This window comes from Hemiscyllium ocellatum, chromosome 3, assembly GCF_020745735.1.
Source record: "Hemiscyllium ocellatum isolate sHemOce1 chromosome 3, sHemOce1.pat.X.cur, whole genome shotgun sequence".
Classification (NCBI taxonomy): Eukaryota; Metazoa; Chordata; class Chondrichthyes; order Orectolobiformes; family Hemiscylliidae; genus Hemiscyllium; species Hemiscyllium ocellatum.
The window spans coordinates 50,816,834-50,961,012 of NC_083403.1; the positions used below are offsets into that span (position 1 = coordinate 50,816,834).

Genomic DNA, 144,179 nt, shown 5'->3' on the forward strand with positions numbered 1-144,179 from the left:
TTTGATCTCTCCCCATGCTGCGTTCTACCTCTAGCAGCGCTGGGTTCGATCTCTGGCCGTGCTGGATTCAATCTATCCCTGTGTTGGGCTTGATCTCTGCCCACGCTGGGTTCGATCTCTCCCTTTGCTGGGCTTGATCTCACCATGCACTTGGTTTGATCTCTCCCTGCTCTGGGTTCTATCTCTAACCAGGCTGAACCTGCTCTCATCATGCACTGGGCTCGATCTCTCTCCGCGCTGAGTTCAACCTTTCTACGTGGTGGGTTCGATCTCTCCATGCGCTGGGCTTGATCTCTATCCGTGCTGACTTCGATCTCTCTCCCCGATGGGCGTGATCTTTCCATGCACTGGGTTCAATCTCTCCCTCGCTGGGCTCCAAGTTAGTACCTGGAGGCCCTGGTCAATGGGGTAGTGTGGAGAAGAACTGTCCTCTTCCTTGAACCCAGATAGAGTGGGCCATACCATCACATGATATCAACCTGGTCAAGGATGCACACTCAGGTCAGTGCCTTTCTCAGTGTTTGGAAGACCGAGTGATGGTACCATGACCTTTTCCGTATAGCCAGGGTAAGTGCCACACTCTGCTATCTCACATTCACTCTATCTTTGCTACTGCACCAACTTTCCATCGAGTGTTTTGTGCTGACAATCTCTCTGTTTCATAAAATCACCCTTACCACCCTTTCACCCCCATCCTCTCACAACACTAACCCTGAATCCCCACTGCACTGCCTCCTCAATCTTTCAGAACACCTTTCCCCAATATGCGCCAGTCCTATTAGGTGTGCCACCCACTTATGTCTAATCTATGCTATGAACCAGACCAAAACCCCTCAAAATATATTAAGAAGATAGTCTAGACACTAACTTTTTCTTATTTCACATGCACGTAAATGTAAAGCGTTGCATGCCAGATGCAATTTGATTGGTCATGCTACTCGATGTCATGTAAAACACACTTTACTTCTACACTGCAGTTAAAATACTGACAAAATATGAATTAAAGAAAAGAATTGGCTGAACAGCTTCTCGAGTGAAATGCTTAACAAAATTGTAGATATATTATCTATTACTTAGAGAGCTCTCCATCCTCCCAAAGAGACAGGGAGGTGCCTGGAGGTAGCCAGTAGAAGAGGAGTCACACGCTGGCCGCTCAGCGTTGTAGACTCAGGCTGAGCTCTCCATCTCTACCTTCCCTGCTCCTCTCCAATCCTCGGACATTCAGGATGGGAAGGGTAACCTTGCTTCAGGCAAGAAGTGGTCCAACATGTCTGGCCTGTTCAGACAAAAACATCCTCAGGGTCGCCTCACCAAATCTTCAGGGCTACTGGACTCTTTCGACCCATCTGCACAGCCAGGGTGCTCAGTGAGGCACAGCATGAGGGACAGGGGAAGACAGAGGGCATGGGCCTCACAGCTGACACTCAGCCATAGTTTGAGTTTGTGATAAAAGTTCATTTGATTGTCTGTCTCTCCAGATAGGGCCTAGGTACCTTGCATGTGGCATCATTCCTTGGACCCTAAGGTGTGCCAAAGTGGTGACTATATAATGAAGACCAATGGCATCATGCTGAAGCAGGGTTAGCAACTTGTGTACATGACATTGGCTTAATCCAACATCCTAAGGCCTTCTGCTCTTCAACATTGCTCACTGTACTAAAGGCTACGTGTGTGGCAGTGTTTCTCTTAGGCATTGACAGTCCCAGGGAGATGTAGCATAGAGTGATGACCAGGGAGTACACAGCATGCAACTTACATATGTGACCCCAATGTTCTTCCCCCATGAACACCCAGTTACCAATTGTACATGCAGATTCCTCCCCAGAGCCTTGACTCACTTACCCCTCCCATTATGATTGTGTTTGCAGCTTTCTTCCCACCATTACTCAATGTCAATGTGCTTCATGATGGAAACAACAGTATGTCCTCCTCTGCCACTGGCCTTCAGCCTCGGTGTTTCTGTGTCACTGCTTTTTTCTTATTTAATCATGGGATATGGCCATTGTTGGCTGGACCAGCAGTTGGTGCCTGTCCCTAGTTGCCCTTGAAAAGGTTGTGGTGATGAGCTGCCATCTTGAGCCACCACAGACCACATGTTGTAAGTTGACCCTCAATGATGTTTGGGAGGGAATGCCAGCATTTTGATCCTGTGACAGTGAAGGAACGGCAGCTGCAGAAGGCAGCTGGAGTGGGACCCTTGGCAGCCTGGCCTAGTAGCGAAGCCAGGGCCTCCTGGTTGTGGAAGCCCCGGAGCAGGTAGTCCTGGCTATTGTTAGGCGGTGGCAGCAGCTTCAGGTTGTGGTAGTCCTGGAACTGGGGAGTCCTGGTTATCCAGCGCAGGTCTTGGCTTTGGTGGCCAGTTGGTGAGGTGGCCCAGTGATTAAGCGATGGCATCTGAAGATTAATGACTCCAGTGTTGGTGGCTACGGTATGGGCAGCGGATAGGAGGTGGCTATTGGTCAGCCATCTCAGGGCTCAGGACTTCATGACCGAGACAGCACAGTGAAGATGGACTTTCTTTCAGCAATATCTTTTTATTCTTAAATTTTTCAAATGGCACTAGATTGTGGTGACAGTCGAAGCTTTTCACTGTATTTTATTTTCTATTGTAGAGTCCAAGTGACAATTAATCATCATTCATTCAGATATTTCCAAGTCCTGATGGTGAGTTGCTTGGAAGGGAATGTGAAGGTGTTGTTCCTATGCACTGCTGCCCTTCTCCTTCCAGTGGCCATGGGTTTGAAAGGTACTGTCTAAGGATTGTTAGTGAATTGCTGCAGTATTTAAAAATGTGTTGCTGGAAAAGCGCAGCAGGTCAGGCAGCATCAAAGGAACAGGAGAATCGCGTTTCAGGCATAAGCCCTTCTTCAGGGCTGTGAATCCTGCGAAACTTACTGCAAATCCTTTTGCAAGGATGCCTTCCTTAAAGAAGCTCTCCTCCTCTCTTTTTAAGCTCGGATCTCCAGCATCTGCAATCCTCACTTTCTCCTAATTTCTGCAGTGTAGCTTGTAAATAGTACACAGTGTTGTTACTGAACATCAGTGGTGGAGGGAGTAGATGCTTGTGGGTCTGATGCTAATCAAGTGGGCTGCTTTGTCTTGGATAGTACCGAGCTTCTTGAGAGTTGTAGGAGCTGCACCTATCCAGGCAAGTGGGGAGTATTCCATCATACTTCTGATTTGTGACCCCAGCATCACCCTCTTTCTACTATGTAACTGAGGCTCCCAAGTCATCAACCAAGCCAGCTAAATGCTTACACCTGCACCCCTCCCTTTGCCCCCTGCCTCCCTCATGGCCCACCCCCTTTGGTGACAACTGGCTGGAGCCTGTATAGATCCCTGACTAATGGGCACAGATATCACTGACTGTGACAGAACCCTATCTCCACCAGCCTGGCCCGACAGAGCCAAAGAGCTGACTGTGAGCTGTTCCCCAAATGCATGAAGCCGCCCTGACCAGATGCCTGCCTTTGCCCAATGTCCAGGATGGGTATGAGTGGTTGTCCTTACCTGGAGTCCACTGACGGCACCCCCATGGAGTTGGGTATGGATCACTCATTTGAGACTTTAAGACATGTCCCACCACTTGCTGCAGGTGTTCTGAGGTTGGTGCAATTGCTGCTGCCAGGTGGTACAGCTGGTAACCTGATATTGCTCATTGGCATATGGGAAAATGTAGGAATACTCGATGGAGCATTGCTGCACAGCCTGGATACGTGGCTGCTTGTGTGACAATGCCAATTGCCAGGGTCAGGAATGGCAGGTCAAGGTTTGTATGTTGTGAGCATGCTGGTAGGCCCACAGAAAACAAGGCAGCCATCTTTAGGCTAACAATCTGACCCACACCATAGACTGAGTACCTCTCCCAATGGGACTAATGTATCCGATGCAGCCGGTTCTGATAATTGACAGGGCATTGCATAGATGCCACTTTGGTGATGATGGCTTGCTGAAAGGTGGGTGCTAGTGCCTGGGTAAAGGGGAACATAGACAGATTTTGAATTAGCCATGGGTTAAAGGATTGAGGGGAGTGGGCAAGAAAGTGTTGAGGCTGATATGAGATCAGCCATGATTGTATAAATCATTTGAGTTGCTGAATTGTCTACTCTTGCTCCTAACTCTTCTGTGAAACTGCACAACTTTACGGTCTCACTAATGCCATGTAAAATTGAAGGACGACAATGTTGTTTATTTTCAATTCCTCCTGTAATAAAGGATAGCATTTATTGCCAATTTTAACCAATTGCCCTGCCTACTGTAGATCATGCACTATATGTCTGCACCTCAGAGTTCAGCTGTTGTATATATTATTTCCTGCTTTTTCCTTCTTTCTACCTTAGACTGGTTTGGCGAACAGCTCTGTCGCCAAACAGCACCAGGTACGTGTGGTGGTCACTGCTGAAATTAGACAGGAGAGACACTGTGTTTATCCTGCCTGGCAATGTGAGAACAGGACTGATGGACCAAATGTCCCACAGCTGCTTTTCTTTATGTTCTTAAGTACTTTTTTCTCTCTGTTCCGGCCTAGTAACCTGGATTTGACAGCCATATGGTAATACTAGTTTCATCCGAACATCTATAATATGATTAAATCATTAGTTTGTGTGAACCTGTCGAAGCTGATGTTTAAATGTTGCATTCAAGCTCAGTGCAGCAGTTTCCCTCCTTCCTGATATTGCCATTATAAGTCACTCAAAGATAAAGCATTTTGTTCAGGGACATCGAAACGTATGTAACTATTACACGAGTATTCCATCAGTGATGGTGCCCACAAATCACATGTCCCCGAGTTTTGCCCTAAAGATTCACATTAAATTCCAGTTCCTTCCAGATGACTAATAATGATTGCCTGGTTGTAGCATCTTCCTTGTTTTTGTTTTTACTGATCTTATTGATTTCTTGACAATTTGTTTGTGCACAAAATTGCAGCTGCCTGAAGGTTCGGCATTAAATGTATTGATTCTTAATTTGAAATTTCGTGAAATTGGGGTGTGCTGTGGATAAAATCTGTAAATTTCACAAATACATGTTCCTTTCTCTCTTTGAAAGAAGTGCCATATGTCCATGGCTGGCTTCTGGAAAGGAGCCCAGAGACTGTAATTGCCTGAGTGTGGTTAGATTAAGTGGGAGTATAAAAAGATAAGACAGTTGCGGATGCACATGGAGCACAATGTTAAAATGGAACTGCAGATAGATAAAAACCATTGAACTTTTTAATAGAAAACATTGGGTACAGGGAGAACACAAAAATAATACACGTGTCCAAATTAAACATTAAATAATCAGGTAGACTTACTGAGAGCATAGTTGCTGTATCTACACGATCTCAACCACTCTGAGTTACCTGTATGTGAGGTACCTGCTGTTGTGAAGAAAATTTGGAGAACCACCAGGAAATGCAGAGAGTTCTTCAAGAAGTAGGTCTTTTATTTGCAAACAAAAAACATGACACTGAGAAAGCAGATTCTCGAATGTCCCCGAACCTCAGGGTCTGTGGATATTTATTATCACTTCTGCTACAGTGATCTTTCATTGCAGACTAACCTATCATGAGAGATATTTAGCTATTCCATCTGTTACAATAGTCTCCTGTCTCAAGTTGACTCTATGAACTATTAATTAGATCTTTTAATGTCATGTCCCAAATATTTATTGTCCCAATCCTGTTATAATAACACTTAGCAGAGAAACTTGCTTTATTACTTGTGTTACCTCATCTCGCCAGAGTGACCTTTCAGCCTTAACCTTACTCTGCTAATTGGTGTCAGAGCATTCCATTATGGTTATCCCATCCTGCCTTCCACAGACCACAGATTGCCAATGGTCTTCATGCTTTAACCCTTCCCATGCTTTCATGTTCTTTATTTTCCATACTAGCTGTTTAAGGTAATGGTTCTCAAAGGATAAATGTTGGAGATTGCATGAAGCTCTACCCACTCTGACATCATGGGGTCTTGGTTGGGGAAATCAGGAGAATAGCTTTGGATCTCATAGAGGACTGATGTCTCATCAATGTGTGTCCATGTCTATCTAGTTAATGCAACTTGTACTTAATTACTATCATGAAAGAAATTATATCTTCTTAACATGAGTACCTCATCTTATTAAGTTTGATTGGTGATTGTTCCTCAACCACTGTAAATCATCTAAGCCTTAGACCCAATGAAGGAAAGAGGAATAGTAACATCATCCTTCTACTGACAAATGGCACATATTTTTAAGTAATAAGGAGATCAATGGTTCTGGGAAAAGGAAGGAAAATGGAGTTGAGGATTCTGGTCTCATGTGACCTTTACTTAGGCTAAATGACAACTCTCTTGACATATTTGCCTACCTCACCCTTGACCTTGACCCTGCCACTGAGCATCAGTATTTGTTTCTAAGAATGTTAGTGATCTCTTTTCCTTTGGAGAGCTTCCCATCTGGTCGCTACCTTCATTGCTTGCCAATCCTGTAGAGCACATTTCCCCTTCTTCCGAGATCTAGAAACAAGATTGGTTCCGTAAAAAAAGGTTTTTCTTGCCCCATACATCTGATTTTATCCCATCTTGATCTTCTTTTATTTCTATTCGACCAGTTTGTTTTGACCTACATGTTATCTCCTACGGTTTTAGCAGTTTTGGTTTCTTGGCCTCTATTTGCTGCTGTGTTGAACTGTTGTGCCTTTAACTCAAATCACTTGGCCAAATTAAAAAAAATGTTACTCTGAGAATTCACATGAGCCCTGACTATCTCTGTCACGTTGTGGGAAATGTGGGCCACTCTTTGTTCTAGCCCGGTTTAAGTTCCTCACTCACATCATCTTCCTTTACATTGATGTCTATATGATTAACAACTTACTACTCTCACCTTGGACTACAACACCAACTTTGACTCATGTTCCACTGTCTTCTCTCCTTCACATGGTCTGACTCCTTTCCTTTCCTTGATTGCTCGGACTGTAGTATGGCTTTAAGAGGAGTATTTTGACTTGCTTTTTATGAAGAAATGTTGAGACAGAGGTATTGAGCAGTCTACTCAAAGCCAATGAAGTAAACACCTGGTGAGGCCTTGGTTTTATAAAAATTTGGAATAATATAAGCAACCTGAATGGATGGGGTCAAGCTCCCAAAGAGCCAGCAGTTTTAGTTTAGCTTTCAGCAACAGCTGCTGAGTCTTGAAGCTGGATGTGGAAGCTTTTATTCCACTCTCTGATCCAGCTAAAAGCTGGTGCTCTCTTCCTGCTGCTAGAATTGCACGTGAGACAAACTGTTTTACTGACTTTGCCTTTGCGAAGGGTGTTTTTTTGTGCTTATATGTTCCCCAGCACCCATGTTGTGTGTGTACGGGTGTGAGACATAGTGAACAAATCTATATCCTTTTCCACCACCAGGAAGAAAGGAAACATCAGAGTGGCCAGTGACAAGCAGTGCCTTTCTCATCAAAGGGCAATGCTGCGTGATCAAAAAAGTGAAGGGGTAGCCAGGGATTAAATCAAAATGGAGTTGGAGGGGGAAATAAAGCACTCCACTCCCTGTGATGTCTATCTCACTCTGAACAGCTCAAGTGTGTTGGTAGACACTGCATGCTCTTTCTCCAGGGACATCCAGGCTCGAACGTAACCATGGAAGAGGGGCAGGCAATTGGCCACAACGACCTCCTACATGGCCCACTGCCTGGACCTGATTATAGCCAGTTTGTCCAGGCCTAGGAGCAGACACAGGGTGTTATGAGATGCTAATATGTTAGAATAGTTAGTGAGTTATTTATTATTTTGTTAAGTATTTTGATATAGTTACAGTTAAGCTAATTATTTTCTTTAATTTTTATTTTGTCTGTATTTTAACTATAGTGAATGAATAAAATGTTTTCTTTCAAGCTTAATAGTTTGACCGATTGAATTCCATCCGGAAGACAATGCCTGGCACTTGCCTTTAAAATAAAAAAAAATAGGGTTTAGTCTATCTCCTTGACATGTTTTGAGGGATTTGGTTTGGTCCACAAAATTATTTGGTTTGTGATTGGTCAAAAACCATTATACACAAACTTGATCCCACAACTACTTTGGCTACAATTCCACAAATCCCATTCTTCCAGTTACTTTTTGTTGCAAGTGTTCTGATTATGCAACCCTCCATACTTGCATTTCTCATGTGTCTTCCTTTTGTCTCAACTTAGGAGTCCCCTTCATTATGGCCCTTGCTGTTTGAATCCAAGTATCGCTGGATATTGGAGTGCGTCTGGGAACATGAGCAAACAGTGAAATTCACAACTGATCTTGGAGGAACTGTTTGGGCAAGGTTCACAGCAAAGAAGCAGATAAGTGTGACCTATAGAAAGTCTGCATTAATGCGTAGAGTGGGTTCTTTCTTGATTTATATGTTTTTTGAGATATGTCTCTTGATTAAACTTAACATATTAGCCATAACTATTAATCTAACCTGGGACACTGTTTAGAGGAATAAGATGGTGTTATTTTCTGGGTCTGTAGATTGTGAAGGAGCAAAAATGGCCTTTAGTAGAGTGGTATGCGCTTTAAGAGACCCCGGAGGAAGTACCTGTCAGGAACAAGTTGAATCTTTTGGAAACAGTAGAGACAGATGACACTGCCAGTCCATGAGGCGGCCAGGCCTGTCAATTAAATGTTGGCGCAGAGGCAGAGCGGAAGATTCGGTCATCGCACAGAGCCGTGGTAATAGGGGACTCCATAGTGAGAGGAACAGACCGGGGTTTTTGTGGCAGCAGGCGGGACATAAGGATGGTGTGTTGCCTTCCTGGTGCCAGGGTTAAAGACATCACAGACAGAATGCAAGAAATCCTCAAGGACGAAGGTGAAGAGCCAGAGGCGGTGGTACATGTCGGCACAAATGATGTTGGGAAAAGGAGGAGGAACATACTATAGCGGGACTTCAGAGAACTAGGAAGAAGGCTGAAAAGCAGGACATCCAAGGTGGTATCTCCGGTTTGCTTCCAGTTCCTCAGGCTGGTGAGGCCAGAAACAGGGAGATAATGGACTTGAACGTGTGGCTGGGGAACTGGTGCAGGAAGCAAGGATTTAAATTCTTGGATCACTGGGGTATGTTTTGTGGTTAAGCATAAATTATACAAGAGAGACGGTTTGCACCTTAATAGGTTGGGGACCAGCATTCTGGCAGGCAGGTTTGCTACTGCAACACAGCTACGTTTAAACTAAGTAGCGGGGGGTAGGGGACAAACTGGATGTTTAAGAAGGAAATTGAAGGGAAAGTTAGAACAAGAGAAGTCAAGAAAGACAACTGTATCAATGAAGCAGAAAACTCAAAAAGGGATCATGCTGTAAGGTTGAGTGAAATAGGAGTTGATGGGAAGGGTGAGGGCAGTAACAAACTAAAAATACTATACATGAATGCACGAAGCATTAGAAAGAAGATGGATGAGCTTGAGGCTCTTTTGGAAATTGGCAGATACGATACTGTGGGGATAACTGAGATGTGGCTTCATTTGGACAGGGCCTGGGAAATGAATATTCAAGGCAACACGTGCTATCATAAGGTCAGACTGATGGGCAGAAGGGGTGGGGTGGCCATGTTGGTAAGGGATGATATCCAGTCCCTTGCGCGGGGAGACCTAGAATCAGGGGATGTAAAGTCAGTGTGGATAGAGCTGAGAAATATTAAGGGTAAAAAGACCTTCTTGGGAGTTATGTACAGGCCCCTAAACAGTAGTCTGGATGTCAGATGCAAGTTGAATCAGGAGCTGAAATTGGCCTGTCACAAAGATGTTACTACAGTCGTTATGGGGGATTTCAACATGCAGGTAGACTGGGAGAATCAGGATGGTATTGGATCTCAAGAAAGAGACTTTGTGGAGTGCCTCAGAGATGGATTCTTAGAACAGCTGGTGCTGGAGCCTACCAGGGAGAAGGCAATTCTGGATCTGGTATTGTGCAATGAACCAGAATTGGTCAGGGACCTCGAAGTGAAGGAGCCATTGGGAAGTAGTGACCATAATACAATAAGCTTCAATCTGCAATTTGAGAGGGAAAGGGTACAATTGGAAGTGACAATATTTCTGTTGAATAAAGGGAACTATGGAGCTATGAGGGAGGAGCTGGCCAAAGTTCAGTGGTGCAATACCTTAGCAGGGATGATAGTGGAGGAACAATAGTGGATATTTCTGTGTATAATGCAGAAGTTGCAGGATCAGTTCATTCCAAAAAGGAAGAAAGATCCTAGGAGGCGGCATGGGTGGCCGTGGCTGATGAGGAAAGTTAAGAAACATATAAAGTTAAAAGAGAAAAAGTATAACATAGCAAAGATAAGTGGGAAAACAGAGGACTGAGAAGCTTTTAAAGAACAACAGAGGATTACTAAGAAGGAAATACGCAGAGAAAAAAATGAGGTACGAAGGTAAACTGGCCAATAATATAAAGGAGGATAGTAAAAGCTTTTTGAGGTATGGGAAAAACAAAAAAATGGTGAAGACTAAAATTGGGACAGAATTGAAGACAGGAACAGGGGAATATATTACGGGGAACAAAGAAATGGAAGTAGACTTGAATTGGTACTTCAGATCTGTGTTCTGAGAGTACTTCAGATCTGGGGAAGACATAAGCAATCTCCCTGAGGTAACAGTGGCTGAAGAACCTGAACTGAAGGGAATTTATATTTGCCAGGAATTGGCTTTGGAGACTGTTAGGTCTGAAGGTTGATAAGTTCCCAGGGCCTGATGGTCTCCATCCCAGGGTACTGAAGGAGGTGGCTTGAGAAATCGTGGATGTGTTGGTGATTATTTTCCAGAGTTCGATAGATTCGGGATCAGTTCCTGCGGCTTGGAGGGTGGCTAATGTTATACTACTTTTTAAGAAAGGTGGGAGAGAGAAAGCAGGAAATTATAGGCCAGTTAGTCTGACCTCAGTGGTGGGAAAGATGTTGGAGTCTATTATAAAGGATGAAATTACGACACATCTGGATAGTAGTAACAGGATAGGTCAGAGTCAGCATGGATTTATGAAGGGGAAATCATGCTTGACTAATCTTTTGGGAATTTTTTGAGGATGTAACTCTGAAGATGGATGAGGGAGATCCAGTAGATGTGTTGTACCTGGACTTTCAGAAAGCTTTTGATAAAGTCCCACATAGGAGGTTAGTGAGCAAAATTAGGGCGCATGGTATTGGGGGAAAAGTACTAACTTGGATTGAAAATTGGTTGGCTGATAGGAAACAAAGAGTAGTGATAAACGGCTCCATTTCGGAATGGCAGGCAGTGACCAGTGGAGTACCACAGGAATCAGTACGAGGACCGTAGCATTTTACAATACATGTTAATGATATAGAAGATGGTATGAGCAATAACATTAGCAAATTTGCTGATGATACTAAGCTGGGTGGCAGGGTGAAATGTGATGAGGGTGTTAGGAGATTACAGGGTGACCTGGACAAGTTAGATGAGTGGTCAAATGCATGGCAGATGCAGTTTAATGTGGATAAATGTATGGTTATTCACTTTGGTGGCAAGAACAGGAAGGCAGATTACTACCTCAATGGAATCAATTTAGGTAAAGGGGCAGTACAGAGAGATCTGGGTGTTCTTGCACACCAGCCAATGAAGGTAAGCATGCAGGTACAGCAGGTAGTGAAGAAGGCTAATAGCATGCTAGCCTTCATAACAAGAGGGATTGAGTATAGAAGCAAAGAGGTTCTTCTGCAGCTGTACAGGGCCCTGGTAAGACCACACCTGGAGTACTGTGTGCAGTTCTGGTCTCCAAATTTGAGGAAAGACATTCTGGCTATTGAGGGAGTGCAGCGTAGGTTCACGAGGTCAATTACTGGAATGGCGGGATTACTGTACACCGAAAGACTGGAGCGACTGGGCTTGTATACCCTTGAGTTTAGAAGACTGAGAGGGGATCTGATTGAGACATATAAGATTACTCAAGGTTTGGACACTCTGGAGGCAGGAAACATGTTTCCGCTGATGGGTGAGTGCCGAACCAGAGGACACAGCTTAAAAATACGGGGTGGACCATTTAGGACAGAGATGAAGAGAAACTTCTTCACCCAGAGAGTGGTGGCTGTGTGGAATGCTCTTCCCCAGAGGGCAGTGGAGGCCCAGTCTCTGCATTCATTTAAGAAAGTGTTGGATAGAGCTCTCAAGGGTAGTGGAATCAAGGGTAATGGAGATAATGCAGGAACAGGATACTGATTAAGGATGATCAGCCATGATCATATTGAATGGTGGTGCAGGCTCGAAGGGGAGAATGGCCTACTCCTGCACCTATTGTCTATTGTCTATCTTCAGATGTGGGAATTTAAAGAGAGTTTAAGGGTTACTTATATCTACAATAAATGCTGTTGGTTGCAAATCTTATCAGATCGAATGGATTGGTTGGAGAGACAGTTCGAAACAATGAAGAATTTGCAACAGCAACAGTATGTGATGGATGGCAGTTATAGGAAGGGGGAAAAGTCTCAGGTACAGTCACATAGATGGGTTAGCTCCAGGAAAGGTAAGAGAGGTAGACACCTAGTGCAGGTGTGTTCTGTGGCCTTCAGAAATGAGATAACAAGAATCTAGAGAAAGTATATTCCTGTTAGGGTGAAAGAAAAAGCTGAAAATGTGTTGCTGGAAAAGCGCAGCAGGTCAGGCAGCATCCAAGGAACAGGAGATTCGATGTTTCGGGCATAAGCCCTTCTTCAGGAGGTATAGGGAATGCTGGATGATTAAAGAAATTGAGGGTTAGGTTAAGAAAAAGAAGGAAGCATATGTAAGGTATAGACAGGATAGATCAAGTGAATCCTTAGAAGAGTATAAAGGCAGTAGGAGTACACTTAAGAGGGAAATTAGGAGGGCAAAAAGGGGACATGAAATTGCTTTGGCAAATAGAATTAAGGAGAATCCAAAGGGTTTGTACAAATACATTAAGGACAAAAGGATAACTGGAGAGAGACTAGGGCCCCTTAAAGATCAGCAAGGAGACCTTTGTGTGGAGCAGCAGAAAATGGTGGAAATACTAAATGAGTATTTTGCATCAATAATTTTACTGTGGAAAAGGATATGGAAGATATAGAAACTCTTGAAATTGATGGTGACACCTTGCAAATGGCCATATTACAGAGGAGGAAGTCCTGGATGTCTTGGAACGTATAAAGGTGGATAAATCCCCAGGACCTGATCAGGTGTACCCTAGAACTCTGTGGGAAGCTAGAGAAGTGATTGTTGGACCTCTTGCTGAGATATTTGTATTATTGATCGTCACAGGTGAGGTGCCGTAAGACTGGAGGTTGGTTAACATGGAAGGGTAGAAAGGACAAGCCAGGGAACTATAGACCAGTGAGCCTGACCTCGGTGGTGGGCAAGTTGTTAGAGGGAATCGTGAGGGACAGGATGTCCATGTATTTGGAAGGCGTTCGACAAGATTCTCCATGGGAGACTGGTTAGCAAGGTTACATCTCATAGAATAAAGGGAGAACTAGCCATTTGGATACAGAACTGGCTCAAAGGTAGAAGACAGAGGGTGGTGGTGGAGGGTTGTTTTCCTGTGACCAGTGAGTGCCACAAGGATCAGTGCTGTGTCCTCTACTTTTTGTCATTTACATAAATGATTTGGATGCGAGCATAAGAGGTACAGTTAGTAAATTTGCAGATGACACCAAAATTGGAGGTGTAGTGGCCAGCGAAGAAAGTTACCTCAGATTACAACAGAATCATGATCAGATGGGCCAATGGGCTGAGAAGTGGCAGATGGAGATTATTGGAGAAAAGGAGGAGAGGGGACCTAATTGAGGTATACAAGATAATGAGAGGCATAGATAGAGTCGATAGCCAGAGACTATTTCCCAGGGCAGAAATGGCTAACACGAGGGGTCATAGTTTTAAGCTGGTTGGAGGAAAGTATAGAGGGGATGTCAGAGGCGGGTTCTTTACACAGAGAGTTGTGAGAGCATGGAAATGCGTTGCCAGCAGCAGTTGTGGAAGCAAGGTCATTGGGGACATTTAAGAGACTGCTGGACATGCATATGGTCCCAGAAATCTGAGGGTGCATACATGAGGATCAATGGTCGGCACAGCATCGTGGGCTGAAGGGCCTGTTCTGTGCTGTACTGTTCTATGTTCAATGTTCTAATTCAGATAAATGTGAGATGCTGCATTTTGGGAAAGCAAATCTTAGCAGGACTTATACACTTAATGGTAAGGTCCTAGAGAGTGTTGCTGAACAAAGAGACCTTGGAGTGCAGGTTCATAGCTCCTTGAAAGTGGAGTCGCAGGTAGATAACATAGTGAAGAAGGCGTTTGATATGCTTTCTTTTATTGGTCAAAGTGTTGAGTACAGGAGTTGGGAGGTCATGTTGCAGCTGTGCAGAAGATTGGTGAGGCCACTGTTGGAATATTGCGTGCAATTCTGATCTCCTTCCTATCAGAAAGATGTTGTGAAACTTGAAAGGGTTCAGAAAAGATTTACAAGGAGGCTGAGGAGTGACCTTATAGAGGTTTATAAAATTATGAGAGGCATGGATAGAATAAATAGACAAAGTCTTCCCTGGTGTCAGGGAGTCCAGAACTGGAAGACATAGGTTTAGGGTGAGAGGGGAAAGATATAAAAGAGACCTAAGAGGCAACTTTTTTACACAGAGGGTGGTAAGTGTATAGAATGAGCTGCCAGACGAAATGGTTGAGGCTGGTACAATTGCAACATTTAAAAGGATTTGGATGGGTATATGAATAGGAAGGGTTTGGAGGGATATGGGCCGGGTGCTGGCAGGTGGGACTAGCCTTTATCCTCAATGGACTTTCTTCCACATATTTGCCATCTCCAGCATATATATCTTCCCTTCCCCTCCCTTTCCGAACTCCCAAGGAATTCTTCCTTCCATGACTCACTGGTCGAATCTTCAATCACCCCAATAGCCTCTCTATTTCCTTCTGTACTTTGGTCTTGGGTACAGAATATGCTATAGGTACCATTTTACCCCATTGTTTTCCAAATATTACCTTTCGTTCCCAATGAAATGTTGATTTGTCATAGAGTAATAAAATCATAGAGTAATAAAACCCGAGAATGCAACTTTAAAAAGAAGGGTTTTGTGATTTACACATGAAAGAAGTGAAACTATCACTGTATTCTAACAGGTGAAAGGCTTAACAGACAATCAGTTTTTCAATGTATAATTTCAGTTACATCACACTGCAAATTTTTGCTATAAATTCTGTGTTACGATCGAGTCCCCCACAATCACCTGATGAAGGAGCGTCACTCCGAAAGCTAGTGTGCTTCTAATTAAACCTGTTGGACTATAACCTGGTGTTGTGTGATTTTTAACTGTGTACACCCCAGTCCAACACCGGCATCTCCACATCATAAAATCCTACAGTGTGCAAGCAGGCCATTTGACCCATCAAGTCCACACCAAGTCTCTGAAGAACATCCCACCCAGACCCTGTCCCAGCAGTTCCTATGACTAATCCACCTAGCCTGCACATCACTAGACTCAATGGGCAATTTAGTGTGGCGAATCCACCTAATGTCTTTGGACGATGGGAGGAAACAGGAAGAAACACACACAGACATGAGGAGAATGTGCAAACTCCACAAAGGCAGTCACCCATGGCTGGGGTCGAACCAAGGTCCACTCACACAGTGAGGCAGCAGTGCTAACCACTGAGCTACCGTGCAGTGACTAGATATTTATGTATATTTCTTTCAATTTGCTTTAGTTGAAATAATTTGTAGATTGTCTTAAGTACAGAAACATAGTCAGCTTTCTCTGTTAATCTGGGTCTAACACAGAAAGTAAATTGGGAAATTTTGCACACTTGATAAAATCTTAATGGCTATGGTGACTCCAGAAATAGCATGTCATGATTTCCAGAGTGCTATCCCAGAGAGGAATGACAAAGTTCAAAGTCTCTTGCAGGATAGATTTTTAAACAGCGACAATTAGGATGTGGGGGGTAATATTAACAAATGATATAGGTGAAGGAAACCATCAGATTCTATACAACATTTAAGACGGCACTGGAAAAGCAGAGGATTTCCTGTAGGTGGCAGAATTACCCTTGACAATCCTTAAATTAACTTTCAAAATGGCAGCTGTTTAAATTGCTAGATAAATTGGAGGGAGCATTGCTTGACAGAACTAGGAAGGCAGAAATAATTAAGGCACTGGTACAGTCCTTGCATTTGGGGGTAATATAAAAGAGTCCAGGTTCTCCAGGTATTGAAGCATCAGTATCAAGTGATAATCAGTTCGAATTGAAGCAGTTTGAGCATGAAAAACTAGAGATGGAAGAAAAGGATGGCAGGAAAGCGTAAAGTGTATAGGAAAGGAAGATGGGATTGGGAAAAGAGGAAATGGAAATAATGAAAGTAGAAATGGAATTGTAAAGAGAAAAGAAAACAAAGGAACATAAGTTTAAAATAAGCAAATCTTCTCACTCATATTTAAGTTTGCATCAAGATTTGAGATAAAGATGTGCTGGCATTCTTCATATCCTTTGAGAAAATGCCTAGAAATGTTGATAAATTAAGTGTAGGAATTAACGCTGCCTTGTGGGAATTGGTTTAGCACAGTTGGCTGGGTTGTTGTTTTATAGAGCAGTGTGAGATACCAATAGCATGGGTTCAATTTCCATCACTGGTTTGAGGTTGCCATAAAGCACTCTCCTTCTCAACCTCTTCCCTCACCTGAGGTCTGGTGGCCTCAGGTTAAATCACCACCCATCATTTCTCTCTAATGAGAGACCAGTCCCATATGTTCCGGTAAGACTATGGCAACACATCAAAAAATGCTTCCTTGTTAGTGGAAGTTTTTACAATTATGATGCTGTAGAAGAATATATGTATTGGCTACACAACTTTTTAATACCAAAGGCAGCATGTTAGCAAATGTTCTGGAATTTAAGGAAACACCCTGGGAAAAACTTTATTGAATTTGAAAGAATTTCGCAAAGTTATTTTGACAGATGGGAAACGCATTAGAAAGTGAAGCCACATAAGAAGTTCTAAGATAGTTATAGAGTCATAGAGATGTACAGCATGGAAACAGACAACTCACTACCTTCCATAAGTAGAATTCATATGGAGGGCCAAAGGGATGTAAGTGTTAGGCAAACCACAATATTAGGTAACATTTATGAGTTAATCCATAAAACTAAAACTTTAGTTCATCATTGTCAAAAATTGGAAAACGTTATGAAATGGAACAATGAAAGGAAGTCAAATAGCCAATACAGGGAACAGACAGCTGGGAATGTTGCAAGGTCTCCTCCTCCTATCAGGGAGGAAAGTACTGAGCATAAAGGTGAAAACTGGAGGCTGAGATGTTTCCATTGTAACAAGGTGGGACATATTTGTTCAGAATGCTGGAAGTTGTGAGGTAAACCTATGGAAATTATTGGAATGTGTAGAATGAGTCTGTAAAGGAAATTCAAAAGGAAAAGGCCACAGATCAATCTGTGGCTGCAGCCACAGCTGAGATACTAGAGGTGGACCTAGCTCTGAATGCAGAAGCATTACATAAAAAAGATGATATGGAGGGTTTTTGTTTAAAGAGAATAGAACTCCTTTATCTTCAAAGAAGAAATGGAAGCCCATAACAATACTAAGGGATACAGAAGCTATTCCATCTCTCTTGATGTAGAAGGATTTAGTTTTCCCTCCAGAGAGTTCAGTGGGAGCTAAATTGTTAGGAAATGAGAGTATACCCTGGTTCCATTGTACGTCTAATTGAGATGACTTGTCTGAGGTAATGATAGTAAAAATAGTTAAAAATTACCTGTGTTTGATTTAATCTTGGGGAATGGTTTAACATAAGTGAAAGTCATAGTCTTTTCTATAATCGCAGAAAGTCCAGTAGCTAGTAGCTAAACAGGTGGATCAGTTGCACTAACAGGTTTCTGGATATTTTAACATCATGTGTGGAGACCAGAGCAGTGGTAACAAAGTCTGTCTCTAGAGGTTGCAAATATTGCCAGCATACATTTGGATAGCTGAAATTCTATTTATGAATGAGGATAATTCATAATTAGCATTTGGTGCCTTTGTTAATTATAGCTTAGGAAGCAAGACCAGAGCTGAACAAGTCAGCACATACAAAGCTCACACTGAAGCTGAGGCTGAAGGTGTTCTGGAGTATCATTATATTAGAAACAGAGTTCTCAAGAGGAAGTGAAAACATTCTCACAGACCTGTGGATGAAGAGTGGATAGTTGTTCACCAAATAGCCATACTGCCCAGACATCATAAAAAGATATTGTGAGTCGCACATGAAATTCCTATGCCAGGACACATAGGAAAATGGAAATCACAAGCATTGATTAAACAGGCATTTTACGATGGCCAGGATTTCGTAAAGATATAGTGAGGTTCTGAAAAACATGTCGTAAGTGTCAAGTTCTTGGAAAACCTCAACATGTAATGAAACCTGCACCTTTGATACCCATGCCAGATTGAAGTACTATTCAATCGTGGGTTAGTAGATTTTGTAGGAACATTACTGAAATAAAACTGGGACATCAGGAAATCCTCACAATTATGGATATGGCATCGCAATACCCTGAAGGTATTCCTTTAAGGACCATTACAGATATGATATTACTGGAAACTTAAACTTAGCCTTTTCCTCATTATGGATTAAAATTGAGATACAATTACAATTTATTACAGGATTAATTAATTTTATGGTGGAGGTTTTCGAGGAAATCATTGGCAGCTTAGGTATGAAATAATTCAAGTCAACTGCATATCATGTACAGGGAGGTTTAGAACAATACTATCAGATTCTCAAAACCATAATTAAGATATATTCTTATGAATACCTGCAGGGCTGGGACAGAGGATTAGATTTCTTGCATTTGTTACTAAAAATTCCCCAAACAAATCTATTGGGTTAGTCTATTTCAATTGCTTTATGGTCACAAGATTAAAGGTTCATGGAATTTATTAGGGAGATGTTCTTGAACCCAACTGATGAATCCCCATTGGATTACATATCTTTGTTACTGGAAAGATCACACTTGCATGTAATATAGCACAAGAGCATTTGGAAATTAGGCAAGAAAAATGGAATCAATGGATAGACAACAATTCAACAAGTAGAACATATCAAGTGGAAGATAAAGCATTAGTGAACCTCTGAAAGTGAAATTCAGTGGCAAATACAAAGAATTTGGGAGGGTTAATGAAGTAACTTATCTGATAATTACTCCTGAATGTAGGAAGGAGAATTGCTTATGTCATATCAACTTGTTGAAAAGGCATCATCATGGGAAGAGGATATGGAGAAAGAGGTGTGTCAGTTGGTAAAAGTGATGTAAGTTGAAACGGTCAATAAGAGTGAGATAACAGGAGAGATAGGAAACTCTATAAGCAACCTCCTACAGTTCAACTAGCTAACATAGAAATACTGGGACAATTAAACATTGTGTTCTCATATTTAAAAAGGACAACGGGAAGATCTTATAAGACTACTTTAAGAGGTAATTTGCACAGATGGACCTGACGTTAGCTTGACACAATGTGGATGTAGGAAAGTCAACACTGATAAGAAAAAAACATCCTTTTGGCTGAGGTAGAAAGAACAATTCACTTGGAAACAGAGATTTCATGCATGCTGGAAAACTAATTGATTGAACCAATTTAAAATAGCTGGTGGTGTTAGTAACAAAAGCAGATGAATCAACTGGATTCTGTATAGCTTATAGAAAAGTAAATGTGGTCATGAGGACAGATTTCATGGTAGAGCCTGCATTAACAGGCTTAGCTTTTCTAAGATAGATCTTTTGAAGGGGTACTGGCAAGTGCAGCTAACAACAAGGGCTAAAGAAATATAGCTTTCAGGGGAGTATCTAAAAATCAAAGATCCACATAGTTTCTTCGGAAATCACATATCAAAACGTTAACTAAACCGTCAGACAAAAGTGCAGAATATTTATAGTGGAAAACAGGTCTGGTCGCCACGTTACCAAAAGGATGTGGACACTTTGGAGAGGGTGCAGAGATGTTTTATGAGGATGTTGCCTGGTATGGAAGGTGCTACCTATGAAGAGAGATTGAATAGGTTAGGAATGTTTTCATTAGAAAAAAGGAGTTTGAGGGGGAACCTGATTAGGTCTACAAAATCATGAAGGGTATAGACAGTGTGGATTGAGATAAGCTATTTCCCAGGGTGAGGGATTCAATAGCGAGAGATCATGTGTTCAAGGTGAGAGGTGAAAAGTTGACGGGGGATACATGTGGAAAGTACTTTACACAGAGGGTGGTAGGTGCCTGGAACACGTTGCCACCAGAGATAGTACAGGCAGGCACTGTAGATTCATTTAAGGTGCATCTGGACAGATGCGTAAGTAGGTGGGGAGCAGAGGGATACAGATGCTTAGGAATTGGGCAATAGGTTTAGACACTAGATTTGGATTGGCTCAGGCTTAGAGGGCCAGAGGACCTGTTTCTGGGCTGTAAATTTTCTTTGTTCTTTAAAACAGGAGATTTTTACTACTTTTGTGGAATTGGGGTATTGCTGGTATTTAGTGTCAAGAGGATTAAGATTAAACCGTATTGCTGTGGATCTAGAGTCACATGTAGGCCAGATCAGGTAAGGATGACAGATTACCTTCCTTGATGGATATTAATGAATGAGATAGGTTTTACCACAATGATTGCCACCATGTCAACTCTTTTTTCTAGATTTTATTGAATTCAAATGTTACTAACTGCTGTCGTGGTAGGATTTGAATCCATGTCCTCAGAACATTGGTTGGAGTTTAGGTTTGTTAGTCTATTGATTTCACCACACCATCACAGGACAGTCCACCCTGCCAAAAACAAAAGCTGAATCATGTCAACTTAAGACAGTAAAGCTGCTGTAGGAAAAACAGAACTGAGCAAACAGATTTAGCAAGGATGCAGGATACTGGAAATTGTGAATAGAACATCTGCAAGTTTTAGGATAGTGTTGATATTTAGATCTGATTTAGGAGTACAACAAGATTAGAAGATGTATCAGTAGCTCAGTTAATATCATCATGTGCTTTATGGATGTGAAAAGCTATTAAATCCAATGTAATTGACACATCTAGGAGAACAATCCCTTGATTAAACATCTAGTTGTTTCTTATGTTTCCACGGATTTTTCCCATACCACTTCCTTGAAATCTAGTTCTAAATGTTGATCACTGATTATGTGACAAACCTCTTGTGTTCATTCACAGAATTAAGCTCACTTAGTTAGAAGCTATGACAGAAATCGCCAGCCCCAATGCTGCTCCTTTCCTGAGCCACTGCCCCTTGTCCCAACCCAACTGCCACCCCCATCAGTGGTCCTAACCCTTGACAAAAGTCCTGCAACCTGGGGCCCATCCCAACTCAAGCCAAGAGGCCCCCTCTTGAGCGTAAGGCCCTGTTATTGGACCCTAATATACCTTACTGTCCTGGCTCCTGCTATCAGCAGAGAATCTCTTCACTAGGCAGAGTCATAACTAGTACACAGGATGTTGATTAGGTTGTTGGAGACCAATCACCTCAACTCCAGATCATCGTCACAGGAGGTCCTCAGGGCAATGTCCTCCAGTTGTGACATCAATGATTTTCTCTCCAATGTAAGTTATGTATGTACAAAGGATTGACAAGTTGTGTCCCTTTTCTCTTGAAAAAAGATTGCGATGACATATCAGAGGTCTTGAAAGTTATGAAATGTAAAAGCGTGGATACAGAAGGAATGTTTCCTCATATGAAGATGAGCATAACTTGAAACCATCAACATGATGGTTGCTGTGAAATCCAATAGAGAATCTGAACAAAAAAAATTCCTCTGTAAAGCATGGTAAGAACGTAAAATGTGCTACAAAGTGGTGAGACAAATAGTATGAATTCACGTAAGGGGAAGCTGGACAACTTGATAGCAGACTGGTTTATCTAGTAGAGCTGCTTTGTTGTGACATGGAATTCATTCTAAAAGATAAGTGCTTATTGTCCTGGTAACCATAACACAAACAACATGCTTGTCTAGATGGCATGTCACATAACTGTGTCTGCAGTTGATGACAATGACAAATCTGTATAGACCTGTCTAAGCAAAAGTACACTGGGTCGTAAACACAGGCCTTTGTGATTGCAAATGATATCCATCAGAGATTTAGGTTCCTCTTTGCAAATCATCTGATAGCCCCATCCTGTTATTTCAACAAACTTGCAGTGCCTCAGAGATTTGGCACAGCGTTAGCACAGAATAAAGGAAGGACTCTGGGGAAAGATGTCTGACCTGAAACCCCTCCACCTGCACAATATGAAATATGAAAGAAAACCTCAAAGCCCATGGATTCAAGTGCCGCAATTAGGAGCCAACGTTCAGAGGCATGCTAGTCAAGCATTAGGCAAAAGACAATGTTTCAGTATTTAGAATTCAATATCATCAGACTGCTCCATGAAACAGGATAATGACATTACCTGAAGTAACCAAAGGATTGGCCACCTTATACAATAATATTGGAATCTGGCCATTGTTACTGTGATGTTCCCATTTGGGAGGAAATGGATAATTCAAATATTCGTTCATCTGAGGATGAGCTGCTGTTATCATGCTAGCTTCCAATGACAGGGGAGATGTTTCAAACCACTGTTTTGTTTGGACTGGATTTTCCATGGAAAAGGAGGAATAACTCGCAGACATCTTGAATAATGTGAACGACAGGGAAATGTTTGATGTGATTGATATAAACTGAAAAACTGAAGGGACTTCACTGCAGTTAGGAGAAGGGTCAGGGTGGGTCTGCCTGACTCAGACAGACAATGTTAATTGTAAGAAATCCAACAAGTTTGTAGTGACCTTGATTTGAAGGAGGTTGCATCTACTAAGTCAACCCATATCTTGGAGCGACTGTTCTTACTGCAAGGACCAACAATGTGGAGGATTGTAACTTCCTCCAGATGAAAGGGGTAGCCATGGGCACCTTCATGGGCCCCAGCTATGCCTGTCTCTTTGTCAGTTACGTGGAAAAGTCCATCTTCTGTAGTTACACCAGCACCATTGTCCACCTTTTCCTCTCTGACATTGATGACTGTATTGGTACCACCTTGTGCTTCCATCGGGAGATTGAACAGCTCATCAACTTCACTAATACTTTCCACCGTGATATTAAGTCCACCTGGACGATCTCAGATACCTTCCTCCCCTTCCTGGATCTTACCATCACCCTCAACGGTGACCAACTCAACACTGATATCTTCTACAAACCTGCTGACTCCCACAGCTACCTGGAGTACACTTCCTCCCACCCAGCCTCCTGTAAGAATGCTATGCCTTATTCCCAATTCTTCTGCCTCTGCCGCATCTGCTCTCAGGAGGACCAGTTCCACCACAGAGCACACTAGATTGCCTCCTACTTTAAAAATTACAATTTCCCCTCCCACGTGGTGGATGATGCCCTCCAGCTCATCTCATCCACACTGCACCTCCGCCCTCAAGCCTCACCCCTCCAATCACAACAAGGACAGAACCCCCCCCCGGTCCTCACCTTCCACGCCGCCAATCTCTGTATACATTGCATCATCCTCCGCCATTTCCGCCAGACCCCACCACCAGAGATATATTTCCCTCCCCACCCCTATCCGCTTTCTGTAAAGACCATTCCTCCGTGACTCTCTCGTCAGGTCCACACTCCTCACCAACCCATCCTTTCCTCCTGGTACCTTCCTCTGCCACCACAAGATTTGCAAATCCTATGCCCACAACTCCCCCTTCACGTCCACCCAAGGCCTCAAAAGAGCCTTCCACGTCCATCAGAGTTTACCTGCACATCCACACGTCATTACTATATCCATTGCTCCCAATGCAGTCCTCTACATTGGGGAGACTGGAAGTCTATTCGCAGAGTGCTTCAGAGTACTTCTCTGGGCCTAGAGGAAGAGAGCCTCATCTTCCGCCTCAGGACTCTCCAATCACTTGGCATCAATGTGGATTTCACCAGTTTCCTCATTTGCCCTCCCCCCGCCTTATCACAGTTCTGAACTTCCAACTCAGTACCGCCCTTATGACCTGTCCTACCTGTCCATCCTCTTTCCCACCTATCCACTCCACCCGCCTATGACCATTACCCCCACCTCCATCCACCTATTGCACTCTCAGCTACCTTCCTCCAAGCCCCACCCCCGCCTGTTTATCTTACCACGAGGCTCACAGCCTCATTCCTGATGAAGGTCTTTTGCCCAAAACGTCCATTCTCCTGCTTTTCGGATGCTGCTTGACCTGCTGTGCTTTTTCAGCACCACACTCTCGACTCTAATTTCCAGCATCTGCAGTCCTCAGTTTCGCCAAGTTGAAAACCAAATCCAAAGTGTCTTGGGACAGAGAAATTAAAGTAATTTACGGGTAATAACCAAATCCAGGGCAGATCTGTGAGTCTCTGCGTATGGTGAAGATGTTTTTCCTTTCTTTTCGTGGTGACTGTTTATGGTTTGGGGGAGAACCATGGTGAGATTGTGGGAGGATTTATGAAGAACAAATGAATTAAGGGATTGTATCACTAAGACCAGCTTAGAGTTTCGTAAGAGGGAATTAAGAGGGCATTTTAATAAAAAAAAATGTTTATTGTTGAGCCAAACCCAGTACCTGTGTGATTTTATTCCAAAAGTGTGTGCAGCACCAGGGAGAAATCATGTCACAAAATGTTCAATGTAAAAATGATCAAAAAATAATAACAGACTACTTAAAAGGAAGTTGACAAAACGTACCCAAATTTGTGAATTTGTTATTAAAAACAGAAGATAAACTCAGCAGGTCTGGCAGCATCTATACACAGAGAAGCAAAGCTAATGTTTTGAGACCAATAACTTCTTCAGAACTGTATCTCTTTTCAGGGAGGTTGTCAGAGATGCTCAGCTTCTTCAGAACTTTCAAGACTTCCAGTATCTGCAGTGTTTTGCTGTTATTTGTGAATGTTTGAGTTGTGAATTGAAGATTATAGACTTTCAGAAAAGATCCTAAGTGCCAGGAATCCTGCCTCATTTAATTGTCTATTGTAAACTTAGGCCTTCTGGGAATCTGGGAGTCAGCTGGTGTGAAGGCCCATACTTTGATGGGCCTCCTTACACTGGGGCTTAACATCAACGCAGGATGAGATTAGCCATAAAGCTTCAATTGGAATGCTGTTTTGATGGCTTGATGTTGCTTCAATTTTGAAATGGCAGGATAGAAATGATCTTGCACTAGCAGGTTGACATGAACTGGGTGCAGGGAACAATTGATACATTGAGATAGGCAGAATACAACAATATAAATATTGGAATATTGCATGCAATTCTGGTCTCCTACCTAGCAGAAAGATTAGATTAGATTACTTACAGCGTGGAAACAGGCCCTTCGGCCCAACAAGTCCACACCGACCCGCCGAAGTGCAACCCACCCATGTCCGTACATATACCCCTTACCTAACACTACGGGCAATTTAGCATGGCCAATTCACCTGACCCGCACATCTTTGGACTGTGGGAGGAAACCGGAGCACCCGGAGGAAACCCACGCAGACACGGGGAGAATGTGCAAACTCCACACAGTCACCTGAGGCAGGAATTGAACCCAGGTCCCTGGCGCTGTGAGGCAGCAGTGCTAGCCACTGTGCCACCGTGCCGCCCCATGTGTTGTGAAACTTGTAAGCATTCAAGAAAAGATTGACAAGGATGTTGCCAAGGTTGGAGGATTTGAGCTAAAGGGAAAAGGTGAATAGGCCGGGGCTGTTTTCTCTGGGGTGTTGGAGTCTGAGGGGTGATGTTATAGAGGTTTATAAAATCATGAAGGGCATGGATAGAGTAAGGATACAAAATCTTTTCCCTGGGTGGGGTGAGTCCATAACTAGAGGGCATAGGTTTAGGATAAGAGGGGAAAGATATGAAAGAGACCAAAGAGGCAACGTTTTCACGCAGAGAGTGGTGCGTGTATGGAATGAGCTACCAGAGGAAGTGGTGGAGGCATTTAAAAGGCATCTGGATGGGTATTTGAATAAGAAGGCTTTAGAGGACATGAGCCAAGTGCTGGCAAATGGGAATAGATTAGGTTGGGATAGCTTGTTGGCATGGATGAGTTGGACCGAAGGGTCTGTTTTTGTGCTGTACATCTCTATGATATTATCTGGGTAATCCAACATGGGTGGGGAGAGGTTGTTGTGGAGGAAATTTGTTGCTGTGTGAGCTGGTCATTTTTTGAGGCATTTTTGGCGTTGGAGGTAATTTCCTTGAATTCTAGGAGCTATAATTACTGTTTTATAAGCTGTTGCATTGTTTTGGAACTTTGAGGGGAAAATGTTTAAAACAATGGCACTTTAAAAAGGAGGAAAACAGACAAAGGCAGTGACCACATGATCTGAGAAAACAATCTACACTGCTGTCTGACACAACAGTGAATCTGCATAGTTATTGCCTTTGCTGTTTGAGTTCAAGTATCTCTGGACATCGGAGTGTGTCGAGGAAAAATGAACAACAGCAAAATTCACAGCTGATCTTGGAGGAAGCCATGTGGGAGAGCTCGCAGCACAGGAACAGATAAGTACATAGTTTTTAGGTGTAATCTTGCTGTAAATTTACAATATTGAGTAGAGTGGGTTCTTTCTTGATTATATGTTTTATTGAGATCTGTTTCTTGATTAAATTGTAAAAATATAAACCGTAAGTATTAAGTTAGCCTGAAGCAGTGTGTTTTTAGAGCAATAAGACGGTGCTATTTTCTGAGTCTATAGATTGTGAAGGAGCAAAAGTGGCCTTTAGTAGAGTGACATGCTCTTCCTGTCGGATGTGGGAATTTAGGGAGAGTTTCCATGATTATGTCTGTAGGAAGTGTCTTTGGTTACATATCCTATCATATTGCATGGATCGGTTGGAGGGGCAGTTAGAGGCAATAAGGAATTTACAGAAGCTGGGGGTGTGATGGATGGCAGTTCCAGGAAATTATTTTTGGGAAATAAGGCAGGGCAGGTAACTGAGGTGTCAGTGGGGGAGCACTTTGGGGGCCACTGACCATAATTCCATTAGTTTTAAAATAATGATGAAAACGGATAGACTGGATCTAAAAGTTGAAGTTCTAAATTGGAGAAAGGCCAATTTTGACGGTATTAGGCAAGAACTTTCAAAAGTTTATTGGTTGCATTCTTGCAAGGGATGCCTGGAAAATATGAAGCCTTCAAAAATAAGATAAGTCCAGAGACAGTATAGTCCTGTTCAGGTGAAAGGCAAGGCTGGTAAGTGTAGGAAATGATGAATGACTAGAGAAATTGGGTTTTGGTTAAGAAAAAGAAGGAAGCTTATGACAGGTATAGACGAATGCCTGGAAGAGTATAAATGCAGTAGGAGTATACTTTAGAAGGAAATGAGGAGAGCAAGAAGGGGACATGAGATAGCTTTGGTAAATAGAGTTAAGGAGAATGCAAAGGGATTTTATAAATACATTAAAGACAAAGGGATAATTAGGGAGAGAATTCAGCCTCTCAAAGATCAGCAAGGCAGCCTATGTGTGGAACCACAAGAGATAGAAGAGATACTGAATGAGTATTTTGTGTCACTGTTTACTGTGGAGAAGGACATGGAAGATATAGAATGTGGGGAAATGGATGGTGATATCTTGAAAAATGTCCGTAATACAGAGGAGGAAGTGCTGGATGAAAGGTGCTTGAATGCATAAGAGTGGATAACTCCACAGAACCTGATCAGGTGTACCCTAAAACTCTGTGGGAAGCTAGGGAAGTGATTGCTGGGCCTCTTGCTGAGATACTTGCATCATCAATAGTCACAAATAATGTGCCGGAAGACTGGAGGTTGGCTAATGTGGTGCCACTGTTTAAGAACGGTGGTAAGGAAAAGCCAGGGACCTATAGACCGGTGAGCCTGACATCGATGGTGGACAAGTTTTTGGAAAGAATCCTGAGAGACAAGATCTACATGTATTTGGAAAAGCTAGGACTGATTAGAGATAGTCAAGATGGTTTTGTGTGTGAGAAATCAGGTCTCATGAATTTGATTTGAGGTTTTGAAGAAGGAACGAAGAGGATTAATGAGGGCAGAGCAGTAGAGATGATCTATATGGACTTCAGTGAGGTGTTCAACATAGTTTCTCATGGTAGACTGGTTAGCAATGTTAGATCACATGGAACGCAGGGAGAACTTGCCATTTGGATACAGAACTGACTCAAAGGTAGAAGACAGGGGGTTGCGGTGAGGGTTGTTTTTCAGACTGGAGGCCTGTGACCAGTGGAGTGTCACAAGGATTGGTGCTGGGTGCACTGCTTTTTGTCATTTACATAAATGATCTGAATGTGGACATAGGAGATTATAGTTAGTAAGTTTGCATTTGACACCAAAATTGGAGGTGTAGTGGACAGCGAAGGTTACCTCAGAGTACAATGGAACCTTGACCAGATGGGCCAATGGCTGAGAAATGGTAGATGAAGTTTAATTTAGATAAATGTGAGGTGCTGCATTTTGGAAAGGCAAATCAGAGCAGGACATATACACTTAATGGTCAGGTCATGGGGAGTGTTGCTGAACAAAGAGACCTTGGAGTGCAGGTCCATAGCTCATTGAAAGTGGAATCGAAGGTAGATAGGATAGTGAAGAAGATGTTTAGAATTCTTTCCTTTATTGGTTAGAGTATTGAGTACAGGAGTTGGGAGGTCATGTTGCGGCTGTACAGGATATTGGTTAGGCCACTTTTAGAATATTCCATGCAATTCTGGTTTCTCTCCAATCACAAGGATGTTGTAAAACTTGAAAGGGTTCAGAAAAGATTTACAACGATGTTGGCAGGTTTGGAGGATTTGAGCTTTACGGGGAGGTTGGATAGGCTGGGGCTGTTTTCCATGGAGCATTGAAGGCTGAGGGGTGGCCTGATAGAGGTTTATAAAATTATGAGGGGCATGGATAGGATAAACAGACAAGGTCTTTTCCTGGGGTGGGGAGTCTAGAACTAGAGAGCGTAGGTTTAGGGTGAGAGGGGAAAGATATAAAAGGAACCTAAGGGGCAACCGTTTCACACAGAGGGTGGAATGAGCTGCCAGAGGAAGTGGTAGAGGTTGGTACTGTTATAACATTTAAAAATCATCTGGATAGGTTTATGAATAGATAGGGTTTAGAGGCATATGGGCCAAGTCCGGGCAAATGGGACTAGATTAGGTTAGAATATCTGGTTGGCATGGATGAGTTTGACCGAATGGTCTGTTTCCATGCTGCACAGCTCTGTGATTCTCTGACTCTATAACTAAAAATGTTAAAATAAACAGGTTTGTGATTTTCTGGATTCTCCTGAAAATGTGTTATAGTTTTTACCTCTCTCCTAAAAGTTCTGAATGTAACACAATACATCACTTCAAAGTAAAAAAAAAGTTTGTCAGGTGCTAATACATAAATCATCAGCAAGAAATACAGACTCAACTTGAAAAACAAGGACTATGTGCTTCTATTGCCAAAATAGTCCTTTGAAACTTTAAGGTTCATTATCTGATATTAGATTAGATTACTTACAGTGTGGAAACAGGCCCTTCGGCCCAACAAGTCCACACCAACCCGCCGAAGCGCAACCCACCCATACCCCTACATTTACCCCTTATCTAACACTACGGGCAATTTAGCATGGCCAATTCACCTGGCCTGCACATCTTTGGACTGTGGGAGGAAACCGGAGCACCCGGAAGAAACCCACGCAGACACGGGGAGAATGTGCAAACTCCACACAGTCAGTCGCCTGAGGTGGGAATTGAACCCGGGTCTCTGGCGCTGTGAGGCAGCAGTGCTAACCACTGTGCCACCGTGCCGCCCGATATTGGGAACAGAAATCTCTAAAACACAATATTTCCTGTTCCTATCTTTGTATCCTCTGCTCCTTCAGTAAGCTCAGAGATAATCTTTAACGTGCGAAGTATCAGGTAATTTCAGTTGGACTGCATATTGACTCTTAAAATGAAACAGAAACCAGGTACAACATAGTTTGATGTTTAATACAAGAACATAGCGGAGAAATAGAACACAGCTGAGTTTAAAAACCTGAATTATGGACTATAAAATCTCCATTAAGCAATCTGCATGTAAGCAATATTTTTTTCACAGTTCTAAGTTTTCATTCTTTTTTGACAGTGTATCACTTTGCAGCAACCAGATGTCTGAACCTAATCTGATGCTTCAGTTAAAGCATTGTAAAGCAAAAAAAAACAGGAAATGTTTTCCTTTTATTTACAAGCAGATGCTTTTTAAATGTTATAACTGTACCAACCTCTACCACTTCCTCTGGCAGCTCATTCCACCCTCTGTGTGAAACAGTTGCCCCTTGGGTTCCTTTTATATCTTTCCCCTCTCACCCTAAACCTACGCTCTCTAGTTCTAGACTCCCCACCCCAGGAAAAGACCTTGTCTGTTTATCCTATCCATGCCTCTCATGATTTTATAAACCTCTATCAGGCCACCCCTCAGTCTTCAATGCTCCATGGAAAAGTGGCCCAGCCTATCCAACCTCCCCGTAAAGCTCAAATCCTCCAATCCTGCCAACATCGTTGTAAATCTTTTCTGAACCCTCTCAAGTTTTACAACATCCTTGTGATAGTTCTTAAGGAGTTGTTTCTGCCAAAAGAACAGCAGGTAAGAATGATTAGCTGCCACTGATCTGCACCTTGAATCTCCCACAACCTTGCCCCATCCTACATCCCGTGAATGGGAACTGTTTAAATCACTCCCAGCAGTGGCTCACAGAAGTACCCACCACGTGCAGACAGACCACCCTGAGGGGAGAGGAGGAAGTAGTTTCCTTAAGAATTCAGAGCTAGGTGGGCAGTCGTGCTTCTGAGGATCCCATTACCAGATGTCAGGTTGTCTTCCCAACCCTGAACACCTTCTTCCATGTCCTTTACTGAACGCCATACCATAGACCCTGCCATAACATGGCTGTTTTCAGCACAGTCAACCCATTCTCACCTATTCATTGTCCCCCTTGTCAGCTTTTCTCCTTTCCTGGCTCATTGTCTCTTTGTGTGCCTAACTGACTTTTCTTTTCTCTCTCTCACACTCTTTTTCTTTCTCTCCAACTCTATTTCTGTTTATCTGCTGACTTTTCTCCCACCCCTTGTCATCAGCATAAATACCTCCTTTTTCTAGCTACTATCAGCTCTGGAGAAAGTTCACTGGACTCAAAATATTAACTCTGATTTCTCCCGACAGATGCTGCCAGACCTGCTGAGTTTGTCCAGCAATTTCCATTTTTGCTCTCTTCTCAACACCTCCCTTAAGCCTCAATTGATATTTACCTTTTGAATTAGAAAGACGACTTCCCATCAAACTTTAACACCCTTTTGGAGAATAGGGAACAGCTTAGCCCAGTTACAGAGTAAATCACTGGTGTAAGATTGTGACAGACCCAAGCAATCACAAAAATAATTTGAACCAAAAGAGCTGCGGATGCAGCATCAGCAGTTCTTTCTGTTTTGATTTGATATCTATCGTATTGCTACATCTCTTCTAGGTATGCCCACCTTGAAGAAGTCCTACTCCACTCTCTGACAGGATTTCTGTTGTAAGCTAACATTTTCTGAGGTATCATCAGTTCTGAGGAAGGGTCAGCAGACTGAAACATTAACTCTGATTGTTCTTCACAAAAATTAATTATCTGGTCATGATTACATTTATTGCGGGAACTTACTGTGCACAAATGGACTGTCACATCTCCTATGTTACCATACATTCAAAAGTACTTCATTGCTTGTAAAGTGATTTGAGACATGTTGAGATGGTACAAGGTAATATATAAATGTAAGCTCTTTTGCTTGAATCTTGGCATTCAGTGTGTTGAGTATTCTCTCATTTTTGTCACTCACTCCCACTCTCAGCACTGATCAGTGACCAGCAGGTAAAGGTCAGACACCAAATAGTCTTACAATTTTAGAATAGCAACTTGTATTGTTGTCAATGTACAGATTGTCCAAGTAAGGTAATCAAGTTACTGACCATTTCATACTAGGGAGTTGTGCACCAATGACCTCAAAGGACATGATTCTAAACATTGCACTCAACAAATTCAGAAATGCAGTTTTGGATTGGAATTTAAGTCCAGAGGTGAAAGGGCAAAATGTCAAACCACGTATCTCCACATTTGCTAGCAATGCTATTTCGTATGAATTGTTGAATTAATTTATCCTGCTTATTCAGTTCTTTATGTCACATTAATACTTGTTGGATGCTAGAAAGGCTGTTTGCCTGACTTTCTGCATGGCTATTTTCTGATTCCAGTGGACTGCATGATCTTGCCATGTCCATGGGCCAGCTACAAAACTCTGCCTTAGGATTAGCGTGGTATTGCCAATATCGATACTTTGCACTGAACTATGGAGGTAGTTGCTGCAGTTACAATAAATTTGGTGATGACACCCAGCCTCTACTGCTGCTGAAGCTGCTATTTTAGACAATGGCATTAAGACAAGAGGTAATGGCTACATAAACTTGCATTGCATCCTGGGCTAATGTTAAATTGGAAGCATGAGGGGAGAATGTTTCTAAAATTAATTTTTAAAATATGCAAACAAACCCATTATGTTACAAACTTTATGAAAAAGAGTCCTAATAATTTCTGCAATTCAATGGTGATCATGATTTGGCTGTTTATGTTGCATCTCTGTTGTTAGCATCAGTAACAGCTTATATTTTTATAGCAGCTTTAACAGAGTAAAAGGTCTGAAAGCACTTCACCAGCACATTGCAAAATAAAACTCAATGAAAAACCCATAAAAGATATATTCGGACAGATGTCTGGGTCAAAGTAATAGGTTTTAGGGAGCATTTTGATGGAGGATTCAGGATAACAGTATTGTCAGTTGAGCCTTCAATTCTTGAGTTGTGATGTTAACTAGGGTGCATCCACATGTTCAGCTCATGGGAGGCATAGAAAAACACCACAGGACAGGTTCTCTTTCTAATTTCTCAGCCAGAGAAGCTGCATGACCTGATGAGAGAGAACACAGAAAAAGGCAGAAGTGGAAGCACCCAAGTTGATATCTTAATGAAAATACACATGGTACAGAGGAACCTCGATTATCCGAAGGACACGAGCAAGAAGTATTTCATTTGGTTAATCAAGTTCTGGATAATTGAATGCCAGATAACATAGTTTAGCCAAGCATCGGGATCTTGCGATCTTGGTGGAAAATCCAATATCCGGATAATTGAATACCGGTTCCTCTGGCTCCTCTATATATGTTTCCAGTGATAAAGGATTACCGTTTGCTATGCCTGTAGACGCAGTTTCCATTGTTTTTGGAACTGCGATAAGTAATTCTCTTCTTCAGTCACTATTGGCTCATCTGAAAGATCTTTGGTACATAGTGAAGAAAAAAGATCAGTCTCTGGCTCTGCAGTATGTTTCAGAAAAATACTGTTCTCTGAATCTGATATGGTCAACCTTCCAGTATTGATATCCCAATCTAATATTGTTGTATCTGGCTCCTCAACTTCATCATGCTGTTCTTCATTCAGTAAGTGGAAGTTACTACCTAGTGTACTAGAACAATGGTCATCATCACCATTTCCAGTTAATAGCTGTGTTTGAATTTGTGACTTATAATCACACTGTTCTAGTTCCTGGTGCATCGTTGGCAGGTAAAGCATATCATGTTGTGGACAAATAGGTCCATATGATCCAACTCTGTTGCAATTGGTATCACTCATTATAGTTTGTGTGTTCTTACCCCTTGCCTGTGAACAGTATGTGTAGATAGTCTGCTGTGGTTCATCAACCTCCCCATCGGGACTGTGGAAAACTTGCTTACAATATGAATCACGAGTGGAATCTGCTCCAATGAAACTATAATCAATACTGTGCTGTGTAGCATTTCTGTCCAGAGGCTGTGTTGGGAGTTGTGATTTGTACCCAACGTGTGGCAGTTCTGTACACTTCACACTTGGCAGCTGGATGTCTAGCTTCTGCTGAGGCTGAATCAGGTTCTCCATTACGATTCCATATTGAACAACATTCTGTGTCTCCCTTCCATTTGAGGGATGGGACTGAACTCCGTGATTATTTGGTTGGGGTTGACAGGAAACCTGCACAACATTCTCACTGCTACTTGCACACTCTTTTGTTGTTGGCTTTTCTACACCCTGAGGCATGTATACAACCTTGCTGTTGCTTATTAACAAAGGTAGGCCATTCCATTCTTTGGCAGACTTGCTTCTGACTAGGGAGGTTAAAGGAGCATCACCTTTGTCAGCAGCTATGCAACCATTTGACAATGCTTTTTTATCTGTATTTTCTAAAACCATAACGTTAACCTTCAGAGGCTCAGGTGGGATAAATATGAATGCCTTTGATGGCCGATACTGTGGTAGCTGAAAGAAAGAAGAGATAAAATTGGACCATGAAATAGCTTCAAGCAGGTAAAATGTAGCATGTAATCCCAATTACATTGGTACTAACATTAATAACTAGTGTCAAAGAAGCGCTTTCTGCATGAAAGTATTTTATCTGGTTTTCTTAACGGTTGTATCCTATTGACAGTGTAGAATAGTGATATCATCGGTTTGATGTTTAGAATACCTAATTGAAAGTTTCCTTGAAGTTCTACAGATTGAAAAATTCACAACCGTAGCCTACTGTTTTGTCCTCTTTTACAGCTTGTACATGATTCTCTCAATGGGAGCTGAGATCAGAAAATTGGACATATACTGCTCATAGTTTTTTGAACATTCAGATATTGGATGGGCAATTGCAGGAAACTTGTATTTAAATTTTCTAATTGGAGCCCTTGGCTTGAGGATGAAAACTTTGAACTAGAGCTTTTAAAATGAATTGTTAAAATAATGTGAATTAACCATAAAGTTTTGTTTTAAATGGCAAAATGTGCTGAATAAGAGTTTGATAAGATTATCATTCTGAAGTTGTGAGGGGCCTAAACTGTTCAATCCTATTTCAATACATTTCTCTGATGGTATAGTGTGGGATCAACTGAGCCATAGAGACTAGGGGAAAGACATTTTGCTTTTCTTGCAAGGAGCTTGTATAGTATGGTGATTAGGGTGCTACAACTGGGCTCTGCCTTCAAAATAGGAAACATTAACTAGAATTCCCATTGTTGCTCAATATAGTGACCCCTCTAAGCAATGGATTTGGGGTCAAGGTTTGGGTTCCCTTTTGTTGGTTCTGACTACTGATACTCATACATAAATAATGGCCACCAGGTGGAAAAAACGATGGGTATTCTCCATGGAACTGCAACACCGCAAAAAGTGAGAGCTTTTAACGTTAAAAGAAGAAAAGAGATAAAATTAGCATAACAGGTAGCCTTTAGGCATTTGGAATATTTTAAATGTAACACCGAGCAGTAGACAAATTATTCTCTTTATCTTGTCAACCCATTAGTTACCCCAGACAGGGTAAATGCAGTAAGGATGTTTCTAATGACTGGGTTGTTCAGAACCAGGGATCACAAGTGAAGATAAGTAAGGATACGAGGAGAAATATCTTCACCCAGAGAGTTGTAAGCCTGTGGAATTCTCTGCCACAGAAAGTGGTTGAGGCCGAAATATGGAATATTTTCAAGACGGAGCAAGGCATTGTTTTTAAGACTAAAGAGATTAAAGGACCAGCTATGATTATATTGAGTGGCGAAGAAGGTCTAAAGGGCCAAATGGCTGACTCCTGCACCTATTTTCTATGTTTCTAGATACACATTAGCATGAAGACATGGTAGAGTCCTTATCTTCTTTTAGTAAATGAGCAATGTTTTCAATCAATGTGCAGTTTGAGTAGAATTAAATAAATTTCTGGTGCTCAACTACCCGTTCTGAAGTTGCGTAAGTCTAACAATTTTACTGTATTTAAAGAAGGATATTTTAAAATAAACTAAAAAAGATGCTAGCTTTAAAATTGTAACATTGTTTTATTTGCAGTGATAAATAGTACCATAACGTTGGGAAAGTAAGCAAGCATTTATATAAGGTAATCATTGACCTTGATCTCAATTGAATTGGAGTTTTCAGAAAATGAGAATTGCAGAAAAGATTCACAAGAAAGGCTTCAGGATGAGGGGATTTGATGATGAGAATCACTTCGACAAGCCAGGTCTGTTCTCCTTGAGAGTAGCTGATGCATCTGAATGACTACTCCTGTTCCTACTTGTTATTGTCTTATAGTCCTGAACAGGATAGGTAGATGTGATAGTTAGATCTGAAAGACTATGTAGAGAGAAACTGTTCCCATCGGCAAAAGCATTGAGTAGTAGAGGATATTGAATCAAACTGATTAGTAGAACAGTCTCAAGTGTGGTGCTGGAAAAGTACAGCAGGTCAGGCAGCATCCGAGGAGCAGGAAAGTCGATGTTTCGAGCATAAGCACATTCCTGATGAAAAGCTTATGCTCGAAACGTTGACTCTCCTGCACCTCGGATGCTGCCTGAGTAGCTGTGCTTTTCCAGCACCAGTCTCTGATAGTGTGTATTAGCTGAGAGTATTTATGATCATGAACTTTACTCTTAAATAGACTCATTGATTTTTACAGTACAGAAGGAGATCATTCAGTTCGTTATGTCCACGTTAGTCAACAAAGATCTCACAATACTAATCCCATTTTCCATCTCTTGATACATAGTCATGGTGGCAACAAAAGTGCATCAATAAACATTGCTTAACTATTACAAGAGTTGTGAATTTGCCACCTTTTCAGGCAGTGAGATCCAGACTTCAACCACATGCTAGATGAAAGTATTCTCTTCAACTATCATCTTACCTTTTTATTTTAAATCTATATCCCTGGTTATTACTGCATGGATTTTTTTTTTAAAAAGTCTTCTCTCCACCATATGTATGCCCCTCATAATCATATACCCCTCTAACAAATCATGTCTCAATCTTCATAACTTTAAGAAAAATAACCCTGCCTTATCCAAACATTCCTCATATCTTTAGCCCAAGGCAATATCATAAATCTCCTGTGTATCCTCTCTAGTGCAATCCCAAAGCTATAGTCCTTCAGTTGTACCTAACTTATGTTTTATACAATTCCAATGTAACGTGTTATGAAGTTGAAGGCATGTACTGTATCATTAAGAGTGAGTGAATGCTTTACTGAACTGAGAGCTTACAAGCACCTATGTATATGACTAGATGGCAATCCCAGAGTGTACTGGAAAATGGGTTATAGTTGCTGTTTTGACAATGATCTGAATTTAACCAATCAGTTTAAATCATGCCCCAGGATACTAAAACCAAGTCAAGTTTGAATTTATGTTTGCCAACATTGAACCAATGAGACAATCCAATGTGGGCATAAAATGTGGGCATTTTGAAAATTAGTCAGACAGCAACTGCCGTCGAGATAGAAATGCATGGAGAGCTAACATCTTGCTCTCCAGGAAATTAGGAAACACTCTCTGTCAAATGTACCTTTGCATATGAAACATATTCACAGCAAAGGAAAGAAGATGAGTCAGGGAGATCCTGAAGACAGACAGAGAAGCCAACAGTGGCTGCGGGGTTTTGGAATTAAGTTGATAACATTTTAATAGTGTCTTATTGGAACAGCCTATTGTTATAGAATAAGCAGTAAAGAGAAAGGGGGGCTTAGAATTGCGAATAGCTGTTTAATGTTCACTTTTTGAGTTAAAAAATAAATTGATGTTATTTTCTTTAAATAGTGGAATTTGTGAGTTCTCTGTCACTCATATTTTAACAGATTATGAGGCAAGGTGAGCTTTTCTGGGTGTTTGGTTTAATTAACAGAAGGGTTCACCACTGTGTCATAACAAACCTCCTTGTTCTTGTATGCTATGATGTCACCAATAAAGGCAAGGATCCCATTTTCCCTCTTAAGCACCTTATACCTTTATCGACTTGCCCTACAAGAATCTATGGAAATGCACATCAAGGTCCCTCTGATCTTCAGTACTTTTCTGGGTCCAACCGCTCAATCCCCTGCCTTGTCAACCTTTCCCAAGTGCAGTTCCTCACACCTATTCTGGGTAAATTCCATTTGCCATTGCTCTGCCCAGCTGACCAGTCTCTTGTTATCCTCCAGCAGTTTATGCCTATTGTCCTCACTATTTACCATGCTATCAATTTTCAAGTCATCTAAAACTTCTCAGTCACTCCCCTTTCACTTAAGTCCAAATTATTAAAGTACACCTCAAACAATTAGACTTTCAGTCACAGAAAAAAAATCCCCCTACTGTTTGCCATGTACTTCCTGCATCTCAGCCAACTTTGGATCCAATGTGTCACTTTGTTTTGGATCCCATGGGCACTTACTTCCTTGATCAGTCTGACATAGAGACCTTATCAAAAGCCTTGCTGTAGTACATGTAGATATGCATTAGTTGTACTAAGTAAGAATATTTTAAATATCTGGCAGCAATATGCACACTACTTCCTAGTGTTATCAGCACTAGGAATGATTCAATTACTTATCTCTTCTCTACCACATTTATAAAATAGGGCAAACACTTAAGATATTGCAGATGATATACTCCCTCAAATGCACCCTTTCTGCAGAATAGATTTCTTGTATGTAGTGGAATAAACACACATTAATCATAGTTCATTATAATAAGCTAGTAGAACCTACTTACCAGATTTACAGGTTGCTTCTGGTCACTGGTGTACACATATTTGTACATGAAACAGCCCAGTAACGTGAACAGAAAAATGAAAGCAAAGATTGGTAGAACACATCCAAGCAGGATCATTTTGATAATTTGTTTCACAGGATCTGTAATGGTAGAAATGAAAGGAAAATGTACTGAAAATGCATCAGAAAATTGTCTTGTCCGCAGAATCTCAGCAAATCTGACAGCATATGTGGAGGCAGAAAACAGAGTTAATGTTTCAAGTTGAAGATCTTTCAACAGAATTGGTAGGAGTTAGAAATGTACTACTTTTTGAACAAGGTATTGTGGGAAATGAAAGAAAAAAAGAAGCTTTCAAACAAAGTGCAAGTCTAACTCCGCTGTTTTTTAATCAATTTGTCTTCCAGCCTATCGCAGACCTTTTTTTTTGTCTTTTTTGCATTGAATGATCTAACACTGGCAAATTTTGAAAGCTGGGAAATGGGATATATTATTAATAGGATAACAACAAAAGGATATTGTGAAAGAATACTGATTCGTTTGCCTAATTAAGGTTAAAAATACTAGACAAAAAACAAGCACAAAGGATTGAACTATCTCTTTGAATGTAGCCTTTTGATTAATAAACATTTAGTATGATTTTATGCAATATAACAGTCTTGTGCTCGTTGATTCTTTTAAACTCTTGTGGAACATAGGCATCACTGGCCTAAAAAACATTTATTTTCCATCTCTAACTGACTTTTAACAGATGGCTAAGGACATTTCAGGGGTAATTAATAGTCAACTACATTGCTGTGGGTCTGTAATCAGACCGGGTAAGGGTGACAGATTTCTTTCCCAAAGAACGTGACTAAACCCGATTAGTTTTTATGACATTTGATAGTAGTTGTCATAGTTATCATTACTGGGACTAGCTTGAGGTCTTGCTTCAGTTGTAGAGAAAACTGGTGATGCTGCACATGGACCACTGAGTGTAGCTCTGGTTCACTTGCTGAAGGAAGGATATAATTTCAACAGAAGGAGTGCAGCAGATATTCATCAGATTGATCCCTCAGATGGTGGGATGTCCTTTGAAGAGAAATTGAAGCAAATGGGTCTGAACATTTTGGAGTTTAGAGGAATGAGAAGCAATTTCACACAGACTTTGAAAATTCCTAAAGGGATAGATAAGGTACTGTAGATGCAGAGAGGATGTCTCCCCTGACTAGGTGGTCTAGAACCAGGGGACACAATACCGTATATTGGATGACGGGGAGCTTCTTCACTGAGAGAGTGGTAGTTCTTTGCAATTTTGCACACCACAGGGATGTGGAAGTTCAGAAGTTTAGCCAATTCAAGACAGAGTGATAGATTTCTGGTTACTAACGATGGGTATGGGGATAGTCTGGGTATGCAATGTTGAGGTAGATAATCCAGAATGGCAAAGTAGTCTCCAGGGACTCAGTGACTTACTCCTTCCTCACTATATTCCAGAGGGTGCAAGCAGGGTTCAAATTCCACTAGGTATCATGGTGGAATTTGAGCCCTTGCCCCAGAGCTTGAGCCTCTGGATTACTAGTCCAGTGAACCACCACTGTGTCACCATTTCTTTGTAAAAATAGTTTCATATTTAAAATAACACTCTCACCTTTTGGAGTTGTTGCACAAACAGTCTCAGATGGTTCACTTATTCTGTGAAAGGAATATTCCACTGTTTGAGCTGTCACACAATATGTGGTATCATGCTCCAGGGTATCCACTTTTTTGAATTTACCACTGTCAGGGAAAATGAGCTAGAAGATAAAGAACCAATTATCTAATAGTTAAAAATAACAACAACCGCATCTTTGTTAAGTAAATATGCTTGCCCATAAATAATCTATGTAACAATTATATGCATTTCATTCATGAGCCCACCTTGACTGATGAAACAGTGCTCCTTCATATCAGATCCTATTTAGAGGAAGCACAAGGGAGGATGACAAGGGAACAGAATATATTATGGGTGGAGGACTTCAGTGTCCATCGCCAAAATTGACTTAGCAGCACTGCTACTGACCAAGCTGGCTACAGCTGAAAGTACTGTGTCTGAGGCAGATGGTGAAGGAATCAACAAGAGTGAAAAGTCTGCCTGAACACCTACTCATCAATCTATCTTACACAGATACATCTGTCCATGACAGCATTGATAACAGCCACCACTGATAACAGCCACCACCACACAGTCATGTAGAGACCAAGTTCTGTCTTTACAAGGAAGGTATTGACCATCAGAACATTAACATCATCCTTAACAGGACAACCTTGAAACAGATCTAGCAACTTAAAACTGAGCATCCATTAGGCACTGTGGGCCCTTGACAATAGTGGAATTGAATTCAGGCAGAATCTGTAAACGTATGGCCTAGCAAATGCTTGACTCTACCATTAGCACCCAGCTGGTAAAGCAGCCTTGGTTCAATGAATAGTGTAGGGGAGCACATGCAGGTGCAGAGTTGTGTATAGCTATAAATGACGTATGAACATGATGAAGCTACAACACAGGACTGCGTGAATGCCAAACAGCAGAAAAGCGTCATGTAGTAGACAGGGCTAAGTAATTTCACAACTAAAACAGATTCAATATAAGCTTTGTAGGCCTGCCACATGCAATTGTGAATAATTATGGATAATTTGTTTAAAATGCATTTATGGGATATTAGCGTCACTTGGCTAGGGCAGCTTTTATTGTCCATTCCTAATGCCCAGTAGACAGTTAAGAGTTAATGACATTGCAGTCAGTTGAGAGTCACATGCAGGCCAGACCAGGTGAAGGATGGCAGATTTCGTTTCCTGAAAGTTATTTGTGAACCAGTTTTAATAAGAATCAACAATGGTTACGTGGCTATTATTGGCTAGCTTTTAGTTGCAGAATTTTTTAGAAGTCAAATTTTATCATCTGTCACAGTGGATATTCTCTAAATCATAAAGTCAGAAATGGTGATGTTTGCCAGTAACAGCACAATGTTCAGCACCATTTGCAACTCTTTAAATCCTGAAGCAGAACATGTCCAAATGTTGTATAACCTGGACAATATCCAGGCTTGATTAACAAGTGCCAAGTAACATTCATGCCACACGAATGCAAGGTAATCTCAAACAAAAGAAAATCTAATTCTCAACATTCTACATTCAATGGCATTTGTGTCACTGAATACCTCACAATCAGGTCATGGGGATTACCACTGATTAGTAACTGAACTGGAACAGCCATGTAAATGCAGTGGCTATAAGAGTAAGACAGGAGACAGGCATTCTGCTGTGAGTAACTCACCTCCTGACCCCCCAAAGCTTGTCCACCATCTACAAGGCACAAGTCAGGAGTGTGCTGGAAGACTTACAACTTGCCTGGATGACAGCAGCTTCAACAACACTTAAGCTTGACACTATCCAGGACAAAATAACCTGCTTAACTGACATCACATCTACCAACTTCAATATTCAACCCCTTTACCACTGATGTAAGTTAGCAGCAATGTGCATCATCTATAAGGTGCATTGGAGTAAATAGCAAGGCTCCTCTGACAGAACCTTCATAACCATGACCACTGCCATCTTAAAGGACAAAGGCAGCAGATGCATGGGAACATCACCTCCTGCCAAGCTACTCACCATTCTATTTGGAAATATATATATTTCCTTCATTATCAGCAGGTCAAACTCAAGAACACTCTCCGTAACAGCATAATGAATGTTCCTACACCCCCAAGTACCACAGTGATTGAAGAAAGCAGACCACCATCTTCTCCAGAGCAATAATGAATGAGGAATAAATGCTGGTCCAGCCAGTGACACTGCATCACATGAACGAAAGAAAAGGATTATGCTTTGTGAATTAACCACCAGCGTGTCTGTATATTTTGTTTTAATAATATATGAAATTTTCTTACCGACTTATTTGTTTTTCTATTGGTAACAGTCAAATTGTATTTTAAGTCAGGAAAAATTTTAGCCAGTGAAATAGCTCGAGGCTCATTGTTTGTCTTCCACTTTTTGGGAACCGTCAAAGTAATGGAGATGGAACAGACCCCAGCTTTTACTTCTACTTTTGGAGAGCTGATGTTTGCTGAAAAACAATTGATATATAGCTATTAAAACAGGCTGCACAGCAATGGACCTAACAGTTATAGTGCATTTTGCTATTCAAAACAACAAATATATTTGTGCAGTACTTAAACATAATAAGACTTCCCTGCTCCCAAGGAGTATTATAAAAAATTGTTAATTTGAGGCACAAAAGATAATATTGAGTCAGATGACAAAAGCCTTGATCAAAGTAGTAGATGTTAATGAGTACCTGAAAGGGGAGGGGTTGGGTAAATATGTCAGGGTCCGATTTTCACAGGCATGACAATTTTCCAGGATCTAAGAGAGACTCGAGACAGAGGACCTAAAGGCTCCCAAGTATCTGTCATTAACTGCACATGAATTTGTTTGCAAGTTTTTGCTTGGATTGAGAAGGCCAAATTGGTGAGGATTTAAAATGAAGTTGGGCCGGCAGATTTGCTGTGCTTGAGCTAGTGGGGAAATCTCCAGGACAACCTGAAAGGCAGTTTGGGGAAGGAAAAGAATGAAAGTGACCCTTGCGAGCTAAGATCAGGATTGACTAGTTCTGGGAGAATAGAGTGTCTGTGAGTTTTGAGAAGATTTGAAGTTCAGGTTGAGGTTCTGGATGTAGGTTTGCTCGCTGAGCTGGAACGTTCGTTTTCAGACGTTTCGTCACCATACTAGGTAACATCATCAGTGAGCCTCCGGTGAAGCACTCGTGTTAGTGACCCACTTTCTATTTATGTGTTTAGGTTTCCTTGCTTGGTGACATAATTTGACCCACTGAGAAAAAGAACCGGAAATGACAACACCATGGGAAATGATGTCAGCAACCCAAGGAAACCTAAACACATAAATAGAAAGTGAGTCACTGGAGGCTCATTGATGATGTTACCTGGTATTGTGATGAAACGTTTGACAACGAACCTTAAAGCTCTGAGTAAAATAACATTCAGAATAGAGCGTCCACTCAATCATCAAAGAAAAGCAATTGTGGTGGAAAATATTTGGTCATTTTAAATGATAAATATAGGACTTTTCTGTAGTTTAAATATAAGCTGTCTCCTGAAATGGTGCATAGTCAAGGGTGCTTTAAATATTTTTGTCATCCTCATACATGAAAACGTTTTGTGTCATCTATTCAGCCATTCACTCAAAGTTAATTTTTTTAAAAAGCTGTTAGCTACTGCAGGGATCATGACAACATTTACAACAGATACAGTTAAAATTTCTATCTTTACAGCCAAGTTTAAATCTGCACTTACTTTCCACCTTTGGATTGAATCTTCCACTTTTATTCCAATCTGACAATCCTGCTCTTGAAATAGATCTTACTCTGGCATAGTAATATTCTTCACTGTCAGCTGTCTCATTTGAAACATCACAGTATGTTTTGGTAATGTTCTGGCATTCCTTTTTGTTCTTCCAATCTTTTTCTCCATATCTGATTTAAAAGTAGCATTGTTAAGTCTTAACTGCAAACATTGATTTTCAAACTGGCCACATAATGTAACCAGGCAATTGCACACACACTTCTCCGTGCTTACAATTCTTCACACAACTCAAAGTGAAATTGTTTATCTTTTCCAGATTAATTTTGACCTTGGCGGAACTAAGCAATGCAAATACATTTTTATTCTGATTGCTTGTTGATTTTCTGTCATGAAAATGATTGCACAATTGGCACAGTGAAGCAGATGCCCTCTTCTCTATACATTCTACTGTTGCATCAATCAAGGAATATTTACCCAATGTTGGCCACAGGTACCAAAGGTAATCCCAAACCAAGGTTTGCAGTAACAATAAAACAGAGATGATCCAAGGTCTTTCATTCTTAAATTATACATGCTGGCTAGTTAGCTTAAGCACTGCAGTACCACAAAGAAAGACATGAATGTAGCAACATTGCCAGTGAACAGTTGCTTAGACCATATTGTAGAATGACACTTTGGCTGCCTCACACACAGTTACCCTTTAGCCTAAGTTCTAAATTCTAAAAATTGGATGAGTCAGGGATGGTGAAGGCAGGACTGATTAATAACTATTGTCTATTAGGAGCAGGGGTGGTGGTCTGGGACAAGAAGCATCATCACATTAAGAGAAATCCAAAGAGTTAGTAACTGTTTCAAATATTCTGCACAAATGTATGTTTTTTGTGTTCTTGAAAAATACTTCAGAGGTGGTTGATGGGAAATGTTCATCCTGAAGCTCAGTTACCAGGGGTGTGCCGCAAGGATCTGTTTTGGGGCCACTGCTATTTGTCATTTTTATAAATGATCTGGAGGTGGGCAAAGAAGGGTGGGTTACTAGGTTGGCAGATGACATGAAGGTAGGCAGAGTTGTGGGTAATGCCGAAGGATGTTGTGGGTTACAGAAGGACATAGACAAGATACAGAGTTGGGCTGAGAAGTGGCAAATGTAGTTTAATGTGGAAAAGTGTGAGATAGTTCACTTTGGAAGAAATAATAGGAATGCAGAGTACTGGCCTAATGGTAAAATTCTTGGCAGTGTAGATGAACAGAGAGATCTCGGTGTCCTGGTGCATGAATCTCTGAAAGTTGCCACCCAGGTTGATAGAGTTGTTCAGAAGGCATATGTTGTGTTGCCATTTATTGGTAGGGGAATTGGGTTTCAGAGCCATGAGGTCATGTTTCAGCTGTAAAAGTCACTAGTAAGGCCACATTTGGAGTATTGCGTGCAGTTCTGGCCACCGCATTATAGAAAGGAGGTAGAAGCTTTGGAAAGAGTTCAGAGAAGATGTACTAGACTGTTGCCTGGTATGGATGGAAGGTCCTATGAGGAAAGGCTGAGGGAACCGAGGCTGTTTACGTTGGAGAGAAGAAGGTTGAGAGGTGACTTAATCGAGACATATAAAATAATCAGAGGGTTAGATACGGTGGGCAGTGAGAGCCTTGATCCTTGCATAGTGAAGGCTAACATGCTTTAAATTGAAGGGTGATAGATTTTGGACAGATATCATGGGTAGTCTCTTCACTCAGAGAGTAGTAGCAGCATGGAACGGCCTGCCTGCAACTGTAGTAGACTTGCAGATGCTAAGGGTATTGGACGTATGGATAATAATGGAATGGTGTAGGTTAGATGGACATCAGGTTATTTTCACAGGTTGGTGCAACATTGAGGGCCGAAGGGCCTGTACTTCACTGTAATGTTCTATGTTCTGCACATTGATTCGCTTCTGAGTCAGGTCAGGGGAGTAAAACGGAATTGGAATTGTCCTAAAATAAAATAATGTTGGGTAGGTGAAGAAGGGCTTATGCCTGAAACATCGATTCTCCTGCTCCTTGGATGCTGCTTGACCTGCTGCGCTTTTCCAGCAACACATTTGTCAGCTCTGATCTCCAGCATCTGCAGTCCTCACTTTCTCCTGGCAAATTGAATTGCAAAACTAACACCTCAGTCAAGTTACTAAAAATAAAAGTTGCAAGATTAATAAGATGGATCAAAATAGCTACTGACACACTTCAAGCCAGGTAAATGATGGATTCATCTGAGACAAATATTTGTCTAAGCACCAATACATTCACTATGTATTGTACAATATTTGTTTCATAAAACCACTTGGTTTGAAAGGAACAATTGTTACCATTTGGGTCTTTCCATTTAGTGGTTTATATTGTAATCATGCATTAAAATCATGTACTGGTTCAGGAAGCAAGTGTAACACCGGTAACAGAAGGGGAACCTGTGCTAATCACATGAATTGAACATAGTGACATATCCAAGGCTGTAAAAATAGGAATAATTGGATATCATTTATATCTTTATACATATGTAATGTAGATCACCAACTATTATCCTTTAAACACTTTAATACTGTAATTCCATCGTTAAATCAAAGTTAGCTTTTAAAGATTGGTCTCAGAACAAGGTGGGACATATATTTGTCAAATCTGAATAGTATCTTGGAGATGTTACTTGACTTCCAGATCACTAGGTTAAAACAGATTCTTTTTATTCTTTAAGAGAGTGTAAGTATCTCTGGCTAGGCCTACACTTATTGCTTATCCTAATTTCCTTTGAGAAAGTGGGGATGAACTTTGGAACCATCACAGTCGATATGATATAGATACACTTGCAGTACTATTAAGAATGGAACTGCACTTTTTGGATTCAGTGACAGAGAAAAAAACAGTCATTTAGCACTAAGTCAGGTCAGCATGTGGCTTCAAGGAGAACTTGTGGGTGTTGGTGTTCCCATGCATCTTCTTTCTTTTTCCTTATAAATAGTAAAAGGTGCTACTGAAGGTAAGGAGAGTTGTTGCTACCGCGCATCTTGTGGATAGTCAACACCTTGCCACTGTGTTTCAGTGGTGCAAAGTGAATGCTCAAGGTGGTAAGCAATGCACAGATGAGCAGGCTGCTTTGTCCTGGGTGGTATTGAGCTTCTTGAGTGTAGATGCAGCCATAGTCATCCCAGGCAATTGGAGTATTCCATCACCATTCTGACTTGTACCTTGCAGGTGGACTTGCTTTGGAGAGTCAGGAGGTAAGTTACTCACTGCAGATTGACTAGCCTTTGACTGACTCTTGTAGCCAGAGTAGTTATAAGGTTAAAAAATGAGGTCTGCAGATGCTGGAGATCACAGTTGAAAATGTGTTGCTGGTTAAAGCACAGCAGGTTAGGCAGCATCCAAGGAATAGGAAATTCGACGTTTCGGGCATAAGCCCTTCATCAGGAATGAGGAGAGTGTGTCCAGCAGGCTAAGATAAAAGGTAGGGAGGAGGGACTTGGGGGAGGGGCGATGGAGATGTGATAGGTGGAAGGAGGTCAAGGTGAGGGTGATAGGCCGGAGTGGGGTGGGGGCGGAGAGGTCAGGAAGAAGATTGCAGGTTAGGAGGGCGGTGCTGAGTTGAGGGAACCGACTGAGACAAGGTGGGGGGAGGGGAAATGAGGAAACTGGAGAAATCTGAGTTCATCCCTTGTGGTTGGAAGGTTCCCAGGCGGAAGATGAGGTGCTCCTCCTCCAGCCGTCGTGTTGTTATGTTCTGCCGGTGGAGGAGTCCAAGGACCTGCATGTCCTCGGTGGAGTGGGAGGGAGAGTTAAAGTGTTGAGCCACGGGGTGGTTGGGTTGGTTGGTCCAGGCGTCCCTGAGGTGTTCTCTGAAGCGTTCCGCAAGTAAGCGGCCCGTCTCCCCAATGTAGAGGAGGCCACATCGGGTGCAGCGGATGCAATAGATGATGTGTGTGGAGGTACAGGTGAACTTGTGGCGGATATGGAAGGATCCCTTGGGGCCTTGGAGGGAAGTGAGGGAGGAGGTGTGGGCGCAAGTTTTACATTTCCTGCGGTTGCAGGGGAAGGTGCCGGGAGTGGAGGTTGGGTTGGTGTGGGGTGTGGACCTGACGAGGGAGTCACGAAGGGAGTGGTCTTTGCGGAATGCTGATAGGGGAGGGGAGGGAAATATATCCCTGGTGGTGGGGTCCGTTTGGAGGTGGCGGAAATGACGGCGGATGATACGTTGTATACGGAGGTTGGTGGGGTGGTAGGTGAGAACCAATGGGGTTATAAGGTTAGACCAGTTAAGTTTCTGGTTAATGGTGAAACTTAGCATGTTGATAATGGAGATTCAGTGATTGCAATGCTATTGTACATCAGGGAGCTGATCAGATTCAGTCTTGTTGGAAATAATCTTTATTTGGCATTGTTTGGCAGATATGATGCTTGCCACTTAGCAGCCCAAGCTAATGATAGTAGTAATAACAATGCAAAGAAGATACTGAGTTACAGGACACATCAGTTGATTTGAAGTTTCCAGAGGCCATTCTTAAGGTGTACAGTGCTGCCCTGTTCAAACTGCATCTGAAGCTCACATTAGGGTTGATCTAACATTTGTGGGAGCAATCTCTCAGACAGTTGTGAATCTGTCGAACTCATTGCCCCAGGGTTCGGCAGATGCTGTGACAGTGAGTCAATTTAAGGAAGAGATGACAGATTTTTAATTAGGAACAGGCTGAGTTGTTATGAGGAATGGACAGGGCAGTGGAGGTAAGGCTGAGGTGAGATCAGCTGTGATCATATTGGATGGTGAGCAGGCTGAATTCCTTAAACCTGCTCCTTGTTATATTTTGTTGCTGTAGTCTCAAAGACTGTGGAGAACTTGATACCCAGTGTCAGAGTGACAAACCAAGATGGACAGTTTCACAAATGGGGGTTCTCTACTTCTGGAACGAGAAGTCTCAGAGAGAATCTTGCAGCGATATATCCAATAATTAAATGGCTCAAGAGTGAAAACCAGAAAACAATGTTTTTAGCGACAAGGGGACAACAGCAGAAGATGCTTCAAGGTCATTATGATGAAAACAACATCATGACAGACATCACAAATTGTCCAACATTTTCCATTAAAATTTTTTTTAAAACTGATTGGCAGGAGGACATGAAAAACACCTCTGTGAAAGCCATCTAATCCAAAATTACTGGACTCATTTGAAAAAATCGAAATGCCATAGTATGAAGAGTTCGCAGAGTAAGCAAGGCCAATGCAAGTAAGCAGTTAACTAGTGCTGTATCAGCAAAACCTAATATTAATTTTAAGTCTATTCTTCATTTATTTGTTCATTGTGAAGTGTTTTGTTTCGTCATTATGAAACGACTTTCTCTCACAGTGAACCTGCCTTCACTGTAATACAATATCCATGAATTCAAAAGTATTTCAATGAAATCGTGGCATCTCATGTGATTGCATTTTCTGTATTTTCTGATACGCATTCAATCTTATTATAATAAGAAAATACTGATCCTAACATAGCACCTCTAATGTAATCGGAGGAAGGCAAAGGAAAAAGGCTATTTAGGGGGCAAGTCTAGAGCTTAGAGTTTCGTTGGCTGAAGGCCCCGCACAAAAAAAATTAATTTACGGAGCAATTAAAATGCATAAAAGGCTAGAATTAGATCAGTGCAGATGTCTCAGATAGTTGTGGGACTGGAGGAGATTATAGCGATAAGAAGAGGGATGAAAGAGCGATACCATGAATGCGCAAACTGAAGGATGAAAGTGATAAAATTGAGACAACCTTTAATTGGAATTCAATGTAGGTCACTGAACAGAGGTTTTATGGGTAAGCATGGTTTGGCACAAGGACACCTGAAGTAGAATTTTAGGTGATGTAAAGGTGAAGGAGAAGAGAGTAGAGGAGGCCAACCGTGAGTGCATGGGTCCAGTCAAGTCTGGAGGTAAGATGAAACTAACACACTTTATAAATATTTTTAATGTTTTTTTCAGAAACGTATTAATTATTTTCTTCAGCACTGACAACAAATCTTTACCACACTTTCTTTCATGGGATTTTCTTTATTATAATGAACTATTCGATTGTTTGGTTGTCTAAAAGTTCAAGTGCACAAATTGTACTGCTTGAGAATATTAGAAAGCTGTCTGAAAGTGGTAGTGATCTATAGTGATCTATATGGACTTCAGTAAGGCGTTCGACAAGTTCCCCCTGGGAGACTGGTTAGCAAGGTTAGATTTCATGGAATACAGGGAGATCTGGCCATTAGGATACAGAACTGGCTCAATGGTAAAAGACAGAGGGTGGTGGTGGAGGGTTGTTTTTCAAACTGGAGGCCTGTGACCAGTGGAGTGCCACATGGATCGGTGCTGGGCCTTCTACTTTTTGTCATTTATATAAATGATTTAGATGCGAGCATAAGAGGTACAGTTAGTAAGTTTGAAGATGACACCAAAATTGGAGGTGTAGTGGACAGCAAAGAGGGTTACCTCAGATTACAACAGGATCTTGACCAGATGGGCCAATGGGCCGAGAAGTGGCAGATGGAGTTTAATTCAGATAAATGCGAGATGCTGCATTTTAGGAAAGCAAATCTTAGCAGGACTTATACACTAATGGTAAGGTACTAGAGAGTGTTGCTGAACAAAGAGACCTTGGAGTGTAGGTTCATAGCTCCTTAAAAGTGGAGTCACAGGTAGATAGGATAGTGAAGAAGGTGTTTGGCATGCTTTCTTTTATTGGTCAGAGTATTGAGTACAGGAGTTGAGAGGTCATGTTGTGGCTGTACAGGACATTGGTTAGGCCACGGTTGTAATATTGCATACAATTCTGGTCTCCTTCCTATCGAAAGATGTTGTGAAACTTGAAAGGGTTCAGAAAAGATTTGCAAGGATGTTGCCAGGGTTGGAGGATCTGAGCTATCGGGAGAGGCTGAACAGGCTGGGGCTGTTTTCTCTGGAGTGTCGGAGGCTGAGGGGTGACCGTATAGAGGTTTACAAAATTATGAGGGGCGTGGATAGGATAAATAGACAAAGTCTTTTCTCTGGGGTCGGGGAGTCCAGAACTAGAGGGCATAGGTTTAGGGTGAGAGGGGAAAGATATAAAAGAGACCTAAGTGGCAATTCTTTCACGCAGAGGGTGGTACATGTATGGAATGAGCTGCCAGAGGAAGTGGTGGAGGTTGATACAATTGTAACATTTAAAAGGCATTTGGATGGGTATATGAATAGGAAGGGTTTGGAGGGATATGGGTCGGGTGCTGGCAGGTGGGACTAGATTGAGTTGGGATATCTGGCCAGCATGGACGGGTTGGACTGAAGGGTCTGTTTCCATGCTGTACATCTTTATGACTCTATGACTCTATGACTCTAACTGATATTTTGGAGGTATAACTTAGCTTCAAAAGCATATTAATATAATGAATAAACAAACACCTTAATAAAAAATTGTTGTAAACTGGGACATTTGCTGCACATGCAGCTCTGTGTGTGATGTGAGGTTACTCTGAGATAAAAATCTGAACAGAATGTGCACCTGCAAACGTGTGGTTTACCTTTTCTTGCTCAGATGCTCTCATGCAATGTAATACTTCCCTCACAAACTAGCACAGTGTTTTCACTGCCGTTACATGTTTCCAGTTCTAGTGCTTTCAGTGTGCAAAATAAGAGGACAGTGACACAAATAAAGTAATTAAATGTGTTACAAAAACAGAAATTGTTGGAGAACCTCAACACATTTGACAGCATGTGCGGAGAGAAAGCAGGGTTAGCATTTTGGGTCCAGTGACCTTTCTTCAGAACTGCTTGTAGCTAGAAAAAGGTGGCATTTATGCTGAAGGGCAGGGAGGGAATGAATGATAGCTTAATGACAGTTAAATGTGATTGCTACTGTTTTCATTAACTTTCTGACATTTTTGGAGATAAAAGACTATAAGGCATTGGATCAGAAATTGGCCTTTCATCCTATCAGTTCTGCTCTGTAGTGGGCAGCACGGTGGCACAGTGGTTAGCACTGCTGCCTCACAGCGCCTGAGACCCGGGTTCAATTCCCGACTCAGGCGACTGACTGTATGGAGTTTGCACGTTCTCCCCGTGTCTGCGTGGGTTTCCTCCGGGTGCTCCGGTTTCCTCCCACAGTCCAAAGATGTGCGGGTCAGGTGAATTGGCCATGCTAAATTGCCCGTTAGGTAAGGGGTAAATGTAGGGGCATGGGTGGGTTGCGCTTTGGCAGGTCGGTGTGGACTTGTTGGGCCAAAGGGCCTGTTTCCACACTGTAAGTAATCTAATCTAATCTAAATAAGATTGTGGATAATCTGATATTCCTTAACTTCACTTTCATAACTTTTCCTCATCATCCTTGATTCCCTGACTGTTCAAATATTGATGCATTAAAAATAAGTTATTCCACCATCCTCATGACTTTTTAAAATTCAAGCACAAAGCAAGAAGACTTACTCTGATTATAAAAATATAGTTTTACTTTGGTCTTTCCTGAAAAATATTGCTCAATATTGCAAGCAATATTTCTTTTAAAAAATAAGAAACATAAGAAAGAATAATAAGAATAAATGGTTCCAATGGGGCAGACTGTCATTTTGCATTTAAAAGCAACTTTGAATCAACCTAGGCTAACAGGATGAATGTTTTCCCTCTATTTAGGTTGTCCATTCACATTGAGTCTGGAATGTCTCATAACAAAAGGATACAAAACTGGTGAAACAACTCATTACTTGACGAACAACATAACAGGCAGAACTAGAACCTACACAGATAGGTTATCACTTGTGTTGTGATAATGAAGATGAATATAGTGACTTGTCTAAGGGCAGGGTCATAGCATTTTGTTGGTAAAACATGAAGGAAGGTTACATTGTAAAAATGTTCTGTATTTCCTGTTACTAATCTTCAAGCCACAATATCAAGTTTGCAATGAACGATTTTCAACTATCTGATTTTTCTGAGACATGGATCTTTTAAATGTGCTTCTGTACTGCAAGAATTCCTGGGAAATTTTATTTTGAAAATGATCTCTATTAGAATCTCTGAGAAATAAGTATTTTTGAACAGGGAAAAGGACAGAAATAATGAGCTCTCGTGCTGCTTCTGACCCTGAGCTGGGCACACTGGTCCTATTCCAACCTGAACACATCCCTGGGTCCTTGTTACTGAGTGCACTATCCTGGACCCTGACTTTGAATATCGTGTATCTGGGAATAGTCTCTTCACCTATTCTAAGTTACTTAGAATCTACAGCACAGAATAAGCATTTGGCTGAGGCCATTTTTTATGCTGCACATGGGTCTCCTCATCATTCCCCCACCCCTTTAATTAAAACCATTTGTAAAACCTTCCATTCTTTTCTCTCTTATGTGCTTAACTAGCTTCCCCTTAAATGCACCTATGGTATTTGCCTCATCCAGTCCTTGTGGTAGTGAGTTCCACATTCTAACCACTGTCTAGTTAATGAAATTTCCCCTGAATTCCCTGTTGGATATAATAATGTCTATTTTGTACTTACAGCTTCTAATTTTGGCATTTGACATTGCATTCTGTGGATCACGTGTGTATGCGTTGGAGGAAGAGTGAGGTATTGGGGACATTAGTGTTTCTTATATCTGTGTTGGGAAGAGACATTAAAGATGGCCCAAGTGGTCTGAAGCAGGACAGATTTGTGTGTTGTTAACTATTTCCTAAAGTTACGATTGCTTAATTTGGAAACAACAAAATATATTCAAGATCTAAACAGCCACATAGCAGCACAGAATAGGAGTAGTAATTACATTTTATACTGTACACTGAACAATATCTTGCATCTTTTCTCTCTAGGCAGCTCCCAGAGCACAACGTTCTGCAGATTGACTGACCAGAAGTGCACATTACTTGGTGCAGGTAATGGGCTTCTGCAGAGATGTCCTGAAACAAAAAAAAAGGCAGTTATGTAAAAATGTATAAAGTTAGATCAAAACTGAAATGGGCTTGACGTAATTATACAAGAATTATCAACATAGAAACAGCCAGTCCACACTGATGATTATCATCCACACAGACTTAGGCCTATCCCACATGCCTGACCTGATCTTTTATTCCCCCTTCCTTCAGTCTCTTACCTAATCCATTCTTAAATATTAATGTGTTCCTTGCTTTAATCAGTGAACTTAATAGTGTATTCTACACCTTCATAACCCTCTGTGTAAAAAGGTTTTTCTTACTTTCATCCTAAATTTGTAATATTTATTTTTAGTCTGCTCTGGATGGCTGAAGCCCTGAAAACGGCTTATTTCCATTTCATTTCCATTGCCTCTTCCTTTCTGTATTAATATATCGTCTCTATCTGCCAAACAAGGGATGGTTGAGGAAAAGAGCGTTAATGTATCTAAGGGTGAAATTTTAGAAAAAGCCATTCCAGCCATTTTTTGAAATTGTTCATTGCTTCTGGGCATCAGTGCCAAAGTCAGCATTTCTTACCTACCCCTTACTGCCCTTGGGAAGGAGATAGTGAGCTGCCTTCTTGAACCTTCAAGGGGTGTGCCACTAGAAATGAAGTTCCAGAGTTTTGACCCCACAACAGTGAGGCAGCTGCACCTAAAATTATGCTTCCAGAACATTGGAAATTTAGATTCAGCTGTGTGTATCAGTCCCCAAATCCCTCAGCACTGCTATGTCAACTAGTCGCCCCCATTTCAACACATAGGGTCATAGTGTCAGATCGCAGCAGGAGTGGGTTACTTGCTGGCTCCAACCTGCAGCTCTGTAATCCTAGCAATGCAACAGGAGGGTTGAGACCCTCTGACACTACAGGGAGACCAAACTCACTGAGGATCCCAGATAAGTCAGGAGCCAAGGGTCTCAGCAAGCGGGAGGGAATGGATAAGGATAAGGATTAAGGAATGGCAGGGGATGGTTTAAAGAGGCCAGGGGGTTAACGGAAGCTGATGATGGTGATTGAGGAAGGGAGGGATGCTCTGATTGGTCCAGGGATCTTGCAAAGGAAGTGTGCATTAAACCAGCCTGACATTGGCCTTCCCTCCACATTACATTGCCAAAGTGTGACGAGGCTGTTATATGCCATTCATTGGCCATTTAAGGTATTAATAGGTGCAAAAGTGGTCAGACTGCCAGATGCCCTCACTGCTCCAAGAAAATTTCAGCTAGACCGATGACAAGAGAATAAGGACACCCATTGGATTCTGGGTGTATCCCTTGCTTTCCAATCCACTGGGAGGGGAGTTAAAATTCCAGACCACTCATCGACAGGCATAAATCAAATCCAAGCTACAGCAGCCTGAGATCATCAAGGATTAATATTTCTTATTTATTTTTATTTAAGACCCTTGCAAACTGAAACTGATGAGAATGTAAGCAATTTCTGAGTAAGCTGATATTAAAGCTAGAAGACACCACAAGAGAACAGTCATGAAACATCTGCTCAGAAGATGGGAATGCAGCAAAAGAGAAACATTGAGTGTTAGAGTGCACCAAAAAAACCTTCTGACCCATTCTTCAAATAATTGGTTTAATTTTCTTGTTTGCACTTTGTTTTGTTACGTTCTGTTTGCGCTATTTTAGTCGAGTTAGTACTGTACCTGTGTATTTTGAACAGGTTTGCTATTAAATTAAGAAAACAGACGTGGGAATGTAGTTAGAAATCATCAGCATACAAAAAGAAATTCTTCAATTCCTGGGAAAGAGCTCCATGGACAATCAATAGACCAATATTTTGAAAAACAAGCAAAACAATTCATGTTAACAAACTGTTTTAGAAAACCTATGCGGTTTCTCTGTATATGTTTGTTCAAAATTTTCCATCCCCTCCCTTAGCTTTTGCTGCTGACAGTCGTTTATGTTTCATCAGTACTGCATATTAGATGTGGTTCTGGTGGGCTACTCGGATACTGAAACTATGTCACGCTCTGAAAATTGCATCTCAGGCTCCATTAGTTTTGTGCTCAGGTACTAGATAAACTCATTCTGCATTCTCTTCCTGATGGGGGTTGGGTGATGGTGGAAAGCCAAATCTTACACATACCAGCTTTTTGACAAATGTATGTGGTGCTTTGTATTTTTTCACATTTTGGTTTGTTTACAAACAACGTGAGTGTACAATGGGGATGTATTTAAAATGTTGTTCCCGGCTCACACATGGAGACTAAATGTTGGGTGGAGTATGAGAGGCAAGCTAATACTGTACATATGAAACCAAATCCTTTTGGATATGAGAAGGAAAAATAATAAAAAGTGAACATGTCTACAAAGAAGTTTCATTGAGTTTGATCTTGCAATCAGGTGCTGCAAGGTACATAAGGGAATTAGTTTAGGGACTTGATTGTCTCTGACAATAGATGTTCTGCATGTTACTGTTCAGCACAATGTCAGGAAATAACAAAGACCGTGGTGAATAAGTTTTTTGCTGGGGTGCAAGCTGCTCAATAGAAAAGTTATTGTTGCAGCATCAAACCAACCTTTCCTCTGGGTGCTCCAGTTTCCTCCCACAGTCCAAAGATGTGCATGTTAGGTGGATTGGCCATGCTAACTTGCCCACCCCCATAGAGTTCAGGATGTAAAGGCTAGGTGTATTAGTGACAGGAAATGTAGGTGTGGGTGGGACACTCTCAGAGGGTCGGTGTAGACTCAATGGACCAAGTGGCCTGTTTCCACACAGTAGGGGTTCTATGATAATGAAGTAAAGTTTTTTAAAAAGGAAACTATCCAAAGGATTGATCTTGCTTTTATACTCATTAAACCACCTCATGCAGTTCAACAAAACAATATCAGCATACGTCATATTAACCCTCTCTGACATCTCTGAGAATGTATTGTTTATTATTATTTGAAAGGAGTTGAACAAAATATTATCATATATGCAATGCATTTGAGTACAGCGACTTGCTTCTGATACCCCCCTCAGGCATTCAGCTCAGTCTTGGAATCTTACTCATTGAGCCAGCCAACAGTCCTTCAAAACCAAACATCAACTCCACCCTTCCACAGTCACATGATCAGTTTAATTACTATGCATTGTATCTAATTGTATCAATGTACAATTGAGGAACACAGATAGGCACCTTGAACCTGTTCTGCCATTTGATAAAACGTGCGTGATCTGATTGTGGTTTGGACTCCACTTTCTTGCTTCATCCTGATACTCTTTAACTCTTTTGTTAGTCAATGATCTGTCTACCTCTGCCCTAAAAATATTCAATGACCCAGCCTGCACCCATCTCCAGGGAAGAGAGTTCCACAGACTCACAAACCTATGAAAGAAAATAATTTCTCCTCAACTCCATTTTAAGTGGGAGACTCTTATTTTCAAACTGTGTCCCTTAGTTCTTCCACATTTGCCATCAATACTGTCAAGTATCCTCAGGATCTTATAGGTTTTAATAAGATCACTTCTTATTCTTCAAAGCTCCAATGCCCAATGTCTCCTCATGAGATAACTTCCCTGTCACCATCAGAAGGATCAGTTGAGGCAACCTTATCTAAACTGCATCTAATGCAATCAAGTGCATTCTGAAATAAGGAAACAGAAACTCTGACACACTAGTCTGGTTATAGTCTCAGTGAAACTCTATGCAACTGCAGCAAAACATCTCTACTTGTAGGATCAGAGGAGCACAAGTAGGCCATTGGGGCCTTGAGCTTGCTCCAACATTTTAGATCATGACTGATCACTTACATCAGCGCCAAATTCCTATGCTAGCCCCATATCCTTTGATAGCATTAGTACCCAAAACTCTATCAATACCCATCTTTAGGATGCCCAAGATTAAGCTTACATAATCTTCTGGGCTAGAGAATTCTAAAGGTTCTGAGTGGAAAGATCTCTCCTCATCTCAATCCTAAATGGGCCATTCCTTATTCTGAGACTATACTATCTAGTTCTCCACCACAATCAGAAGAAATAATCTTTCAGCATCCTCTCGCTTTAGGAAATTTGTAAGTTATGATGAGACTACTCTTCATTATTTAAGACTCCAGAGAATTCAGAGTAAAAAGTGAGGTCTGCAGATGCTGGAGATCAGAGCTGAAAATGAGGATGAAGGGCTCTGGCCCGAAACGTCGAATTTCTTGTTCCTTGGATGCTGCTTGACCTGCTGTGCTTTAACCAGCAACACATTTTCAGCTCCAGAGAATTCAGGCCCAGTCATGTTGAACTCTCAAAGGACAGTGCCACTATCTGAGCAATCAGTCTGATGATTGTCCACAGCACATGGTCTATGGAAAGAATGTTCTTCCTTAGGTAAGGTGACCAAATCTACAAGCAATACTCTAGGTACATGTCACCAAGTTTTGATATAATTCAGAATCTTTACTCTTATACTGAAGTCTTCTTGTGATATAAACAAGTTTACTTCTATTCCTCTCATTGGCCCTTCCTTCTAGCCACCAACCAGATTCATTCCTCCCATTGACCAACTAGATTGTACCCTCTACCTGTCTTCACCTATCCCCACCTCACCACCCTGCCCCCGCAACCCCCTTTATCTGCAGCTCCCCTTACATCCATCCCCAGTCCTGACAAAGGGTTACACCCGAAACGTTGACTTCACCATCTCCTGATGCTACCTGGCTTGCTGAGTTCTTCCAGCTGCCCAGCATTCTACCTCGGAATCCAGCATCTGCAGTGTTTTTGTCTCCTTCATGAGCAGGCCCACCATCCCCAAAGTGCCTGTTATTGAACTCTGGCACTGCCCAGACTGTTGGAGCTGCCAGATTGATTTGCAATTCCACAGGGTGGGACTCAGTGAGGGGGTGCCATCCAACTCTCTAATACTCAGCCCCTCCCACAGCACATTATGGCTACAGGGGAGGCTTCTTTCCGACCTACTGGCTTTTCGCCCAACCACATATTTTTCTGACCCATTTCTCAGTGCCTAAAATAGTGTTTAAACTTCCTGCACTAATCTCTTAATGGCATAGGATTGCCCAGGCACACTGCATGGGTAAGAAGTGAACATGTTATTGCACGCAACTAACAAAGACTTTCTGAGTTCCAGCCAATTTGTATAAATGGATCTCAACTTGGTGGAGGTCTGTTTCAATACATGATCTACTTTGCGTGATCACACCACGTTCTCAAGGGCAGTTGGGGATAAATAGCAAATGCTGGCTTTTCCAGTGATGTTCAAATCCCATGAAAGAACTATTTAAAAGATCCATTATGTATTATGACAAGGAAATTCAAAATACTCAAGCCTATTACAAGAATATCTGCTCTGATACACCTACACTTTGTCAGCATTCAGTATCCCATGTAAAAAGCAAACACGTTTAAACCTAGTGGTAATTGGAGAACAGATAGACTTGGAGAAATTGTAATTGGAAGCAGGAACTTGCATCTATACAATACCTTTCACATCCTTGGAGCATTTGAAAACACTTCATAGCCCAAAAACTTGCATGTATATAGATGTGCAGGTTAGGTGAATTGGCCATGTTAAATTGTCCATATTGTTCAGGGATGTGTAGGTTAGGTTCATTAGTCAGGGGTAAATATAGGATAATAGGGTAGGGGAAAGTGTTTGGGTGAACTACTCTTCAGAGGGTCGGAGTGGACTTGTTCGGCCAAAGGGCCTGTTTCCATACTGTAGGGATTCTATAATTCTATGTTTCACAATATCCCAAAGCCCTTCGCACCTAATTTTTGAAGTGTAGACATTTTTTGATTTGTGGGAAAGCACGGGAGATAATTTGTACTTAGCAAGGTCTTGCAAATAACAAGAATAGATTGCAATAGAATTAATGACTAGGTCATAGAGTCAAAGAGATATACAGCACAGAAACAGACCTTTCGGTCTAACTCGTCCATGCTGACCAGATATCCTAAATTAATTTAGACAGATTTGCCAGCATTTGGCCCATATCCCTCTAAATTCTTCCAATTCAAACATCCACCCAGATGCCTTTTAAATGTTGTAATTGTACCAGCCTCCACCACTTCTTCTGGCAGCTCAGTCCATACACACACCACCCTCTGTGTGAAAAGGTTGTTCCTCAGATCCCTTTTAAATCTTTCCCCTCTCATTCTTAACCTGTGCCCTCTGGTTTTGGACTCCCCTACCCCAAAGAAAAGGCCTTGCCTATTTATCCTACCCATGCCCCTCATGATTTTATAAACCTCTAAAACGTTGCCCCTCAGCCTCTGACACACCAGGAGAAATAGCCCCAGTGTTTTCAGCCTCTCCCTGTAGCTCAAACCCTTCCTGCTAACAATCTTGCTGAGCTTTTCTGAACTCTTTCAAGTTTCACAACCTCCGTCGTATAGCAGGGAGACCGGGTTACATTAATGACATTGCTGGAGGGATTAACATTACACAGGACACAAAAGAACTTCTCTGCTCCTCTTCTTCTAAAAAATACTTTATATTCAAAGAACACTTAATACCAATACTCTTATAGGAATGAGCATGGTTCATCAGTGAGACACTGAATTATGGCATGTAGAGAAACCAGTTATTGCTACATGGATTGACTAACAAATGACTTCTTATGTAAATTTTCTGCATCCTGCATGATCAGTAAAAGCCTTTTGATGTTTAGAAGACTTACTTTCTTTAATTACTGGTATTACTGTCGGCAGTGGCGCAAAAGTCGATTTTCAAGGTCTCAAAAATTATTTCAAGAAGTGTGGGTCGTCTTATAAAACTTGAACTGCTTGAGTTGTAGGTGGTTGTCATTTTGAGATTTGAAATAATTTAATTCAGCTCAAATAAATAAGACTAAATTGATATAACATGTGTCATGAATTACTCTTCACCATAATCATAATGATTTTAAAAAGCTTCCTGAATTCACGCTGAATCACCTTGGATATGTGATTCCACTGTAGATCAGGGTCTGTACTTCCAATTTCAGAATCTCCCTCCTTAAAAAATAATCAGCTTCCTGTCTATTGATTGAATTGGGATATTCCACAATTTTGAATGATCAAATTACAGTTTGTGCATGAATAGCATCACATGATTTCTTGACATAATCACATAAAACACCAAATGGGACTGAGTATATTTTTCCATTCTTCATGAAAGTTTTTTTTCCGTCAAATATCCACCTATTCAATTCGGCAAGAACACAAACCCCAAATAGGTTGACGAGGCACATATCCAACGGTTGAACTTGGATGTGAGACCTTTGGTAGAACTGCAATCATTAATTACACGGAATCTAAACTGTTCCACAATGTTAAGCTTCTTGCTTTGAGTAAGTCATCAAGATGCCACATATTAACAATCCACGACTTTACTCAATTCTCATTCATCCAATAGTTTTCAGGGACATGCAGAAAAGTTCCTTCAGAGAACGCGATTTACAGCATGGGTTTTACCTGTGAAAATTAGCACTCGCATTGATTTAATTTCCTTGGCTATGCAGGCTGGTACCACCATGAAACTTGCATTCTCATACCCTGTCATTTTCACTAGAACTATTTCCTAACCTTTCTACTCCAGAGTTTAGTTGCTGAGCTTATCAAAACTCCCTGTGTTTCATCCATGCTGCAGAGGTGGCCTATTTGGTCCTGATGGTTTTGCTGCTGTCTGATGATGAATTGTTGGAAACTGGTCATTTTTACCTCAAGATCTCTCAGTTATCTCTTGTAACACAAGTTATTTCTTTACCTTAAAGCAGTTACATGAATCACCTACGGCTGTGAAATTCTTTCTGGACTAACACTTTGAATGATTTGACCCATTAAAGTGCATATGCCACTCATTGCATTCCTCAAGAATTTCCAAGTACTTAATCCAATACATGCAGTTCAGGATGAGGCCAGGGTTCTTGCTTGTGCTTATTATGCATTTGCTATTGAGCATCTTCTTCAGGGAGGATTCCTCCTTTTTCCATTCTTGCACTAGTTTCCAATTTACACTGCATTCCTTTGCTGCAGCAGTTATTTACACAACACAGTTACAGCATTCTTCCCAAATATTACAAGTTTTAGCTTGAAACCAGCATCAGATTTCATTCCATTTGTTCAATTTCTTTGACATTTGTTCCATGTGGGCCTTAAACTCTCTGCTTCTTCATGGCAGCACAGCTCCTGTTGCTTATCTGATTCCATGCACCAGTTTATAGGTTGAGTAAAACATGTATGTGTAATGAGAAATGGGGAGGTCTCATATCTCAATCAACTAATGTGCGATGATGTAAAGTCATCTGGACTGATTTGCAGTATAAAATGATTGATGCAAATACATATTACAGAAAAATAATGATGAACAATATTATCTTGCTATGTTATCAGAATTATATGTGGCCAAACCACATAATCAACAAGTGATAAGATAAGGCTAAGAGATTCCATAATCAGCATATCAGATGTAAGCTCTGTAGTCTTGTTCGATCCAGTTGTGAATAGTTGTAGACAATTGCTGGAGGAGGACACTACACAATATCCCCATCCTCAAATAATGGGGAACCCAGTACAGCAATGCAAAAGAGGAGGCTGAGGCATTTTCAAACGTTTTTTACCAGGAGTGCTGATAAATGATCCATCTCGGCCTTCTCCTGAGTCCCCAGCAATACAAATTCCAGCTACTAGCCAATTTGATTCACTCCATGTGATATAAACAAATGGCTGGAGATACTGAATATTGAAAAGGCTTTAGTACTGAAGACATGCTCTCCAGAACTCACTACACCCCTAGCCAGGTTGTTTCAGGGCAGCAACAACCCTGGCATCTACCTGGTCATGTGGAATATTTCCTAGGTATGTACATTGAAAACAGGACAAATCTAATCTGGCCAATTACTGCACCATCAGTCTACTCTCAATCATTAGTGAAGTGATGGAAGTGTCATCAACAGTGCTACCTGTTGCATCTGCTCAGCAATAACCTGCTCACTGCGCCCAGTTTGGGTTCCGCCAGGGCCACTCGGATCCTGACCTTGTTACAGCCTTGGTTCATACACTGCATTTTGGTACATAAAACAAGGGTAGGGCCTATACAATTAATGGTAGGACCTTGGGTAGTGCTGTAGAACAGAGGGACCTGGAGGTACAGGAACATAATTCTTTGAAGTTTGTGTGGTTAGATAGGGTGGTTAAAAATGTTCAGTTCTTTGAGTATAGGAGTTGAGAAGCCATGTTAAGGTTGTACAGAACATTGGTGCGGCCTCTTCTGGAATACTGCGTCCAGTTCTGATCAGTTATAGGAAGGATATTATTAAGCTGGAGAGGATTCAGAAGAGATTTACCAGGATGTAGCTGGGTATGTAAGGTTTGAGGTGTAAAGAAAGACTGGATAAACTGGGACTTTTATCACATTGGAGTGTAGGAGGTAGAGAGGCTTTATAGGAATTTTTAGAAACTTATAAAATAATAAAGGATATAGGTAGAGTTAATGGTCATTGTCTTTTTGCTAGTTTGGGGCAAAGCAAAACTAGGGGGCACATTTTTAAGGCAAGACGAGAGAGATTTAGGAAAGACATGAGGGGCATTTTGTTCATGTGATTTGTGAGTGGAATAAACTTCCTGAGGAAGTGGTGGATGTGGATACAATTACAATGCTTGGAAGACATTTGGATAAGCACATGAAGAAGAGGGATATGGGCAAGGAACAGGCAGGTAGGACTAGTTTAGTTTGGGATTATGTTCGGCATGGACTGATTTGACTGAAGAGTTGAATTCTGTGTTGTACAACTCAATGGACAAAGCAGGTGAATTGCAGAGGTGAGGTGAGAGTGACAGCCCTTGACATCAATGCTATGTTTGACGAGGTGTGACTTTAAGGAGCTCTAAGAAAACTGGAGTCCACGGAATCATGGGCAAAATTGTTGACTGTGTGGAGTATTATAGGCACAATTGGAAACGGTTGTGTTTGTTGGAGGCCAGTCATCTCAGTAGGAATTCAAGATAGATAATCTTAAAACACACCTCTGGGTTAGGTGGGACTTGAACCCAGATTTCTGGCTTAGAGGCAGAGACATTATATCTGCATCAAAGAGGCCTATGTTCCTCAGAGTAGTGTCCTAGGTCCGACCATCTTTGCCTTCTTCATCAATGACCTTTCCTTCCATCATAAGGTGGAATGTTTGCTGATGACTGCACAATGTTCAACTTCTCAAAGCCTGTCCACTACCTACAGGGCACAAGTCAGGAATGTAATGGAATGGTCCCCACTTGCCTGGATGAGTGCAGCTCCAACAACACATAAGGAGATTGACACTATCCAGACAAAGCAGTAGATGCATGAGGGCACCACCATCTGCATGTCCTGACTTTGAAAGACATTAGGGAGGCATTGGGCTAGTGGTATTATTGCTAGACTATTGAGCCAGAGACCCAGGTAATATTCTGAAGACCCTGTTCCATATCCCACACAGCAATTGATGAAATTTGAATTTGAAAAAAAGTGGAGTCTGATGATGACCATGAATCTATCGCTGATTGTTAGAAAAGCCCATCTAATTCTTGAGGGAAGGAAACTGCCTTTCTTTCCAGGTCTGGCCTACATATGACTCCAGATTCACAGCAATGTGCTTGACTCTTAATTAATTGCCTTCTGGGCTATTAAGGATGGGCAATACATGCTGGTCAGCGATGCCCACAACCCATGAATGAATAAATAAAATCGCTATTCCTCTCACACCTCTCTAAAAACCCTGGAACTTCCTCTCTAATGGCAATCTGGGCCTATCTACACCAATAAGCCTGCAATGGCTCTAGATAGCAGCTCACCACCACCTTCTCAACGTCAACTGGGGATAAGCAGTAAATGCTGATCCAGCCTGTGACACCCACAACCTGTGAATGAATAAAAAAGATTGCCATGTATATATTTTCTGCATTGTGAATGAGGCTGAGAAAGTACAAAAACTCATTGCTTCTCCTTATGCCTCTGCCAATGTTTCCATTCTCCAGTTGATAGCAGTTATGGAGAATGATCTCCCAACAAGACTGAGATCAAAATCTTTGTGGAACAGACTGCTGATTTACTCCCCTCTGTAGCACTGCTAGTTGTTGCAATCAGCAACCCTGCATTGCTATTTAAAATGTGCTTATGGACATCATTTTTAGTCACTATGAGCTGGTTCTACAACATTTTTGAAGTGTTTGATCTCAAAGTATGTTTTGTTGCTTTACAACTTCTTTGTTACTCAGATTTTACTTGAATTCCATTCATTGCTTCAATGTTGACTTTTGTTTCTTCTGATAAACCTGTTTGACATCATTCTATAATGTTAACTTCAATTCTAATCATAAGGGCTGGCCAACCAAGGACTGTAGACTGATGATGAGTTATCATTCCATTCTCATGAGCAAGTAAGTAAACATTAATAAATTGAATTGAATTGAATTGATTTGAACGTATTGTTACATGTACTGCGGCACAGTGAAAAGCTTTGTCTTGCAAGCGATACAGGCATATCACAGAGTTAAGTAGCATAGATGAGTAAATAACAAAAACAAAAACACACATACAATTGAATATTAAGAGTTTGTAAGTCCATTCAGTATTCTAACAACAGTAGGGTAGAAACTGTTTTGAAACCGGCTGGTGCCTGTGTTCAGGCTTCAGTACCTTCTCCCCAATGGTAGAGGTTGTAGAAAATCATTGCCAGGGTGGGATGGATCTTTGAGAATGCTAGCAGCTTTTCCTTGACAGTGGGCCTGGTAGATGGATTCTACAGATGGGAGGTTGGCCTTTGTGATTGTCCAGGCTGAGTTCACTACTCTCTGTAACCATCTCCAATCTTGAATGGTACAGTTGCCATACCAGGTCGTGATACATTCAGACAGAATGCTCTCAATTGCACACCTATAAACGTTGGCAAGGGTTTTCGCCATCATGCCAAATTTTCTCAGCTGCCTGAGGCAGAAGAAACATTGCTGGACCTTTGTAACCAGTGCATCCACGTGAAGAGTCCAAGAAGCTTGTTGTAGATGACCACTCCCAGGAGCTTGACACTCTCCACTTGTTCCACCTCTGTGCTGTCAATATGAGGGGTATGAATAACATCCGCTGAAAGTCAACAATGAGTTCCTTGGTTTTGCCGGCATTGAGAGCTAGGTTGTTCTCAGTGCACCATTTTTCCAGGTCTGCCACATCCAGTCTGTAATCTGTTTCATCGCCATTTGAGATTCAATCGACTATTGTGGTGTCATCAGCAAACTTGTAAATGGCATTAGTCTGATATTTGGCGACGTAGTCTTGGGTGTACAGTGAGTACAGTAGGGGCTGAGTATGCACCTCTGGGGGGCTCCAATGTTGATTGCTAGTGAGGATGAAATATTGTCCCCAGCCTTCACTGACTGTGGCCTGTGGGTCAGGAAACTGAGGATCCAGTTGCAGAGAGTGTGGCTTAGTCCAGGATCACTAAGTTTAGTAATCAAACTTGACGGAATAATAGTGTTGAAAGCTGAACTGTAGTCAATGAGTAGAATTCTTACGTAGCTGTTATTGGTGTCAAGATGTTCTAGGGAGGAGTGAAGGGCAAGTGATATGGCATCTGACGTGGATCTGTTGGTCCATTGACAAATTGGAGTGGGTCAAGAATTGATTGACAACTTGCACTTACATAGCAATTTTCATGAACTCAGGTCATTCTAAGGTGCTCTATGCTTAATTAATTACTTATGATGTGTAGGTGATGCAAATTTTCACTGATACCATTTATGTCATTACTGTCAGTAGCTACTAGATAAAATGATGCTACAGTAAATGTGTCAAATATAGAATAATTATGGTTAAAGCATTAAAGATCTTTATTTGCCGTTAGAGCTGCAGAAACAGCATTATAGTTAGAGTAACCCAAAAACAATTTGGTTTGAAAAGGAAAATGCAAAAATAATTTGAAATAAATTCCATTATTCCAGAACTTTGTTTTAGTATTTTTGACATGCCCAATCATGTTTGTTCAATCGCAGCAGAAACAAAATTGCTTTTAAGAATAAATTTGATTTTCAGAATAAATATAATGCAGAGATAAATATTGAGGAGAGAAATAGAGCAAAGATCTGTTGACCTGTGTCATGTTCTCAGGTTGTTGCATGTACCTTTATATAAAATATGTAGCCATTGGTGCTCTATTGTCAGTGAAAAGACTAACTGTTTATATTCTAATCAGTGACCCAGAATTTAACACACATCTTGCTATTAAAAATATTTGGCATACATGTAAACATGTTGCTCTTCATACTTCAGTTCTCTACTGGTATGACTGACATTAGTTTAAAGTTGAAGCCAGATAGCAATTTGGAATATGTAAATAAATTCTCCAGCAATAGAACAGGTTAAAATACTTTCAGTCCCAAAGTTATCTGACCAACTAGCAGTTAAATATTAACCATATCAGCCTGCTTTAACTAAACAACAATTAGTACCCTGTATTTGTGGTTTTAATGCGCACAGATAGGCAAGAACAAAAACTAACAAATTGTTATAAGATTAGTCCAAAAAAATTAAGTAATGCTGTGTCAAATTTAATATTAAAAATGATTCTGTTAGCATTGAATAAAGATAAATAGTTAACTGCTACATGAATAAAAAACAAAAATAGCAAAGGTAACAACTGCATAGGCACTGTGTCAGGATGCCTGAATGTATAATCTTGTCAACAGTGAAAGCTTCCGGGGCATAGCTATCCTGTGGAATATGTTTTGAGTCACAGAATCACAGAATTGTTACAGTGCAACAGAAGGCCCATCATGTCTCCACTGACTCTCTGAATGAACATCATGACTTGACGCCATTCTCCTGCCCTTTCCCAGTAACCCTGCACATTGTTTTCAATCAATTAATCAACTCTAGCCTTTGTGAATGAGTCATTCCAGTTCAGAATCTTTGAGACAGGACTGCACAGGACTGAATTGTGCTGACTCCTGGGCAGAGGGAATGAAGCTGAAAATGTGTTGCTGGAAAAGTGCAGCAGGTCTGACAGCATCCAAGGAGCAGGAGAATCGACGTTTCGGGCTCATGCGCTTTCTCAGCAACACATTTTCAGCTCTGACCTCCAGCATCTGCAGTCCTCACTTTCTCCCAGAGGGAATGGAGGTAAGGATCTGGCAAAGTAGCAATGAGGCTTCCTGGTGCTGTCCCACTATCGGGAACATTTCCCAACATTTTAGAATTGATTAATCTCTGCAGTGAGAAAGGAGGCAATTCGGCCCATTGACTCTGCGTCAACCCACTGAATAACATCCTTTCCAGACCCATCCGCCTATTCCTGTAACCCTGCATTTCCCATGGCTAACCCACCGAGCCTGCACATCCCTGGACACTATGAGGAAATTTAGCATGGCCAATCCACCTAACCTGTACACATTTGGACTGTGGGAGGAAACTGGAGCACCTGGAGGAAGCCCACACAGTCATAGGGAGAATGTGCAAACTCTGCACAGACACTTGCCCAAGGATGGAATCAAACCCAGGTCCCTGGTGCTGTGAGACAGCAGTGCTAACCACTGCTGACTGGGCTGCCTACAGCCCAGAGGACTCAACATTGAGTTCTCTCATTTCAAATAACCTCCCTTCCAATCACCTGACTCCCTCCCCAGCCCCTCCCCCTACCTTCCATTCCTCTCATTAACCCTTCCTTCTACCTACCAACTGGATTCATTCCTCCCATCGATCAGTCAGGTCATACTCTCTACCTGTGTTCATTAATCCACACGTCACCACCCTAACCCCTATCATCTTTATCTGAAGCTCCTCTTACACCCATCCCCAGTCATGAAGAAGGGTTACACCCAAAATGTTGACTTCTCCACCTCCTGATGCTGCCTGCCTTGCTGTGTTCTTTCAGCCTCCTGCTTGTCTACTTTGGATTCCAGCATCTGCAGTTTTTTTGTCTCCAACCCATTACGCAGCAGACTGACTAAGTGCCGATGAGAGTTTATTTCATTTGCCTGTGGACTGTGGGCATCACTAGCTAGGCCAGTATTCATTGACAATGCTGAATTGCCCATGAGGAAGTGGCGAAGAACTAGCTTCTTAAGCCTTTACAGTCCATGTATTTTAGGTACACCCACAGTGCTGTTAGAAAGGAAGTTCTAGGATTTTGACCCACTGACAATGAAGGAACGGTAATATTGCCACAAGTCAGGATAATGCGAGACTTGGAGGGGATTTTGCAGGTGGTGATGCACTTTCTGCCTTTACCCATCTAACTGGCTGTGGTCATGGTCAGGAGTTTGGAAAGTGCTTTCAAAAGAGCTTCAGTGAGTGTTTACCTGCTTTCTCTTGATTCCCATTTACTCTAATTTTGTTAGGACTTCTTTATGCCACACTTGGTCTAATGCTGTCTTGATGTCAAGTATAGTCACTCTTCCCCTCTAACGTTCAGCTCTTTTGTCCATGTTTAAATCAAGGCTACAATGGGGTCAGGAGCTGAGTGGCCCTAACAGAACCCAAACCGAGCGTCAGTGAGCAGGTTATAGCTGATCACGTGCTGTCTGATAGCATTGCTGACAATTCCTTCCATCTGGTGATCGAGAATAGACTGATGGAGCAGTAAAAGGTCAGGTTGGATATCAGTGGTTCCGTTTTAGGTGATACTGTACCAGTAATGCGATTGAAAGGAGCAGTATTATTAGGATGAGCATGCGTGAACCAGACTAGACGAATGACTGAGCCAAAACATTGAAACATAGAATAAATGAGCAGAAGCAGGCCATTCCTTTTGACCTGGGAGCTAACTTCACCATTCAATACGATCATAACTGATCATTCAGTTCAATACCCTGAAATGGATAAATAGGCCTCTGGGAAGGACTTTAACTCAATGAGGTTGAAGTTAAGATTATAGATATAAATTATAGAAATGTGAAGATAAGGAAAATAACAGATTTGAACATTGGTTATCTTACAAGAGTGTAATAAGGATGCTTTTTTAAAAAAAAAACCTGGTGCATAATAGCTGAGAAAAAAATCAGGCAGGAGCCATGTAAGAGTATACTAAATGCCTAATGTAGAAATGTATAGACCATCAGAAACAGAAAGTGTGATAAAACAAAATTGGAGGATAAACCATGGCGTCACTTCTGCCCCCACCGACCGTGCAGCCTCCGCGATCGCCGCCCAGACAACCGCCTCCACGATCGCCAGGAAGACCATCGCCAACTCTTGCAAGAATAAACGTGGTGGCACGGTGGCACAGTGGTTAGCACTGCTACCTCACAGTGCCAGAGACCCGAGTTCAATTCCCGCATCAGGCAAATATCTGTGCGGAGTTTGCACATTCTCCCCTTGTCTGCATGGGTTTCCTCTGCGTGCTCTGGTGTCCTCCCACAGTCGAAAGATTTGCAGGTTAGGTGAATTGGCCATGCTAAATTGCCCATAGAGTTAGGTGCATTAGTCAAAGGGAAATGGGTCTGGGTGGGTTGCTTTTCGGAGAGCCGCTGTGGAAGGGCCTGTTTCCACACTATAAGTAATCTAATATCTCAACATCATGAGATCCGATGGCAGAGTGGGGAGACTTGTTCAAAATAAGTCCTGAATACACCAGTGATGCCAAATCACAAATACAGACGAAAGATCTAGTAATATCTGAGCATGTAAAATCTATACAAGGGGAGGGACATTGGAAAAATAATGGCAGTAATGATAAAAGATAGATCTACAACAGTACAAAGAAGGAATTTCAATAAGGATGAACAGGCGTTGGATTCACTTTGGGTGAATTAAGGAACTACGAAACATAGAAATTGTTCACAGGAATTGCAGACAGGTTTTTTAACCATATGCTATCATGGGAGAATGAATAAACATAAACACATAATTAAAAATGAGATGATAACAGCAGGGGAGTTTTAATCTTTACAAACAGTTGAAAATCAGAGATGTAAAGGCAACATCTTTCTAATATGTATCAGGATAGATTTCTGTAACGCTACTCAAAACTCAGCGATCAGCAGCACAGACTGCACTATAGCCATTTGTTGCACTTACACTTCTACATAGTCAGGAGAAAGCCCATTTGGAGAGCAACATTTAAAAATAAAATCCTCTGGACACTGCAATTCTGAAATAGACATTGAAAATGATAGGAAAGATGTTGTTAAACTTGAAAGGGCAGAGAAAAGATTGACAAGGATGTTGCCAGGGTTGGAGGGTTTGAGCTGTAGGCTGGGGCTATTTTCCCTGGAGTGTCAGAGGTTGAGGGTTGACTTTATGGAGGTTTATAAAATCATGAGAGGCATGGATAAGGTAAATAGTCAAGGTCTTTTTCCCAGAGTAGGGGAGTCCAAAATTAGAGGGCAGAGATTTAAGGTGAGAGGGAAAAGATATAAAAGGGGCCTTGGGGACCTGCCGAGGTGGTGAGTGTATGGAATGACCTGCCAAAGGAAGTGGAGGAGGCTGGTACAATTACAACATTTAAAAGGCAGCAATTACAACAGTTAAAAGGGTAAATGAATAGGGAGGATTTAGAGGGATATGGCTAAAATGCTGGAAAATGGGAATAGATTAATTTAGGATATTTGGTAGGCATGGATAAGTTGGAGCAGAGATTCTGTTTCCATGCTGTATATCTCTATGGCCCTAATGCTGGAAATACTGAGCAGACCTGGCGGTATCTATCATGAGAGAGAAAGGCAGCTAAGGTTTCTCTCTCTACTGATGCTGATAAGCTTTCTGTGTAGTTCCAGCATGCTCGGTTTTTGTTTCAGACAGCAAAGTTTCATGTTTAATTGCTCGTGGGCAGTTACTAGAAATTGCTGTCCAATTTATTGTTTACTAATGGCTAGCACAAATAGTTTCACTGTGGTTTCCACTGTTTAAAATCCAGGCCAATACACTTTAGAAATGACAAAGGAACAAATCATCTTCGGTCTAGTGTGAATACCAAGCCAGAATTAGTCAACAATCAGACAGTAATGACATGTCATCTGAACAGTGTCCACAATATGATCAAATATTCACTTGAAAATTGAGAGAAAGGATGAAAAAAAGGTTCTAAACTCATTCATTGCAGGTAAACTTACAAAGAGTGAGAGGCAGTCAAACAATTTGGTGCAGAACAGTATCTAACCCTAACAGACAAACCACCGGTTTGCTTCAGTTACCTATGCCTGATATAATCAAATATATGAGCAGAATCAGGCTGTTTGATCCATTGATACTGCTCCACCAATCAAGCATGGCTTATACGTTTTTCAACCCCATTCCCCTACTTTCTCAATATAACCCTTAATCCCCTTCCCAATCAAGAATCTCTGTCTTAAATACAGTCAATGACTTGGCATCCACAGCCCTTTGCGACAATGAGTTCCCCAGATTAGCTACCATCTGGTTGAAGAAATTCTGCCTCATCTCTGTTCTAAAGGGCCATCCTTTCACTCTGAGGCTGAGCGCTTGGCTCCTAGTCTGTACTGCTAGTGGAAACATCTTCTTCATATCCACTCCATCCAGGCCTCTCAGTATTCTGTAATTTTCAATGTGATCACCTCCTCAACCTTCTAAACTCCATCAAGTACAGACCTAGATTCCTCAACTGTATTACATATGACAAACCCTTTATCCCCAGGATCAGTCGGGTAAACATTTTCTGGAACCCCTTCCAGGCCAACACATCCTTCTTCGTATGGGGCCCAAGTCTGCTTATGATACAGTGTCAAATTAAAAGAAAAGGCTAACACAAATGGAAGTAATAGTACAAATGCATTTTAAAGAAAAGGGAATCTGGAAAAATATTACAAGACTATGATGTAAAATTTTAATAAATATATTATGCAAGTACAGTTTTTGGGAATCTGGGCTCATGTGAGATTGTAATTATTGTTAAATGTTTAAAGTTATATTAAACTTAACATTTCTTGGTTTCCTGCAATTTACACTTTCCGCCTGGCATTTCATCTCTCACTTTCCAAAAACTAAGCACTCTCAAAACTTTGTTGCCTACATCCTAACTGGCACAGGGTCTAGCCCAAGGCATCAGTCCAGTGCTCACTGATTAACACAAAACCCAGCAAAAACTTCTATTCAAAACTTCCCTTGATTGTTTTCAAATCTGTCCAGAGTCTGACCCCTCCTTTTCTCTGGAACCTACTCCTGCCACAGAAAACGCTCTGGACCTTAATTCTAGCTTCTTCTGCATCCTTGATTTTAAACAGCCACTGTGCTTTCAGCTGTTTAGTTCCTGAACTGTGAAATTCTCATATGTGGCACCCTATCCTTTTAAAACAATCCTTAAAGCCTCTTCTTTGACAAAACATTTGGTCAGCAATCCTTACGGAGCCAAATATCTAATATTGACCGACAATGTGCTTCGGAACTGCCTTGCTTTACTTTGTTGAAGACTGAAGAGAAATGAAGACTGTTGCTGACTTGCATTCCCAGTTAATAATTGGAGGAAAAGTAAGTACTTTGGCTGAACCTCACTGGTTGTTAGTCTTTGGACCAAGGCTGCGTTACAAGAAATCTTACCCAAAGATGTGCTAATAATTTGACACAAAATATTAACAGCAGAAAAGGATAACCGTTTTCCTGCGTTTCTCCTCGCTAGGATAGTTAAGTGCAAAGGTCAGCACTGTATCATTATTCCAATACAGGACACCTTCAAGCATTATCCTTTGTGTTGCGTAGCAACTATAAACTTCTGTTAAAGCCCATCCCGGTTTCCAAATGTGTTGTATTCATACGGTAAACATTAAAACCGACACGGACAGAAGGAAACATTTCAGTCTCACCTGTAACTTCGGAAAGACTCAGAAAGATCACCAAGGGAAGCGCTGTCAGGGGCATTTTAATGCCAGTGCAGGAACGTCGCTGGTCATCGACAGGACTCGCTTCTTCTCGCTGCTGTAGGGGATGGTCTCAGAGAGGAGCCGAGCTGATCGCCACCGAGCGGAGGTCTGCGGAAAGCAAAGGTTGCCAAATCCAGAGGCGTGGTGTAAACAGAAATATTTAAATAAACTCGCGCTCCTTGGCACTCAGGGGGCGGGTGTGTCTCCCTGACTGCACGATGCTGAGTTAATCATGTTGATAGAGCTGGTTACTGCAGCAAGGGTGACGTTAAAACGAAAAAAAAACTGTCACACGTAAACACCCAAAAGGGTGGTTTGATTTAAGTCTTACTTGTCCTCCTGACTCACCGTGGACTCAATGTGGCGTTCAACGCCTGACAACAGCATTCCAGAAGTTAGCAAAAACTGGGACAAAGCGAGGGCACAGCTCACGCCAGGGGTAAACAGGGATTGTGGGATGAGGTACATTAGAAATGATTCAACAATAATACAGTAGTTGGTGATTGTAACTCTCCACCTGTTGACTGGAACAATTGGCCAGAGAAGAGACTTCTCGATGTAAGGGGACACTGTTTGGTGACTCAAAATGTATAGAAACCAAGTAAATTACTAGGTGGCACATTTTTAAGGTAAGAGAAAAGTGATTTTAAAAGGATATGAGGGGCTTTTTTTTAACACAGGTGGTGGTTGTGTTGAATCAACTTCCTGAGGAAGTGGTGGATGTGGATACAATTACAATGTTTAACAGGTATACGGATTAGTACATGAATAGGAAAGGTTTGGAGTGATATGGGCCAGGAGCAGGCAGTGGGACTAGTTTAGTTTGGGACTACAGTTGGCATGGATTGGTTGGACCGAAGGGTCTGTTTCTGTGCTGTACGACCCTATATGAACAAGGAGCAGGAAGAAACCATTGGTGCTGTTGAAACCATTTAATAATTATGATTGTAACCTTAAATCCACATTACTTTCTACTCCGATAACTTTTCATCCTCTTGTTTAACAAGAGACTATCCACCTCTGTCTTCATAATATTCAAGGATTCTGCTTCCAGGAAGAGTTTTTTGGGAAGAGTTCCAAAGACTAATGACCCTCTGAGGGAAACAAACTATCTTTATCCCTGCTTTCAATGGGTGACCCTATTATTTTAAGCAGTGACAACAGAATAATAAGAAACCTCACCTCTACATCTAAATGTTTTCTAATTAATCTGTGCAGTGCTGTTATTGCACACCTCTGGGCTTAGAGTTAGAGACACATCCCAATATTTTTAAGCCAACTTGTTCAGTTGTGATATGTCAAGATCCCTCAAGTTTTTAAATGTTTCAATCAACACCTCTCCACAACATTCACCACTCCTGATCTGGAAATATATTGCTGTTCCTTCAGTGTTGCTGGGTCAAAATCCTGGCGTTCCCTCCCTAAAGGCTTTGTGAGTTTGCCGACAGCATTTGGACTGCAATAGTTCAAGGAGATAGCTCATGACCACTTTCACAAGAGCAGCTAGGGACTGGGAATAAATGCTAGCCCAGCCTGTCCCATCCATGTCACATGAGTGAATTTTTGAAAAGTGACCTCGTAATCTTCCAAGCTCCAGCGGGTATAAGCCTAGTCCGTCCAATCGTTCCTTGTCAAGATTTTGGGGTGCAATATAGATAATTTGAAATTGTTCATTTTGGCAGCAAGACTAAAGAAGAAGCATATTGTCTAAATGGTGAGAGACTACAGAGTTCTGGAATGCAGCGCGATATAGGGTCTGAATATATGAATCATGAAGTAAACGAATAATAGTAGATATAGCAAATAATGTGCAATGTGCAGATTTCCCCCCAGTGAACAGTACATCATTAAGTTCCTTTATGGGCCCATGCACATTCAATTGACTAGTGATGCATAAGTCCACTGGAGTAATTTATAGGAACTGGTGGCATTGTGGTGCACATTGTCAATTTGTCTCCAGGTAAGAGTTCAGCAGATGCACAACTCAGCAACAGAATAAAAACTTTCAGCAGGCCAGAAAGAACCCGTGCGGGGAAAAACGAATTAAGGTTTCAGTTTGATGTAATTCATACACTAAGTCACTTGCATATGCAAATGAGAGGCTTAAAATATTATCAAAATTGTGTTGTGTTACATGGGGAAGCTGTCAGACACGCCCTGTTCAGGATTCTTCAGTGACAGTTGTCGCATAAAATATTTTATTTTTTGTTGCTTCAACCAGTTTAATAGTAATTCAGCAGGGTTGACTGTGAAAAATCCATGAGGTAAAAACAACGAGGTAAAAACAATGACTGCAGATGCTGGAAACCAGATTCTGGATCAGTGGTGCTGGAAGAGCACAGCAGTTCAGGCAGCATCCAACGAGCAGCGAAATCGACATTCCGGGCAAAAGCCCTTCATCAGGAATAAAGGCAATGAGCTGGAAGCATGGCGAGATAAGCTAGAGGGAGGTGGGGGTGGGAAGAGAGTAGCATAGCTTACAGTGAGCGAGTGGGGGAGGAGATGAAGGTGATAGGTCAGGGAGGAGAGGGTGGAGTGGATAGGTGGAAAAGGAGCTAGGCAGGTCGGACAAGTCATGGGGACAGTGCTGAACTGGAGGTTTGAAACTAGGATGAGGTGGGGGAAGGGGAAATGAGGAAACTGGTGAAGTCCACATTGATGCCCTGGGATTGATGTGTTCCGAGGCGGAAGATGAGGTGTTCTTCCTCCAGGCGTCTGGTGGTGAGGGAGCGGCGGTGAAGGAGGGCCAGGACCTCCATGTCCTCGGCAGAGTGGGAGGGGGAGTTGAAATGTTGGGCCACGGGGCGGTGTGGTTGATTGGTGCGGGTGTCCCGGAGATGTTCCCTAAAGCACTCTGCTAGGAGGCGCCCAGTCTCCCCAATGTAGAGGAGATCGCATCGGGAGCAAAGGTTACAATAAATGATATTAGTGGATGTGCAGGTAAAACTTTAATGGATGTGGAAGGCTCCTTTAGGGCCTTGGATAGAGGTCAGGGAGGAGGTGTGGGCACAGGTTTTACAGTTCCTGCGGTGGCAGGGAAAAGTGCAGGATGGGAGGGTGGGTCGTAAGGGGGCGTGGACCTGACCAGGTAGTCATGGAGGGAACGGTCTTTGGGGAAGGCGGAAAGGGGTAGGGAGGGAAATATATCCTTGGTGGCTCCCGATGCGGTCTCCTCTACATTGGGGAGATTGGGCACCTCCTAGCAGAGCGCTTTAGGGAACATCTCCGGGACACCCACACCAATCAACCACACCGCCCCGTGGCCCAACATTTCAACTCCCCCTCCCACTCTGCCGAGGACATGGAGGTCCTGGGCCTCCTTCACCGCCGCTCCCTCACCACCAGATGCATGGAGGAAGAACGCCTCAACTTCCTCCTCGGAACACTTCAACCCCAGGGCATCAATGTGGACTTCACCAGTTTCCTCATTTCCCCTTCCCCCACCTCATCCTAGTTTCAAACCTCCAGTTCAGCACTGTCCCCATGACTTGTCCGGACTTGTCCGACCTGCCTAGCTCCTTTTCCACCTATCCACTCCACCCTCTCCTCCCTGACCTATCACCTTCATCTCCTCCCCCACTCGCTCACTGTAAGCTATGCTACTCTGTTGTGGTTCTGCTCGCCGAGCTGGAAGTTTTTGCTGCAAACGTTTCGTTCCCTGGCTAGGGAACATCATCAGTGCTGTTGGAGCCTCGTGTGAAGCGCTGCTTTGATGTTTCTTCCAGTATTTATATTGGTTTGTTCTTGCCGCTTCCGGGTGTCAGTTTCAGCTGCAGTGATTTGTATGTGGGGTCCAGGTCGATGTGTTTGTTGATGGATGTTCTTGCCGTTTCCGGGTGTCAGTTTCAGCTGTAGTGGTTTGTATATGGTGTCCAGGTCAATGTGTCTGTTGATGGAGTTTGGGGATGAATGCCATGCTTCTAGGAATTCTCTGGCTGTTCTCTGTCTGGCTTGTCCTTTGATAGTGGAGTTTTCCCAGTCAAATTCATGTTGCTGGTTGTCTGAGTGTATGGCTACTAGAGATAGCTGGTCGTGTTGTTTTGTGGCTAGCTGATGTTCATGGATGCGGATTGTTAGCTGTCTTCCTGTTTGTCCTATATAGTGTTTTGTGCAGTCCTTGCATGGTATTTTGTAAACTACGTTAGTTTGGCTCATGCTAGGTATTGGGTCCTTTGTTGTAGTGAGTTGTTGTCTGAGCGTGGATGTTGGCTTGTGTGCTGTTATGAGTCCTAAGGGTCGCAGTAGTCTGGCTGTCAGTTCTGAGACGCTCCTGATGTATGGTAGTGTGGCTAGTCCTTTTGGTTGTGGCATGTCCTCGTTCCTCGGTCTATCTCTTAGGCATCTGGTGATAAAGTTGCGTGGGTATCCGTTTTTGGCGAATACCTTGTATAGATGTTCCTCTTCCTCTTTTCGCAGTTCTGGTGTACTGCAGTGTGTTGTGGCCCTTTTGAATAGTGTCCTGATGCAGCTTCGTTTGTGTGTGTTGGGGTGGTTACTTTCATAGTTTAAGACTTGGTCTGTGTGTGTTGGTTTCCTGTGTACCCTTGTGGTGAATTCTCCGTTGGATCTTCTCTCTACTAACATGTCTAGGAATGGGAGTTGTCTATCTTTTTCCTCTTCTCGTGTGAATCGGATTCCTGTGAGTGTGGCGTTGATGATTCGGTGTGTTTTTTCTATATCTGTGTTTTTGATGACTACAAAGGTGTCATCAACATATCTGATCCAGAGTTTGGGTTGGATTTGTGGTATGGCTGTATGTTCTAACCTTTGCATAACTGCCTCTGCTATGAGTTCCGAGATTGGTGATCCCATGGGTGTTCCGTTGATTTGTTCGTATATCTGATTGTTGAATGTAAAGTGTGTGGTGAGGCACAGGTCCAGTAGTTTATGTATGCCGTCCTTGTTGATAGGTTCGGCCTCCTGTGTTCTGTTATGTATGTCCAGTAGGTTATATGTCCAGTAGTAACTATGCTACTCTCTTCCCACCCCACCTCCCTCTAGCTTATCCCGCCATGCTTCCAGCTCACTGCCTTTATTCCTGATGAAGGGCTTTTGCCCGAAACGTTGATTTCGCTGCTCGTTGGATGCTGCCTGAACTGCTGTGCTCTTCCAGCACCACTGATCCAGAATGTGAAAATCTATCATCATCCACAGAAGTAAAAATATAAAACATAAGTACGAAGTTAGCCTGGAGCTTTGTTTTTTGAGAACAGTAAGACTGTGCTATTTTCTGGGTCTGTAGATTTTTAAGGTGCAGTGATAGCCTTTGATAATATATTCTTCCTGTCAGATGTGGAAGATGAGGGAATTTCCATGTCACTGATCATTCTGTCTGCAGGAAGAATATTTGGTTGCGAATCCTATCTGCTCACATGGATCAGTTGGAGCGGCAGCTAGAGGCAATGAGGAATTTACAGGAGCTAGGGAGTGTGATGGATGGCAACTGGAGGAAGGGAGAAAAACCAAGATGCAGTCAGGTAGATGAGTGACCACCAGGAAAGGTACGGGAGGAGGCAGGTAGTGCAGAAGTCTCCTATGGCTGTCCTGTCTCAAACAAGTTTTGGAAGATGTTGGTTGTGGCACCATAGTCTTACCAGACCAAAGCAGCTGCACTCTCATTAGAGAGAAGCAACTGGTGGTGACTTAACCTGAAGACCATCAGGTGGGGGAAGAGGTTGAGAAAGTGAGTCCTTCATGGTAACCTTAAACCAGTGATGGGAATTGAACTCACACTGCTCTGTAAACCAACAATTCAGCCAACTGAGCTAAACCCATTGGTGAAGGGCTCTCAGAGGACTGTCACATTGACAGCCAAGTTTTAGGTACAGAGATTGGCTCGAATGTAATGATGGGTATGTCAAGTTCCAGGCAATTGATTGTGATGGGGACTCCCTGATCAGAGGCACAAACAGACGATTCTGTGCCTGACTGTGAGAAATCAGAATGGTGTATTGCTTCCCTAGTGCTAGGATCAAGGATATCTTGGAGAGAATGCAGAATATTCTCAAAGGGGAGTAGGACCAGCAGGAGGTTGTTGTATACATTGGAACCAATGACATAGGAAGAAAAATGGCTGAGACTCTGAGGAGAGAATGTAGGAGGTGAGGCAGGAATTTAAAAAGGAGCTCCTTGAGGATAGTAATATCTGGATTAGTCACAGTGCTATGAGCTAGTGAGAGCAAGAGTAGGAGGATACAGCAGATGAATGTGTGGCTGAGGAGTTTGTGCAGGGGAGAAGGATTCACATCTTTGGATCATTGGAATCTCTCTGAGATAGAAGTAACCTGTACAGGAAGGACAGATTGCATCAGAATTAGAAGGGGACTAATATACTGGCGGGAAGATTTGCTAAAGCTGCTCAGGAGGATTTAAACTAGTAAGGTTGAGGGGTGAAGGGAGGTGTGACTGGCATAGAGAGATAGTAAGGAAAGGTATCAGTCTGACACTGGTATGGTTGGGAAAAGGAACAAGTCAAAGTCAGGACAGGCAGGAACAAAGCAGATAACGAGGTAGGACTGATAAAGTAAACTGCATTTCTTTCAACACAAGAGGCCTAACAGGTAAGGCACATGAACTCAGGGCGTAGTTGGGAACATGGGACTGAGATATCATAGCAATTATACAGATGTGGCTCAGGGATGAACAGGACTGGTAGCTTAATGTGCCAGGATACAGATGCTATAGAAAGGATAGAAAGTGGGAGGGCAAGAGAGGAGGGATAGTGGCATTTTTGACTATGGATAGCAATACAGCTGTACTTAGGGAGGATATCCCTGGGATTATGTCCAGGGAAGTTATTTGGGTGGAACTGAGAACTAAGAAAAAGATTGATCACCTAATTGGGATCACCTAATAGACCCCACAATAGTCAGCAGGAAATTGAGAAACAAATCTGTAAGGAGATCTCAGTTATCTGTAAGAAAAATAGGGTAATCATGGTAGGGGATTTTAACTTTCTAAACATAGACTGACACTGCCATAGTGTTAAGGGTTTAGATGGAGAGGAATTTGTTAAGTGTGTGCAAGAAAATCTTCTAATTCAGTTTGTGGATGTACCTACTAGAGAAGATGCAAAACTTGATCTATTCTTGGGAAATAAGGCAGGACAGGTGACTGAGGTGTCAGTGGGGGAGCACTTTGGGGCCAGTGACCATAACTTTATTAATTTTTAAAATAGTGATGGAAGAAGATAGACTGGATCTAAAAGTTGAAGTTCTAAATTGGAGGAAGGCCAATTTTGACGGTATTAGGCAAGAACTTTCAAAAGTTGTTTGGGGGTGGGTGTTCACAGGTAAGGGAATGCTGGAAAATGGGAAGCCTTCAAAAATGCGATAATGAGAACCCACAAGGCTGCCTCTGTATGTAACCACAGGAAATTGGAGAGACACTAAACAAGTATTTTGTGTCAGTGTTTACTCTGGATAAGGATATGGAAGATATAGAATGTGGGGAAATAATTAGCGACATCTTGAAAATGTCCATATTATAGAGGAGGAGGTGCCGGGTGGCTTCATAGGCATAAAAGTAGATAAATCGCCAGGACCTGATCAGGTGTACACTAGTACTCTTGGGGGATGCTCGGTAAGTGATTGCTGGGCCCCTTGCTGATATATTTGTATCATCGATAGTCACAGTTGAGGTGCCGGAAGACTGGAGGTTGTTGAAAGTGGTGCCACTGTTTAAGAAGGATGGTAAGGAAAAGCCAGGGACCAATAGACCTGTGAATCTGACATCAATGGTGGGCAAGTTGTTTGAAGGAATGCTGAGGGATAGGATTAACATATATTTAGGCAAGGATTGATTTGGCAAATACTGATTAGGGATAGTCAACATGGCTTTATGTGTGGAAAATTGTGTCTCATTAACTTTATTCAGTTTTTTGAAAAAGTAATGAAGAGGATTGATGAGGACAGAGCAATGGATGTGATCTATGTGGACTTCAGTAAGGAGTTCGACAAAGTTCGTTATGGTAGACTGGTTAGCAAGGTTAAAACGCCTGGAATACAGGGAGAACTTGCCAATTGGATACAGAACTAACTTGAAGGTAGAAGTCAGAGGATGCTAGTGGAGAGTTGCTTTCCAGACTGGAGGCGTGTGACCAGCAATGTGCCACATGGATTGGTGCTGTGTCTACTGCTTTTCGTCATTTGTATAAATGATTTGGATATGTGCCTTGGAGGTATGGTTAATAAGCTTGCAGAAGACACCAAAATTGGAGGTGTGGTAGATAGCGAAGAAGGTTACCTCAAAGTACAATTGGATCTTGATCAGATGGGTCAATGGGTCAAGTAGTGACAGATGGAATTTAATTGAAAAAAGTGTAAGGTACTGCATTTTGGAAAGGCAAATCAGGGCAGGACTTATACATTTAATACTAAGGTCTGGCGGGTTTGTTGCTGAACAAAGAGACCTTGGAGTGCAGTTTCATAGCTCCTTGAAAGAGCAGCTGCAGGTAAATAGGATAGTGAAGAAGACGGCATTTGGTACTCTGTCCTAAATTGGTCAGCATATTGAGTACAGGATTTGGGTGGTAATGTTGTGGCTGTACAGGACATTGGTTAGGCCACTTTTGGAGTACTGCTCTCCCTGCTACAGGAAGGATGTTGTGAAACTTGAAAGAGTTCAGAAAAGACTTACAAGGATGTTGCTGAGGTTGGAGAGTGTGAGCTACAGAGAGAAGCTGAATGGATTGGGGCTATTTTCCCTGGAGGGTCGGTGGCTGAGGGGTGACCTTATAGAGGTTTATAAAATCATGAGGGTCAAGAATAGGGTTGGAGGAGTCCAGAACTAAAGGGCATTGGTTTAAGGTGAGAGGGAAAAGATTTAAAAGGGACTTAAGGGGCAACATATTCATGCAGAGGGTGGTGTGTACATGGAATGAGCTGCCAGAGGAAGTGGTGGAGGCTGATACAATTGCAACATTTAAAAGGCATCTGGATGGATATATGAATAGGAAGGGTTTGAGGGATACGGGCCAAGTGCTGGCCAATGGGACTAAATTAGATTCGGATATTTGGTCGGCATGGACGAGTTGGACCAAAGGGTCTGTTTCCATGCTGTACATCTCCATGACTCAATGACTCTATCTATTTGTACACGGATGGGACAGGTATGAAGGGACATGGACCAAATGCAGGGAAATGGGACTAAATTAATTATGGAAACTGATTGACACAGAGAAGTTGGGCCGAAGATCCTGCTTCCATTCTGTAAACCTCTCTGACTCAAAGTGATAGGATCGCATGCAATGATTTCTCTTCCCATTCCTGTACAATTACATGTGGTACAGCCTGGGCATCAATCTGATGCCCCCTAACCACTTCTCAGTTACTTGCTGGCTGCCAGTGCATCATCCAAAAACCCATCAGTTTTCACATCCAAACTGGCAACACCCATTCTTCAATTAGTCACTAGCCTGTTGTGATGATGCTATGGCTCTGAGAGGTGTATTTTGTCCTGGTTTCTTTTATGAAGAGTTAATAAGCATAGTAGATTTCTCTTTTTGGAAGTTGTTCACTTTAATTGTTTGTGGTTAAAACAAATGCTCGTCACTTCATTTTGTTTTAGCGTTTTAAAGTCAATTGTAGTTAACTGAGTTTATAAAATCCAGGGAGCATCTACCGGTTATGTTATTATATTGACTATGTCACCGGACTGCTAACCCTGAAGCCTGGACTATTGAGTTCAAATCCCAATGTGGCTTCAAGGAATCAATAATTCAGTAAATGTGGAATTAAAAACCAGCTAGCTACAGTATTCGTAACCACAAATCTATGGGTCTTGTAAAAAGCTGGAATGTTTGCTCATGCCTGGAAGGAAATTAGATTACTTACAGTGTGGAAATAGGCCCTTTGGCCCAACAAGTCCACACCAACCCGCAACCCACCCTTACCCCTTACCTAACACTACGGGCAATTTAGTATGGCCAATTCATCTGACCCACACATCTTTGGACTGTGGGAGGAAACCAGAGCACCTGGAGGAAACCCACACAGACACGGCGAGAACGTGCAAACTCCACACAGTCAGTCGCCTGAGGCGGGAATTGAACCCAGGTCCCTGGTGCTGTGAGGCAGCAGTGCTAACCGCTGTGCCACTGTGCTGCCCACAAATCTGCCTTTCTTATTCAGGCTGGTCCAAAGCTGTGCAGGAGAGAGGAAAGCAAAGGGGAAAGCCTCTGAAAGAGGTCATGAGGATTGCGATGTGTGATCGATCTGCTCCATTTGCAGCACATGGTGAACTAAATTTTACCCAGCCAGTGCTAAACCCAATGTTGAATTACAACCTGGCTCAGCTGAGGCTCAGACTTGTGTGAGGCTCATACTATGTACATCATGTCATCACCTCTAAAAGGGAAGATGATTGGAGCTGTCAGAGACTTTGAGCTGGAAGTTTAATCAGTGAGTGTGTAAGAGAGGGAGAAGGTGTGCTTCATAGTTCTTTAGAGCTGCAGCAGAAGGTGGTATTGAGAAGTGACTGAAGAGGATTCTGGGAGAAGTCAGCTTGCTCACCACAGCTGAGAAAGCGATCATGCTCCTGGCAGCAAATAACACTCAAGCCCCAAACTGTAGTGTTTGCCTTCATCTCTTTTCCTTGGAACAACAAAAAAAAAGATAGGGAGCTGTTAGAAAATTGAGCAAAAAACAAAGAATTGTAGACACTGAAAATCAGGAACAAAAACAAAGATTGCTGGCAAAACTCAGCAATTCTGGTAGCATCTTCGGAGAGAAAGCAGAGTTAATGCTTCAGGTCCAGTAAACCTTCTTCAGAACTGTTCTGAAGACCCATTCACATCATTGGAGTAACTTTGACTGACAGTGTGGCTAACGGGGTTTGGTCAGTTCAGTTGGTTAAATTTTTCTCCTCAGTTGGTTAAATGGCTGGCTTGCAATGAAGAGTGATATTAACAGTGTGGACTCCATTTCTGTGGACTCAACCAGCTGAGGTTATCATGAAAAATTCTCCTTCTCAATGTCCCCCTCAGGTAAACGACCACCAATTGTCTCACTCTAATGAGAGAACAATACTCTGATCTAATAGGACAATTACAACTTTCTCATATAATACTAACAAGCATGGAGACTTCGTTTAAAGGTTGGAGCACATTGTTCCCAGTGTAGAAATGGTAGATAACTCCATGTGTACACATGCAGGCCAATCAATGACTCAGTATTTGGTGGCCAGTATCCCAGCTTCCATCACAGCAGCAGTGGCTTATCCTTTAAAGCTTTTGTCTAGAAGGTCCCCCATTTCACTCCATCATTCATACATTCCTTTCACACACCTACTCCCTATTCACCTACTTGTCAATCCCCAGCACTGCTGTCTCTTATTCTCCAGTCTCCCTCACTTGCCCACCTTCTTGTAACAAACAATGCTGAACCAACAAACCCCCCCCCCACTCAATTACACCTCACATTAACAACCCCACTCTCTCCTTAACCCTTCTCACTGGCTGTCACTCACCCTCATTCTCTCCCCCAGCCCTGCAGTTAAATGGTGGGATCGCTGAGGAGTAGTATGTGCAGCTTAGAAGTGAGCATGTCCCTGGATCCCCCTACCAGGCAATTGGAGTGTCTGAATGAATGACCAATCACAGAATTACAAAATATTTAGTGTGCAGTATGAGGCCATTCAGGCCATCACATCATTCCTGGTGAAGGGACTAGGCCCGAAACATTGACTCTCCTGCTCCTCAGATGCTGCCTGACCTGCTGTGCTATTCCAGCACCACACTCTTTGACTCTGATCTCCAGCATCTGCAGTCCTCACTTTCTCCTAGCCGATTAGGTGTGTATTGGAATCAGCATGCCGGCAGTATAAAACTAATTGCTAAACGTTTTTGAGAAAGAAAAGTTGATCAATACTTACTGAGATGCTTCAGTATCGGATGAGTTGTGAATGGTAATCATTGGTGAGCATCCTCATTTCTGACTTTATGATGGAGGGAGCACCGATGATGAAGCAGCTGAAGATGTTTAGGCCTAGGACATTACCCTGGGGAACTCCTGCAAAGATGCCCTGGAGCTGAGAAGACTGACCTCGAATGACCACAATCATCTTCCTATGTGCCAGGTATGACTCTAACCAGCAGAGGATTTGCCCATGATTCCTATTGATTCCAGCTTTGGTAGGGCTCTTTGATGCCACACTTGACCAATTGTAGCTTTGATGTCAAGGACAGTCACTCTCATCTCTCCTCTGGAATTCAGCTCTTTTGTCCATGTTTGAACCACGGTTGTAATATGGTCAGGTGCTGAGTGGCCCTGGCAGAACCCAAACTGGGCATCGCCGAGCAGGTGCTGCTTGATAGCACAGTTGATGACATCTTCCATTGCTTTATTGCTGATAGAGATTAAGCTGATGTGGCAGTAATTGGCTGTGCTGGATTTGTCCTTATTCTGTACAGTAGACTCCTGGGCAATTTTCCATAATGTTGGATTGATATCAGTGTTGTAACTCTACTGGAACAGCTTGGCTAGGTTTGCGGCACGTTTTGGAGCACAAGTCTTCTATACTATTGCCAGAATGTTGTCAGGACCAAAGCCTTTTCAGTATCCAGTGCTTCCAATTGTTTCTTGATATCACGTGGAGTGAATCAAATTGGCTGATGACTGGTATCAGTAATGCTGGGGATCGCTGGAAGAGGCTGAGATAAATCATCCATTTGGGACTTCTGGTCGAAGATCATTGCAAAAGCTTCAGCCTTATCTTTTGCACTTACTTGTTGGGTTCTTCCGTTGTGGAGGCACCTCTTCCTAATTGTCCACCACCATTCATGACTGGATGCAGCAGGAATGCAGAGCTTAGATCTGACCTGTTAGTTATGGGATTGCATAGTTCTGTCTGTCATTTGATGCTTATGCTGTTGGCATGCAAGTAGTCCTGTTTGGTGGCTTCACCAGGTTGACATCTCATCCTCAGGTATGCCTACCACTGCTCCTGCCATTCCCTCCTGCACTCTCCGTTGAATCAGGATTGATCCCCTGGTTTGATGGTGATGGTTGAGTGGGGGGTTTGCTGAGGCATGAGGTTACAGATTGTGCTGGAGTACAATTCTGCTGCTGTTGCTGGCCCACGGCACCCAGTCTTGAATTGCTAGATGCAGTTGAAGTCTGTTCCACTTAGCACGATGATAGTGCCACACAACATGTTGGAGGTTATTCTCAATGTGAAGGTGGGACTTTGTCTCCGCAAGAATTGTAAGGTGGTTACTTCTACCAATACTGTCATGGACAGATGTATCTGCTGCTGGCTGATTGGTAAGGATGGGTCAGATATGCTTTTCCCTCTTGTTGGTTCCCTGACTACCTTACTATATCATTATAATTTGTGTTTAGTTGTGAACATGCAAAAATGTATATCTTGTTTAAGTTAAAAAGACTAACAAATGGTTTTCCTCCACTGCACTAGACCAAGTGGATCCCGTAGATCTCCACCCAAAAACAGGATGGCAGGAGAAAACAACCTAGCAAGAGTGGAAGGAGCCTCATACAATATTGGTGAGCACTGGTGTGGATTCCATTTAGCTGACTGATTCCAGTGATCTGGTCAAGGTATATGACTCTTTTTTAGATATAGCTTCAACAATCCTGCTCATGCAGTCAGTCAGCAGCAGGAACAGCTGAACATTGAAGAAACCTAGAGAAAAAAAATCTTGCTTCAAAAGGAAACAAGGCAGAATCTACAGTCAATGGTAAACGCATTTCGAACCTGGTAAAAGAAACATTGCTGCAGGGGAGTAAGTATTTCACCAGAGCTGGACTACTTAAGATCAGATGAAGAGAGTTGAATCAGCTCCCCTCCTTTCAACCTCATTGGCCACCACAAAGATTTAATTCTCTTTTTAGCATGCAGCTCTGCCTTCCTGCACTGGCACATAGATAATTAGTTCACCAAAAACAAATAAGAACCAGTTACAAGGTTTTCTTGAGTGAATGGATGACCAGTTTTATTACTGAGAAAAACAATAAGCACAACGACACATACAAATATAAGTATAAAGTTTAAACTACAAAAGTCAATATAAAAGAAAACACAATTTAAATTCATTGAGGTATTATGTTTTAACATGAAGCCACAGTTAGTTAGGATGTCCAGGATCAACAGGTCAGGAATATTCAGTTAAGGAGCATCTGTTCATGTAACAACTGGTGAAAAGACAACAGATAGAGGATTTAAATCATAGATATCCTTCAGTATGGAAGCAGGCCATTTGGCCTATTGAGTCCACAAAATCCCTCCAAAAAGCATCCCACCCAGACCCGCCCCATTCCTGTAGCAATGCATTTTCTATGGCTAATCCACCTCACCTACACATCCCTGGACATGACGGGCACTTCAGTATAGCCAACCCACCTAACCTGCACATCTTTGGATTGTGGGAGGAAACCAGAGCACACAAAGGAAATCCACACAGACACAGGGAGAATGTGCAAACTCCACCCATAGAGTCACCTGAGGCAGGAATCAAACCCAAGTCCCTGGTGCTGTGAGGCAGCAGTACTGAGACACTGTGCCATCCTTATGGGGCCTGCTCAAATCATTGTCAGAACTTAAACAGAAGACAGATTTGGGATTAATTATGATGGTAAAATAAATTTGTTTTATGTTATAAGAAAGAAGAAACCTGCGACTATGCTGGATTGGCACAGATATTTTCCACTGCTATCAATACCGAAGGAAGTTCACATCATAAGGATCAGCAAGGTTTGTAAGCAAACATGAGCAACCACATTGCTATTGAGCAATGCACTCATGATGCATCTCCAATTGAAGTAACATAGGGTGCTATACAGTTTGAGTGAACAAATGGCTGTGACAAATTTAAGTGATCTCAGATGTTGTGATACTTGAAAAGACATAATTCCAAACAGAGAATTTAGTTGCTTTAGAAGAATCCTTTGTTATAATGACAAAGCTCATACCAAACAAGAAGCAATGCTGAAGCAGCAGAACCGAGGAAGTGAACATGGTGATTCCACCAATGATGCATCCACTGAGGCCAAAGGTCAGTGGCCATGTGACTCTGCAAGTTAAACAGTCCACTAACTTCAACAATAAATCTGCTAAAACAGGTGATGGATGTGATATGTACAGTCTCAGGGAAGCCACCACTAAGAAGGGATGACCAATGTCTACAGACTAATGATATATCCAAGATGAAATTGCTTGATTCCATATTCCAGGATAATGCAATAAAGGTGTCATTTGCAGAAGAAATCCAAGAAAGTAAAGGTCCTCCTGATCATCAGGACTTTCGGACCCCAAACCATCCGGAACACAATCAAAATAAACAGTCTTTAATCCAGAAGCTACCAATCTTCAAAATTCAAAGAGAACACTTTCTGGGTATAATGAAACCTCCAAACAACCTGAACATGTGACCCCAGAAAAGTGGGGGAAATGGGTTAATGGTAAATGTAATATGTAGATGTAACATAGTCATAATGGGAAAAACAGCTTGGGAGCTGTGATGTAAGGATGCAAGCATTTGAAAGGTTTATTATTGAGGACTATCTTAAGCACCACCTACTCATGCTGATTTCATACAGACCTCATGGGGAGCAGCTTAGAATCCTGAAGACCCATCAACAGAAACTCTCACAGGCTCTGTAACAATGCCTCTCTGAGGCAAGGTGGCAGCAGAGCAAGAGACTCCAGCCGGAGTTCCTCTGCTCTGGCTGCTCTTTTTTCTTTCTTTTGCTTTTATTCTCTCTTCCTTTTTCCCTCCTTTCTGAATTTCCTTTTCAGCTATTGATTTGGACTTATCAGAGAGGAGTGGAGGAGCTGGTGAGCCCCAGAAGCAAATCCTGGAGTGGAAGCCAGTACGGGGAAGTGAGTCTTGGAGAAAACTTACTTTGAAGCAGCTGAGAGCTGGTGCGGACCAGAGGCTTGGAGTGCAGCGGCGACCGGTATTGGACTGAGGTCTGGCATGCATGGTCAGACCACATGTGGAAGCTCCTGCACTGCGTTACTGCAATGTCATGATTATTTGTAATTTGTTTATCTGACTGTAATGTCTATCCTTTTAAATCTTATTTCTAACTTAGTCTATCAATCACTGTAATGTAATGCAATTACTTTTCTTTTTATTCCTCTTTTTGTATGTAAGACTTGAACTGAGGTACTTCTACCGAAGATGGCACCATAAGAGGCGACATTGTGAAACTTTTCACTGTTCTCCTGTACTTGACTACACATGACCATAAAGGATATTCTAATTCAATGTTGATTGTAATTGTGTAATTTGTGTTTAGTTACTAACTTCTAATAATGTATATATTGATGAAGTCAAGAACCTCTTTTCATTACACTAGCATGTGGTTTTCCTCTACCACACCAGTCCTATAGATCACTGCACAGAAAGGGGATGGTGACACGCAAGAAAGAGCAGTAATGTAGTCAGCCCCATACAGCATTACCATCAGTAGTGACAATTGCTGATACAACAAAGACACTAATGGCCCTCTTTATAGAACAATAAGTGGCTAACTGAGAGATTTGTCAATGTCTCCAGCTCCAGCCAGGAAGGAAACCACCAAAGAAGCATTCCTGGTTATGGTCACCTTCACAGTGACTGGTAATATTGTCCTTACCATTCCGTGAGCTGGTAGGTGACAGCATCTTCCTTCCTGTTCGAACTCTACATGATGCCTCTCTGTATTGTCTCTGCCATGTTATATTTTGAGGTGGCTAAGTACTACGCTGTCCATATCTGGAGGCTGGGTTTTAGTTTGTTCTGACATCTATGATTCTTTACAATGTCTGACAGCACCTGCCACATCACCACATGCAGATGTTAGCAACCTAACCCTCCAAAAACTATCGTACACTGATGTAATCACAACAATAAACATCAATCAGTACCCAACCCCAAAGTACCGTTAGCACAGAAGTAAATAACCAGTGGATGTAAATCAATGTAATTGGTGGAAGCATTAGATATGTGACAAAGAAACATATTTTTCACCCAGAGTGTTGCAGTCACCTGGAACCCAATATCTGAAAGGGTGGGAGAGGCAGATGCACCTTTTTTAAGGGTAATTAGGGATGAACAATAAATACTAGCATTGCCAGTGGTGCCGACATCCAGTGAAATTATAAAAGAAAACTCAAATAACATTCAAAAATTATGATTGGCGGCCTACTTGAACAGTTGCAACTGATAGCACTGGATTAACAAGTTGGGATAAAGCTGGGTACCACTTCATGAACCTGCACAAACATGGCAGGTCATATGCCTTCCTGCGTGTCATAACCTTGTCAGGATTCCATGCTGGCTAATGATCTTTTCAAATAGTGCTAGAGTCAAAGAGTCATAGAGATATACAGCACGGAAATCCTTCAGTCCAACCCATCCATGCTGATCAGACATCCCTACCCAATCTAGTCAAACCTGCTAACACCCGGCCCACATCCCTCTAAACCCTTCCTATTCATAAACCCATCCAAATGCCTTTTAAATGTTGCAATTGTACTAGCCTCCATCACTTCCTCTGGCAGATCATTCCATACATGAACCACCCTCGGTGTGAAAAAGTTGCCCCTTAGGTCTCTTATATAATTGTTCTCTCTCACCCTAAACCTATGCCCTCTAGTTCTGGACTCACCCAGACCATGGAAAATACTTTGTCTATTTATCCTATCCATGCCTTTTATGATTTTATCAACCTCTATAAGGTCACCCCTCAGCCTCTGATGCACCAGGGAGAACAGCCCAACCTATTCAACCACTTCCTATAGCTCAAATCCTCCAACCCTGGCAACATCCTTGTAAACCTTTTCTGAACTCTTTAAAGTTTCACAACATCTTTCCGATAGGAAGGAGACCAGCATTGCATGCAATATTCCAACAGTGGCTTAACCAATGTCCTGTACAGCCGCAACATGACCTCCCAACTCCTGTACTCAATGCTCTGACCAATAAAAGAAAGCATACCAAAAGCCTTCTTCACTATCCTATTAACCTGAGACTCCACTTTCAAGGAGTAGAGAGTTACTAGTGTTAGGTCCTTTCATCTACCAAACTCATATTCACCAGGTATTTTAAGAGCTGTGTCAATGGGAGAGGGAGTGTTAGGTGATGTTTTTATCCAATCAATGTTACCACTGATTGGCATCATGGTTTACTTATTCTACATACTCTTGATGGATGCTCCCACTGCATGCTAATAATCTTCTTAAAACTATTTCTGGTGTGGGTCACGCCAGAAATGTACACACCTGCCGTTAGCACTATTTTGCAGCTAAAACATTAGCCATAACACCAAAAAACTGATAGCTAAAGCACTGAACTTTGCTGCTTCATTTCCTAAAAATTAATTGTTTGAAGATATGTAGATTTTTCTGAATGTAATTGTTATCTGATAATATGCTTCTACATATGGTTCACTTCCCAATGGTACAATGTCTACAAAAAGCAGCATGATTGGACAGAAAGTTGTGTCAAAAGTGCAGATACACTGATGTTGTGCAGCTAAATTTCTTAATTAATAATAATTGAAAATCCTGGAGTGTTAGCCAATTCTTCCTGCACAGTTTTACTCACAGTGATAGAATGCTACTTGAAACAGGTGGCAAAGTCAAAGTAACCTCAATGATTGCTTTTTATTCAGTCTCAAATTAACCACAAAACAAGCTGCTGATAGAATTTTATGTTCTTTTGTTTCCTGTTCCTCACACACACGCAGAACAGAAGTCCTTACAGCAAACCACACATCGCTGTCCTTTGCAAATAGGAACTACAGTTAAGCTTGTACCTCTTTCTGCTCTGAATATTTTCTCCATGATCTATGCTGTCTTGCTAATTATACCTAAGAAATTTCAAAACTACTTTACATTCTTTGAAATGATCTGCCAAATACTTTCTTCCTCCTCGATCTGAAGGTATTAAAAGCCTGTTGTCAAATGTAAATACTGGTGTCAAACACATTTTTAATGAGGATGTGGTTCTAAATATTGGAACAGAAGTAAACCATTGACCCCCAACATAACTGTTACATAACTCCACACATATTTTTGGTTAACCTTAAGACGTGTTATGGCATAACTCTGTGGGAGATGAGACATGAGTCCAGACCTTCTGGCATGAGGTAGGGACACTATCAATACATTGCTAGAGATTCTAAGTGCACCTTTGATAGAAGTCCCTTAATAGTTTTGTTTCATCTATCAATCTCAAATTTAAATATACAAATTAGCATTTTTCAAGCATTAATTGCCATTTGCAGATGGGAATTCCAAACTTCAATCACTTTCAGTGTAGAAATGTTTCCTGTCTTCACTCTTGGCATACCTAACTGTAATCTTTGGGCTATACCCCAGATCCTGGGGTTTCAACCAGCAGAAACAGCTCTTCTTTACCTGTCCAGTCAATCACTCTTAATATCTGGAACTCTTTAATCGAATCACCCCATAACATTTTTAATTTGACAGAAAACAAATGTTGTTTGTGCAATCTCTCCTTTTAGTTTAATTCTTAGAGTTGTTATGACACAGGGTAAACCCTCCTGCTTAATTTAAACCAGCAACACAGAAAAGATTTATCCCATGCAGTAATCTGTGAAAATTCGAGAGTCCTAGAACTATTTGAAGTAAAAATTAACAACTTTATTTCTTAAAGTATAACAGAGAATAATTAATTAACAACTATTTACAACTCCTTCCTCTAACCTATCTTTTACATTCCCTTCTATACTACTAGTCTGATAAAACTCCCAATTAACATTTACAAAAGAAAATTTCTTATCTCAAAACCAGGAAGCTTTTGGTTCTTCTTTGTATTCCTGTCTTCTTTTCTTCTTCTTGAGAATTCTGCTTCGCAGGTGACTGGTTGATAAAGGTACCTTTAAGAGAGCTATTTTTCAGGCAGTCTTTACATGCTGGTAGCTTGGCAGTTCTCCTCTCAACTGTTTAATTTTCCCCAGTCTTATATTCCCAAAGGATAGAATTGTATCATTGGCTTTTCAGATTGTCAATATAATAAATTCAAACTTGATTGGAATTTGATATAATTTGGAATTGACATAAAGTGGGATGCACACTCCTAACAGGAAACAAATTATGAAACCCCATCACATTTTATCGATTCTCAAGAATTTCAGTTTTATCATTTAGGAAGGGGCTTGGTTTGGGAATGACTCAAAAGATGATATGCTAACAGCAAATCACATAATTGAAAAAACAGGTAAGTGCTCATATAATCTGTTGAAGATGCCAAAGGAGTGAAAAATATTAGTAGAATATCTGTAGATCTTCCTATCTTCAAAGGATGTCACAAGATGTATTATGTCTATCTGGATTGCAGATAAAGCGAGAGGGCTTCAGTACCAGTTCCACTATAAGAACAGAACAGAACAGCCAAGGGTATTTGATGTTGTAAGCATTTTCTACGTACAGAGAACACATTATTTTTTAAGTGCGTTCCCCTCTTTAATGAAGATCACATTATGTCTGCTTGAAGGATCATATGTCTGACATCACTTCAGGCTATCAATCAGAGATGGTTACACTGTTTTATTGACATAGCTAAAGTACAAATTTAGCTTCTTGCATTCATTGAACTGTATGAAGTTTGAAAACAAATGTTTCTATCTCATGTCGGTATATACTGTAATTGTTTTTTTTAAAAAGCTGCTGACAGTATCCTGCTGTAGCTTATTGCTTCTATATGTTATTCAACCTGACCATTGGTTTTACTTTGCAGTGTATTTTCTGCTTTTCAAGAGTTGGCAAATGTTGTAAGCATTCTATGTGATAGGACTGCAATGAGAGCATTCCTGTCTCTGAGCCTTAAGCTCTGGATTCAGATCCCACTCCTTCACTTGATGACCAATGTGGATGCATTCATAAAAAGTTGGTCTAATGTCAATCTGCCAAGTCTTCCAGTATCCATCAATGATAGACAGCAAAAGAGAGAGATTCCTGACCAGCATGCAGTGGAAAGAAAACTGGAGTCTTCGCTACCACAGTTCCGGGGTACACTTTTATGCATATATTGTAGTGCAGGTTGGTGCACTTGAACATTAAAGTAAAAATATTATGCTTCAGTTTTACAGCACATAGACAAGACCCCATCTTAAATAGTGGTTCATAGGAGATTTAGTTGATTGATACCTGGAAGAAGTGGGTTTTCTCATGAGAATGGGTCAGATAGGGTGGGTTTGTTTCTGTAGGAATTTAGAAATTTAATTAAAATGTATAAAAATCTCAATGGTTTTGACAAGCTGTAAGTGGAAAGGATGCTTTCTCTTCGCTTTTAATATGTGAGGTTGTCTATTCAGGGCAGAGATGAAGGAAAATCTTTATTCTCTGATGGTTTTACAACTTTGGAACTCTGGCTCAGAAGGGATTGGAGGAAGGGTCACAGAATATTTTTAAGGCAGATATAGAAAGATTCTTGTTAGGCAGTGAATCAGGGACTGTTGGTCTAGATTGGAATGTGGAATTTGAAACGCAAACAGATAGACATGGACTGGCTCAATGTTTGAGGAATTGCGAATGCTGATGAGCATTATACGCGCATCTCCAAATATTCCCATGTCTGACATCATGATGGAGGGAAATTCAACATAACAATAATTCAATTGTTCCTAGGAGAGCCAGTATGGTCATTATGGTCACAATGCCCTCCTTTTTGCAGAGTGAACATACCATGATTCTATGTAAACTGTCTAATTTGTAAAGTATATTTTAAAGGACATAAAATTCAGACTTCGCAGAATATGGTGGCACACTACTACTATTAGGGGAGTAATAATCCAGAAGCTCAGATTGGGAATATAAATTCAAATACCTCCACGGTAAATTGTAATGTAAATTCAATTAATAATTCTGGAACTAAAAATTAGTCTTGGCACTGAATGACAGCATTACTGAAGCCCATGCAGGTTATTTCAACTGCACTAATTTCAACTACATACTTAGTACATTAATGATCTAGAATGAATGTAGGATTATGATCAGTAAATTTGCAGATGGCATGAAAATCGTTGTTGTGATAAACAGTGAGGAGAAAAGTCTTAGATTACGGAATGATGCAGACAGGCTGGTCAGATGGACTGGACACTGACAAATTAAATTTAATTCTGAAAAGTATGAGGTGATATACTTTGGGAAGACTGACAAAGCGAAGGGGATACATGAGGAGTGGTAGGAGGCTAGGATGAACAGAGGATCATTGAACCACAGTGTTCATACGCATAGATCCTTGATGGCATCAGGCCAAGTAGATAAAGTGTTTAAAAGGGCATATGCAATACTTGTCTTTGTTAGTCAAGGCAAGGAGGTTACTATAGAGCTGTATATAATGTTAGCTGAGATACTGAGTGCAATCTGGTCACCACCCTATAGGAAGGATGTGATTACACTTGAGACAGTGCACATGAGATTCACCAGGATGGGGTGCCTGAGATGGAATGATTCAGCTGTGGAATGAGACTTGATAGCTGGGGTTGTTTTTCTTAAAGCAGTGAAGCCTGAGGGGGTACCTGGTTGGCGTGTACAAACTTATGAGCAGTAGAGTAAATGAAGAGAAACCTCTTCCCTTTGTCGAGAGATATAGTTAGAAAGTAAGGATTTGGAGGAAATTTGAGGGAAGACTTTTTCACTCGGCAGGAGGTGTCACTGTCTGAGAAGTGGTAGAGGAGGAACCCTGAAGACGTTGAAGAGGTATATAAATGAGCATTTTAACTGCTATTGTGTACAAAGCTATGGACCAAATGGTGTTAAATGGGATCAGAAGGATGCTTGATGACCAGCACAGGCATAGTGGACCCATACAGCTTTCCTGTAAAAGCTCTGTGCCTCCATGAGTCTATTCCAGATATCTGAAAAGTAGATCCCGTGACATTCTTTGCAAACTTTCAGGGAAAGATGGTTGTCTGTTATTATATGTACAAACATGCAAACATATGAATAAACAGCAAGAGTAGGCCACTCAGCCCTTCAAGCCTGCTCCATACAATTATAGAGATGTACAGCATGGGAACAGACCCTTCGGTCCAACCTGTCCATGCCGACCAGATTCCCAACCAAATCTAGTCCCACCTGTCAGCACCCGGCCCATATCCCTCCAAACCCTTCCTATTCATATACCCATCCAAATGCCTTTTAAATGTTGCAATTGTACCAACCTCTACCACTTCCTCTGGCAGCTCATTCCATACACATACCACCCTCTGTGTGAAAAATTTGCCCCTTAGGTCTCTTTTATATCTTTCCCCTCTCACCTTAAACCTATGCCCTTTAGTTCTGGACTCCCCCACCCCAGGGAAAAGACTTTGTCTATTTATCCTATCCATGCCCCTCATGATTTTGTAAACTTCTATAAGGTCACCCCTCAGCCTCCGATTCTCCAGGGAAAACAGCCCCAGCCTGTTCAGCCTCTCCCTATAGCTCAAATCCTCCAACCCTGGCAACATCTTTGTAAATCTTTTCTGAACCCTTTCAAGTTTAACAACATCTTTCCAATGAGAAGGAAACCAGAATTGCATGCAATATTCCAACAGTGGTCTAACCAATGTCCTGTACAGCCGCAACATGACCTCCCAACTCCTGTACTCAATACTCTGACCAATAAAGGAAAGCATACCAAATGCCTTCTTCACTATCCTATCTACCTGCAACTCCACTTTCAAGGAGCTATGAACCTGCACTCCAAGGTCACTTTGTTCAGCAACATTCCCTAGGACCTTACCATTAAGTGTATAAGTCCTGCTAAGATTTGCTTTCCTAAAATGGAGCACCTCGCATTTATCTGATTTAAACTCCATCTGCCACTTCTCAGCCCATTGGCCCATCTGATCAAGATCCTGTTGTAATCTCAGGTTTGCTTCCACTACGCCTACAATTTTGGTGTCATCTTCAAACTTACTAACTGTAACTCTTATGCTCACATACAAATCATTTTTGTAAATGACAAAAAGTAGAGGACCCAACACCGATCTTTGTGGCACTCCACTGGTCACAGGCCTCCAGTCTGAAAAACAACCCTCCACCACCACCCTCTGTCTTCTACCTTTGAGCCAGTTCTGTATCCAAATGGCTAATTCTCCCTGTATTCCGTGAGCTCTAACCTTGATGATCAGTTTCCCATGGGGAACCTTGTCGAACGCCTTACTGAAGTCAATATAGATCGCATCTACTGCTCTGTCCTCATCAATCCTCTTTGTTACTTCTTCAAAAAACTCAGTCAAGTTTGTGAGACATGATTTCCCACACACAAAGCCATGTTGACTATCTCTAATCAGTCCTTGCCTTTCCACATACTTGTACATCCTGTCCCTCAGGATTCCCTCCAACAACTTGCCCATACTGAGGTCAGGCTCACTGGTCCATAGTTTCCTGGCCTGTCCTTACCACCCTTCTTAAACAGTAGCACCACATTACCCAGCCTCCAGTCTTCCAGCATCTTTCCTATGGCTATCGATGATACAAATACGTCAGCAAGGGGCCCAGCAATCACTTCTCTAGCTTCCCACAGAGTTCTAGGTTACACCTGATCAAGTCCTGGGAATTTATCCACCTTTATATGTTTCAAGACATCCAGCACTTCCTCCTCTGTAATATGGACATTTTGCAATGTTCTTACTATTCAGTAGGAACATATCTGATCTGATTTCAACTTCAACTCTATATAGAAAGACGTAGACTAAGTCAAAAGCATAAAGGAAAAGGAAAGTAAAAGGGATCAAAAAAGCATTTTATTGAGCTCTGCACTATTTGTGACAGGAGCAGCTTTTCATTATGTTTCTGTGTTTGGATATATGACTACTCAGTTGTGAATCATCACATAATTTTATCTCTATCAGAGCTTTAATAGAAGGACATAAACAATGAATAAATTGTTTGAGTTTATATAGTTAAAAACTGACATTACTGCATACATCTAAAGCCTTGAACGTAAGTGCTTTCTGTTTGTTGCATCTGTAATAACTGTACTACTGTTTTAACAGTTGTAACTAGACTGTGACATAAATGATCACTTCATATTTGCAAGACAATGGCTAAACTTTGTTAGGACTGGACTCTCCATTGAGCAGGCCTCTTTTGCATTTTTTTTCTATGTTATAGGGGTGTGACACTGAGTTCAAATATTGTGGAAATATTTCAAATTTGATGAGATCAGGATATCTCTGCTGATTCAGCATCCATATTCAAACACTCTGGGGACAAAACCTGATAGCCCACGAAAGTGGTCACAGGCATCATGAGATGTGATTCACCTCACCCCATTGCTTCCAGCATAGCAGCAGATCATGTTATGCTTGGTTTTATCTGATTACTGTATGCTGCACATCCCTGCAGGAGATCCATGTTTGTGCAAGACCAGTACCACTTAAAGCCAGTCTGCAACGCTTAAAGCCTGACTGCACCCTATGAGGAAAGGTGCATTCTGGCTGGGGTTCTTTGCAGAGCAGAGTTTGAATGATAAAAATATTGAATTATAGAGAGAGAGAATGTCCCCCAAGGCTTTCTGGAACTCTGCTGGATTCCTTGGTGGAAAGGAGGAATATGATCTATTCATAGAGGGTCAATAGCTGTGCCTGTGGAAATGTGATTGCAGGTTTATTGATAATTTTAAAACATTAATAACTGTTGAGTTTTCTGTCATTTAGAGTATTAGTCATCTACTAGCTAATAATTAGCTGACAATGTTTTAATTTGCTTGATACCTGAGGAAATTATTACACCCACATCTAAGAATGAATTTTCTATAAATAAAAGGTGTTGCTATAGTTATGCTTGAGTTTTCACATGGGTTTGTGGAATATTCCTCCCTCAGTTCTTTTCAGGCTTCTCCCCCATATGTCTCTTTACAGGTATGTAGATGACTGTGCCAATGTTGCTTCCCACTCTCATATGGAAGTAAAAAAAATCATGAATTTTTCTTCCAATTTCCATCCTTCTCCTTTCTCACCTGATCTATCTCTGATTCTTCTCTTCCTTTCTTTAAATAATCCATCTATTTCCTGTGATAGGATGTCTGTTAACATTCATTTCAAATTCACCAACTCTCAGAGCTACCTTGAATAGACGTCCTGACACTGTGCTTCCTAGAGGTTTTCATTCCATTCTTCCAGTTCCTCCATTTCCATCATTTCTGTTCTGATATTGCTACCTTCCACAATGTAACTGCTGACACATCTTGCTTTGTTCTCAATTGGGAATTCTTCTACTGGGTCGACAAGATCCTCACTTGTGTCTGACCCACTTTCGGTACATTGGCCCTCAACTTTTCCCTCCCTCCTAGAACAGCTGCCTTCACATTCCATCCTACCAGCCTCTGTATTCAAAGGATCATCCTCCAACTTCCCACTAGCCCCAACACGATGAAACCACCAAAGACATATCTCCACAATCGCAGCATTGTTATGGCACGTGTGGAGGCCATTTGGCCTACCATGTCTGAACCAGTTCTATTACTCAGTGCCCAATCTTCTGCCCTTTTCCCTTATCCCTACATTTCTATCTAAATAATCATTAATTCACTCTTGAATGCCTCAGTTGCACCTGCATCCACTGCCATTCCAGGCAGTGCATTCCGTACCCTAATTACTTGTTGTGTGAAATAGCTTTTTCCTACATCACCCTTCCTTTGCTTGTACATCACTTTAAATCCCTTGCCCTCTTTTCACCCAACAGCATGCTGAAAGGACATGTCTCTACGATACTCTGGGTCACTTCTCTCTCACCTCTAACACTTCATCTCTTTCCCACAGAATTTGCCTATACAATCATTTGCCTATACAATTACCTCCTCCCTCCTCCTTTCTCATTGAAAAATGCTCTGAACATTGTTTCCAAGTGTAGCGATGATTTACATACAACTTCAATGCATATTCACTGCTCACACAATAGCCTATTTGACATTGAGACAAAATGAAGACTGGGTGACTGCTTTGCAAAAACACCTTTGTTCAGCTTGCAAGCCTGATTGAACCTTCCAGGCACTTGCCAATTCAATACATCATCTTGCTCTCATGCATACATTTCTGAACTCAGTATACTACAATGTTTCAGTGAAGCCCAACATAAGCCAGAGAAATTATATTTGATTTTCCACATAACCTCTGGACTCAGGGTTGAATTCAACAATTTCAGACTATGCGCCATGTCCTTTATTTCAATATAATATTTTTCCACACCATCAGCATCTTGCTCTCATATTTCTATTTTCAGAAATGATCTTAATTCTACTATTGACATCCACACTATCCTTGTTTCTTCTTTGCAGCCAGCGCCACTACTTTTGCCTTTTATAGAGTCACAGAAACAGACCCTTTGGTCCAACTCGTCCATGCCAACCAGATATCCCAACCCAATCTAGTCCCACCTGCCAGTACCTGGCTCATGTCCCTCCAAACCCTTCCTATTCATATACCCATCCAGATGCCTTTTACATGCTGCAATTGTTCCAGCCTCCACCACTTCCTCTGGCAGCTCATTCCATACACGTACCACCCTCTGTGTGAAAAAGTTGTCTCCTTAGGTCTCTTTTGTATCTTTCCACTCTCACCCTAAACCTATGCCCTGTAGTTCAGGACTCCCCCAACCCAGGGAAAAGACTTTTCCTATTTATCCTATCCATACCCTTCATGATTTTATAAACGTCTATAAGGTCACCCCTCAGCCTCCGACGGTCCAAGGAAAACAGCCCTCGCCTATTCAACCTCTCCCTATAGCTCAAATCCTCCAACCTTGGCAACATCCTTGTAAGTCTTTTCTGAATCCTTTCAAGTTTCACAAAATCTTTCCGATAGGAGGGAGACCAGAATTGCATGCAATATTCCAACAGTGGCCTAACCAATGCCCTGTACAGCCGCAACTTTGTACTATGATAGCTTTGATCTCTAATCTCTCGCATTCTTTAACCTTTTCCTGACATTTGCTTCAATTCCAGTTGCTCCTTCTCCATTTTCTTACCTCTCAGGAAGTAGGATGTGAGGATGTTTACGCAAGGTAGCTGTGGGAGCTGGTGGATTTGTCTTGAATATCAGTCGACCACTTTGGAAATGGAGACAGAGACATCAAGTCAGGGGAGTGAAGAGTCCGAGGTAAAAATTGGAAGCAGATTTGTTTCATTTCTTTCAGCTCCAAATCAAGCAGGAAGCTGCGCAGATTCAATCACATAAAACCAATCATGTTTCCACCTTTCTTCAATCCCAAGAAAGAGTCATAGTGGGCTCAAAATGTTAACTCTGGTTCTCTTGTCAGAGATATATGTGAGTATACAAAATAGAAACCTTCACAAACCTTGCAGAAACAGAAGTAAACCATCTGTCCACTAAATCTGCTGCATGATACAATTAAGATAATGGTAGATTCCTGTTTGGAATTCCACATTCTCCACCGCTCCCCCCCTCCCAATCTACCCTCAAGAATTTATCCACCTCTGCATTAAAAATATACAATGACCCCTGCTCCATCTCCTGCCGAGCAGAGAGTTCCAAAGTTGCACAATCCTCTGTGAGGAAAGGTTTCTTTGTCCTGAAAGGGCTCCCCTTTATTGTAAAGTAGTGCCCCTTCATGCTGGACTAACCCTTAGGACATACATTCTTTCCAGGTTCACTTTGTCAGTGTTGTTCAAGATGTTATAAACTTAATCAAGTCATCCCCCACTCTTCGAAATTTCAATGGAACAAGCCTAACCCTGTCCAACTGATCCCTCTAAGACGATGTTGCGCTGACCTATCATACCAATCTGAAGCCCATCTAACCTACACTATTCCATGTACGTCCATATGTTGTCCAATGACGACTTAAATGCACTTAAAGTCAATGAATCTACTACCGTTGCAGGCAAAGCATTCCATACCCTTACTACCCTCTGAGTAAAGAAACTACCTCTGCCATCTGTCCTATATCTATCAACCCTCAATTTAAAGCTATGCCCCCTCGTGCTCGCCGTCAACATACTTGGAAAAAGTCTCTCCCTGATCACCCTATCTAACCCTCTGATTATCTTATATGTCTCTATTAAGTCACCTCTCAACCTTCTTCTCTCCAATGACACCAGCCTCAAGTCCCTCATCCTTTCCTCATAAGACCTCCCCTCCATACCAGGCAACATCCTAGTAAATCTCCTCTGCACCCTTTCCAAAGCTTCCACATCCTTCTTATAATGTGGTGACCAGAACTGTACACAATACTCCAAGTTCGGCCGCACCAGAGTTTTGCATAGCTGTAACATAATCTCAAGGTTCCGGAACTCAATCCCTCTATTAATAAAAGCTAAAACACTGTATGCCTTCTTAACAACCCTGTCAACCTGGGTGACAACTTTCAAGGATCTGTGTACCTGGACACCGAGATCTCTCTGTTCATCTACACTACCAAGAATCGTACCATTAGCCCAATACTGTGCATTCCGGTTACTCCGACCAAAGTGAATCACCTCACACTTGTCCACATTAAATTCCATTTGCCACCTCTCAGCCCAGCTCTGCAACTTATCTATGTCTCTCTTAACCTACAACATCCTTCGTCACTATCTACAACTCCACCGACCTTAGTGTCGTCTGCGAATTTACTAACCCACCCTTCTACGCTCTCATTCAGGTCATTTATAAAAATGACGAACAGCGGTGGACCCAACACCAACCATTGCAGCACACCACTAGTAACTGGGCTCCAGGATGAACATTTCCCACCAACTACCACCTTCTGCCTTCTTTTAGCAAGCCAATCACTGATCCAAACTGCTACATCTCCCACAATCCCATTCCTCCCCATTTTGTACAATAGTCTACTGTGGGGAACCTTAATGAACATTTTGCTGAAATCCCTATACACCACATCAACCACTTTACTCTCATCTACCTTTTGGTCACCTTCTCAAAGAACTCAATAAGGTTTGTGAGGCATGACCTACCCTTCACAAAACCGTGCTGACTGTCCCTAATCAAGTTATTATTTTCTAGATGATTATAAATCCTATCTCTTATAACATTTACCAACACTTTACCAACAACTGAAGTAAGGCTCACTGGTCTATAATTACCAGGATTGTCTTTACTCCCCTTCTTGAACAGGGGAACCACATTTGCTATCCTCCAGTCTTCTGGCACTATTCCTGTAGACAATGACGATTTAAAGATCAATGTCAAAGGCTCGGAAATCTCCTAACTGGCTTCCCCGAGGATCCTAGGATAAATCCCATCTGGCCCAGGGGACTTATCTATTTTCACACTCTGCAGGATTTCTAATACCTCTTCCTTGTGAACCTCAATCACACCTACTCTAGTAGCCTGTATCTTAGTATTCTCCTCGATAACATTGTCGTTTTCTAGAGTGAATACTGTCGAAAAATATTCATTTAGTGCTTCCCCTATCTCCTCTGACTCCACACACAACTTCCCACTACTATCCTTGATTGGCCCTAATCTTACTCTCGTCATTCTTTTATTCCTTAAATACCTATAGAAAGCCTTGTAGTTTACCCTGATCCAACCGCCAACAACTTCTCATATCTCCTCCTGGCTCTTCTGAGCTCTCTCTTTAGGTCTTTCCTGGCTACCTTGTAACCCTCAAGTGCCCTAACTGAGCCTTCACATCTCATCCTAACATAAGCCTTCTTCTTCCTCTTGACCAGAGATTCCACTTCCTTCGTAAACCACAGCTCCCGCCCTCTACATCTTCCTCCCTGCCTGATAAGTACATACTTATGTAGGACACTCAGGAGCTTTTCCTTGAATAAGCTCCACATTTCTAATGTGCCCATCCCCTGCAGTTTCCTTCCCCATCCTATGCTTCCTAAATCTTGCCTAATCGCATCGTAATTGCCTTTCCCCCAGCTATAACTATTGCCTAGTGGTATACACCTATCCCTTTCTATCATTAAAGTAAACATGACAGAATTGTAATCGCTATCACCAAAGTGCTCACCTACCCAACACCTGGCCGGACTCATTACCCAGTATCAAATCTAATGTGGCTTCACCCCTTGTTGGCCTGTCTACATACTGTGTCAGGAAGCCCTTCTGCACACACTGGACAAAAACTGACCCATCTATACTCGTACTATAATGTTCCCAGTCAATATTTGGAAATTTGAAGTCCCCCATGACAATTACCCTGTCTCTCTCACTCCTATCGAGAGTCATCTTTGCTATCCTTTCCTCTACATCTCTGGAACTATTTGGAGGCCTATAGAAAACTCCCAACAGGTTGACCTCTCCTTTCCTGTTTCTAACCTCAGCCCATACTACCTCAGTTGACGAGTCCCCAAACATCCTTTCTGCAGCTGCAATATTGTCCTTGACCAACAATGCCACACCTCCCCCTCTTTTACCATCTTCTTTGTTCTTACTGAAACATCTAAATCCTGGAACCTGCAACAACCATTCCTGTCCCTGCTCTATCCATGTCTCCGAAATGGCCACAACATCGAAGTCCCAGTTACCAACCCATGCTGCAACTTCACCCACCTTATTCCGGATACTCCTGGCATTGAAGTAGACACACTTCAAACCAACTTCTTGCTTGCTGGTGCCATCTTGCGTCCCTGAAACTTGATTTCGGCCCTCCCTACTCCCAACCTTTTTCTATACTCAAACTGCAATTTTGGTTCCCATCTCCCTGCTGGATTAGTTTAAACCCACCCCAATAGCCTTAGCGAATTCCCCTCTCCCCCCCCCCCAGGATATTGGTACCCCTCTGGTACAGATGAAGACCATTCTGCTTGTAGAGGTCCCACCTACCCCAAAAAGAGCCCCAATTATCCAAGAATCCAAAGCCCTCCCTCCTGCACCATCCCTGTAGCCACATGTTCAGCTCCTCTCTCCCCCTATTCCTTGCCTCACTAGCCCGTGGTACGGGCAACAAACAAGAGGCAACAAATCTGTTCGTCCTAGCTCTAAGCTTCCATCCTAGTTCCCTGAATTTCTGCCTTAACTCCCCATCTCTTTTCCTACCTTTTTTTAGATTACTTACAGTGTGGAAACAGGCCCTTCGGCCCAACAAGTCCACACCGACCCGCCGAAGCGCAACCCACCCATACCCCTAACCTAACACTACGGGCAATTTAGCATGGCCAATTCACCTGACCTGCACATCTTTGGAATGTGGGAGGAAACCGGAGCACCCGGAGGAAACCCACGCAGACACGGGGAGAACGTGCAAACTCCACACAGTCAGTCACCTGAGGCGGGAATTGAACCCAGGTCTCTGGCGCTGTGAGGCAGCAGTGCTAACCACTGTGCCACCGTGCTGCCTCGTCGTTGGTGCCTATGTGGACCATGACTTGGGGCTGCTCCCCCTCCCCCTTAACGATCCCACAAACACAAATCAGAGACATCACGAACCCTGGCATCTGGAAGGCAACACACCAACCGTGAGTCTCTCTCGTCCCCACAGAACCTCCTATCTTTCCCCCTAAATATGGAGATCCCAATGACTACTGCTCTGTTCCTCTTCCCCTTTCCCTTCTGAGCAGCAGGGACAGACTCTCTGCCAGAGCCCTGTGCCCCACTGCTTTCCCCTGGTCAGTCATACCCCCCAACAGTATCCAAAACGGTATACTTATTGTTGAAGGGAATGGCCACAGGGGATCCCTGCACTGCCTGCCAGTTCTCTTTCGGTCCCTGACTATAACCCATCTGCCTTTTTCTTGTACCTGAGGAGTGACTACCTCCCTGTAACTCCTCTCAATAACCCCCTCTGCCTCCCGAATGATCCAAAGTTCATCCAGCTCCAGCTCCAGTTCCCTAAGGTGGTTTTCGAGGAGTTGGAACTAGGTGCAGTTCCAGCAGATGTAGTCAGCAGGGACACTAGTGGTGACCCTGAACTCCCACATTCTGCAGGAGGAACATTCAACTGCCCTCACCTCCATCCCCACTATTTTAAATTCCCAAAGAGACTGTTGAAAAAAAGGAATAAAAAATAAATTCGTTACCTTACCAATCTGGCGCACAGAACCTTTTTTTCTGGTTAGAGGAGGGGGATAGATAGGAGACACTATCCGAGTAGTGTTTTGGGTAATGCAACCACACAAATATATGACTCCCCAGAAGTCCTTCGCTCTTCCCTCTCACCTCTCAGCAAATGGCGGCCAGACTCGCGAGGTAAGACCTTTTTAATGCGGGAAAACTCACCCTTCCCGGCAGCCCTCGCTTCACCACTCCTTCTCTCCTCACCCCTCTGGCAAAATACACTGAGCACTGCATCCCCTGTACCATCTTTAAAGTACCACACAGTGTGCCCGGATGAGCACTGGCATCCCGAAGTTGCCCTACATATGCATAAGATGTTGGAGAAATGTAGGATGGCATTTTGTTTCACTGTCGGGGTACTGAAGGAGGCCATCTCACCAGCCTGTGCCAAGCTGCTCTGACGTTGTCACTCAGGTCTGTGCCGTCTCCAGAAGCAGCCAGCAGTATGGGAAAAAAGGTTAATGACCTACCCAATTCTGCCAGGTAAGTGCCACACCTCTCAGTCTGCCCTCTCACTCTCACATTATTCGTGCCACACACAAACCTCCCATTAAGCCTCTTGTCCCACCACTCTCATTGTTGCTTTCTCTCACCCATTCTTGCCCCTTAGCTTCCTGCATGAATACCCTCTGAGCTCCCTCCTCAGCCCTTCAGTACGTTTCACCACCTTTGCCCCATATGCCCAGCCCTAACTGCCGTATTGCCAACTCACTCACCTCCCCCGCCCTAATTTTCTCGTTACAAGAGAACATAGCCCATTCCAGGGCAGAGTGGAGAATGTGCCTGACATCCATGCCCTTATCCTCCATGAGGAGAGAATCCCCACCCTTGCAAGAGGAGACCAGGACTGCGCCTGCAGGGACACCCAAACATCCACATTCCGCTGACTGAGAAAGTACCACTCTTCATTCCACTTCCATAAATCCCGCTGTCACTCTCAATCATTGCACAGCACTTCCAATCTGTGATGAGCTCCAGTTCATTTGCTCCATTAGATCCTATGGCAGAGTGAACTGACTAACTGTGGTCTACTCCTTGACTGGACAGCTCCAGACAAGATCTGCTCAAACCACTGACTGGTGTTTAGGAATGGGCATTCGCCTTATGAATGCAGGAGGAGCCACAGGACTGACCATGGTCTGCTCTTTGGACTGCAGATGCAAGGTCTCCCTGACTGAGAAACTCTGCCTGGATGTCTGACCATGGCCAAACCCCCGGAAAGGAATGGGAGGCTGCTCTTGACTGATGGGTACCTCACAGACCCCAGCAGGGACAAGCAGTGAGTTGAATCTGCCAGTTACACACTTCCATGTCAGGTTGTCCAAATATTAAGCTTGTTTGGCAAATTTGGTAGTATGGGAAGTTGAATATTATTGAGCTGAGTTGTGATGTTCATAAGTTATCTGTTAACAAGCAGTCATCCCCATCAATTGATATCTTACTGATGCCAAATGAGAATCTCACTATGCCACTCATGAAAAACATAAAAGATGGAGCGCAATGCACCTGATGCCATGATGGCCGAGTGGTATTGTCAATAAACTATTAAGCTGGAGACCCTGGTAATGTTGTGGGGACCCAGGTTCAAATCCCAGCATGGTAAATGGTTAAGTTCAAATTCAAGCAAAAAAAAATCTGGAATTTCAAATCTGATAATGACCACAAAGCCATTGTTGGGGAAAACATCCATCTGTTTCACTAATGTCACTTAAGGAAGGAAGCTGTTGTGCTTACTTTGTCTAGCCTATGTGTGTCTCCAGACTTACAGCAATGTGATTGACTCTCACCTGCCTTCTCGCCAATTAGGGACAGCCATTAAATGCTGGATTCACTAATCTTGCTCGCATCCCAGGGTCAAATAAGACAAAGCTTGTTACCTGGTTCTCTTACGCACATTGCCATATCAATCAGATCCCTTTAAAATTCCATCCTGAGATTTTAATTTTGTTATCTTTTAACATCTAATTCTGAATGTGTATTCTTAGGTGTGTTTCTCTCTCTGTCACTTGCTGTCATTCTCTGTTCCTCATTTCTCATGTTACTAAACTTCCAGATCTGCTTATTTTCCAGCACTTTAGGTTTTATTCTAAAGGCCAATTTTGACAGTATTAGGCAGGAACTTTCAAAAGTTTATTGCAGGAGGCTATTTACAGGTAAAGGGACTGTTGGAAAATGGAAGGCCTTTAAGAATTAGATAATGACAGGTCAGTTAGTATGAAGGGCAAAGTAAGTATGTGTAGAGAATGCTGGATGACTAGACAAATTGAGGCTCAGGTGAAGAAAAAGATGGAAGCATATATCTATAGATAACTTGGATTAAGTGAATCCCTAGAGGATTATAAGGGCAGTAGGAATATACTTCTGTGAGGAATCAGGATGGTAAAAAGAGGACATGAGATAGTTTTGGCGAATAGAGTTAAGGAGAATGCAAAGAAATTCTGTAAGTACCTTAAGGGCAAAAGAGTAATTTGGGAGAGAATAGGATCCCTTAAAGATCAACATGACCATCTGTGTGGAACCACCTGAGATGGGTAAGGTACTAACCAAATATTTCGCATCAGTGTTTATTGCAGAAGCTAGGAAGCTTGGGGAAATAAAGTCTCAAAAAGAGTTTATAATGCAGAAGTGGAGGTGCTGGAGGTCTTAAAATGTATAAAGGTAAATAAATCCTTGGGACCTGATCAGGTGCTTCCCAGAACGTTATGAGAAGCCAGGGAAGAGATTACTGGATACCTTGCCGAAGTATTTATATCATCAACAGCCACAGCTGAGGTGGCAGAACACTGGAGGGTGACTAATATGGTGGCTTTATTTAAGAAAAGTGGTAAGGACAAATCAGGGAACTATAGGCCAATGAGCTTTACGTCAATGGTAGGGAAGTTGTTGGAGGGAATTTGGAGGGACAGGATTTACATGCATTTGGAAAGGTAAGGATTGATTAGGGATAGTCAAATGGCTTTGTCTGTGGGAAATCGTGTTTCAGGAACTTGAGTTTTTTAATAAGATGAGAAAGAAGATTGGCGAAGACAGGAAAGTAGGTGTTGTCTATATGGACTTTAACAAAGTGTTTGACAAGGTTCCACAATGTAGACTTGTTAGCAAGGTTCGGTCACATGGGATCTGGGGGAAACTAGCCAATTGGATACAAAATTAGCTTCAAGGTAGTAGACAGAGGGTGGTGGAGGAGGATTGCTTTTCAGCCTGGAGTACTGTGACCAGCGGTGTGCCATAAGGATCAGTGCTGGGTCCACTGTTTTTGTCACTTATATACAGAGGAACCTCGATTTTCCGAATACCAATTATCCGAAAATCGGATTATCCGAAGGAGATCTTGAGGTCCAGATAGAAACATTACAGCAAAGACTTGTTTCCAATAGTAATTGTGTCTTTTATTTACAGTGATTAAACAGGCAGCGTCTCCAAATGACTGACCTCCTGCCCTCTCTCTCTCCCCACACTTCCCTGGAGTTCTACAGATCAAGGGCAAACTTGAAACCTGTCTAAAATGTTTTGTGTGTGCGTGTGTGTGTGTGTGTGTGTGTGTGTATATGCGTGTGTGTATACTTGTGTATATGTGTGTGTGAGTATACGTGTGTGTGTGTATATGCGTGTGTGTATATATGTGTGTGTGAATATGTGTGTGTGTGTGTTTGTGTTTGTGGCTGTGCGTGTGTGTGTGTGTGTCTGTATGTGTCTGTATGTGTGTGCTAACTGGAGACTTAGCCTACCAAGGCAGCAGCAGCAGCAGTCATGTTGTTGATGTAGAGTCCGGCTGCCCCAGAGAGGTGGGGTGGACAGGGGATTTGTATGCGTGGGGGAGGTGTTGGACTGGGCTGGGGTTGGGGGCAGGATTGGATGGGGTTGGGGTGAGGGCAGGCGGGGGCGGGCCTGGATGCGGTTGGGGCAGGGGTGGGGTTGAATGGGATTCTGGGGGCAGGCGGAGGCTCGCATGGTTTTTCCTGGGGGGTGGGGGACAGGTTTGGACTGGGTTGGGGAGCGGGAAGGGGACAGTGGGTAGTGTTTGGGTTGGGGGGTTAGCGTGCTGTGTGCTGCTGCAGTCTCCTGAACGAGGAGCAGACTTTAAAAACGCCGAGCCCCAGAGGAAAGGCATTAATTGATTAACCAAATAATCGAGTATCCGAACAAAATAGAGCCCGCCCATCTCGTTCAGATAATCGAGATTCCCCGTAAATGTTTTGGATGTGAACAGAGGAGTATGGTTAGTACATTTGCAGATGACACCAAACTACATAGTGAAGTGGACAGTAAGTTATCTCAGAATACAATGAGACATGATCAGATGGGCTAATGGGCTGAGGATTGGCAAATGGAATTTAATTTAGATCCACATGATAAATTGTTAAGGCAATACAGTTAATGTAAGGGGCCTCGGGAGTGTTGCCAAACAAAGAGACCTAGAGGTGCATGCGCATAGTTTCTTGAGAGTGGAGCTGCAAATAGACAGGTTGGTGAAGAAAGCATTTGGCATGCTTGCCTTCATTGGCTAATGTATTGAGTATAGGAATTGGGACATCATATTGCAGCTGCACAGGACATTGGTGAGGCCACTTTTGCAACACTGCATTTAAATCTGGTCATTCTTCTACAGGAAGGATGTTGTTAAACTTGAGAGGGTGCAGAAAATATGTACAAGGATGCTGCTGGAACTGGAGGGCTTGAGTTAGAGGGCAACACTAAATAGGCTGGTGCTTTTTCCCCTTAGACTTTGGGAGGCTAAGGGGTAACCTTTTAAAGGTTTATAAAATCACAAGGGGCATGGATAGGGTGAATAGCCAAGGTGAGAGAGTCCAAAATTAGAGATTTTAAAAAGACCCAAGAGTTAACGTTTTCATGCAGAGGGTGGTGGGCATACAGAACGACTTGCCTGGGGAAGTCATGGAAGCAAGTCCAATTACATTTAAAAGGCAGCTGGATGAGCATGTGAATAGCAAGGGTTTGGAGAGATATGGGCCAAATGTTGGCAAATGGGACTAGGTCAGATTGGGATTTCTGGTTGGCACAAACAGGTTGAACCAAAGGATCTGTATCTGTATGACTCCATAGCAAGTGGTCTGTGCTGAATCTCAAAGACAACGTCCTTTATCAAGAGTCACCACTGGAGATTTTAGCATGTTTGAAGAACTTTAGGAACAATCAATCATTTCTACAGTCACAGTAACTGCCAATATCACCAACTGACTAGTGATCAGTTGATGATCCCTTTGAATTGTATTGGGAGAGTTGGAGCTGGGTGGGCTACCTTCCAGCATGTGTAACGCTGTGCAAGTTTAAGAGACAGTTTTAGTTGGAGTGTTGAGCTCCAAAATGCTAGCACCATTCCCAAATCTGAGTTAGGCATTGATGGATGTCACAATGTATCTACTCTGTATACTTTTGGAGGATTTATTACATGCGCTGATGCTTTTACCAAATAATGTCTGGCATGGATTGTGTTAGACGTGTTGAAGTCACCATTTTGGAGTCAAACTATTCCTCACAGATTCAAGGAACTCGGTGCTAAAGTGATATAATATGTTTCTTCCCATACCAGTGAGTAACTCGATAAATGAGTGTCTCAAAGACCTTATGCCTCTTGCTGGATGTTTATATTATTACATATAAAAAGGAAATAGAATGTGCAAATGCTGGAAATGTCAGAAATCACTCAATGCTTCTTGGAATGAAAAACATGCTTTTAGCTGCAATATAAGAACTGAATGTAAACTCTAGACTTGAAATTTTAACCCGTCTCTTTTTAGATGTTGAATGATCTGCTGTCCAAGACTAGGCCCTTGCACATTCACATTTCACAAGTTATCAGAATGAAAGAGATGAAGTTTGTCTTTTCACACAAACGATGGAGTAGGAACAGCCAGTGAGTGCAGTCTTGGTAGGAGTGAGAGGAGAGGAATACCTGTAGCGCTGGTGAGTTGGTAGGAGCCTACAAATTTGTGACAATTTTTGCCACAGTGTATGACATAAGTGTATGACTTACAGGATTACATTGTACTTTGCTCAAAAACTGCATGCATTCATGTAAAACTCCGTTATCTCACTTTTTAGATTAGAATCAATCTAAACATCATGGCATAGACAAAGAACACAGAGGGCTAACACCTTCAACATATTGTCTAGCTAACACCATTGTTACAGCTCACCTGAGAATGCAACTTTTTAAAAAAAGGTTTTGTGATTTACACATGAAAGAAGTGAAGCAATCATGATATTCTAACAGATGAAAGGCTTAATAGACAATCAATTTTTCAATGTATACTTTCAGTTACGTCACACTGTAAATTTTTGCTATAAATTCTGTGTGTTAGGATTGAGCCCTCCACTATCACCTGATGAAGGAGCGACGCTCCGAAAGCTCGTGTGCTTCCAATTAAACCTGTTGGACTATAACCTGATGTTGTGTGATTTTTGACATAATTGTTAACACACTTATCTCTGATTCAAGTCCCACTACAGGACTTGACTACAAAGTTCAGTGCATGAAGTAGTGAGTGAGCCCTGCAATGACAGCGGTGCTGTTGTTTGGATGAAAATTTAAACCAAGAACCTGGCTATTCTCTCAGGTACATGATCTCACACCAACTACATTGGAGAAAGGATTGAGGAGTTTCCCAGATAGCATGGTTCATGCTTATATTTCAATTAAAATATGAAGCTGCCATAGGCCTGCTGTCTCATTCGAGAGACATAACTGGCAGTGGTTTAACCTGCAGACCACAGTGGCTCAGGTGAGGGGTGAGGTGGAACCTTCACAGTGACCACAGCTGGTGTGGGATAAAGAACTTTTGCTGTTAGCATCACACTGCATCTCAAACCAGTCAACTGAACTGTGACCATTCCAGACTCAAGCACAGTTGATTACCAGATCATTATCACAATGTTCTTAGTGGGAGTTTGCTGAGTGCACATTTACTGCCATATCTCTTTCACCAAGTCAGTGATGATGTTTTGAAAGTACTTTGAAACATCAAATGTCTGTTAAAAGATCTAAATAAATGCAATTCTGAAGAAGAGGCATCTTGAACTCACAACATCAGTTTGTTTAACTGTCTCCACAAAATTGCAAATAGAATTAAGGAGAATCCACTGATACATTAAGGAGAAAATGGTAACTAAGGAAAGAATAGGGCCCCTCAAAGATCAGAAAAGCAGTCTTTGTTTGGGGCCACAGGAGCTGGGGGAGATACTAAATGAGTATTTTGCATCAATATTTACGTTGGAAAAGGACATGAAAGATATAGAATGTAGGGAAATAGATGGTGACATCTTGAAAAATGTCCATATTACAGAGGAGGAAGTGCTGGATGTCTTGAAACAATAAAGGTGGATAAATCCCCAGGACCCAATCAGGTGTACCCTAGAACTCTGTGGGATTGAATTGCTGGTCCCCTTGCTGACATATCTGCATCATCAATAGTCACAGGTAAGGTGCCACAAGCCTGGAGGTTGGCTAACATGGTGCCACTGTTTAAAAAGGGTGTTAAGGTTAAGGTAGGGAACTATACACCATTGACCCTGACATCAATGTTGGGCAAGTTGTTGGAGGGAATCCTGAGGGACAGGATGTACATGTATTTGGAAAGGCAAGGATTGATTAGGGATAGTCAACATGGCTTTGTGTGTGAGAAATCATGTCTCACAAACTTGATTGAGTTTTTTGAAGAAGTAACAAAGATGATTGATGAGGGCAGAGCAGTGGATGTGATCTATATGGATTTCAGTAAGGCATTCGACAAGGTTCCCCATGGGAGACTGGTTAGCAAGTTTAGATCTCATAGGATACAGGGAGAACTAGCCATTTGGATACAGAACTGGCTCAAAGGTAGAAGACAAAGGGTGATGGTGGAGGGTTGTTTTTCAGACTGGAGGCCTGTGACCTGTGGAATGCCACAAGGATCGGTGCTGGGTCCACTACGTTTCGTCATTTATATAAATGATTTGGATATGAGCATAAGAGGTATCATTAGTAAGTTTGCAGATAACACCAAAATTGGAGGTGTAGTGGACAGAGAAGAAGGTCACTTCAGATTACAACAGGATCTTGATCAGATGGGCCAATGGACTGAGAAGTGGCAGATGGAATTGAATTTAGATAAATGCGAGGTGCTGCATTTTGGAAAGCAAATCTTAGCAGGACTTATACACTTAATGTTAAGGTCCTTGGGAGTGTTGCTGCACAAAGAGACCTTGAATTGTAGGTTCACAGCTCCTTGAAAGTGGAGTAGCAGGTAGATAGGATAGCGAAGAAGGTATTTGATATGTTTTCTTTATTGGTCAGTGTCTTGAAGATAGGAGTTGGGAGGCCATGTTGCGGCTATACAAGATATTGGTTAGTCCACTTTTGGAGTATTGCATGCAATTCTGGTTTCCTTCCTATTGGAAGAATGTTGTGAAACTTGAAAGGATTCAGAAAAGATTTACAAGGATGTTGCCAGGATTGGCGGATTTGAGCTGCAGGGAGAGGCTGAATAGGCTGGATAGGCTGTTTTCCCTGGAACTTGGGAGACTGAGGGGTCACCTTATAGAGGTTTATAAAATCATGAGCGGCATGAATAAGATAAATAGACAAAGTCTTTTTCCTGGGGTGTGGGAGTCCAGAAGTATAAGGAATAAGTTTAGAGTGTGAGGGGAAAGATATAAAAGAGACCTCAGGGCCAACTTTTTCACACAGAGGGTGGTATATATATGGAATGAGCTGCCAGAGAAAGTGGTGGAGGCTGGTACAACTGCAACATTTAAAAGGCATTTGGATGGGTATATGAATAGGAAGGGTTTGGAGGGATATGGGCTGGGTGTTGGTAGGTGGGACGATATTGGGTTGGGATATCTGGTCAGCATGGATGAGTTGGACCAAAAGATCTGTTCCTGTGCTGTAAGTCCCTGTGACTCTATGCTGCCAGACTTACTGAATATTAACAGCACGATTTTCATTTCAGATTTTCAGTATCCACAGAATTTTATTTTTATTTATGTTAAGAGCAAGTCTTTCTTTCTTTCCTTTCTAAGGACCACTTTTGGTTCCACAATATAGTGCTCTTTCCATCTGCTACATGGAAAAGTACCTTTTTATTTCAGCCTGTAGTAAAGGATTTCTTATAATTGGCAGGGTACTCAGTTTTGATATGAGGTTTTGACCCACCAAGGAATGTCTAGATTAAAGTGAACAAATACTGACAAAGTCAATGCCAGCAAAGCAGATAGGTTACCTAAAAATAAAGTTAGAAATGCCCAAGGTTTACAATTTTGAATGAAACCAATTAGGGGAGAATATGATGAATTATTTAAGTGAATGTATTGTAAATGAATAGGATAAATGCGTTAATTTAGAATGTTAATACCAGCAATGCAGTGAGCACGAATATATGACGACCGTGGAAAATGCAGTTACATTTTAAGCAGGAGAACAGAGCTTTGATAGGTTAAAGACTCTTCTGGATCTTGTTTTTTTTAACAAAATTTTAGAAATAACTAATATCTCCCAGCTTTAAGGCCTACAAATTTACAGTGCTTACTCTGGTCCAGGTAAAATGTCTTTTATGTGAGATTTTGCCTTTATAAAAATTTCAAACAATCTCCATTTGTTGGATGATTTGTCCCCAGTTCTTCAAAATTGGATCCTCGCAAAAGTCTTCATTGACGTAGTCTGGATATCCAGGTGCAGAAATCTCTGTTGTGTTTTGAAAAGGTCCTGTCTCCAGAACTTGGAATTCCTCTTTGGTATGGCAGTACAACTGACATTGGCAGCAGTCTGGGGAAGTCCATTGCAACCTGATGTTCTCTCCTTGCTGGTCTACACATAATGAAGTGTCAGGTTCTGTGTCTAACTGTGTATTCAGAACAAACAAATTGAGGCTGCTCAAGGTACTAAAAAATATAATGCGTAGAGTTATGGTCAAAATCTGTTTCTGAACCTACCTGAAGATTCGATGTTGATGTATTTTTTACAATGTGCTTCATGTCTATTTTGTAATAGTGGAAGTCTAGGATATTTTGAGGCTTTTGTAAATTCCCATTTGGCAATATTTGTTGATTCAATAATTTGAGGTATAAACACAGCACTTTCTAGCTCTTTCCTATTCCAGGTTGTCAACATTGCAGGTAGTTGTGTTTCAGGACCATTGAAGTACTTAAAGTATAAGTAAATTGAAAGTGTAACCAGGATTACTGCCCCACATGCTGAACAGATTATCACTAAGTGGATTAGAACACAGTGGGTTAATACATGTTAAATATCACTGAAGTACCTGTATTGAAACAATGAAACAAAGTGGCCTACTCACTTGTTAGAGTCTCACATTGTTCTTTACTTGGTTTACCAACCATACTGTAGAGTGGAACCCTTATTTGAACAGAAACACAGTAGGTTGTTCCAGAACTTAAGTGATGGATCCCAAATGTTTTGTTGTTAGTAATATAAGTCCTCAGCTGCTCTGAACCAATCTGACAGTTAGGTGAATAATTAGTGAGTAATAATCTCATTATACATTCAATGAATGAAATAAAAAATAACAAAAGGCAAAACCCTTACCTGATCCTGTGCTTTGACTGACACTGTTATATCATATTTTACTTTGTTATATAAATCTTCCACTGATTTCAGGCTGCCACTCTGTTTTTTAACACTGTGCAGGGAGTAATCACCTTCACAAGGATTGATGTTTCGAAGGAAATCACCTCTGTCTCTGCAGGGCCAATGAGGGCTGTGTCAAACATAATGATGGCATTGTCATAACATGGCTTTTTACTACCAGTGCTAATACTACAAACTTCAATTTAAACATAACTTTTAATTAATATCTAATTTTATTGAGCATTCAAGTGCACTCATGGTCCGGATGCACCTTTTAATAACGTGGCTAGAGAGAAAAAGAACTGCAGATGTTGGAATCCAAACAGGAAGCTGGAAGAACTCAGCAAGCCAGGCAGCATCATAAGGTAGAGAAGTTGACTTTTCAGACTTCTTCAGGACTGGGAGTGGGGGTAGAGGGAGTTGCAGATAAATGGACTGGGGATCAGGGTGGTAAGATGGGGATTGATGAACATTGGTAGAGGGTACGACCTGATTGGTCGATTGGAGGAATGAATCCAATTGGTGGCTAGAAGGAAGGGTTGATGAGTGGAATGGAAGGGTGGGGTGAGGGGTTGGAAAGGGAGTCAGGTGATGGGAGGGAGGTTATTTGAAGTTGGAGAACTCAGTGTTGAGTCCACCACGTTGTAGGCTGCCCAGGCAGAAGATGAGGTGTTGTTCCTCCAACTTGTGGTCTGATTTGTTGTGACAGTGGAGGAGGCCAAGGATGATCATGTTGGAGAGAGAGTGCGAAGGGAAAATGAAATGGGTGGTGGCTAGGCGGTCAGGTCAGCCCCATGGGCCTCACTGGGATGCTCGGTGAATCGTTCTCTTAATTTTCGCTTGGTCTCCCGATGTAGAGAGATCACATTGGGAACACCTGATGCAATAAACTAGGTTGGAGGAGAGGCAGGTGAACCTTTGTCTCACCTGGAAGGACTGTGTGGGGCCCTGGATGGAGGTGAGGGGATGGTGTTGCATCTTTTCCAGTTGCAGGGGAAGGTACCTGGAGGTTCAGAGGTGTTGGTGGGGAGAGTAGCACAAACCAGGGACTGGTGAAGGGAACAACCCTTGCGGAAGGCAGAGAGGGGTGCAGAGGGGAAGATGTTATTGTTTGTGGTGTTGGGGTCTAGTTGGAGTTGGTGGAAGCATTTAAGGATGATGAATTGGATGTGGAGACTGGTGGGTAGTAGGTGAGGACAAGGAGGACCCCGTCTTTATATGATACCAAGCTATAGACAAAAGATTCTATTCAGTCCTACTGTTTGGAAGTCAGTTCAGCATTACACATTGGAGCTTAGTTTGAAGGCAGTTGGGTTTGATGGACAATAACTCCACCCAGCTATGTAACACAAGACACATTATTAACAATGGTACTCAACACAGTCCATTGCTGTCTAAACAGAGTTGAAAATTATTCTCCTGTTCTTAATTAAGTTTTGTTATTTTAAATCTTAGTGAAGTGCACACATCATCAATAATTATCATCATTATTAATAACATGATGCACAAAAGTAACATTGGGAAATGGAAGATGCCTTCTGGCAGTGAAGTGAATCCCAACCCAAAGCTCTTCCCCTACTGACCTGAATACTGCTGTGACAGAATACAGAAGAGGAAGTTCGGATGGAATACATTGTATTGAATTTAATAATAAAACAAAGAATTCTGAACACTAAGGTTCTCTGGTCATATTTAATAGTCCATTGTAACAATGAACAGCATTGGGATAAAATGTTAAATTATATTCAGTGTTAGTGAGAAACATACTTACTGTCTGTCATTGGGCAAAATGCTTCACTTTCTGTCCAGTTTGAGAATTCATTGAATGAGTTTGCTCTCACTCTTGCAAAAAATTTTTCATAAATTGGATGTGTCTCTTGTGTGAGGTCACAGAAAGTTTCCTTGATGCCCCAACAGTCTGTTTTGTTTAACCAGGGTCTCCCATTTCTGCAATAAGGGAATTAGCATTTATTGTTTCTTCATTTATACTGTCATAATGGTGTTACAAAAGGTTGAAAAAGAAGTGATTTGTTTTGCCATAAAATTTGGACCATCTTGAATACAGTCGATATTGCACAAAGTATGTAATGACATTTTCCATCTCATTTCTTGTTTTCCAGTGAAGTATGTTTTGGAAATTCTGGGAAACGAATTTCACATCTTGAGGCTCTTTAGGTTCTTTCATAGCTGAAATGAAGAAAGAGAGCTTACAGTCTCTATCTTGGATCAGAGTCAAGAACTATACAGTATAAATTTCAATGCTCATCTCTCACACGGTCAGTAGTGGTAGGCGAGGTGTGAATATTGACCAAGACCAATATATCAAAATGTAGATTTATATTGTTTTAGAGGGTAAAACTGATTTCACTTCATTCAATGTAATCTTGAGATTAGTACTTGGACATATTAATAGCAGCATGCACCTGTTATGTACCACTCATGTGTTTATATATCAATATGTGTGTAACTACTTTGAAAATTGTAAATAAATTAAATAAATCACAAGGATATTTTTAAAAATTATAATTCATACCAATGTTATTGTAATCAAAATGCTAGCTATTCAGAGGTGATGTATGGTGTCCTTTGTAAATAGTGTAGAGGAAAGCATCAAAATATAGAAAATCGGGCAGGAGTAGGCCATTCAGCCCATCAAGACAGCTCAACTATTCAACATGATCATGGCCCATCTCTTATTTCAATGCTGTACTTTTGCTCTATCTCCATACTTCCTGACACCTTTAATATTTTTCTTGTGGCCTTTTAAAGCATATATCTACACATTTGTTAGAATGTTTATATATTTTTATTTGTTAATTCACCACTGTACTTACGAAGATAATATTAAGCATCTGTTATGCCTCACCGGGGAAGTACACTGGAAATCAAGCCCCGTTATTCCCAGAACAATCATAAATGTTAAAGAAATGATTGAAGTGCACAAAGTTCCCCAATTTACTAAACTTTTTTAGACCTAGGTAACAAAAAGCATGAACCATGTTTCTGTACTTCAAAAGAATAACTATTTATCACAAATGAATAGGTTCTAGATGCAGGTCAACAACTATGAACTGTTGATCTATGACTCTTCTAGTTAAAACTCGATCCTCATTATAAAACTCCCTCTGCACACCTGCAAATACACAAAAAAAATGGTATAATGGGTAGAGGGAAAAAGTGGAAAGGCCCCTGTCCACAAGATTCACTGAGATAATCCTTTTTGCTTTACAAGTTTTGTGGATCTTCAATTTCCCTTCTCCAGGTACTGTTGCTACCTCGCATGAGGTACAGAATGAATGGTTTACAAATTATAAAGTTTCTGATTTATTGGTCAAAATTCAAGCTTACAGAAATCAGGAAGGGAAATAAGGCTTTAGATAATTTTACTGAAAGGGGCTTACATTGCCTCACCTTTGCGGAGGTTTGAAGGCTTTTGGCCATTTCATTCACACCCACAAACTGTTCCGCTATCCAGGAACCAAAAGCATAGATTGGCAGGTGAGGACCTTTGTCATTGACAAATGGTCACCACTGTACAGATTGATTGCTAGCCAATTTTCATCCTTTCAAACCTGCTAATGCCAATTCATCTGCAACTAATTTTCCCCTACTGGTCGAATACTTAGCAGTGTGAACATTGCTTACAATATGTGTTGGTTCCTTGCTTTTAAAAGCATAGTAATTCCTCCCATAATCTTTGGATTTTTAAAATAGTCCTTTCCAAATTTCAGTCTAACATCAAAAATGCAGAAAAATAAAAATGTAGTTTTTATACATAATGCACGAGACAACCTGGATGATTTTCATTCAACTCAGCAACTAGAAATAGGGACTTTTTAAATTCATCCATTGGATGTGAGCAATGCTAGCTAGGCCAACATTAATTACCAATCTCTAATTCCCATGGAGAAGGTGGTGGTATGCTGTCTATTGAACTGTTGCAGTTTACAGCATGTCGGGGCACTCACAGTGCTGTTGGGGAGGGAGCCCTAGGATCTTGACCCAATGAGGAGTGAGGAAGAGGTGAGATATTTCCAAACAAATTCAGTATGGCTTGGAGGGGAATGCGGATTGGCAGAATCTTTTAAAATGATGATTGATGATCAACTGTACACATAGTACCCTGATTATAATTCTGAAGCAGCTGACAGTTATATATGTATAACAAGTTCCCTTTTATTCTGCCTTGGGTGATATCTTTCAAAGATAAGGTGTGCTCCTCTCTGTTGTAGTTCACAATTGAATGAACCTCACCAACCTATCTCCATCCAGTCCCTCCATGTTGCTTCAACATTTTGCCCCTCCTCCAACCTTTCTGCCCACCATTTGTTTCGGTATCAGAATAGATTAGAATACTGTGACTGACCAACAGGTAAATTACAGTGAGATGTTCTACCACAGTGTATTCATCACAGGACCTTTAAATGTTTTGGATGTCCTGCTGGTGAGAATGGATAATGAGGATACCCTAGCATCTCAGCTTAGACTGATAGCAAATGAAATAAAATGAGAAAGATGCTCAAGCAATCTCTATCAATTGTGTGATTAATAGTATATTAAATATCCAACTCCAAGTTTATAATAAATTGTAAATGTTACCATTCAATAATATACTCACAGCTAATCTAGAATTTAAGAGGTTTTCAAAATAAAATTTCTATCAAGTTATTCAAAAACTTACATTTTGTGTGGACAGTTTCATTATCAGAAAATTCCCCAAATCTTAAGATAGCAATGGTTTTAAAATTTTGGAAGTAAAATCTTTTGGCTTCAATATGGGTTTGTTTTGGCTAATATAATGAAAAAATGAAATTATCTTTGATATTGAGATTAACAGTTACACTAATACAATATATCTGCACACATACGTGCTGGTATTTTTAACTGAACTAACACGCACTGGTTATTAATTGTAATATTCAAAAGGGAGAACTGAAGTTAAACTGCAGGAAAAAAATCAAAATAATATTTCAGAAGTGCAACAATATTTCATGCAGAAAATTCTTTGGAGATAAAGCAGGTGGAACCAGAATTTCTTTTTTTAATTATTCAACGTGCAGCTCCGAGCATTTTAAAAATATAAAGGACTATTTACTTACCTGTGCCATTAAATAGAATCAATATTTGTAAGAACCACAAAAAGATGTGGAACATTTGTACTGCCATCTTTACATTTTAGAGCAGACACTGTGACTATCCAACTGAAAACCAGAAAGTCACCTTACAGCAAACAATTAAACTAAAATTCCTTTTTCATATTGTTATGAGATACAACAGGGGAATTGAAACACAATGTACTTCTGCTAAATATTTTATGAGTTCCCTGTTATTATTTAGGAAAAATGCGCACAGCAGAGAAACAAATTTGAAGAAAGCTATGAGACAATAAAACATTAATTTAATCACGTACTATAATGTACTGTTAACAATAGGATATTGTAGGAGACCAGGATGTATAAAGGACCTATCACATGATATTTACACTAGCTACATCAGTAGCCAGGTTAATATATCATAGAAAGGATTGGTGAGTGAAACCTGAAAACTGTAGATGCTTGAAGGCTGAAATATAAAACAAAATTCCAGATATGCACAGTAGATCAAGCAACGTCTGTGGAGGGACAGCAAGATTTAACAGAGAATTTTAATCTCAAATAATGAGCTGGTTTGGTTTAGGTGGGAAATGAAAGTGTTGATAAAACAAATCATGACCCAAACTTACCTCCAATCTGCAGGTTTCTGATTTAAGCAAAAGCAGTGGGTGGGTGATCAATGTGCTAGATGGAGGGAGGCTGTCCTTTTTAATGATGACCATGTCGTACCAACCGGGAAATGTTTGCTGGGTGCAGCCAGATTTCCTGACCCTCAGGAAAATTGACAGTGAAGCCGAGGTGAATAGTGCTGAATCCAGGAGCTGTGTACCTTTCATTGAGCTGGTGGATGGAAGCAGTGTGTCTGTGTGCCCCATCCCCACTATCCAACAAAAGGACTGGATATACGTTCACCCTCTCCCATCCTAACTTCTCCTGACTTTCTCTAGATATAGTCTGCATGCCCTAAAATTCCCCTTGAGACCCCTGACCTAGCTGAGGCCTCTGACACCCCAGGCCTCTGTCCACACTTCAGACCTTGCCAATCCCCTAGCTCTGACCACTCTCGAGGTTTCAAATCCACAGAAGCCTTCAATTCTGCTCAACAAAATGATTTTTCCATCTGCCTCACCCACCTCCATGGCTCCTAAACCTGGCTTTATTCTGGATTTCCTGACCTACTCCAGCAAAAGCCTCCAATGCTGCAGTCAGGATCCTAAGATTGACCATGGCCACCTTCTCTCCACCCGCCGTCACAATCCACAAGCATGGTCTCGCTCCCATTGAACCCTAGACTTGAACTTGTTAAAAAATATACTCATGGCATCAAGGTGGCTTTTATTGCCCATCTCTAATTGCCCAGAGGGCAGTGAAGAGTCAACCACATTGTTGTAGGTCTGGAGTCACATGCAGGCCAAACCAGGTAAGCATGGCAGTTTCTTTCCCTGAAGCGCATTAGTGAACCAGGTAAGATTTTCTTCCTGACAATCAACAATATCTTCATGGTCATCATTAGACCCTTAAATCTCAAATTCTCTATTGAATTCAAATTCCACCATCTGCCAAGGTGGAGTTTGAACCTGTTTCCCCAGGGCATTAGCTGAGTTTCTGGATTAATAATCTATTGATAATACCATTAAGCCATTGCCTCCCCTTCCTCCAGCCCAGAAGGAAAGACCTGCATCTCCAGATCACCCACCCTCCCAGAGATGATTCTTCAGGGACATTGCACAAGTGCACTGTGGAATTTGATTCTCTGATCCATGTCTGGGAAATAGGCTGTGAGGCAAGGGGACTTCTTTAACTAGGGAGAACGTGCAGGACAGAGGTCCTATTCTGAAGTATTCCCAGTTAAGCCAAAGGCTTCCCACTATAACAGCCAGTTAAGTAGCATGTCCCTGGTATTTAGCTTGGCTTGTTGAGGAGGATTTCAGTTCTCACCTAAATGGACAGTCCGTAGCCAATGGAGATATCTGCAGGGGGCACCCACAGATACAGAGCCTGCCTATTCTAGACATTGACATATTTTCCTCATTGTTGGAACCTCCCTCTCTGGTTCTGTCAAACTTGCTGCATACACCTTACTGCCTGGAATCCACTGCAATCCTCTGACTGCCTCCTCCCCATGCGCCATAGTACTGACTGGGGTCAGCTCCCCCAGTGATCATGACGGTACTTGAGAGTTGCAGAGCCTTTGATTGGCCAGTAGCTTTTGGAGGCAATAAATCCCTGTGGAGAATAATGAGGTCACTAACTTCGAACAAAAATCAATCATGATGCCATTGCGAAAACAGCTTGAAAATTCTGAGGGCCCACAATGCAGTCAGGAATGCGAGGTCTAGAAACAGCAATTCCAGAGCTTCAGAACTCCATCAGGATTACAAGCAGGGAATAGGGATGTCAGGTCAGTTTAAAAATGATTGAACAATTACCCTTAATGCTGGGACTAATCATTAAATCTTACTCTTTCTTTACACAGTTGTGCCTATAGACTGGCAGTGTCCTCATTTTTTAGACTCCTTACAGTGTGGAAACAGGCCCTTCGATCCAACAAGTCCACACCGACCCTCTTTCCCTCTGACTATTGCACCTAACACTACGGGCAATTTAGCATGGCCAATTCACCTGACCTGAACATCTTTGGACTGTGGGAGGAAACTGGAGCACCCGGAGGAAACCCATGCAGACACAAAGAAAGTGTGCAAACTCCTCACAGACAGTCACCCAAGGCTGGAATCAAACCTGGGGTCCTTGGTGCTGTGAGCCACTGTGCCACCCTCATGGTGTGAGTTTTAGATGTAATCCTGACTTTGAAGCTTTAATCAAGATGTACTTTTGTCAAAATAAGAATCTGGTTAAAGAAAGACTGAGATTTAGCCAATTGTCCCAGTAACAGAGTCACAGAATCACAGGAGAGTAATCTTCATTCAAATCAGAGATTCCTGTTGCAGTAGGTCATGGGCAATAGTTAATATCAGAAAAGAGCTTGGACATGGTTAGGGTTAGATGCCATATATCACTACAGCCTGGGCTGTGGGTCATGGTCACTTCATCTGAGGGGGTGGTGGTAAGTCAGTCAGGGAGCTGCACACAAATCAGTCAGGGCACTGTCACACCATCAGCTGGGACTGTCCTTCCTAGGCATTCACGAGTTGAGAATAGATGGGGTCATGGTCATTGCTGAAACTCTGTTAAAACTGTTTCAATCAATGCCCTTTGTCACTGGGACAATTGGTTAATTCTTAGGTTTTCTTTAGTGAGGGTTATCAAGGGCCACTGGTCTGAGAGGGAAGTTGAGGAAGTCAGTTGTGGGCATTGGAGGCAGCATGGAGGGAACAAGGGGCGAAACTCAACATACAAGGAGAGAGGGGAGATGATAGTAAATTGGAGGACATGGGTTACTGTGGTTCACTGCGCCAAGCTGACCTGCATTCTCAGCCATCTTCATGTGACTCGCAAATGCCAATGAAAATGGAAAATGGTTGTGGCAATGTCAACATTGGCAGGGTGTATTTTTTCAGTCGAAGCACAGAGGTTTGACTTGAGAGCAATGTGAGACCCTTCACGTGGCAATTACATCAATCAGGCACTTTCACAGGTACCTGTATTCACAGCGTTCTGTATGTAAAACCCATGAAGTATACAACTGTATGGGATACAAATGCTGGTCATAAACAATCATGACCACGTCATTGGTCATTGTATTTTGAAGATAGTCATAGAATCACAGAGATATACAGTCCGGAAACAGACCCTTCGGTCCAACTTATCCATGCCGACCAGATATCCTAACCCAATGTAGTCCCATTTGCCAGCACTTGGCCCATGTCTCTCTAAACCCTTCCTATTCATTTCCCCATCCAGATGCCTTTTAAATGCTCTAATTGTACAAGCCTTCACCACTTCTTTTGGCAGCTCATTCCATGCACGCATAACCCTCTGTAAAAAAGCTTCCCTTAGGTCTCTTTTATATCTTTCCCCTCTCACCCTAAACTATGCCCTCTAGTTCTGTATTCCCCCACACCAGGGAAAAAACTTAGTCTATTTACCCTATCTATATCCCTCATGATTTTATAAACCTCTATAAGGTCACCTGTCAGCCTCCAATGCTCCAGGGAAAACAGCCACAGCCTATTCAACCTCTCCTTATAGCTCAAATCCTCCAACCCTGGCAACATCCTTGTAGATCTTTTCTGAACCCTTTCAGGCTTCACAACACCCTTCCGATAGGAAGGAAATCAGAATTGCACGCAATATTCCAAAAGTGGCCTAACCAATGTCCTGTACAGCTGCAACATGACCTCCTAAATCCCATACTCAATACTCTGACCAATGCCTTCTTCACTACCCTACCTATCTGTGCCTCTATTTTCAAGGAGCTATGAACCTGCACACCAAAGGTCTTTTTGTTCCCTAGAAGTGTATAAATCCTGCTTTGATTTGTTTTTCCAAAAGGAAGCACCTCACATTTATCTAAATTAAACTCCATTTGCCACTCCTCAGCCCATTGGACCATCCCATGACCCTTCTTAATGGAGTGGTCCATTTCGTACTCTATGGAAGACTCTTCTAAACTGCCATCTGTAAAGCATCTGAATGCTGCCTTCTCCCATTACTAAGGACCTGTACTGTTTCAGATCTTACCCACATGGCTGCAATACAGCCGTGACCAATACGTCTAGCCACAGCAGGGGATTTGGTCACTATTTACTGTGGCGCAACAAAGGCACAGAGAAATTGTTGAGCAAAATATGTGCCAGAAAATCAGACAGATCAACCTCCATTGGATACCAAACAGTTTTTAAATGAAGGGAGAAAGTGAGTACTAAAGTTGCTGGAGATCAGAGTCAAGAGTGTAGTGCTGGAAAAGCACAGCATGTCAGGCCTCATCGGAGGAGTAGCAGAATGAATGTCTGACGCATAAGCCCTTCATCAAAAATCAGGCTTGTGGGCCAGAGTGGCTGAGAGATAAATGGGAGGGGGTAGTGGGGCTGGGGGGAAGGTAGCTGAGAATGGGATAGCCACGGGGCACTGGGGTTGGTTGGTGGTGTCCCAGAGATGTTCTCTGAAGTGTTTTCACCAGTTTCCTCATTCCCCATCCCCCCACCTTATCACAGTCACAAGCTTCCAATTCTCGACCCGTCCAACTTCCTTCCCATCTATTCTCTCCACCCTCCTCTCCCTTTCACTTTCACCCCCACCTTCATCAAACTATCACATTGTCAGCTGCCTTCTCCCCCAGCCCCATCCCTTCCCACTTATCTCTCAGCACCCCAGCCCACAAGCCTCATTCCTGATGAACGGCTTATCCCTGAAACGTTGATTCTCCTGCTCCTTGAGTGCTGCCTGACTTGCTGTGCTTGTCCAGTTCCACACTCTCAGTTACTAAATGAAGAAGTCATGAAGGGATATGCGGGACATATAGGTGGCCTAATGCCTATCATCCTTAAATTAATTCCTTCAGATGAGTGAGGCACAGCATTTCCACAGATTGGGGATCTGAGGGACACTGTCACAGAACTTGCCAACGCTGGATCAGGACCTAAGACATGAAGGAATTAGTCAAAATTGAGGACTGCAGATGCTGGAAATCAGAGTCTAGATTAGAGTGGTGCTGGAAAAGCACAGCAGGTCAGGCAGACTCTTGTAGGTTTTAGTGGCCATCCTATCTGGTGGATGTTGAGGTCTCAGTCATATTAAACTTTGATGTAACTGACTACTTCCAAGGAGCCACTGGAACCTTGTGGAATCTCTCAATCTTCAACCCACAAATGTTGCTGCCATTTTTGTGGATCACATCACTTCATTTTGTTTCCCCAGGACAATGACACTGCTACAACCCAGGGGGAGAACTTTATTAACATAGCTGACTTCCCCCAGTGGCTATAGGTGCAGTCTATAGACATGTTGCATTGAGAGCATTGTATCATAACGCAGCTCAGTTCATCAATAGAAAAGGTTTCCATTCCTCCAATATAGTAGTCAAATGTGATCATCAGTACCACATCTTAGAGGTCTATGCCAGGTACCCTCCCTTGATACGTATAGCCTAGAGAACTCCAATATTCCAAGGGCCAGATGTTTTAAAAGGATGCCTCCTGGGAGCCAAGAGCTATCCTCTACAACTATGGCTGATGACTCTGTAACACAACCTCTTACTGAGGGGAAGGTGGATGTAGATACAATGCTGTCCGTTCTTCGATCAGAGGATTGTGGAGCATGTGATAGATTTGCTAAAGGTGATGTACTGATGACTGTAATCAGTTTTGGGGGCCCTGCAGTTGTCAGCAGACAGAGTGTGCAGCATACTCCTAGTATGCTGTGCTCAATAGGTGAAGAGGGATGTGATGGATTCTGAAGAGGTGGGAGAGCAGTGACAGTCTTCCGAGGAGGACGATGAGGACATCGAGCAAGAGGGATATAAATGGGTGGCACGGTGGCACAGTAGTTAGCACTGCTGCTTCACAGCGCCTGAGACCCGGGTTTAATTCCCAACTCAGGCGACTGACTGTGTGGAGTTTGCACGTTCTCTCTGTATCTGCGTGGGTTTCCTCCGGGTGCTCCGGTTTCCTCCCACAAGATGTGTGGGTCAGGTGAATTGGCCATGCTAAATTGCCCGTAGTGTAAGGTAAGGGGTAAATGTAGGGGTATGGGTGGGTTGCGCTTCAGCAGGTCGGTGTGGACTTGTTGGACCGAAGGGCCTGTTTCCACACTGTAAGTAATCTAATCTAAAAAAAATCTTTTGCACGATAGACAGCTGCAGCATCAAGCACAACAAACCAGACAGGATTTATTGACATTTGGTTCCAATAGATATGAGCAGGATACAATGATCACTCACTGGCTGTGAATTTGTTGCTGCTTGAGAGTGAAACAGTCCCTTTCTGTTTTCAGAGGCAAATGTCGCTTTTGTTCATTGCTCGCTTTGGTATTTGTAGAATAAAAGTGGACATTTTCAAGTGGACATGTGCTGGTCCCACACTGAACAATGAGAAGATGTTAGCATTAGGGAAAGGGATGCACTCCCTTTGACAGAATTTCAAGATGGGATGAGGCTGAGGACAGGAAAGTTGTGTAGCTTGTTCCTTAAATAACAATAGATTGACGAATGCATTTCCAATGAAATGTCAGCGTGCCACATAAATGCCCTAAGAAGCATTGGCTTTTGGTTCTCCCATCACTACTTGCAATGTAGGGCATCTCCCGACTGTCAGTGTTTGGCCTGGTGCATGGCTGAGCTTTTAACATGGCCCTGGTGCCAGAAATCCACCAGGGATGGCAGTGGCCGGTACTTTTGCCTGTGGTGAGTTGGAGGATAGGATGTGTGGGGCATCATTGTGGCATGCAGAGAGGTTTGAGGGAAGAGGATGAGAATTCTCACTTGGGCTCACAGAGAGCAACCTTCCATGAAACTTGTCACTTCATTAATGTCTGGTGAAATATGGCCCAAAATGCCATTCAAACTGAGGTCAGAGCCCCAAATCCCTACATTTTTGAAGAAAACTAATGTTTCTAGTTCAGTAACACAAGCAAATATGGTGAAATCACTCTCAAGAAACCCCACCAAAAGAGTAGGAAGCATCTTCATTGCCCATATTTGGGTGTTCAATATGTAGGCCAAGGCAACAGTACAAATACAATGATGGCCCAGCAGGAGGAGCTAAGTGTTACCAATTTGGATTCTTCAAGAAATGCTACAGATGAGTAGCTCCCAGGTCATCACAGAAATACTGTCAAAAGGAAATAATTTGGAAAGGACTAGGTCTACAAAATAAAGGTTGGAGATCAACAAAGTAAGTCAATCTTCCTAGATGGAATAAATAAGATTCTGGACTGTGTATGGCCAGTTGACCATCACACTCTGTCATAAAGGCAAGAGATTGGTGAATCTATATATACATTGATGCACTAGGACATAACACATCACTAAATAGAAACACTTGCATTCAATCCAGGTCCCTTAGAGTGGATGCAAGAGGAGCAGGGAAGAGACATTTGTCAAGAATTTCCAAGCTTATGCAAAGGCTTAGGAAAACTCAAACAGGAATATTGCATTCATGGAATCATAGAATCTTAGAATCCCTACAGTGTGGAAGCACTGCCTTTTGTTTTATGCAAACTGGATTTTCATTGGGTGGATTTACTTTGTGTTGAGACTGATGCCAGAATGGTGATGGGTATCATGCAAAGCAATGTATAGGGTAATGGGGAAAAGGTAGGAATGTTGAGTTGGAGATTATCAGATCAGCCATAATCTCATTGAATGGCAGAGTAGGCTTGATGGGCTGAGTGGATTTCCTCTGCTCCTATGTCACATGGTCTTACGGTCTTATTTTGATGCAGCTTGGATACTGCAAGAACATGCAAGTAAAACTGAGAAAAGCAAAACTAGGAATTTGACTGTGATTATGGGAAAACTTTGTGGCCCAGATCCATGAAACGATGTACGATGTGGTCAGTGGCTTAGAACGGAGGGAGTGGATCTGAAGGGATACCTCTGAAACAGCACCATAAGGGCAGACTGTTGAGTATCTCACTCAATTTACTGCACTTTAATAATGGTGAATATGTCTGTAAATGAATAAAGCTTTGGGGGAATGATATCACAAATATTGTTTTATTATGTCACATTCATCTTACATCTTATGTTTACAAATGATTGGATTGTCGAAAGACCTATGTACAGTAGATTAGCAGCACACAGCCAAAATAATCATCTTTAAGTATGGCTTCAAGACAAATACTTAGTCAAAAAATGATTGCACTTTTTGGAAAAAAAATTGAATTTAATTAACTTTAAATTTATATTTCTAACTGTTGGCAATGTTTGTCTTTTGCCAGTCCTTTCTCAGTAACCACTAGAGATTTGTAAGCAGTTTTTCAGTTGATTTATTCTCTTGTTCATTTGATTGTATGTTGTATAAAGCACATTAAGACAATTCACTTTTAAGTAATCTTCCTGTTTCAACTCATATTATCATTCGACATCTGGGGAGAAAAAACAGAACAAGTAAATTTTTCTGTGTCATACACCATGTTATAAAAGACAGGACAGTGAAAAGGACCATTTATTTCATAAAACATGTTTTAGAATAGAAAGTGGATGTAGAATTTTTTAATCGATCAACGTAGCCTTAGTGTAAACTAACCACAAATCATGTACAAGTGATAAAAATGATCACTGACATTTGTTGTCCAATTGCACAACCACAAATTAACTTCAAAAGGTTTGGAACCATAACATGCCAGAAAATATTTCATTATCATTGTGAGGATTGCAGTGAAAATCTGTGAACTCATTTTTTAGTAAACTTATCCTTAACTGCACATTAATTTTTAATGTATAAAGTAGCTAGTTATAATAGTTTTGTCAGAATTCTATTTGACATTTCCACTCTTGAAATTCCTCATTCACAGAGTATGTTCCTATTACCTTATCACCAGATACTGTTGGCTGAATAATTTCATGACGTTAATGGGCAATTTCCCAAATATTAGTCTGGAAGGACAAACACAAGTATGGAAACTTATAATGCTCATTATTTTTTGTCCTTTGTTTTACATTTAGTGTAGTAGAGTAAAAAGTCATAGCATTATACAGCATGGAAACAGACTCTTCAATCCAGCTTGTCCTTGTCGACTAAATATCCTAAATTCATCTGGTCCCATTTGCCAGCATTAAATGGCTGCAGGTCTAACTCAAATTGTATTTATGTGGAATTTGGACTTATATGGCACCTTGGCACATAATAAATGCTTTATTTTTATTGAAGTGGCAAATACTGGACAGGACTTGGCTAAAATAATTAATTTACAAATTTTTAGGAGCTTTTCTATGACATGAATGAAAACAATAGTAATTATTTCTTAAACTTTGATTGGAAGGAAGAATAAATGAGTTTTGAACCAATCTTGTGTGGAAACCAGTTATGTGTTCTCAATCAGGATTGAGTAGGGAACATTACAGTTGGCTTCAGTATTTCATGAACTAGAAAAGGAAAAGTAAATGTACTTGGGATTCATGTTCTCAATCACTAATCATTATACTGTTCTTGTGAATAATGGGAGCAGACACTTTGCCTGTGATTCTCCCAGTGGTTGAATAGCTTGGCCACAGTGGCACAGTGGTTAGCACTGCTGCCTCACAGTGCCAGAGACCCGGGTTCAATTCCCACCTCAGGTGACTGACTGTGTGGAGTTTGCACATTCTCCCTGTGTCTGCGTGGGTTTGCTCTGGTTTCCTCCCACACTCCAAAGATGTGCAGGTCAGGTGAATTGGCCATCCTAAATTGCCCATAGTGTTAGCTTAGGGGTATGAGTGGGTTGCGGGTTGGTGTGGACTTGTTGGGCTGAAGGGCCTGTTTCCACACTGTAAGTAATCTAATCTAAACTTATGCAAGCAAAAAGAATGATTAAGTTGATGGAATGACATTGCCATCATCTGTGGGAACCTGACTTAACATGAATCAGGACCATCCCACTGGGAAAACTTTAAGAAAAGGGAACAATTGTAGTGGAATGCTTTATGAAGGAAAGACTAATATTATTAACTTTAATGGGCTGAAAGACCTGTTATTTGTGCTGTACTCTTTTATTTTCAGTATAATATAATATATATAAAACAATTGCTCCAGGCATTTCAAAACTGATGTTTAGTTTAACATGTGCAAGCCTGTGGCTGATGGTGGTACAGTGGCAAATGTCACTGAGCTAGTAGCTTAAAGACTTTGTAATGGTCTATGGCCACAGGTTCAAATCCAACCATGGCAATTGTTGGAGTTTTAAAAATTTAGATTCATAAGTTTGGAATGTGAAGTCAGATTACAGGAAGATAAAGCTGGGTTGGCCAAATTGGCAGCTCTGTGGCAGGTGGTATTGCTATGGACCAGGCCAGACCCCCTCAAAACATTTCAAGAAGGTAGCCCAGACCCTAACTTTGCTCGTTGTTTTAAGCAGGTGTAGAGTGAATATTCCAGGAGTGATGCAGCTGACCCAACCACTTAGTTTTAAATAAAACAGAATTTATTGAAAGACTACTGAAAGAAACATGAACAAAAGAGAACAAAATTTAGAATAACTTAACCTATCTGAAAATCCATTCAACTCTATCACAACTTAGTGATGCTGTTCCAAGTACCTGCAACATCCCCATCAAGACTTCCTTGGCAAAAAAGGAAAAATCAAACATAGGTTCTTACAGGTGAGATAGCAGAGAGAGATAGAGAAGATCAGCATGGACCTCTTTCTTTGACCGCCACCCTGAAATAGACTGCTTGCTAAAACCAAACCAAACCAAGACTCTGAACTGAGAGAACTGGCCACACCTCTTTCTTGTACAAGTGTCTTCAAAGAAAGACTTAAAAGCCTACTCAAGTAGATATGTCCAGAGAAATTTACAATCCCATTTGGAAAAGACTAAGGACAACATAATCTTGTTAAAGGAGTAGCATCGTCACAGTATGTAACCCTGAAAAGTGTGAGGTGATGCACTTTGGAAGAAGTAACAAGATAAGGGAGTACTCAATGAATGACAGGACCTGAGGAAGCTCAGAGGGACAGAGGGATCTTTGGGTCCTTGTCCACAGTTCTCTGATGGGGGCAGGACAGGTTAATACTATATTAAAGGTGGCATTTGGGGCACTTATCTTTACCAGCGGTGGAACAGATTGTAAGAGTGGGGAGGTTATGTTGAAGCTGTATAACATTAGTTGTGCCACATCTGGAGTACTGTGTGCAGTTCTGGTCACTGCACTAAAGAAATGATGTGATTACATTGGAGAAGATGAAAGGAAATGCATCAGGATGTTGCCTGCCATTGAGCAGTTTAGGAATGAAGAGAGGCTGGGTGAGTTTGAGAATATTGTTGATAACAATCATTATCAGTTATTTTAAAAATGCATTTGGTTCATTAAACACTTCGAAGGAAGGCAATCTACCATTCTTAGGAGAAAGTGAGGATTGCATATGCTGGAGAATATTGGCACTGGAAAAGCTTGAGAAGGTTGGCACTGGAAAAGAACAGCAGGTCAGGCAGCATCCGAGGATCAGGAGAGTCAATGTTTTGTGGAAAAGCCCATTCCTAGTCAAGGGCTTATGCCCGAAATGTCAACTGTCTCGCTCCTTGGATGCTGCCTAGCCTTTTGTGCTTTTCCTGTGCCACCCTTTTCGAGTCTGCCGTTCCTACCTGATCCAGCCTATGTGTGGTTCCTGACCCACTGAGCTGTGCTTGCCTCTTAACTGGTTAGAAAGTCACTAAGTTCCAGTGCAGTTAGGGATGGACAACAAATACTGGCCTTGCTGGTGATACCCACATCCAATGAAAGAATCCAGCACAAGTAATCCACTCAGGTCAATTTGTCTTACCATCAAACGTTGCTGCACATTTCTCTCTACTATCTTCACTAATTTTATGAAATAAAGGTGTCTGTATTCGAGCATGCATGCAGTAAGTTGTTCTGGGTTTTAGATCCTGGATAGATATTGTTGTACTTGTGGCTCTGCACGATTCAGGTCTCTGTAAAATGATGAACAAGGAATTACTACATCTTAAGAAAATCATTTGCTAAAATATTGTCTAGATTATTGTTCCATCTTTTTGCACTATTAACTTTACATCTTTCTTCCTTTGTTTCCAATCTGGGCATCATTTCCCATTTAGTGGGTGGACAAATAGCCTAGTTTCTATCTGTTCCAGCAACTGAACAAGTCTATGTTCACATGCAGTAAGACCTGGGCAATATCCAGATTTGAGCTGACAAGTGGCAAATAGCATTAATGTCACACAAGCTCAAGGGAATGACCATCTCAAACAAGAGAATCAAAACTATCCATTGACTTGCATAAGGTCATAGAGTCATACAACACAGAAGAGGCCCTTCAGCCCATCAGGTCTGCAATGATTTAACAACTAATCCTACTTTTCAGCACATGGCCCTTAGTGTTGAATGTTATGACACTTCAAGTGTTCATCTAAGTACCGCCTAAATGTTGTGAGGTTTCTTGCCTCTACTACTCTCTCAGGTAGTGCATTCCAGATTTTTTATTACTCTCTGGGTGAAAAGATCTTTTCTCAAATCCCCTCTGAACCCCCTGAGTTACACTTTCAAATTTCGCCCTCTCATTATTGATCCTTCAACTAAGGAGCACAGCAACATCTTTCCCACCTGAAAATGCTCCTCACAATCTTATATATCTCAAACAGGTCTTCCCTCAGGCTTCTCTACCCTAAAGAAAACATCTCAAGCTTATCTAGCCTCTTTTCATACCTAAACTGCTTAATCCCAGGCAACATCCTGACGAATCTCCTCTCACCCTCTCCAACGCAATCACATCCTTCCTACAGTGTAGCGACCAGAACCACTCATGGTATCCACTAATGGCCGAACTAATGTTATATACAGCTTCAACATAATCTCCCTGGTCTGACAAACTATTCCATAACTGCTAAAGACAAGTGTCCCATATGCCTTCTTAAGTTCACTATTAACCTGTCTTGCCATCTTCAGGGATCTGTGAATAAGCACCCAAAGATCCCTCTGTTCCTTGAGATTCCTGGAGTCCCTCCAATCATTGAGTACTCCCTTGATATGTTACTTCTTCCAAAGTGCATCACCTCATACTTTTCAGCATTAAATACCATCTGCCAATTTGACTAAACAGGCTATATCTCCCTGTAACTTACAAACCTCCTTCCTCACTCTTAACCACCTGGTAAATCCTTACGTCATCTGCAAACCAAGCACTGAACCCCTTCGATATGCTACTGGACGCCAGTCTCCAGTCACACACATAGCCTTCTACATCCTTTGTCTTCCAAATCTTTGGATCTATCTTGCCAGATACCCTCGACTCCATGTGATTTACTTTCTTTTCCAGTCTCGCATGTGAGATCTTGTCAAAGGCCTTGCTGAATTCCACGTAAACTCCACTTACTGCACCACCCTCTTTTACACACCTGATCACCACCTTGAAAAATTCAATCAAATTTGTTGGATAATGCCCTCCCCGCTGACAAAGCCAAGCTGATTATCTGTAATCAAATCTTAGATCTCCCTGCCACTGATGTGAAACTCACTGGTCTATAATTCCTGGTTTATTGCTCATACCTCTTTTGAAAAGTGGAATTCATTAGTTGTCTTCCAGTCATCCAGCACCTCCCCCGTTGCCAGAGGGGAATTAAAGATTTGGGTCAGTGCCCTGTAATTCCCTCCATCGCCTCCCACAGCAGCCTGAGATACAACTCACTCAGACCTGAGGATTTGCCCACATATTTAAGCCTGTCAAAACCTCCAATACCTCTTAACTCCCATGTCAAAACCTTCACAGTCCCTTTCCCCAAATGCTGTACCTATGTCTTCCTTCTCTCATGTGACGATAGATGTGTTTAACTTGTTTAAGAATGTCCTCCAGCTCCCCACAGAGATTGGCCTGATTCTTGCCTTAGTTATCCTCTTTCTGTTAATAGATTTGTTGATTACCTCGGTAATTTTACCTACCAGTGATTTTTCGGGCCCTTCTTTTCTCTCCTAATTGCTACTGTAAGGTGCTCCCTGCATTTTCTGAACAAAACTCGGGCCTCTGCTAATTTGTTCTGTTTTTACCTGTCAAAAGCCTCTCTTTTCCTTTTAATCTATTCTGAATATTCCGAGATATCGCGGGTTCTCTGAGCTCCTGCATTTTATCCCAGTGGGAACTTGTTGGGCCCTGACTCAACAATTTCCCTTTTGAATGTCACTCCCAGACCCCGGCAACTGTTCTGTCATAGAGTTTTACACAAGTCACTGTTCCGAGCCAGATCCTGCTTTACCTTAATATAATCTGCCTTTCTCTTCAATCCAAAAACTTTTTTTTTCTGATCACTTTCTTTCCACAACAAACTAAAATTTGTACAGCGTTGTGCTTGTCATCACCCACTGATCTCCCACTGCAACCTTGAACAGCTGTCTGGCTTCACTCCCCACAGGTACGTCCAGTACTCAACTATTCCTTGTAGGACCTTCTACATATTGACATCAAAAGCTCTCTAGAATGTATTTCAAGTAATCTGGCCCACCTAAACCCTTTACACTATCCCAATTAATGTAGGGGATGTTGAAATCCCCTAATGCAACAACACTATTATTGCTTTTACACATCCCTGTGAATTGTCTACATATCTGATTTGTGTTGTCAAGAGCAAATAGCGATGGGCAATAAATGCTGCCACTGGTCAACAAAGCCCACTTACTAAAGAATGAATCTCTAAAGAAAAAGATTTTTCTTTCTTAAGGAGTCATCTAAGACTGGATGTAAGGACCAAGTAAAAGCACAGGTCTCGACAGGGGGAAGGGAGTGAGCAGAGAACTGGGTGTGGATGTTGGTAAAGAGTCCAAGGGTGGGAGAGACTCCAACCTTGGAGACGTTGCCTAATGCTGAAAGGAGGCTTTTAATGGAGGACTCCTGTTTAGGGATATTTTCTGGGCATTGCCCCTGAATTTTCCTACAGCCTGAAAGTTGAGACTGGGTGGGAAACAGCTCTTAAGTGATTGATAACTGGCCAGTTACAAGCATCGATGGTGGGTAGGCCTAGACTGTCACCAAAATCACTGTAAGATTACAGAGGTCAAGGCAGGCAGGTGGACAATGGGAAAATTATCAAGGACTTTTACAGAGAATGCATGCTTCTTCCAATCTTCCAGCTGTACTACCCAATCTGGAGGTGCCAGTGTTGGACTGGGGTGGACAAAGCTGACAAAGAAGTCATGCTCCAAAAGCTTGTGATTTCAAATAAACCTGTTGGATTATAAACTGGTGTCATGTGACTTCTGGATCTCGAAATAAACAAAAACTAAAAAGACATACCTTCTGTTTTTCATGTTTATATTTTTACCTCTCTCTGTTATAAATAGCAGTTGTACTCCTTGTAACTTTTCTTAATTAAATGAGTCACTTATTCTCTTGTGCCTACTATTAGCCAATGTAACCCTGTATACAGAGAACAAGTCCTTTACTTCATTATATTGTCTCAAATGGAAGTCACAATGTGGAAAATCACAAATGTGACTCTACATTCAGCAGTTTCATCTTATAGCTATGGTCACCTGAAGGTGTTGCTCTGATAGAGTGTCAATATTATAGTGTTTCATTTAAAGGAACTAATGGAGCATTTGTAACATAAAGACAGTAACTTTAATCTTACATGATCTACTGGATTTCCTGTGATGTCTATTTGGTATTCCAAGTCAATATATACTTTATCCAAGATAATCCAGGAGCCATTTTTCCATCTGAATGGTGTTTGTGGAGCAAACAATTCCATCCGCATTGATCTTGACCTGGATATGAGCTTAATCTTTGGGGGACCAATGGCTGCTAAAGGTTCAAAAATGTTCAAAAAGTATTAGAAAGTATAAGTATTAAAAGGGATATATTTTGCATGAACATGATGTGGTTTAAATACATCTTAAATCATTCAAAAGGCAAGATTTTTTGTGCACAATTATTAATTCAATAATTTCTGTCTTGACTTATTATAATCATTGTACTTTTACCCCCTAACCTATAAGTAAAAGAAATATTAATTGTCAGCCATCTATATTCCATCTTCATAAATTTGAGATGATCCAAAACACTGATAACGGAACCTAACTCCCATCGTTTCTGACTCACAACACCTCCCTATCTCTGTAACCTCCTCCAACCTTCCCAAATCTCTCTGTGACTATAATTTGGTCTCTAACGTATTCTGACTTTCATTGCTTGACCAAAGTGGTCATTCCTTCAGTTGCCAAAGTCTGAACCTCCATAAACTTCTTGACTTTGCTACTGCTCTCTCCTCCATTAAAATGCCCCTTTAAACCAATCTCAAGGTCTAAGCTTTTGGTCATATGTTACAGTTGGTCTCATGTTACATTATGTTAAATGACAATAAGACCATAAAACATTAGAGCAGAAATAGGCCATTTGACCAATCAATTTGCTCTGCAGTTTAATGACATCATAGTTGACTTGATATTTTTCAACTCTACACTCCAGCAATTTCTATAATTCTTGATTTCCCCTTACTGATAAAAAAATCTGTCATGAAAATACTTAATATACTAACCTATACAGCCCTCTATGATAAAGAATTCACAACCCTCCGAGAGAAGAAATTACTCCTGACTGCTGTCTTAAATGGGTGACCCCAAACTCAGAGATTATGACCTCTGATTCCGAGACTCTCCCAAAGGGGGAAACAGCATCTCTGCATCTACTCTGTCAAGTTCCCTAAGAAACGTATACATTTCAATAAGATTACTTCTTGTTGCTTTAAACTTCAATGAGTATAGGCTCAAGCTAATCAATGTCTCCAAATAAGAAGATCCCTCCATACCCAAGACCAAACTAATGAGTCTTCTCTGACTGTTTGCAATGCCACTGTATTTGTTCCTTTGATAAGGGAACTGTTCACAGTATTCCAGGTGTGGTCTAACTATTTAGTTCAAACTACCATCAGTTCTGATGAAGGGTCTCTGGGTTGAAATGTTAACTTTGATTTCTCTGCATGATGCTTCCAGACCTGCTGAGCTTTTTCAGCAACATTGGTGTTTGTTTGAGGTCTAATTATTGCCTTGCATAGTTTTAGCAAGACTTCCCTGTTTTTGTACTCTATTTCTATTGAAATAAAGGATCATACTTCATTTGCCTTCCCTATTTCCTGCTAAACTCCCATGTTAGTGTTTTGCAATTTCTGGACAAGGACCCCCAAATCCCTTGGTGTTGTAACTTGCTATCATCTTTCCCCAATTAAGTAACACTCAGCTCCTCTATTCTTCCTGCCAAAGAACATTTTCCCACTTTATATTCTGTCTAATGTGTTTTAGCCCCACTCACTTAACATGTCTATATCCCTCTATGCACCCTTACCACTTGCCCTCCCATCTAAATTTGTGTCATCCACAAACCTGACAATACTTTCACTTCCATTCTCAAGACACTAATAAATACTGTAAATAATGTGGCCCTTGCATTGATCCCTGTGGTTCTAGACAAGTTACTGATTGGTATCCTGATTATCCATCCCTCCCTCTCCATCACAACTCTGTCTTCTATTGTTTAACCAATCCCAAATACCATGCGCTCTGAGCTTATTAAGTAGCTTTTTGTGTGGTACATTACTGAACACCTTTTGTAAGTTGAAATATATTACAACTGCTAGTTCCTCTTATTTTATAATCCTTCTACTATCTCTTCCATGGAATATTAATTGATGCCAAAGAGGCTGGTTCAAAATTAATTGAGATGCTGGATCACAGAGAACTTTGTCAAACACAACTGTTTATTACTAAATGTGTTCAGTACATAATTTACCAGACAGTTTGCTGCTTAATCTATCTCTATAATGTCAATTCATGGTCAACTCCTTTTAAGGCTCAAAGAGAAATTTATACATCTCTCATAAGAAAACACATCTCTAATATTAAAAATGGTACAATCAGTGTTAGGAATTTCCATTGTCTAACTAGGATACGAGGAGGCTGATAAACACAAAGCTTTACCTTCTGAATCCTTTTGGGTACTTCCTATTACTTTTTGTTTAATACCTTGACAGAAATTTTCAAGATTGCACATGATCATTGCCTGTTTTACAAAGTCACATGATGGATTCAGAGGAGGCAGGCCATTAACTCATCTTATTTCATTCAGCCAAAAAACCGAGATGAATGATAGGCATAGTAATGCACAGAAGGGAATAAGCCTTTTACTATGCACCCAGTTTGAGTGACCATTTGTTGTAAGCGCTGGAACTCTTGCAAAGTGTGGCTCCATAAAGTGCTTTGTCTCATGTGTGAGGTCATAGAATAGCTGACTGATTCTCCTGCATTCTGTTTATTATTCCACTGTGTCTCCCCATACCTACAATGGACAATTTCATATTGGTTACAGGCAGGGCTTGAATAACAATAAAATATATCACATATCAAATGAATTATTAGCAGGTTAACAGTTTGCAAAATTGAATTGAAATCATTGACAAATTCACAACATAAATACGGATAATGAATGCTGTTCAACTAACATTATTGTATCATTCCAGAGAAATATACACTGTGCTGTTCCTTCAGACACATTTCCTCAGTCACTCAAGTTGACATTTATTTGATATATTCTTCAAATTCAGAACTTTCTGATATTAGTCCTAAATTTATCTTTTATTAATTTTCACCTGTGTCTTCTTTTCCCATTGTGATTATTCAGTTAAAGTTAGTATATATTTTTCAGCATGTTCTTCTCTGTAAAGTTTATGTATAATTAGGTATTATGTGTAATTAGGTATTATGTACATTAATACCAAATGTATTTATAAACTGTAAACTTGAGGGATTGAATATCAGAACTATGAGATCATGCTGCAGCTGTACAAATCTCTGGTGTGGCCACATTTGGAGTATTACATACAACTCTGGCCACCACTTTGTAGAAAGGATGTGGAAGCTTTGGAAAGGGTTCAGAGGAGATTTACTAGGATGCTGCTTGGTATGGAGGAAAGGTCTTACGAGGAAAGGCTGAGGGACTTGAGGCTATTTTCGTTAGCGAGAAGAAGGTTAAGAGGTGACTTGATTGAGACAAATAAGATAATCAGAGGGTGAGATAGCTTGGATACTGAGAGGCTTTTTCCTCAGATGGTAATGGCTAGCATGAGGGGACATAGCTTTAAATTGAGGGGTGATGGATATAGGACAGATATCAGAGGTAGTTTCTTTACTAGAGAGTAGCAGGGGTGTGTAACGCACTGCCTGCAACAGTAGTAGACTCACCAACTTTAAGGACATTTAAATGGTCATTGGATAGGCATATGGATGAGAATGGAATAGTACAGGCTAGATGGGCTTCAGATTGATTCCACAGGTTGGCGCAACATCGAGGGCTGAAGGGCCTATACTGTGCTATAATGTTCTATGTTCTATTGTCTAAACCCATGGCCAACTTCCTTTAAGTCTTAAAGGGCAAAAGTTCTCCAAACTTCCCTCAAAACTAACTTCATGAATGTTAAATATCTGTCTTTGAAAGACAATACACAAAGCAATAGGGATTTTCTTAATCTATTAAGCTAAATGAGCTATTAGGAGATACATGGAGAAAGTGAGGTCTGCAGATGCTGGAGATCAGAGCTGAAAATGTGTTGCTGGAAAAGCGCAGCAGGTCAGGCAGCATCCAAGGAACAGGAAATTCGATGTTTCGGGCATAAGCCCTTCATCAGGAATGAGGAAAGTGTGTCCAGCAGGTTGACACAAAGTGAGATACGCCATGCCAGTCAATGGTGGGAGGGGGGTAGGGGAGTGGGGAGGATGTGTGTGGAAGCAGGAATTAGGAACCCCTTATGAACCAGGTCTGGAAGGGGACAGAAGAGATGGTTTTCAGCATTTTTGGGTTGTAGGACATGGCTCATGGTAGCCAATGTAGTCGAGAACTTTGGCAATGATGGCATATTCTAGCCTTTGCACCTTCGCAACTACCAGTATATCCACACCCTGTTCCAATCCTGAACCCTCATATGGGATCAACAGGTCGTAATGTATAATGCTAGGTTAACACCAGTTAGAATTGTTTAGTAAATGGCTGTGTGTGCCCCTGTCAATGAAGAACAGTTTGTGGTTTTACAAATTTGAGTTTGAGGTGCAGCTTCCACTGGAGATATCAACTCGGTATCTGTGGTGTAGCTAGAAATGCTGCAGTGCAACTGAATTTCTAGCTCTTGGGGTTTATGTGTTGGCCTACTTTGCTCCTTTTTTAAAAAAATGCATGGCAAGTTACCCTGCATCCTACATTTCTCCAGTATTCATTAACATTACGTATGCCTGATGTCTCTTATTAATATCCATAAAAGGAGATCTTTTTATTTTCAATGGCTACATCTCTGTCAATCTTATCCACTTTCCAAACAATCTGCGCTCTCTTTTATACAGTCCGAACGTATTCCCTTTACTTGGGTATTTTTGCAAACTGTTCTGATGGGTCGACAAGTTTTGTCAAAATGTCCCTTGTTTTAGTAATATTAATTTTTGAGACAATTGTACCATGCAACATGTAACTTACTTTAACTAATTTTTTATCTACTAACCATTCCCTAATTCTCTTCTTGTTGAAACAATCTTTAATGATTTATCGTTACCTTTACTTTCATTTCTTTCTTTGTCACTTTCACTATAACTTCATTATACTTTCTTTGTTTTTATATTTACCTTCAAAGAAACTTACATCTGCACTGTACCATGTAAACAATACGCTTACAGGTGTGACTGGCTTCCTGTCGTTGTAAAACATTATAGAAATCAATAGAGTTGAAATTCACTTGTTGCAGGTGTGGAATACAATCTGAAAATTAAACAAAATGGTTAGGTTTGATTGTGAAAACCTTTGGCAGCAAAATACTTGTACTGATGTCAGATTTGATTCATTTTCTGTTGTTTGTAAACATGCTAAGTATCCTGAATACCCAGTTTACATGGTAAATCTTTGGTTGCATTTTACATAGTGACATTTTGGTTTCTGAACTCCATCCACAGGCAATAGGCTCTGGGGACAGCCCTAGATCAGTTAAATGCTCTGGGGAAACAAATCACAGCAACCCTGAGGCTAGTCAGAAACAGGGCATTCTGACTTCCCAAGAAGGCTGGCCTTTATGATCAGAGGTATGTAAGGTTTTCATGTCTTTTATACTATTCACAGTTTTCAAGTTACACAGCTTCTCTTAACAAGTACCACATCTAATCGTGAAGCAAATATAAAACAGTAGAATTTCCTATTGATATTTCATTTAATATATAACTATACAGTTACACATTCAAAGTTTGTGAGAAGATTTGTAGCTCAGGTGCTCGATGTTGTGGTTCTGTTCGCCGAGCTGGGAATTTGTGTTGCAGACGTTTCGTCCCCTGTCTAGGTGACATCCTCAGTGCTTGGGATCCTCCTGTGAAGCACTTCTGTGATCTTTCCGCTGGCATTTGTAATGGATTGTCTCTGCCGCTTCCGGTTGTCAGTTCCAGCTGTCCGCTGCAGTGGTCAGTATATTGGGTCCAGGTCGAGGTGCTTAT

The 144,179-nt window shown here is 41.7% G+C and overlaps 1 protein-coding gene and 1 long non-coding RNA gene across 2 annotated transcripts; one reads left to right on the plus strand and one right to left on the minus strand.

The window, feature by feature from the left end:
- Nucleotides 1–29,901: 29,901 nt before the first annotated feature.
- Nucleotides 29,902–73,622, minus strand: LOC132805483 (uncharacterized). Its single transcript, XM_060820587.1, has 7 exons — nucleotides 73,460–73,622; nucleotides 53,613–53,745; nucleotides 43,851–44,029; nucleotides 42,429–42,604; nucleotides 40,148–40,292; nucleotides 38,521–38,660; nucleotides 29,902–34,288 (listed from the first exon to the last, which is right to left on the minus strand). Exons 1-7 carry the CDS (start codon nucleotides 73,512–73,514, stop codon nucleotides 33,188–33,190), a joined length of 1,929 nt encoding a protein of 642 aa, XP_060676570.1. The 5' UTR covers nucleotides 73,515–73,622; the 3' UTR covers nucleotides 29,902–33,187.
- Nucleotides 73,623–73,944: 322 nt separating this feature from the next.
- On the plus strand, nucleotides 73,945–88,284 carry LOC132805489 (uncharacterized). The gene is made up of 3 exons (XR_009640920.1): nucleotides 73,945–74,145; nucleotides 86,930–87,018; nucleotides 88,135–88,284. It is a non-coding gene; the product is annotated as an uncharacterized LOC132805489 (long non-coding RNA).
- Nucleotides 88,285–144,179: the final 55,895 nt, after the last annotated feature.

Bases quoted from the DNA above. Each gene is read 5' to 3' on its own strand.
- LOC132805483 (XM_060820587.1), bottom strand. From the start codon at position 73,514: ATGCCCCTGACAGCGCTTCCCTTGGTGATCTTTCTGAGTCTTTCCGAA. The intron at 42,605-43,850 runs GTAAGTGCAGAT...ATTGTTTTTCAG, and splicing joins ATTCAATCCAAAGGTGGAAA to CAAACATCAGCTCTCCAAAA. The intron at 40,293-42,428 runs GTAAGAAAATTT...TTTATCTTCTAG, and splicing joins ATAGAAAAACAAATAAGTCG to CTCATTTTCCCTGACAGTGG.